General features: G+C 42.5%; 6 protein-coding genes and 1 long non-coding RNA gene across 13 annotated transcripts in view; 2 read left to right on the plus strand and 5 right to left on the minus strand.

Moving 5' to 3' along the window:
- Positions 1-5,128: 5,128 nt before the first annotated feature.
- Positions 5,129-14,671, minus strand: LOC147210450 (midkine-B-like). Its single transcript, XM_086110765.1, has 5 exons — positions 14,506-14,671; positions 8,456-8,532; positions 6,294-6,461; positions 6,052-6,210; positions 5,129-5,541 (listed from the first exon to the last, which is right to left on the minus strand). The coding sequence occupies exons 2-5, from the start codon at positions 8,529-8,531 to the stop codon at positions 5,513-5,515; spliced, it is 432 nt and encodes a 143-aa protein (XP_085966891.1). The 5' UTR covers position 8,532; positions 14,506-14,671; the 3' UTR covers positions 5,129-5,512.
- Positions 14,672-16,688: 2,017 nt separating this feature from the next.
- LOC147210451 (diacylglycerol kinase zeta-like) lies at positions 16,689-71,303 on the minus strand. Of its 3 annotated transcripts, XM_086110780.1 has the most exons (37): positions 68,053-68,112; positions 61,684-62,812; positions 60,309-60,420; positions 60,068-60,163; positions 57,305-57,382; positions 55,681-55,737; positions 55,470-55,538; positions 55,329-55,400; positions 55,112-55,228; positions 54,140-54,211; positions 53,581-53,679; positions 53,408-53,490; positions 53,279-53,339; positions 52,987-53,100; positions 51,726-51,863; positions 50,826-50,904; positions 48,845-48,900; positions 47,255-47,317; positions 47,097-47,170; positions 46,516-46,627; positions 46,305-46,391; positions 45,854-45,966; positions 45,635-45,735; positions 42,516-42,595; positions 42,334-42,378; positions 36,138-36,204; positions 34,478-34,518; positions 34,246-34,388; positions 34,044-34,130; positions 26,026-26,088; positions 25,868-25,924; positions 24,336-24,385; positions 20,101-20,141; positions 19,840-19,960; positions 19,723-19,759; positions 19,219-19,318; positions 16,689-17,449 (listed from the first exon to the last, which is right to left on the minus strand). In XM_086110780.1, exons 2-37 carry the CDS (start codon positions 62,643-62,645, stop codon positions 17,333-17,335), a joined length of 3,864 nt encoding a protein of 1,287 aa, XP_085966906.1. In that variant the 5' UTR covers positions 62,646-62,812; positions 68,053-68,112; the 3' UTR covers positions 16,689-17,332. The 3 variants fall into 3 exon arrangements, with proteins under 3 accessions (XP_085966906.1, XP_085966915.1, XP_085966924.1); XM_086110789.1 differs by lacking the exon at positions 42,334-42,378; XM_086110798.1 differs by lacking the exons at positions 42,334-42,378; positions 61,684-62,812; positions 68,053-68,112 and adding an exon at positions 70,857-71,303.
- Positions 71,304-72,066: 763 nt separating this feature from the next.
- Positions 72,067-86,316, minus strand: LOC147210452 (uncharacterized). The gene is made up of 3 exons (XR_015100892.1): positions 85,915-86,316; positions 80,394-80,503; positions 72,067-74,233 (listed from the first exon to the last, which is right to left on the minus strand). It is a non-coding gene; the product is annotated as an uncharacterized LOC147210452 (long non-coding RNA).
- Positions 86,317-93,918: 7,602 nt separating this feature from the next.
- On the plus strand, positions 93,919-95,205 carry cryaa (crystallin, alpha A). Its single transcript, XM_086110817.1, has 3 exons — positions 93,919-94,285; positions 94,364-94,486; positions 94,567-95,205. Exons 1-3 carry the CDS (start codon positions 94,088-94,090, stop codon positions 94,774-94,776), a joined length of 531 nt encoding a protein of 176 aa, XP_085966943.1. The 5' UTR covers positions 93,919-94,087; the 3' UTR covers positions 94,777-95,205.
- A 300-nt stretch (positions 95,206-95,505) lies between these two features.
- Positions 95,506-101,372, minus strand: hsf2bp (heat shock transcription factor 2 binding protein). Its single transcript, XM_086130316.1, has 9 exons — positions 101,322-101,372; positions 100,717-100,852; positions 99,496-99,599; positions 99,050-99,199; positions 98,144-98,288; positions 97,940-98,057; positions 96,926-97,029; positions 95,821-96,020; positions 95,506-95,535 (listed from the first exon to the last, which is right to left on the minus strand). The coding sequence occupies exons 1-9, from the start codon at positions 101,370-101,372 to the stop codon at positions 95,506-95,508; spliced, it is 1,038 nt and encodes a 345-aa protein (XP_085986442.1).
- A 1,909-nt stretch (positions 101,373-103,281) lies between these two features.
- Positions 103,282-109,107, plus strand: ankrd10a (ankyrin repeat domain 10a). 4 transcript variants are annotated; one of them, XR_015100894.1, is made up of 7 exons: positions 103,282-103,570; positions 105,123-105,275; positions 106,338-106,429; positions 107,430-107,656; positions 107,735-107,794; positions 107,865-107,930; positions 107,998-108,086. XR_015100894.1 is itself a non-coding variant. In XM_086110830.1 (6 exons), the coding sequence occupies exons 1-6, from the start codon at positions 103,385-103,387 to the stop codon at positions 108,306-108,308; spliced, it is 1,029 nt and encodes a 342-aa protein (XP_085966956.1). In that variant the 5' UTR covers positions 103,282-103,384; the 3' UTR covers positions 108,309-109,107. The 4 variants fall into 4 exon arrangements, 3 of the variants coding, with proteins under 3 accessions (XP_085966956.1, XP_085966965.1, XP_085966973.1); XM_086110830.1 differs by lacking the exon at positions 107,865-107,930 and having other exon boundaries at positions 107,998-109,107; XM_086110839.1 differs by lacking the exons at positions 107,865-107,930; positions 107,998-108,086 and adding an exon at positions 108,108-109,107.
- Positions 109,108-109,143: 36 nt separating this feature from the next.
- The window catches only part of ccdc14 (coiled-coil domain containing 14), a 7,262-nt gene continuing 4,354 nt past the window's right edge, over positions 109,144-112,051 (minus strand). For both annotated transcript variants that reach the window (XM_086110867.1, XM_086110859.1), the window contains 5 exons: positions 111,348-111,480; positions 111,209-111,285; positions 110,640-110,783; positions 110,012-110,114; positions 109,144-109,935 (listed from right to left, as the gene is read on the minus strand). In XM_086110867.1, the coding sequence (XP_085966993.1) occupies positions 109,428-109,935; positions 110,012-110,114; positions 110,640-110,783; positions 111,209-111,285; positions 111,348-111,480 (965 nt within the window). In that variant the 3' untranslated portion in view covers positions 109,144-109,427. The remainder of the gene's footprint in view (positions 109,936-110,011; positions 110,115-110,639; positions 110,784-111,208; positions 111,286-111,347; positions 111,481-112,051) is intronic.

Consider the following 112,051-nt stretch of genomic DNA (forward strand, 5'->3'; position numbering starts at 1 on the left):
GGCATTTTTGGACGAAAATTTTCGCCGAAAAAAACGACCATATATCGTAAGGTGTTTTCCGCCGAAACAAAACGACCATGTATAGTCAGGCGTTTTTAGCCGAAAAAAACGACCATGTATATATAGTAAGGCGTTTTTAGACGAAAAAAACGACCATGTATAGGAAGGCGTTTTTGGACGAAAAAAACGACCATGTATAGGAAGGCGTTACTAGATATGGTCGTTTTTTTCGGCTAAAAATTTCGTCCAAAAACGCCTTACTATACATGGTCGTTTTTTTCTGTCAAAAACGCCTTACTATACATGGTCGTTTTTTTCGGCTAAAATCGCCTTACTATTCATGGTCTTTTTTTTCGTCTAAAAATGCCTTACTATACATGGTCGTTTTCTTTCGGCTAAAATCGCCTTACTATACATGGTCTTTTTTTTTTTTCGTCCAAAAAGGCCTTACTATACATGGTCGTTTTTTTTCGGATAAAACCGCCTTACTATACATGGTCGTTTTTTTCGGCTAAAAATTTCGTCCAAAAACGCCTTACTATACATGGTTGTTTTTTTCGGCTAAAATCGCCTTACTATACATGGTCGTTTTTTTCGGCTAAAAACGGCTTACTATACATGGTCTTTTTTTTCGTCCAAAAACGCCTTCCTATACATGGTCGTTTTTTTCGGTCAAAAACGCCTTACTATACATGGTTGTTTTTTTTCGGCAAAAAATTTCGTCCAAAAACGCCTTACTATACATGGTCGTTTTTTTCGGTCAAAAACGCCTTACTATATATACATGGTCGTTTTTTTTCGGCTAAAATTGCCTTACTATACATGGTTGTTTTTTTCGGCTAAAAACGCCTTACTATACATGGTCGTTTTTTTCGGCTAAAAATTTCGTCCAAAAACGCCTTACTATACATGGTCGTTTTTTTTCGGCTAAAATCGCCTTACGATACATGGTCGTTTTTTTCGAGTTAAAACGCCTTACTATACACGATCTTTTTTTTCGGCAAAAAATTTCGGTCAAAAACGCCTTACTATATATATGGTTGTTTTTTTCGGATAAAATCGCCTGACTATACATGGTCGTTTTTTTCGGCTAAAAACGCCTTACTATACATGGTCGTTTTTTTTGGGCTAAAAACGCCTTTCTATACGTGGTCGTTTTTTTCGGCTTAAAACACCTTACTATACGTGGTCTTTTTTTTTCGGCTAAAATCGCCTTACTATACATGGTCGTTTTTTTCCGCTAAAAACGCCTTACTATACATGGTCGTTTTTTTCGGTCAAAAACGCCTTACTATACATGGTCGTTTTTTTTCGGCTAAAATCGCCTTACTATACATGGTGTTTTTTTCCGGCTAAAAACGCCTTACCATACATGGTCATTTTTTTTCTGCTAAAAATGCCTTACTATACATGGTCTTTTTTTTCGGCTAAAAATTTCGTCCAAAAACGCCATACTATACATGGTCGTTTTTTTTCGGCGAAAAACCTCTTAAAATACATGGTCGTTTTTTTCGGCTAAAAACGCCTTACTATACATGTTCGTTTTTTTGGTCTAAAAATGTCGTCCAAAAACGCCATGGTCGTTTTTTTCGGCTAAAATCGCCTTACTCTATATGGTCGTTTTTTTCGGCTAAAAATGGCTTACGATACATGGTCGTTTTTTTCGAGTTAAAACGCCTTACTATACATGGTCATTTTTTTCGGCTAAAGATTTCATCCAAAAACGCCTTACTATACATGGTTGTTTTTTTCGGTCAAAAACGCCTTACTATACATGGTTGTTTTTTTCGGCTAGAAACGCCTTACTATACACGATCTTTTTTTCCGGCTAAAAATTTTGTCCAAAAACGCCTTACTATACATGGTCATTTTTTTCGGCTAAAAACGCCTTGCGATACATGGTCGTTTTTTTCGGCTAAAAACGCCTTACTATACATGGTTGTTTTTTTCGGCTAAAATCGCCTTACTATACATGGTCGTTTTTTTCGAGTTAAAACGCCTTACTATACATGGTCGTTTTTTTTGGGCAAAAAATTTCATCCAAAAACACCTTACTATACATGGTCGTTTTTTTTTCGAGTTAAAACGCCCTACTATACATGGTCGTTTTTTTCGGCTAAAAACGGCTTACTATACATGGTCGTTTTTTTTCGTCCAAAAACGCCTTACTATACACGATCTTTTTTTTCGCCTAAAAATTTCGTCCAAAAACGCCTTACTATACATGGTTGTTTTTTTCGGTCAAAAACGCCTTACTATACATGGTCGGTTTTTTCGGCTAAAAACGCCTTACTATACATGGTCGTTTTTTTTCGAGTTAAAACGCCTTACTATACATGGTCGTTTTTTTCGTCTAAAAACGCCTTACTATACATGGTCGAGTTTTTTTTCGGCTAAAAACACCTTACTATACATGGTCGGGGGGGGGTTCGGCTAAAAACGCCTTACTATATATATGGTCTTTTTTTTCGGCTAAAAATGCCTTACTACACATGGTCGTTTTTTTTTCGGCTAAAAATGCCTTATTATACATGGTCGCTTTTGTCGGCTAAAAACGTCTTTCTGTACATGGTTGTTTTTTTCGGTTTAAAAAACGCCTTACTATACATCACTGGTGTCAAACTCATTTGGACCATTGAAATGATACCATACTTTGCTCTAAACAACCAAAACAATGTCTTTCCTTTGTTTTGGTACAAAGAAGCACAAGAACATTTAGAAAATATTGAAATTTAATGAACGTATCTTTTACAAAACATTTCATGAAGCACCTTACATTTCCTTCAACAAATGTGCAATTTACTTTTATCATTCACATATATGCATTGCAACTGATCCCATTCATTGTACAAACTTTAACAAGAAATTGGGATTGAAAAATCTAGTAATGCACCTTATGATTAAACAAGATTTATAAAGAAACGAAGTTTTAAACCATTTACACCTGCATATAAAATCTAAATGTAATCCCTGCCTACACCTTACAAACTAAGGAGAGTGCTATTAAATGTGTAAATGTGAGACTGCTATTGATAGCGTCTGCTGTCATGGGTCTGTCTCAGTGGCGGACTGAGGCTGCTGTTGTCTTCTTCTCTGGTCAAAACAGTGTTTTTTTTTGTGAACAATGTATTAATCCCTAATGCTGTGCGATTGCAACAAACCCATTTACTTGCTGTTATATAACAGTGTGATGTCCTCTCCAGGTGTCCAGTCTTTCAATTCCTTTTGCAGGGCATCAAGTGTACTCAAGTGTGCTTTTCGTCAACGGGATAGATGCTTCCTATTTCTTCATTGTGCATCAAAACTGTGACTCGCTTAATGACTCAGAATAGCCTCCTGAAGTCATTTCCATTTAATTCGGCTCCCCTGGGACGCTAGTGTTGAAACCTGTTGGAGATTTGACTGATCTAAGCAGAGGAGAAACAAGGAAATAACGTAAGGGGGGGGGGGGGGGGAATCCTCAAAGGTTTATTTGACATTAAGCAAATCGTGATTTGGAACACAGTCTACGTAGGCTGTGTACTATAAATTTTATCTCGTAAGTAAAACAAATGATTGGATTATTTTTGCAATCTACTCAAAAGAAAACAAGGCGTACCCCCCCCCCCCCCCCCCCCCGTTTCTAATTTTCTCTGCTCGAGTGTCAAGAGTGGTTTGCAAGCACTGTACTACTACACCGCCTCTATCAGGGGTGCCCAAACTTTTTGGACCTAATATCGACTTTTCGATCAACCGCCCTCCCGCGAACGACACGTTACGGCGCATACGCACGCACTTGCATACGCATGCCATGATGAGCAACGGCCATAGCGGCCCCTCAGATGAACAAAACAGAAAAATAAAGGAGACAACAACAGATGAAACTAAAATGTTCAAGTCTTGTGCAATTTTATCTTTGATTGCAAAAGAATGACCGAACCTTTTTGGAAAACATTTTAATGCACAGCGATCCAGAATTGGCTTGTGGAAACCTGGAGGGATTGACTTGACTGATAAACAAGAACGGAGCTGTCACTCAGACCTGTTTCTAATATTTTGATCCTCTTATGAAGCTAAAGATCATTTAATTCTCGTTGTTGTTAAAGATTGTTGCCAAGGTCCCATTGATTAGTATCGAGATCAAGTGTGCTGTGGGTTGTGTAAACTCCGCCAGGCAATCTGTATGATCGTCGTCCATCCCTGCCTCACTTTCCCGCTTCTGTTGTTGTTCCCACTTAGTCATCAAGTCAACGCTTGAAAAATCTATTTTTGTCCGCGGTTTACTTTTGGGGAATCCTGTGTGTCGTGCACACACCGGTTTGAACTTTCTCTTTCGGCAGTGCGATGCATTCTCAACTTTTACACGAAACCACACGTCGACATCCTGAACAGCACTCGGGCATGATAAAAGACAAATACTGTACATCTTTGTGGGCTTGGCGTCTTTCTCCTTTTGGATTTAACGCGTGTGTTGTCGCCATATTGATTGCGGGACATAGATCGACGCTTAGTGGCACTGTTTTTTTTTTTACACATTTCGCAAACATCAAAACGTTGATCACTTGAGTAGGTTAACTTTAAAGTTGGCTGTCATGAGAGAGAAGCGCCACCTTGTTGTTTTCTGACCGGCGCCTCGATGCAACGGCGACACACAACACGTATGGTAGCCTGGAATCAACATGAAACGAATCTCACAACGGTGACTTGGTGTTATTGAGTGAAAGATAAGTGGGGGGAAAAACAGCTGTTTGAAAAAGACTTGCTATATATGGATCAATATTCTGATTTTCTGAATGTAGCATTTAAATGCTTTGTTACAGCTGCAGCGGTTGTGAAAATGCTATATAAATAAAGCTGTATTGTTTTGTATTCCCTTTAGCGTTGCTCCATCTAGTGGATGCGTAACGCAACCACAGTCACTATTGAAGCTTCTATTCTCGTCTATGTACCTTATGACGCGGTGATCCCCATATATTAAAAACCGTTCTAAAATAGGCCATTCATTGAAGGTGTGCCTTATACCCTGAAGCGCCTTATAGTGCGGAAAATACGGTACTTACTCTCTTTGTAATAATGAACAGTGTGTTGTACAAATAAAGTTTTTGCAGCTGTATATGAGCAGGTAAAGTTTGAAGAATACACAAAAACATTTTGCCGGAATATCATCTTGGTCTTTATTAATACTATCCATGATTGACGAAATGACATCATCATCTGAAAATGTGTGCACCATAAAGTCTAATGGGATCTGCTGTTACAGCGCACACACTCGAGACTATTGACTAGATATTAGTAATAGCAGGGGTGGTCTTTTGACCAAATTGACATCCGATTCAGACGAGATTTACAATGGAGTGTTTTCTACTTTCTACGTCAAGACTATTCCGCTTTTGAGTGAGCCTACAAACAAAACGAGTTTAGTTGTCTAAATGTCAGTACCGCCGTTCAAACATCAGATGTGAGTGTTGCGCCACAAAATTTATTGATAAAGATCCTTGTCTTGTTTGTCCCCAGAAATTCTTCTCTTTTGCATTTACTGTCCGTTGGCTTTTTTCTTCTTTCCTGGAAATCCAAACGATACAAAATATAAAGAGCATTATTTACGCAACACAAATCAATATGTTAACTAAAGTCAAGATCACACTATTTCAACTCAATTCATAATTTTCTTATATTTGGATCTATCTATATTGGTTTGGTTTTTCGCTGTGGTTGTTGAAATATTTGGACGTCAAGTAAATGTAGCAATTTGCAATGCACTTTTGCTTCTAGGCAGACGGGCCGTGTGTTTTTCCGACAATGTGGCAGAGCAAATAATTTTGTGTCGTTTCAAGGGAAAATGTGTGTGTTTTAGCATTTGAGTCCATTTTCAAAAGTTGCTACGCTCAAAATAACTGATCTTAAAAACAAGGGTGAGTGGGGAGTAATCATAAAAACAAAATATCCGATGTCGGGCCAGCTGGCCGAAACGGGGCTCGTACATGACGGTGTATTATTATCGACATGTTTCCTGCTAATCGCAGGTTCAGCAATTGTAATGTGTACATGTTTATACACGGCAGTCAGTCTAACCTTTATTTGTCTTTGTTTTGCCAGCACAGGGTTTGTTGACCGAAATGGTCTGCTGGCACTTGGCATTGTACAGCGCCTTCTTCAAGGTTCCACTTCTGGTCTGGATGCCGGCATCTGGGTCGCAGTCGCCCCAACTTTCAAACCTGTACTTGCAGTCAGCTGGAGAAAACACAAAGGTTGGATCTCCAATGATGTGGCAATAATTAATGTCTGTTGAGTTTGTACAAGTTAAGGGTTGTTACCGCCAAAGTCCTTTTTCCAGTTGCATGGCACTTTGCATTTCATTTTCTTGGTCTGCTGATTACATATGCCCTCCCGAAACCCGGCTCCGCAGTCTCCGTTGCTAGCGACGCAGTTTCCGTAGCGCCAGTCGGTGCAATCTGATCCGGACTGGGAAGGTTTGATTTTCTCTGTGGAAAGAGCAAAAATGGATTAACAGCCGTTGTCAGCGACCTTGAAACTTAAGTTTATTTCTATAGCCATCATCAAAGAGTCTCAAAGGTCTCAAAAAAAAAAAGCCACACTTTTAGTCGTATTTGTTGAAGGCGTCAGTATGATCTGACACCCCCAAGATTGGGAAACCACCGGTGCTGAGGAAAAACAACCAATCAGAAACAGAAGGCGTGACTAACGTGGTAACAATCATTTGGCGTCCACTTGCAAACGCACTCATGGCGGCCTCTGGCTGAAAAAACTATGGAGGAATATCCACTCATCTTACGTAATAAGACTAGCAAACGGGAGCACAGAGAAGCTCAGGAGATTCTCAAGCAACGCACAATTATCAACAGTCATGCTTGACAAGTAGGTTTAGCACCTGTTTTCAATTTATAATTGATGTCACATTCAAAATATTAAATTGTGACTGTAAAAACTTTCAGGGCCCCGTTTTTGGTAGACTGGCGCCAGTGTGTAATGGGCTTAACTTCAGTTTCGGGCCAGTGCAAAGCTAGTCTAATGTGTTCGGGGTCATGTTGCGCTGATTCTTCTGTCAACTTCTGTGTTTGGCAGAAAAAAACGGGTCCTGTGTCATTTTTGTGCTGGGTCAGCGTGTTTATGAATCTGGCAGACGCCTCATTGGGTGTTTCTGTCTCGCCCCCCAGCGCATCTGCAAATTTGGTGACAAAAAGTTGACCCTAAATGTTAGACTGGCTCAATGGAGGTCTGTTTTGCAGCACAGGTGGTCAAAAATGATTTTGCTGTATATGTTTGAGGTGACAAATTCAGCCCTCTGCTGATGTGTGTTTGTGGGGGGGTATCTTCATTCTGCAATGGCGCAAACACCCCATGACGCCCAATTCTACCGCCGCAATTACTAAAAGACAGAAAACTCCACCGTGAGTGGCCATGTTTGAGAATCATGCGTCACGTTTGTGACAAAGAACCGAAAGCGGAATCAGGATTTGTGAAGCGAGGCTACATTCAAACCAATGTAAACACGGACAAACTCCTCTGGTGGTAAAACAAGTTTGGTTGTGTTGTCTTTGAGTAATTTGGCAAAACGTGATAGCTAGCCTGCTAGCTAAACTCAGCACTACTCGTTTCGCCATGAAATGGGCTCATCTTTGACATTAATCGGGCTAACATACTGCCGTGAGCCGGTCCCTCCATTATGAGTTTCCACCACTTACATCTTTGAATCAACTAACCCGTTGAAAGGTCACTTACAGTGAGCACACGCTAACCAATGGAAGGGATTTAGCTCACGTAGCGTCTTTTCAACTGACTCTTGACAGATTCAAACGATGGCAGTTGGGAAGCAGGCTAAAATTGTCAATTTTGGCAAATGCTCTAATGTTGTTTTTGTTGTTTTGTTTTTTCCACAAGTGGAGGAAGCTTCGTCTCGTGCCACTCGCCAGTATGTGTAACGTCATTTACAGTAGAAAGGATTTTCCAACAGTATCTGGTACATCTTTTGCTATCTGCATCTTTCTGAAAATGTGTCAGTGAGTGAATCTTTGCGCACTTCTACTCCGATGTTACCGAAAAAGTGTCATGTATGAACTGCTGCCTCCATGAGTGAAAATGCTTTTCACGTCTTTTTGAAGGTTGGCTTTGATTCTGCCCTCTGGGCTCTCCTCGTGCCTGCTCAGTCCTCTTGCTCCGCCGCTGGTTGTCACAGTAACGAAATCCGTAAACTTGGCTCGGCAGTACATGAGGGAAGTATACACTCACTCACTTGTCTCGCCCTAACAAATGGGCTGATTTCAGCGAGACAAGCAACAGTGTGTGTGGTAAATCTTTCATCCTCGGAAAGCATGTCGAAGGTACCTGTTTTCTATTGGGGGGGGGGGATGCATAAGACCTCTCCTTTTAAACTTTAAATCTAAGCCTTTCATCTTTGTTGGAAGTAGATACTTTTAGACATGAGCAAAAAGCAAGAGTGGTGGAGGAAAATTCATACCTCTGTTGTTTTTCCCTCCGGCTATGAGTTTGATTGTGACGAGAGCAACAAAGAGCAGCAGCAGCGTCGCCTTCATCCTTTGAAAACACACAGAAGCCACAAAGTCCACATTAACGTATCAAGCCGTTCACCATTCGGCTTTCTGTTTCGACAAACAACAAAAAAAGGTAGTCTTTTGGAAACATATTTTATATTGCCAGGATGCTGTTATGGGTTGTGAAACCCTTCTAGACACTTTGTCAAATTTTACCCGATTGACATCCGGATTTAACAATGTCATTATTTTGCTGACGGTGTAGTGTGGGTGTGAATGGTCGTTTGTCTCTATATGTGCCCTGCGACCAGTGCAGGGTGTAGTCTGCCTTCCATCCGAGAGTCCGGCGGGATGGGCTCCAGCCATTCCTGCAATGCTCTTCAGGATAAGCGGTGTTGAAAATGGATGGATGGTTATTCATTCAGTACCAGCCAATTCTGGACCAAGTCTAAAAAGACGTTTAAAAACGTCTTTGGGAGTGAATGAGTTAACAAAATAGATGCAACAAAAGATTTTGGCGGCCCGGTGGGCGACTGGTTAGCGCGTCTGCCTCACAGCGCAGAGGTCCAGGGTTCGATTCCGGCTCTGGCCTTCCTGTGTGGAGTTTGCATGTTCTCCCCGAGCCCGCGTGGGTTTTCCCCGGGTACTCCGGTTTCCTCCCACATTCCAAAAACATGCATGGCAGATTAAGGGAACACTCTAAAATTGTCCCATGGTGTGATTGTGAGTGCGAATAGTTCAGGGTGTCCCCCCGCCTACTGCCCTAGTCCATGTCCCCAGCACATTTTCACAAAAACACGCGCCTGTTGATCTTTGAGCGTCCATGGAGTGGGGGTGGGGGGAGATCTCGAAACAGTAAAACAGCATAAGAAAGATCACACACAAATAGGACATTACAATGTTTCAAAGTTGATGTTTGATCCAAAAACGTGTAATGAATAACATGACTTAAAAAAAACAAAAACATAAATAGGGGAGTTGGAGTGCTGGTACCCCTGTCTCCCCTGCTGCTCCTAGAAGGGTTAAATATTCATCAAAAACAGGTCGGAAAGAGGTCTCAGGCACTCCGTTGGATACTACATCAAAAAAATCAACTTTCCCTTCTCTCTGAAACACCGATAAAGGATTAATCAACCATTTATTTATGTCGGCCGGGCTATTCGTGCGTTTTGAAAAGATCTGTATTTCATAGTTTGAAAAAGACAAATTATTGTGAACATGTTTGTAGCCCGATTCAAAGTTGACCTGGAATATAGTGCATGCGCATAGGAAAAAAAAATCTGTTCAGTTTTAGTTCTTTATTTTTAAATTGTCAGGGCTATCTGTGGAAGGAGGTCAAGGTATCGTCAGAAATGAACGATAGAAACAAGCTTGCCTTTTTCCAGGTCTGGCAAACGGATGAAAATCTATCCGTCCATTTTCTATCCGTGTTTCAGGGCCGTTGGGTGAGCTGGAGCCCATCCCAACTGATTTTTGGCCAAGAAGGAAAGTACGCCCTAGACGGATTGCCAGCAATTTTATTCGACAAAGCATTCACACTCACATTCATTCATACCTATTTAGAATTTTGTGACTTCAATGACATGCATGTTTTTGCAATGTGACCAAATCGGGATTTCTCCCTTGTGAGACAAAAATAAAGGTTTTCTTATCTTTTCTTATCTAAAGATGGATTACCTGGAGATAACGATGCAAACTTCACACAGGACGGTTGAAGTGAATGTCGAGCAGTGGTGCTCGCTGGCTTGCGGGCTTTTCAAGATTTTTTTTTTTGCTTTGACTTGATTTTGGCTTGCTTTGATTCATGGTATAAAATGTGCTCAACTCATGGTGGCGGTAAGCTTAACTCCAGTCACTTCACAACAAGCAGAAGTTTGGCGGAAAATGAGCAACTCTTCGAAAAAGAGGCTTCAAGCTGCCCCATTCCCAATTGAAGTCTATTCCCAAACTAAATGTAATGGGCTCCAGTACCCAATCAATTTCACCAACATATTTCTATTGTTTTTTTGATTGAATTGAATCATGTGTAACTCTGATATGATCCAGTGATTGACAGCCACATGGAAATTCCAATGCAGTTATAAGTTGGGCCTCCTGCGTGTGTTGGGTTGAACTCATCAGGGCAGGCCAACATTCCACCATGAAGAAGTCCATTTGTGAGTGAACCCAACTATCCGTACACTGTCTATACTTGGTCCCCTGCAGTTGTCTGGCAACCATTCAAGGGTGTACATTGCCTGTCGCCCAAGGTCAGCTGGCATCGGCTTTAAGTTCACCCGTGGACCCAATAAGTGTGTGTGTGTGTGTGTGGGGGGGAGCATGGATGGAGTTTGCAGCAATGTGCTACGAAAAAGCACAGCATAAGTGCGTGGTTGAAAAGTGCAGCAGCAACCTAGATACACCACTTAGCAACCATTCGGAAGCACACTCAATTGCCTTCGGGGGTGTGCGAACGACTGAACCATATGGGGGGAAAAAAAGTGGTGTAAAAAACAAAACCTGTCTTAAAACATTTTTATTCAATGGCTTTTGACTCAGCCTGAGACTCTGTTGTTTTTGTGTTTTATGCTGTTTACAGTTGTAATGTTATGAATGACTTGTTTTCACAGTCTTTGTTTTTGTACGCGTAATTTTTACTCCGTGCACAGCACTTTGTATGCAGCGATGCTTGTTTTTTTTAAAGTGCTCTATCAATTAAGTTGTGAACCTAATCATGAATAGCACACACAAAAAGCTTTAAAATGCCTATTTTAATAATTTAAAACCAAAATATACCAGAAACCTGGATCTTGAAATACTTGAAAATTACCATGAAGTGCGTTAGTACATGCACATTCAGTGTAGGCTCTCCCTAACTTTCAGCTGAATTTAGCCCCTCCCAAACATAACATTCCTTTCTCCCAATCAAAATGTATCACTTGACTACTTAACTATTCGTCAGGGCTTTTGTTCCATTTTTGTGGCATCTTAAATATCAATAACTATTCATTTACGAGTAATAAACACAACTGGTGGTGTCCCCCAAGACTCAATTTTAGGCCCCCTTTTTTTATACCCCTACATGCTGCCACTGGGTGATATTAATAGGGATAAATGGATATGTTTCCATAAACAGTAAAAACATTATTTTTACTACATACAGCACATTTGACAATAAAGTTGTACCTGACCTGACCTATTAGCAATATTGAATGTTATTTTATGCACATTGTTCAGTTTTTGTTTGCCCCAAAAAAAGCTATGATCATTAGTTAGTGTTACCAGGGTAACAACACAGATGCTACACTCTTTACAAAGAATATAAATTGTGACATGAATTGTGGTCCAGTCAAGTCAAATTTGTTTTTTTTAGCCCTTAACCAGAGACAAATTTCTCATGGCTTCACTTGCCCACAGTGGACATTTGTTGATGACATCCCTGACCTTAGACGTCAGGGGGGGAAGAAAAAAAAATATGGGGAAAAAAAATGAGAACCTTGAGAAGGGTACAAAGCCCCCCTTTAAAAGGCTACTTTCTCTCGACCGAATGTTATGGACAGCATTTAAAATACACACAAGCCCCACTGAGTTGTTGCAGTGCTTCTCTTTCTCTTGCTTCTCTGTGAATGAGGTCGAATATTATGCGTTGCTGGCAGGCATGTCTGGTTCGACTCTAATCCACTCTTATGTACTTAAAGCTTTTTTTATGACTCCTTTTGGTGTGTACTCTATGTCACCAACTGTAAGTTGGTCTGAACTGACTATAATATGGCATTAATTACAGTATATTTAAAAATCCTGTTTCCTTAAAGTAGAAGTGAATTTGCTTCTAAACATGACAGAGGAAACGGCCATGTTTTTGTTGGTGGATTATTTGCGCGTTAGGATCATTTGGAGGTGGGAATGTGAGTATAAATGCTTATTTGTCCAGATGTACCCTGCGATTGGCTGGCAACCAGTCCAAAGTGTTTCCCATCTCTCAGCTAGAGGACGGGAAAATGCTGACATCAGTAAGGGCCAGCCCTCTGGACCCCCGGGAGGATGAATTGGAAATCTGATTGGTTAAAGAAAGGTTGAAGTGACATGGGCCAGCAATATTGATGCCAAGGGCCTTGGTAGATTAGATTTACAATATATGGCGACACATAGAAGCTAAAATCTACATTTTGTTTGAAAGCATTTCAAATCCTGAAAATGTTCCAGTACGAGGACCAATTACTGATTTTCAAGTAGGAAGGTAGAAAGTTGACCCTGTACTACTTCTCTTTAATAACTTTAAGGATGATATAACAAAGATTTTCAATGTTTCCTTTAGTAGGTGTACTTAAAGTGTAACACTCTAGCCAAGTATGTCATCTCTTCCATTTTCTCTGGTGCGTCCGCCATAAAATACAAAGAGTCCAAATGATCCCAAAAAGAGTTTTTTGACTCTCGTTGAGTTGCTAAATGTACTGTAACCTGACCACAAAATTCCTCTGTGCATTTCCCATCGGGCACATTCACTTAGCTTTGAATGAAGGAGGAGGAGTTCTTTGATGCCATCTTTGTGTTGACACTGAATGCACCTTCATGCCCATTTTGAAAACTGGTCTCAAAACTCGTTTGTATTCTTTGGCCTTTGCCATTTCAGCATGATTCAGACACGATTAGTTTGACTGCTTTTGTGCTTTCTACTTTCTTCGTGATTCATTTTATTGTTGTGTATACGATATTTGCTCTATGGACAGCACCTTGTATACAGCGGTGGTTGTTTGAAAGTGCTCTAGAAATACACTTGAGTTGAGATCTTCAGAACGTTTGCAATCATGCATAATAGTTTCCATGGTTATGCTGTCAAGGCAAAGCCATTCTGCTCTCGTGGTTATCATCTCACCCTCCTCTCTTTGTATTTTTTTTTTCTCAGAGGGTGGGGGCGGGTCACAATATATTTTTGGGGAGACCACTCTGGATATTTTTTTGACAAGCAAGATATCGTCACATCTGCAAAAGACAGACTCCACCAGGGACTGGTTCATAGTCAATTATGTGGCACAGACAGTATAAAGCACAGGTGTCAAACTCGAGGCTCGGGGGCGGGGGGGGGGCAGATCTGTACAGCCATATAATTTTATGTGGTGCGCGAAAGCAAATCAATGCTTGCTAAAGTCTGTACCAAAATTTCAAATTGGCAGATGTAAGAAATAATGAGCTATTGTGAGCATTTTTTGTGTGTGTGAAGGTATTACAATAACTTCAACAATAGTCAAAACAACTATTATTCTTGACTTCTGATTTCAACGCTAGTTATCGATCATTTTGTTTGTGAACTGTACATGTAATGATACGAGGAGGTGCGCAAACATTTCCTTTCCCGTCATAACGGCTGCCCAAGGGAAAGTGAAACGACACAAATGAATTTGCCACCTCTGGTATGGAGAGAAACATCAGCACTGTCAATCAACAATTCCAGGCAAGGGTCAGAGAAGCACAGTGGTCATTGCTGCTATAATTTTGTTTGATGGAAAAACAACCTGACACTGGCAGTATTTTGACCCCCCCCCCCCCCCCCCAAAAGTGTCAGTATTATGGCATACGACAAGTTGAGGGACAGTACAAACAAAGGATAGAAAAGGGGAGCCAAGTGGGGGGGCTGTTGGGAGGCGGGTGATTGTCAGCGGCTAACGGCTCAGACAAACTCATGCCCCGTTTTGGGAGCAATAATACGTCCACTTGAGTTACATTTCTTGAACTTAACTGATGATTCCGACGCGCCAAGGCCCCATCCCTGCATATCCCCACCCACCCATGTGTCGATGATGTTCAGGACAACAATAACAAAACTTCTCTCAAGTGGTTTGCCTTGACCAGTCTTGCTCCAGGTTACACAAAAACTTTCACCGAAAAAACACACACACACACACGCACACAAAAAAACCCTCAATACGCTCTGAATAAATCTTTTTTTCCCTTTTATGTGTAGTCTCGCTCTTTCTTCCTCTCACTTCAAAAAGACAATAGACAGATTAATAAAAATAGAAAAAGACAAGGAAGCACTTACTTGAGGGGCAGCCGGGACTTGAGTGGAGTTCGAGGGCGTTCAACTTTCTCGTTGAGTTCTTTCTCTCTGCGAGCATCAGATCACGGCCAATGCAGCCCATCTGAAACGATTCGCCTCCCCTAGCCCTTAGGCAACCCCCTTGCCTTTGTCTCCCAAACCAGTTCATTCTGGTTGCATTAGCTCCATTCAGACCCCCCCTGTGCCCCCCCCTCCCCACCCTGCACACAAACACACTCAACCCATGTTCGTCGGCAGCCCAACAGAAGCAACAAGAGGCCATAAAGTTTAACTTGGGCTTTGTGCGCGTGTGCTTCCAAACAAGTCCAGCCGGCGGCAAAGCTCTAATGAGAACATCTCTCCTGAAAGGCACGTTTTATCTTCACGGTTCTGAAGAAATGCATTTTAGGATGATCACGTGGTCACTGCAGTTATTAGCAAGTGCGTCTTGTATGAAGATTGATTCGCTTGCCTAACAGGGCCGTGGTCAAATTTCTTTAAAAAATCACAGCTCGAAAGTATTGAGTTTACTTCGGCGGCGTATAATAAGGACAATAGCATGTCCGTGGTTACCATGGCAACCCCGGATCACCTACTTTTGTATTGGTGACACCGGTGGTGAGGGGGGGTGGGGGTCACAGATGTGCAAATCATAAATCGTACAGATTAAAATTTGAACCCTTTCATGCGCCCTGTAACGTGCTAACATGAGAAGCCGTCCACGGTAGTAACCGCGGCCCCTGAAAGGGTTAAGCAAGATCCAAGTGACTCGATTGTGGCGAAAATCAAGTCAAGTCGCGTCCCCCCACTCACTTTTAAGCACGTCGAGTCAAATCATTATTTGGAATGAAGGAAATCAGAAGTCAAGTTAAACAATCTTACACATTAGTCTCCTTATGTTCGGAATCTGCATGCGTATTATCCTAACACGCTCACAATCACATTTTTGTACGGGCCCAAACCATTTGCTCTATTGTACATGACTTGGTCTTCTCAATTTAAATTTGGCACAACAAATGCAGTGAGCCCAGCCATCTTTGTTACGATATTACTTCTAAGAAACGGGCTTCTTACTGAGATTCAGGACAAATATTTCTGACAATGTAATAATATAGTCAGCAAATGGAAAATGGAAGAAAAACAGGCAATGACTTTTGACCTCCGGTGTCACTGACATCTAGCGCAGAATGTCATACAAAATGAATGCTCAACCCAGCTGGATTTAGACAGCACTTTAAAACAACCGCCGCAGAATACAAAGTGCTGTCCATGGAGCAAAAAGAATTCACACAGCAATAAACAATTAACAACAAAGATAATAGAAAGCACAAAAAGAGTCAAACTATAATTGAGTCTCATTCTGAGTCAAAAGCCAAAGGATAAAAATTAGTTTTAAAGATGGGCAGCGAGGGGGCTTGCCAAATGTTCAGTGGGAGATCATTCCAAAGAGAAGGACAGACGATGGAAAAAGGCTCCATCCCCTGTGAGCCTGCGATTAGTTCTCGGTACCACGAGTAGTGTCTCCCCAGACCTGAGGCACCGAACGGCTGCGTAGGGGCGGTGGAGCTCAGAGAGGTAAAGTGTGGTGAGGCCATTTAAAGCTTTGAAAAAACAAATAAGTGAATCTCTAAAATGTATAGGGAGACAGAGTAGGAGTGCTCCCTCTTACAAGTATCAGTGAAGAGGCGAGCAGCAGCATTTTGGACCAACTGGAGGCACTTGATGGAGGATTGGCTGACTCCAAAGTAAAGCGCATTTCAGAAATCCAGCCGAGATGCGCCAAAGGCATGAATGACCGTTTCAAAGTGCTGTTGAGAAAGGAGAGGCTTGACTTTAGCCAGCTGCCTAAGACGAAAGAAGCTGCATTGAACAACAGCACCAATTTGCCGGTCCAATTTAAGACGCAAGTTCGAGACTGTTGGCTTGAGATAAGGAGCCAGGGGTCGCAAGTCAGCGGGATGGGATGCACAAAGGCCACTGGGACCAAAACATCATCACTTCCGTTTTCTTTTCATTGAAATTCAAGAAATTCAGCGCCATCCAGGTCTTGAGTTCCCCCAGACAGGACAAAAGTGGAGTACTGTACTTCCTTTTGATTTAGAAAAATATCAGATGGTTTAAAGCTTATCCTTTTGGAACTGCGGTAGCAGCTGGACAAAAATGTTCAAAAGTATGCAAACTGAAACCACTGGAAAATGTTTTATTACCTCATGACAATTTCAAAAACTACATTAGATACGACAAAACAACAAACACAACCAGTGTATCAACTTAATTGTCAGATATTATTGGCAAGTACGAATAAAAGTAAATGCGCTCGCAAGGTAGAGATGCTAACATCAATTTCTAAAGTTTTCGAACAAATAAATTTGATTCTTATTCTTTCTTTTTGGTGTGTGAATATTTGGCTAGCTGCCGTGCAAGCAACTTATCAAATAATTTACTATGCGCACTTACTGTAAGTAAAAAAAAAAAAAAGGCAACAACAAAAAGTACAACTCGAATAGCAAAAACACTTTCTAAAGGCTTCTAGTTTTGTTTTTGCTTTGTCAGTCATGTGGAGGGAAACTGGGTCCAAACAGAAAAGAAAAGAAAAAACAAACATCACATGAATGGCCCCTTCATGGCTATTTCGGTAACTCAAAATGTAAAAGTAAAAAAAAAATCCAATAAAAAGGTCCGAGACATCTGTTAATGTTCCACTCAGATTCCAGGAAATGTCCTGAGTTGCTTCTTGATCAATACGTGTTTGACGTGTCCTCATCGTGGCGACTTTTGGCACAGCTCCGCCGTCACCCGGCAGCTTCTCGCGCTGTGGTTCTGAAAAGGCTTAGACGGCCGTTTCTTGGTCCTCCCTCTGGATCATTTGGTTGTGCTGCCGGTTCTCCAGGTAAGCTGCCAGCTCAGCATCGTGAGCCCTCTCGGCCCGGTTCTTTGGGGTGTCACCCTGCGGGCAGGCAATTTTTGGACTTGTTGATACACTTAATGTGTATATTTCTCACGCTTGCATATTCAGTCGCTGACGGTGTGGTGGTACACTCGCCTGACTTGTGTGTGGGCGGCGTGGGACCGAATCCCACTCGGTGACGGTGTAGATGTGAGTGTGAGTGGTTGTTTGTCTCGAGATGTGACCTGCGACCAGTTCAAGGTTGTAGTGTGCCTGAAGTCAGCTGGGATAGGCTCCAGCAACTCCTCGCGACTCTCTTTGGGATAAGTGGTGTTGAAAATTTTGGATGGGTATCAAACTCGGGGAATGGTCGACCGGTTGGCACGTCGGCCTCACAGCGCAGCAGTGCGGGGGTTTGATTGCGGCTCCTGTGTGGAGTTTGCATGTTCCCCCTGTGCCTGCGTGGGTTTTCTCCGGGTACTCCGGTTTCCTCCGTATTCCAAAAACATGCAAGGCATTCCATGACAAACATTCCAAGAACACCCGCTGACATCTCCTCACACTGTCATTACATTTCAGTCTGCCTTGAAAATCACTGCCACTTTTTCGATCAATCAATTTTTTTCTTTTTTTCCCACGCTTTCTCATGTTTTGTGATTTTTTATTTTATTTTTTACTTGATCACCTATCATTAACGCAATTTTGTTATATTTTTCTTTTATGCTGCTTAGTTGTTGGGATTTTATTTGGATTTTCATCTTTTCAATGAATTTCATTTTTTTCGCCTATGTCAAGCACGATGGATTGAATGTGTGAATGGTGCTATATAATTAAACTTACTTTGCTTGCCAGCAGTGACTGCATGTATTACACTACAAAAAACCCCCACAACAAAAAAACATCCACATCGCCATGCAGGCAAGGGAGAGATGCCAGAAGATGAAATACCCCTGAGCAGTTTGGGGGTTCACTGTCTTACTCAAGAGATCCTCCACAGTTTTCAGGCAGCCTAGCAGCCAATCGTCATCCTTCATATTTGTTTTCTTCTTTTGTTTCAGCATTCAACCTCTTGACCACTAGCTTCTTATAGTAAAACACACTGGAATGTTTACAGTGCTGCATGACGTCCCGGGAGACCTCCGGAGGAATAGCGCTGTTGTCTTTGTCTCTGAACTCGGCTTTGTTTGGCAGGCTCCTCTTCAATAGTGACAAGGGCCGCGGCGATCAAATCCGAAAAATCGAATAAAAATTGACGCAGAAAGCCTGTCAGGCTGTCTGCATCAAAGTCTGCAGAATGATGTACGTCTATTCAAACCGTCTGAAAATTATCCAATGGCTCTTGTGAGCTGCTAGCAGCTATCCGCTAAAGCCGGAATTGCCGCTAAATGCTGGCGACAGGCGCCGTACAATACATGGTCAGACAAATTAAGTGTTTTTTGTGCCCTTAATTAGTGATTTAATATCTTTTCAGGACGTTGTTCAGGGATGGCAATGGCTAGTGATGAAAAAAAGTGGAAAGGGGCGTGGCCTGGACAGGGCGACCAATCACAACAAGTAAGCCATCATACACGTCCAATCGCAGGGCTGTTTACTATCGGAAGATGGAAAGACTGATCGGGAGAGCTCGTGAAAACTCGATGATAAGGTACCTGACCCCCCTAAAATTTTCTCAACGGATTTAGACGATTCACAAAAAACGATCAATTTAAGAAATAGAACGGCGGATTTCCGCGTATCCGCGGAAAATTGCCATCCCTGGTTGTTTTGCGAAATTTTCTCTATATCGAGTAAGGGAGGTTCCCTGCATGATTTTTTTTTTCTTAACCAACCTGCATGTCGGTTTTCATCAGCGAGGCTCCCGCTTCTACCAGGTAGTGACAGATGGTCCTGCGACACAGTGACGCGGCCCGATGAAGAACTGTTTCGCCGCTGTTGGAAGACCAGAAGCAGCATGAGACCCAGAGGAACACTTTTCTCTCGGTCTATTGATGTCTGTCAAACTGGCTACAGAGTGGTACCTTGACTTATTGTGCCAACTTTTTTTGAGATAGGAGCTGTTGCTTGGGCAATTTTATGCTTTTATATGTCAAGTAGGTATGTCCAAAATCACAGTGATATTTGTCTTCATTAAAACTTTAAAACAAAAATAAGAATTGTGTAATTTTTTGAGGGCACAGGGGGGGGGGGGCACAGAACAGGCATTTCGAGGGGGGAAATTGATTTACTACGCAAATATAAACAATTATACGCTCGGTCACTGAATAAATGAAAGTCATAAATCAAGGTACTGGAAGTGATACGTTTAATTACGTTCAAGACAAACATGAACTCACTGAATGTCTTCCGTCTTATCAATGAGGTCCTTTGGAGCTGAAAAATTCAAGAAGATGGCAAATGAGTGGACTCCCAAGGCAGTCACGTGACCTCCACGGAGGCATACGAGCAGTTACCGTTGTCAAGGATGAAGCGGACCATTTCCTTGCTTCCCGCGCTGACAGCGTGGTGCAGCAGGCTGCAGCCCGATTTGTCAACAAATGTCAGGTCACATCCTTTCTCATGCAGCTCCTGTAGCTTTTTTCCCGCCGCAAACACAAAAATATATTCACTTGAGCTTTATATAGAATAGAAAACAACAAATGGCGTCAAAATGGAAGTTTAATAGGAGGAGGAGCAACATGATCAAATTTGCCCACCCACCAACACACACTCACCTTTTTCAAGTTGTTGGTCTTTACACACTGCATCAACAGCTCTGTAAAGATACCAAAGAATTACATAAAAGACATTGCCAAATCATGAGTTTCATTCAGTCATCTTCAGTTTTAATAATGTTCAATATGTGAGTTATGATTCATTTTATACTAATGACATAAAATACAACAAAACAGTCAGTTGTTATTGGCATGTTCTTCCCGGACCTTTGTTTGAACGTAAACTTTTTCAACAGTTAAAAAAAAAAAAAAAAAACATCAGAGTTTTGTTACGCAAAGTATGTGTGTGGCTGAAGCAAGGCCATGAGATGAATGTTCATTAAGTTGACCCCAATCCTTGCTCTCACCGCCCCTCTCTCTAAAAAGCAGCGACCTAATCCAGTTATGTGAGGCAGGCAGAGAGAGGGAGAGGGAGGTGGGGGGGGGGGGGGAGAGATGACAAAAACAAATTCTTCAAGAGCTTTCGTGGCTGGAAAGATCAACACACACACATAGACTTGCAAACAAAAGGACCTGGTCTTTATCTACATGACAATACAAAAAAAGTCTTCTTCAACTAATACCAACCAAGCTCCCGTCTTCTGTTTCTGTGTTTTATTGGACATGACAAGTAAACATTCACAAGCACGGTGGCGGAGGGTGTGTGTGTGTGTGTGTGTGTGTGTGTGTGTGTGTGTGTGTGTGTGTGTGTGAGAGCGGTATGTGAACCTTTGTATTTACTTTGTGGTTGAACCTCATCTGGCAGGAATAACCTCAGCCAAATGTTTGGTGTAATTGCAGGTCAGACCCGCGCAACAGTCTGGAGGAATTTGAGACCATTACTCGTTACAAAAAGTGACTACAGCAACACGAAGCTGGGAGCAAGCACCTCTGTGAAGGTGGACTAATGAGACTTAAATTCACAATCCCGTTGTTATGGATGCGAGAGATGTGTAAATTGATTTGTGTGAGTCTGAGGTTAGGATAAAATCAATCCACCGCATTATAAGCTAATCAGTGACAGGCAGTGAGGTTCATGGCAGGTGAGGCAGTGGTATTTTTGCACATTTATTTCAAAGGCTACTCACTGGATGATGTGCAAAACATGAATTTTAATATAGGCCTAGACCAGTACTTATCAAGGGGAGGGTGGGGGGGGGGGGGGTCCAGATGGACTGGGGGATGGGAACCCAACCCACAGGGGGTGCTTTAGGTGTGATGCCACGGGGAGTGCGATTGACCTGGGGAACATGCTTGATTTGCCAGACAAGAATCAAATGTCATCACACATCCACTCCAGTAGGTGGCAGTGGTGCTCTCATTTATTTATTTTGGATTTCAAGAAAACAGATGCACTTCAAATCTTTTCCAAAACAAAACAGGTTATATTTTTCTTTGTTGTCAGTTTGTCTAAATTTCTTTTTGGGTTTGTTTTCTTGAATGTTCATAAGGCAGATGTACTTCTAACATGGACAAAAGACCCAGTACTTAGTCACAGGGAATAAAATGTAGTTGCTGTGCTGGGGTGACTCTTATTTAGTTTAACAAAATTAAGCCACACTTGTGATTGGCGTCGTGTGTGCACTTGCTGGTCTCGGTTCTTCGTCCAGTCGGTGGACGAGAAACCGTAACGGGGAATTGGAAATTTAAAATGCAAACAAACAATCGCGTGAGAACAGTCCCACTTCCAATCCATTGCCAAGACTCGATGCTCATCCCAAACTATATCTGACTGACACAATTGCATCACCGGCAGGCTAAATTAATTTTAACCCGCATTCGGTAGGTTGCAATCAAATTGAAATGTGAGTTTGCAAGCAATTTCCTAACCGTATGACAGAGTCACCTACTTTTCACACAAACATTATTTCCTTAACTACTTTTACGTCTTTGATGATGTCTATTAAGTCGCCCAAAAAAAAAAAAAAAAAAGTGGAGCACAGCGATTCACCTTCCAAGCTTACTCGCCTGGTGGGGAGTTGCGCTAAGATTTTTTGGAGCACTTGTACACTCCACACGCCATACTTGTGTTTCTCCAGGAGAGAGAACGGCCAGGAAGTGCCTGAAAGGCTCGCTAAGTACAGCGAAGAGAATCAAAATTGTGTGCAGTGCTTGCACAACCTACTTTTCACATCACCTTCCTCGCTGCAGCCTTGCATGGTACCACACGCTGTGCAAGCGTTCGGTGTGCGACAGGGTGGTCAAAACATAAGAAAATAAGCAGCACATTTGATTCGAGCCTGTCGTGATCAGCAATTTCATTTCTTTTCATTCATGTCTGTGGTGCCAGTATGCAGTGCCTGTGATGAATGTCGAATGCTATAAGCGTTGTTTGAAGGTTTAGAGTTATGGAACAGGCGGCCCGGTGACCCAGTGGTTCGCGTGTCGACCTAACAGTGCAGAGGTACCGCGTTCAATTCCAGCTCCGGCCTCCCTGTGTGGAGTTTGCATGTTTTCCGCGGGCCTGTGTGGGTTTTCTCCGGGTACTCCGGTTACCTCCCACATTCCAAAAAGCATGCATGGCAGGCTAATTGAAAACATAAAGCGGATTGGAAAATGGATGGATGGATGGAGTTATGGAACATCTCTGGCTACTTTCCGTTCGCCCATGCGTGACTGTTTTAATAAGTTTGTGTTTTAAAAAGAGTGCGGGAGAGGTAAAGGTACAAAATGTACAAATTAGATGGGCTCGGCATTGTGGATTTTCACCTTTTGCGGGTGGCTCTGGAACACGTCCCCCAAAGATAAATGAAGGTTCACTGTGTAGAACAGGGGTCCCCAAACGTTTTCCTGTGAGGGCCACATAACCTTTCCCTTCTCTGATGGTGGGCCGGTGTCAGTTTGTAACAGAAAAAGTGTGACGATCGTAGGGGAGCTTAAAAAATGTATTGTTTTCCAGAAAGCCACACATAACCAAATAACCCTTTCCAGGTTCTATACAGAAAAAAAGTCAGGAAACAAATAATATCACTATTAATGAAATAAATAATAACTAAATAACCCTCTATGAGTTCTTCACAGAAAAAACAGGAAGTAAATAATAACTAAATAACTCTCTCTGGGTTCTTCATAGAAAAAAAAGCCATGGAACATTAACTTTCTGTTGTGCCATGCACAATCTTAACAGATAAAAGTTCAGCTCAGTTGTCAGAGCAGAATCTCTCTGACACATATGAGCAGTCTCTTAAAGTTCTTGTGTTCCTTCCTTATAATCCTTTTGTAGGTTCCAGTAGGCTTGTAGACACCGCTGTTTGCAGTTAGGGGGTTTTGGGGGCGTTTTTAACACAGTGACGGGTCATTTTGACCCGAGGACAACATGAGGGTTAGAGGGCCGGGCCAAATGTGCTGACGGGCCGTATCCGGCCCGTGGGCCGTAGTTTGGGGACCCCTGGTGTAGAAGATCCTTGCCTAAGAATGCACGCATGCCCCCCCTCCTACCCCGCCCTCCTCCTTTCACATACACACGCACGCACACGTCACATGCTCCACTGAACTATTCCATTTGATGCAAGCTAGCTGACCTTATGGGATCTGTCAGTGTGTGTCAAAAACGAGCAAACATGAGAACGTTCAAAAAAGACAATGTGTGCGGAATAGCAAGAGTTCAACACCAAAAGGGCTTTGGAAAAATAAGCACGATTAAGCTTACCTGAAGTTTCAGTTTACTCAGATTGCAACAAGAGTTTCAGGGGAATTCAGAAGCTTCCAGTAGATGAAAGAAACCCTAACTATGATTTGATTGGATGATGTTCCCTGGTCCTCTGGCAATACCTTGACATGATTTTTGCATGATTGCTTTTCTGCCCATAATTCAGTTCTGTTTCAAGAGGTGAGTATTTCAACAACAACAAAAAAAACTTGAAGAGCCCCGAAGTGTCATGTTTTTTTGCCACTTAAAATGAAACCTGAATTAAAAGATAAGACTTTAGCTGGCAGAATAGCCCATTTAGCTAAGCAATAATTTGATATCCAAACTACGGTGATTGCGGAAATGAGACAGTTAAGGAGGTATCATCACGCGGACGGACGCCCTTCCAGTTAAAAAGAAAGCAGCAAAACAAACTGCATGAAAAGTGAGAGCAAACTGTGCGTCAGACAGGAGAATCGCATCACAAAAGCTGGCTTGCTTCGACAGGTTTTTTTCTTTTTTTTTTTACCCCCTCTGAGACACACAAGCTGCCAAGACCGCCAAGTTGCGTGCCATGCGCAACATAAATGAACCACATTCATGTCATGTGTGTGCGCGTGCACAGTACCTTTTTCTTCTTCTCTTCCTGCATCACTTGACTTTTGACACGTTTCAAGTCTGCAAAGAGACCATCACAAATAATTACGGGCACCGTTTCTGTTTCTTTACAATACAACACCCCCACCCACCCCCGGAGGTTGGATTGCAGTGAATTGAAAGCCGTGTATCAAAAGAATAACATGCGGCACTCAACCCATCAAGTCGCGTCCATTTGTGAGTTCTCGCAGCAAACGTAAGGAAATTGGCCAGCCTGTTCCAACACTTTTGTTGGGCAGTACATTGTGAGTACATAAGTGAAATTGTTGACACAATGTAGGTCTCTTAATTGTGTCGTTAAGTGTGACTCAGTGTGTGACTGAGGCTGTCGTTCATTCAGTAAATTCATCAACAGAAGTTTGCGCTTGAAAAGGAATTGCATTTAATTCATAAAAGTTGGCATCTTATATTAATAATTGTGTATAATTTCTCATACTAAGTAAGTACTGTCTACTTTTTTCTTTTGATTAAAAAAAAAATCAACATAACACAGCTACTATGGCATTCGGAATGGGTTTCAAAGGGTGGGGATCCAAATTCCCAACCGCTCCCGTAAACGCACAAAATTCTGTTTCGTAATAGCAGCGAGAAGGGTGCTGAATGCTAAGCAGGCGATATTAAATACAGTGGTACCTCTACTTACGAACGTCTCTTCATACGAAATGTTTAAGTTACAAAATGCCTCAACGGGGAAATATTGCAGAACAGTAAAAATACAGTGTGGCCCGCGATGCGCAGCTCCGAGTTTCCCGAACGCAACATCCTTATAGCTGCTCTGTCAGTGGCTAGTACCGAGCATCATCCTGATATCCCATTGGCTAAGAGTGACCACTGGCGAACGTGTCTTTGTGTGTCAACCGATGGAAATGTGTTATGCAGTGTCCTCATCATTCGCCCCTCGGGCCACGAGGCCTTCCGATAGTTTGACGTAAATGTGAATCACCCAAAAAACATGTTCACCAGTCGGGCGATCGCTCACTATGCTGATGTTTGCCTTGGACATTTTCGAAGGATTGTTCAAAGCAAACGTCCTTGGATCTGTTCTTTTCAAAATGCCAGGCAAAAACCACTTCTGAAAGAGGGCAAAAAACGAAAAGGACGCAGTTAAAAGTTGAATGACCATCATTTTTTTTCTTTTATTTTTTGTTTTTTACATGGTGTACAACTCTCATTTATTGTGCAACAATCTAATTGTAACATGTATTTGTTACATATTTTGATGCATTTTTATGCTTTAGGAAAAATTTCCGTCTGAATTTTGGGAAGGGCTTGGAACGCATTAGGGCATTTACACGGAAAACGCGTCTCTACTTACAAAAGTTTCGAGTTCGGAAATTTCTTCCAGAACCAATTAATTTCGTCAGTAGAGGTACCACTGTGCCGGTTCATGTGCCGTTATCTTTTTCCTCAAACTGGAATGCTGAATGTTTCATCAGGCAGAGTAGCCGTTGACAGTGAAATACATTCACTTCATTGGAAAAGTCAAGCCGTGAGAGGACTGACCTCATGACAGGCTTCAGCTCATCAGCAGTGGTGACAGAGCGCTGGATGCAACCTTTTCTGGAAACCACAGAGCAGTCACGGCATGAAACAAAAGAGCCTAAAAATGGTTGCCACTGTTGAGCCACCGTTCATGGAATGTGAAGCAACGGTTGACTAACCTTCGTAGTTTTCTGACCTCAGGTGTTGAACTCAGTGCTGAGGCGGGACTGTCACTGTTCATCCTACAAGACAGCACACAGTGTGTTTGAAAGATCCAGGTCCACACAAACACACACACACACACACACGAGGTATTGCGACACACTGCTATTATAGAAGAATTGAAGAAGCTCATCTAACTTTTTGGGATATGGTCCGAGAGGATTTTTTTTCCCTTAGACAGAGCCCATCAGATGGCCCACAGAGAGGAATACATGGTAGCGTGTCCATATTTCTCTCCGTTTCTCCTTGCTCGGCATTCAGGCAGGTCACGCAGGTGCGCTCTTTCTCACTCACTCTCAGCCCGCACGTCCCCGTCCGGCACCAGCGACGCGGCCGCTCCCGTCGTGGAGCTGTGTTTACAGCCATCAAAAAAATAACGTTCGAGCCAGGGGTATTTATCCTCATCCTGCAATTAGTAGTACAGTCAAACCTCGGTTTTCGAACGTCTGTGTTCTCGACCAAATCATTTTTCGACCAAAAATTTCAAGTTTTTTTATGCCTTGGATTACGACCGAAAATCGTTTCTCGACCAAACTGAGCACACTTGAATGCGCCACAACTCCTCTCGCCTTCCATGCATGAAGAAGTGACGCTAACTCGTGTTGCGTTCCATTGTACAGTTTGTTTGTACAGTATTTTACATATAACCTGCTCTATTATTACATGTGTATACAGTTTATGGTGTAAAATAGTAAAAAAAAAGCTTTAAAAAAGTTGGTTTCTCGACTTGGAACGGATTAAAATTTATTACATTGACTATAATGGGAAACATGGTTTCGGTTTTCAAACAAATCGGTTTTCGAACAGCCTTCTGGAACGGATTACGGTCGAAAACCGAGGTATGACCGTATATGCTTGGCATAATCATTCTTGGTTGTCTTTCGGGTTTTCGTCACCTTAATTTTGCTGTATCCGCACAATAGAACGTGACAATAAAGGCTTTCTATTTTATTGTGTGTGTTGTTTTTGTTTCGAGGACGTTAGACTTGAGCATGTCAAAAGGAGCCACGTGAGTCTCCGCGCAGACGACCCCGACAGGTCCTGCGAAACGGCAAAAGTCTCATTAAATCAGATATGGCACTTCGATTGGTTCACAGACACTTGGATAACTTGAGCAATCAGAAAGGTCATGTGTCATTAAGTTAGCAAACTTAATGACAGATACCACAGAGAATCATTAAAGAATTTGAGCATATCAATGCTGTCGTTACATGTTAGACGAGTAACCGGAAATTAGCACGCCTCTGTGTACGAAACGTGGAAATGATACGTGCGGGGTTGAACTTAATATTGAAAAGCCGGGTGAAAATGACATTAATCACCAACTATTTTTAATAAACCTCCATCCATCTACTGCTTATCCTGTTGAGCGAGAGGTAAGGTACACGCTAGGCTGGTCGCGCTAATGAGCGGGAGGAAAAAAAAATTGCAGACAGAACGGCCCGAGCCAAGATAAATGCGAATGTTTTTGATGCGGTGACGTGCAGTGAGGGTTGGGGCTGGGGAGGCACTGATCATTCATGTTTGTCAAGGCAAGAAGCTTTTAAGTTTTTCAAGTCCCAAAAATCCATACGGGTCCACACAGTCTCACTCAATGAGAATAAAAGGCAGGGAAAGCAGAAAACACTTTTTAAAAAAAAATAGCACAGCTACAAAGCCGGTCTTTATGTGTACACCATTGCGTTTGAAAAGAGCGAGTAGTTTCCCGTCTTTTCCTGACTCCCATTTTTTGAAGCAAACCAGGTAGTTCTGGCGTCGGGCTCCCATTATTTATGATTTCCTGCTTTGTTTGAAAGCCCAGCTTTGAAAAATGTCTTAGTTTGGAAATGAAATGACAGCTTGTAGCATCGCACAGCACACTTTTTGCACACGGGTTAGAGTTCACCGTGACCTGGCTGGTGGCAGGCTATCAGGCTGCTCACTATCGCCGCCTTCCTTGAGGCGGAGGTACTGGCTGCCTCAAGGCAAGCATTTTCCCTGTGGATTTGTTTTCATATCGACTGCCCAAGCCTCACCTCTCGTCGCCGTTTATCGAAGCAGGAAATACAGAATTTTTCTGAATTTTTTTTTACCATAAAAATTGTCAAAATACATTAAGAACCACACCAAAATCATAGTCCAGAGTACAAATATGAATACTTTTTTTCCAGGCTCATGACGACAGGGGCGGCGCAACATCAACTGCCTCCCCTGACTGCACGTCACTGTTTGGATGCATTTCAACTGTTCGGGAGACGTAGCATACACAGGCCTCTAACACTGCCTGCTCTTGATATTCTGGAAATGCATTCAATTACCGCTGCTGGTCATCGTCATTACTGATGATGATGAAGATTATGATGATGGTGGAGCAGCTTACGTTTCGCTGTTTGCCTCCACAAAGCCAGCGACCGGCTTTGTGAGCGCAGTCAACTGGATGTGGATTACGACAAAGCACCAGACATGATAAGGGGAGACTTTATTTATTTTTAATTGTGACCATAACACTGAGATACAGTAGTCCTTCATTTATTGTGGAGGATATATTCTAGAAGTCCCCTGCGTTAAAGTAAACTCAACAAAGTGGCAGTATTTTGAAGCTTCGATTATTAATTAGTATTTTAAATATAAGTGCATAATACATCAACTTGAGTATAATTCAGTGCTGCTTCCGTGACAAAAAAGTAAAAATGAAGTTGTATACATTTTGATTTTAGACTTTTCAGAAAACATCCATAGCTTGACACTCGTCCCGTCACCCTCCGGTCACAAACAACGTGACACTAGCAGCAAAGACATTTCAAGTCAGTCTACTCTCTTTATAAAAAGTTGTCTGAGAGGCCCATCAAGCCACTGACAAGAAAACAAAAAAAAAAAACCCAAACAAACAAACAAAACAAAAAAGGTAGCAACCCATTAAACTAAAAGCAATAATGTCTCTAAAAACAGAAGTCAGACTTCTACTCATGCTGGACACCACCCGAGTCTTTTGCTTAAAATATGAATCTCTTTTCATCACACTAATGTCCGGCGGATATGATTTTGCTATATGATTTAGAGTGGCTTCCACACAGCGCAGTTTTTAGTGTTATGAAATCAACTGACACAATGTGCACATTGGCAAACGTGTCGCTCATTCAGTCACTGAATGTTCACGGTGCCGAAAGACTGTTTGGATTCGTTTCATGGGAAAGGCAAAGGACACGGCAGAAGACAAGTTTTAAAGTTGCAAACCAGAAAAGAAAAGAAAAATGAAAGCTTTTGAAGTTTCTATTCTTCAAAAAAAACTAAATTAAAATTAATTAATTAAATTTTAAAAAGGATTAAGTGCCGATATGTCACATTAATAGAAGTAGCTTGCGGAGGCTATCAAATCGTATGCTTCAGTAGAGCAATATCCTGCCATATTGGGGGGTAGGGGGGGGGGGGGGTTGCAACGAGTGCTTCCTCTGTCAATTTACATTTTACAATTACAAAGCAATTGACTACTAAAGAAGAATAACTCACCAATTAAGTTGAGGTTTCCTTGGTTCAAGCCAAGCAGCTGTAATTAAAGCCAGCAGTTAATTTTATTCACTGCCAACTAAAATATTGTTGTTTTCGTAACCGTTCTATCTGAATGCCTCTTGAAATATTCCCATTGACAGACAGGGTTGTACAAGGCGCTCACTTGGAAGTCTTCTCGAGTCACGGACAAAAAGAATTGGGTTTAGGAAGCGTTAATCTTGTCTTATATATACAACCTGATTGGAAAAAAGAAATCTGAGGCGGAAAGTTAAACTAATCGACTATGGCTGCATAAGTATGCGCCCCCGTTTATAATGGGGGTGAGTGGCTATGAGCATCATCACATTCAAACATTCTGCAATCATCCTCGTCACCCCCAAATCAAGTTCAACAGAACCGGGTCGGCTTCTCCTGCCATTTTTGTCGTCACGCCTCACACCACAAACCACAGTCCACAGACAGCTTCCATCACATCCGGGGGATCTCATTGCTCAAAGGTAGAAAAGGACTTTGACAGGCTCTGTTTCATCGTCATCGAACGCACCCAAATCCTGGAGTTTGAAAAGCCCGTTTGGTTTCACATGAAACCAAATGGGCTTTCCAACCCCCCCCCCCCAAAAAAATAATTCATAAAATCCCAGAAAACACATCAGGATTCAGGACCAGACTGTGCACCGTCATTCATGAACGCAATTGCTGATGTGCAAGACTTGACAACTCCGCATGAAAGGGGTTCAACCTCATCGACGTCACTCGCTGCACCGCAGGCAATCAGCGACATCGACGCTGCACGCCTCCGCAGACACTGTGTTGTGGATCCCTATTATTCACTTACCAGTACCGGGATCAGTTTCATTTTTTTTTTTTTAATAATTTCTTTTCATCTCTTAGCAACATTAACATTTCATGTCCTATTCCTGATTAAGCAGAAGGTGAAAAAGTACTCTTAGCCTCCATAGGTTATTCATGTAAATTGGATAAGTAAAACAACTCAGCGGTGCGAAATAAGGAGCCAGATGAGATATAGTACATATTTGCACAGGCGCATACGTTCTTAAATTTTAAGGCAGCGTCTCGAAATCATTCCAATGCAACTGCATGTGAAGGGTCATTTTTGTTGGCTGCAGAGTTTGATGAAAGCAGAAAAGTTACTTAAAAAGGCTCTTCCGCAGACACTACCGAGGGCATGCTATAGGATCACCGCGTCCATTAACGAGAGGAACATTCCCCAATGCGATTTTGAATAAATAATGAGACGGCCTCATTAAATCAAAGGCACCCGTTGCTTCATAGGATGTCCCCGCTATAAGTCAATACGTCAAAACGAATATCCTGGGACTTTTTTTGACCCGGGAAGGGTTTGTTTGAACATTTCCACGCCAATGGCAAATTTGAGGAGGAAAAAAAAATATCCTAAAAAATAACAAAACATGTTTTTGCGTGTAGGTGTTTGTCAGAGAGAGATAGAGCGGGTGATGGAGAGAAGCTAAGAGAGGGATGTAATTATCGTGGGAGGGATATTGTTCACCTCTGGCCGAGCGTGGGCAAATTGCTACGCTGCTCATGTGTGTGTATGTGTGCGTGTGTGTGTGTCTGTGTGTGCGCGCGTGTGTGTGTGTGTGTGTGTGTGCACGAATCGAAATACAGTCAAACGATGTGATTCAAGAGCTCTGACGTGCATTTTATTTCTCCCTCCAACCTTTTTTTCGTATTACCATTTCAATCTCTCCCTCACCCTCTCTCTCTCTCTCTCTCTCTCTCTCTCTCACTCCAAAGTGCACAAATGCCTCTCGGACGACTCATCCCTGCACCTCATCCGCCCACTTGATCCACTCAGGATTGCAAATCAGACTGCCAACACAAACAGGCATACACACTGGCACACAGATTAGCCAATGCATTCCGCCGCTAGGATCACAATATGATGCTGTCCCGTATGTCAACTTTCTCAGATCGTAGCACTTTCTGAAGTCCAACCAGGTTCTTATGTGCTGCACCAGTGAAATAGTCCTCACTCAACAATTTAGTCTTTTTTTTTTTTTTTTAAACATTCTGGCTTGTCCACTTGTAGTAATGTGGACGACGCTGTCGTATGCAGAGAAAATACGAATGATCCCGGGGGGACTCTATAGAATATGTCAATCATAAGTACCTCGAGTGATGGCCTACATAACTTCTACATCTTCTAAAACGGCTTATTCCCAAATTATATTGACTCAAGGCACATGTTTCATTTGTGGGGGGGAAACAAACAAAAAAAAAAAATGTCACACCACCAAACAAAGTAGTGCTCGAACCATATGGATGTTTTAAGGCTCATGCCGATTCCATAATATTCCACTGCAGTGCTTCCAAGCATTTACAAGCTCCATCCGATCCTACTTGGTCAATCGGCACATTTTCAACTTGGATTAAAGAGCCTTGAATAAAATCATTTCGCGTTGGTGTTCTTTTTCTCAAAAAAGCTCATCATTTCTAAAATACTGGGGGTGCTTCTGTTTTTTTTTTTTAAAGGATGCACAATGATATACAAGGGAAAAAAATATACAAGTCAAATCCCACATTTGAAACAAATCTGGGGTTTGACTTTGATGACACGATTTAATTTAATTACACGGTGAAATGAACATGAGGACTTTTTTCCCCCTCCCATTCAATTACCAATGAATGTGGCTGCCTCAGTGCAAAAGATGTTGCATTTTATGCGGAGGCAGGGCAAGCTCAAAACCATGAATGCATTCGCACGCACGCACACGCATTCAGGTTTCATTTAGCTGCTTCTCCCACAGCAAAAGAAGGAATGTAAATAAACAGTATTATTCATGAGTACAGTATAACTCCTCCACGGGAATAGTGTATGCATACACTCAGGCTCAGATACATAAAGGGCTGAGAATTATTACTGCCTACTTGACGCAGGCAGGCTTTGCCATCTAAAAGGCTCGACAATCCCAACAGCCCCGACTCACCGTGAGCCGGCCAATCTCATCCCACAGCATCTACTGTACTCTGTTCTCCGAATGGGTGTCATCACGTCATTTATTTCTCAGGCCTCCGATATGCCTCTTGCTAAAAGCTCGTGTGTTCAGTGCGACTTCATTTATGCACGCATTTTTCAAACATCCAAAGCAGCACTTCTTTTACACTCTATGGACAAAAATACGTGGACGCTTGGCGAATCAGTGGTGAAAATGAAGGGCCGAACCCACCATGATTGAACTGCGGACGGTGACAGCACTTCATTTGCACCCTCAGTTTTCTCCATCCCCGAAGGTCCTTTTCGCACATCATATCGTACTAATGACATCCCGGCGCAAACACGCCCTCAAAGGTTTGACAGCGAAGTGCAGTTTTGCACCCGTTGTCCTTCTGACTGCACACATGACAAATTATAAATGCTAGCTGTGCGCCAAGAACACCGCGGCAGAACAATGGCAATTCGGAAGAGACTCGTTCGCTTAATTTAAATCGTCAAAATGTTTAGAACTGCCGACTGAACCTGTTATTTTGCTTTGGCCCCCTCTGTTGTTGTTGTTTTTTTAACTATATTTATTTGTTTCATTCCATATTTTATTGCTGTTTGATTAAATGCAATATGACATACTGCACGGTGTCCTTCAGTTCCAAGAAAGGCATCTTTGAATAAAACACATCAGGAAATTATTATTATTATTATGACTATTATTCTAGAAGGATGAAATTATCAGAATGAGAGCTAGGGAATCCGACCGAGGAGGCGGAAATGGGACTGTCATCAGGCTGGCTCAGGTTGAATTGCCGTCTTTCTTGACGCATCATTACTTGGTCAACGGAGGTTTTGGAGAGTGGGAGGGACGTCATTTGGGGCGACATGTCTTGTCCCTGTCGGGAGCGTTCCCTCGAGTTGCTCTGGCCATGCGTTCCCTCGCTCAAAATACGTTTCCATTGAGTAGCGGCAAATTTGCACCCGCTTTTCCGAGGCACCATTGGCGTCACTCAAACTGCGCGTGGCTATTCACGCTCGGGCTAGTGAATTAGCCGTTGTTTATCAATGAGGCTCATTTGCATAGAGGTGAGCAATTTCTCCACCAAATATATGCATATGACATCATTTAAATATGCGCAAATACCACAGGCGCACCGAGACACATATTCTGCTTGGCATCTCAGTTAGGGACCATTCTGAGCATTTTTGTGCATTTGTGGATTAGGCACCGTTTGTCTGCTCCGTTTTTCCCAGTTAGCGCCACGCAAAAGCCACGCGATCCTTCAGTGAATTTGGCCGCGTTTTACTGCATGTTTGAGAAGGTTGAGAAGGTTGCACCTCACCTGCTCCCCTCATGAGAACCACCACGATCAAAAATAAATAGCTGAACGGAAAGCATTCACTCGAAATGTTACTGGCTTTAAAACAGGGAAGGACTTTTTCAACTTCACGCTTCAAGAAATAAGGATCTGTGCGTCTGAATGAACATGAAAAGTTGAGGCGGAAATGAAAGTACGTCCTTACTTGTTCGAAGAAGGCGAAGTTGGAGAAAGACAGGGAGACACAGGGAAGACAAACACTTCATCGGGGTTCTGACCTAAGCTGCTTGCCCTAAAAGATGACCCCAAAAAAAAAGGTTAAGACAATTTTTTAAAAAAAAGTTATATGGGGTGGGTCAAGTCAGCGTGTTAAAGGCTGACACACAAGTGGCGGTATTCTGACCTACCTGTTTTCGGCCGAGCGGGGGGAAGGATGAACCAGGTTGGGCATGGCCGTTGGGGAGGTGCCGACCGTCATTGTAACAATCAGTTCCGGGTCGAGGATAAAGAGTTCCTCGTGGGAGATTTCGGACACGTAGTTGAGATGTTCCTGATGGAGCAATTGGCATTTCAAGGCAAGGAACCGAGGAGTCACGTGGCAACGCATCACCAAAGCCTCCAAAGAGGAGATCAACCCACCTGTGCTCGGTCGATCCTATAAAAACGATCAGCTGTTGTCGCTGCGGAGAGAAAGTACAACTTGTTGTAAAAGACGAGAAGTGTAAAAGTGTTGTCTTTCGATGAAATATAATCCCCTTCACTCAACTCAACTCAAAGGTTGCGCCACTCCGCGAGTGCCGCAATTAAAGACGAGGTGCTACTACGGAGCTCATTTGCATTCCATAAGATCATACAGTAATCTTCGCCGGAGAGAACGTGCCGACACGAAATGCCACATCCGTCTCATTCTCTTTGCTCATTTATAGAGAGAAATAATCTTTTCTTGGTTTACAGTACCCCCCCCCCCCCTCCCTACAATCCGAGTTTCATGGAAATCAGCTGTCTTAGAACCTAAAATACCTTCCGAGCTAGCAAACTTATATCATGTAAACGAGTGAGGCGGGTTTTATTGCGCAAGGTTTCCTTCCACTGTATTTATTATTCCATAATGACACCGAATCTCATTTCCTTTGTTGTGCTCACATCCTGACTGGATCTTTTTTGGGGTTCAAAATTCCACAAGGATTCTTTTGAGCTCATTAGGAATTCCTCATATGTTTGATGGCGAGATGTTTTTGTTCTTCTTCAAAGCCCCTCGCAAAATTCAATGAATGTTCATCATAGTCACTGGCGAATATGAGTTGGGTTGGAATTATTTAGGGGGTTTGAAGTGACAGCAAATGTTTGCTTTTTATCGGATAGGTTTTAACCGCCAGCTCATTTTCGACACAGCACCTGTCCTCATTAGGGCCACAGGGACACTCACGTCGCCCATTTAGAGTCTTTTCAATTTTGGAATGCGGAAGGAAAGCGTCGAACACCCGCGGAGAAAATATGTCAAGCACGGGTTCAGCGAGATGCCAGGTTTTCAACCATCCATCCAATTAACATGGCCAGATTGCCTTCATTTGGGCGACGGGTGAGCTGGAGCCCATCCCAGCTGACTTTGAGCGAGAGGCGGGATCCACTACGGACCAATCGCAGGGCACACCTAAGACAAAACGACCATTCACACTCACGTTCACACCTCGGGGCAATTTAGATTCTTCAATGAAACTAACATGCATGTTCCCTGAATGTGTGTGTGTGGGTGGGTCGGTTGGTGGGGGGGGGGGGGGGGGGAACTCACACAGGCAAATTGCGCTGTGCCGCCGGTTTCAAACAAGCAACGCCAAACTCTAATGATGACTACTTTGACCAAATGTCCAATCAATATGTTTGACAATGTTATGCATGCCAGGCAGCGTTTATTAGTATCAGGAGGCAGGAGTTTCCCAGACGCCCGTGTTGGCAGCCAAAGCAAAAGCTGTTAACAAGTGAAAATAATGAACTGTGTGGGCTGTCTCTCGGGCAGCCATCTGAGCCGCTGAAAGCATGAAACTTGGAGTCATTTAAGCAAAGTTTAGCTGCAAAGTTCTATCAGCCTCCAGGCGAAGTTAGAAAAAAAAAAAAGATCTACAAATTCAAAAGCGGTGTTGTTTTTCATCATTTCAGGGTGGGATTGGACTCTACTGACAGCCATTTTGCACGCGGATATGCTGATCTTCGTGCTTGTCCTTCATAAAACTGCAATTCCTACTCTTAATGACCGACAATTCATACCCCAAATGGAAAAGATTGACGAGGGATGATCACTTACAATCAAGGAAACACCACTTTGGCGACAATCGCTGCAAGGAAACATTCTTCGTCTTGACAGCTTCCTCCTAAACAGAAATCAGACTGTTTGAAAATGTTCAACAAAGAGAATCTGAGGCTGAAGAATGATAACTGGAAAACACACGGAACATGCAGCCACGTCCTTAAACATTGAACAACAGAAATCACAAAGACTCTGAAAGATAAAGCCGCACGATCTGCATTACACCCAGCCGTATTTATTTAAGTCCTTACAACACTGTTCTTTCTAAATAAAAACATCTCTCTCCCATTTCCTCTGGTACCCATTCGGTCGTAGGCAACAAGTTACAAACCTTGTGTGATTTATACAGAGACGGCTACGGTAACATGAGCTCCTGACTGCCAACTACAACATCTCCTCTGATCCCGAGGCAACATATCAAAGGCGAGCTACAGAAAAAAAACGCATTCTGGAATTCCTGTGTTTTGTCTTTTTTTTTTTTTTTTTTTTGACCAATGACTTGATCAAACATACATCAGGATTTCAGACTATGTACAAAGGTGTCCCCCCCCCCCCCCATACACACACCCAACAAAAATTGTCTCCCCTTCAATAAATAAATAAACCTATATGACCAAACAAATCTGAAATACTGGATTTAGATTAGTGGCAGGACCTACTCTTGATGGCACCCGGTACACCTTCATCTATCCCTGCCATCTTTGGGCAGCAGGCGGGGACACCCTGAACCGGTTGCCAGCCAATCGCAAGGCACACAGAAACAGACAACCGTCTGCGCTCACACTCACACCTTGGGACAATTTAGAGTGTTGCATGTTTTTGGAATGTGGGAGGAAACCGGAATAATAATAATAATAATAATACATTTTATTTATAACCGCCTTTCAAGACACCCAAGGACACTTTACAAAAACAGAAAACACAAAACAATACGGGTTGAGCAGCGGCAAACCACGACCTCTGCACTGTGAGGTCGACGCATTAACCACTAGACCACCGGGCTGCCCAACTTCATCAAAATACTTGAAATTATAAACAAAACAAGAACATTGAAAGAAAATTTTAAAAAAACTCAAGGGCACCTTAATGAAATAATAAAATGTGAGATGTGGAGCTGTGCATCATCTTCAGTGGCAGAAAATGCTCCAATCAATCCAGGAATAGGATCAATAAACAGTAATCTAGAGGGCCCAAATTTGCGTCCTGTTGAGTGTTTAACTCTCAATAATAAAAACGGACTCTTTCTCGGGTAAAGGTCGGGCACATTGCCGCTGTCAAGCAATAATAACAACAAGACCTTCATCGCTGGTTCCCGTGCGTTTTCTATGGCACTTTGGCCACTTTCTTCCAGCAACAAGCAACTTCTGCTAGATTGAACCAATATTTTAAGGGAAGCTATTTCGACATTAAAGCTACCTGCAATTTAGCCAACTGCTGTTTTACTGCCATTTATTGTTGTTCCAATTATTCGGGAGGAAAGTTTGGAACCTCGAAAATTCCCAACATGTTCCAACCCTAACTGAAAGCCACAGATCAAAAACAACACGATGACACCAAGCACTTCGTGACAAAGCTAGATCAAATCCAACAATGCCATTCTTTAACATTGCTGCTCGCACGTCATTGTGCTGCTAACAAAGCGACTGCGCGCCGCGCATCCCATCAGTAAACAGAAGCGATGAGCATCATCGGTCTCCAGGGAGCAAGAGATCAAACAGTGCTGCATCCTTCTGGTTGCTATGCAACACAGCGACACAAAGGCTCAACAACTCCATCCATTCATTTTTCGGAACCCTCAAGATTTATTCACATCGCATCAAACCCAAAATACAAAATGGAATCATACTGAAAACGAAATGCCCACAATTAGACGCTAAGCCTTGATGATGTACAAAAGTACCCCACGGAACTAGTCCGGTGTCTTTCTTTGCTCGTTGGTTATGGCCGAGCGGCAGAGAAACGGCAACGGACGGGAGGCACCGCTTGATTTCGATACACAATGGAAGCGGCGCTGGGCCAGCATGCCGTCAAAAGCACAGCGACCGCCTTCCCTACTTCACACAAGTCGCGGTGACAGAGCATGACAGCATCGCAAGAATCCCAGAGGCAAGATCTCCCCCCCACCCGGGCTGCCAAGATGAAAGACAGACCAAAAATAAATAAATAAATAATAAAAAGGGGATAAGGCAGGCATCAGCGAGAGGGACGCAAATGAAGGAAGATCGAGGAGATGAGAGCTTTTCCGCATTGCCATCGCCTCCAAGCGTCGATTGAATTCTATAGGAGAGGCTTGTTTGCATACTGTATGTCTGCGTATCGTGGCGCTCACCTCCGAAAATACTGGAAGGGTGAGGGCAATTTATTTGCCTGCTGTGGATTGAAAATGTTTTGGTTGGATCTCAAAAGATGATTCGGAGACAAAAGATCAAAAGCTGTGTTTTCACGGATGTGTTTGCATCTGCATCGGATACACAGTTTAGAAGACAAATATTACGTGACAAAACTACATTTTTAGGAGAGCAAAAGGAATGGAACGGATAGACCTACATGAGTCTCGCCTTTCCCGGCATCAAGTCTGTGATGTATTGACAATAGCAAACGTGTGCATTCGTCCTTTGAAATGCTTTCCAAGCGATCGCCACTTCTGTCTATTGTTTGTTGGAGGGCGGGGGGGGGGGGGGGGGGGGGGTTACTCACTTCAGTCTGGTAAAGGTTTAGGACTCCCTGATTATGGCCCTTTTTGTTGCATTTGACAGAGTGTTTCGCTACATAATAAAGGATCGATATTTTGACGACTTAAAATGTATCGGCAGACTTTCATTTTGCTGCTGCCATCTTAGGTTGCATTCATGTCCTAGAGGAAGCGCGCAGCAATGAAGCTAATGAATTTTCACAGATGAGCTTCACAGAAAAAAAAAATCCAAGTATAAGGTCAATACAGTTTACATAGATGGGGACAACTTTGTACAGCTCCAACGGAGCCAAACAACTTTGAGAATTTGCTACTTCATCACGTTCCCGCCATGTGAAAGTGGACAAATAAGTAGGACAAAATAATCATTGCCCTCGGCGGGCACCGGGACTTGTACAACACAGTCAGGCTCCAATATGAGCAAAAAAAAAGGGGGCAGGCGTAGACGACTTAAGTGTCTGGATTTGTTTACAGCTGTTGAACCAAGTTAGCAATATCCTGGGACTCCATTAAACAAAAGCCGCAGACACCTGAATGACTGGAGATGTCCATGCACATTTTTTTATTAATGTCAGGTTAGGAGATGTAAACCCATCCATCCATTTTCCGAACCGCTTGATCCTCACTAGGGTCGCGGGGGGTGCTGGAGCCTATCCCAGCCGTCTTCGGGCAGTAGGCGGGGACACCCTGAATCAGTTGCCAGCCAATCGCAGGGCACACAGAGACGAACAACCATTCACGCCCACACTCACACCTAGGGACAATTTAGAGCGCCCAATCAGCCTGCCATGCATGTTTTTGGAATGTGAGGGGGAAACCGGAGCACCCGGAGAAAACCCACGCAGGCCCGGGGAGAACATGCAAACTCCACACAGGAAGGCTGGAGCTGGAATTGAACCTCTGCACTGTGAAGCCGAAGTGCTAACCACTGGACTACCGGGCCGCCCTGGAGATGTAAACAATTCAAATATTTTATTCTATATTGAATGTTTATCAGGGTTTTTTTTAAGCTTTGCTGGGATTTTGATTATTTTTCCCAATGCATTTTTGTAATGGCAGGGGTCGACTGAATAGTAAATTATACAAGGGGTTTAAATAGTTACACTCTTCCATCCTCTGATCGGATCAGTGATTTTTATTTTTATTTTTTCTCAAGCTCACCGATTGGTGAGCGTCGCTAAATTCCTGCACAATACTGAAGGAAATGCACTGAGAACTAAGAGTGGTCAATCTATAAGAACATACTACAGCAATCCTGATGCAATGCAAATGTTGCCCTCGAGGAGCTGTGAGCAGTATTCAATGACTTCGGAGCGATATAATCCACCAATTTAAATAGTTGCCACACATTCTTGTAAGGTCATTACTATCCTGCCTGGAAAGTAATATCATACTCATCCTAACAAGCAGAACATTCTTGTTCTTTGATGGCGTTCCAATGCCTTGAGTCCCATTAAAGATAATACCGGTAACAAGAATACAAGAGAAATACCGTGGGTAAAGTTAAGAGGCTCGATCGATGATCTTACAGTATTTTGAATAAAAAAAATTGGAGATGCTAAAATGTGTCTTCCTAATAGTTCATATACCGTTAGTCATGGATTATACCAGCATTTCTCCTTTGTACCAGAAACAGAGTCCAAGTTGAGACTCTCTCTCTCAATTTTTTTTAACCTGAACAAGTCCCCAGAACTATTAAAAACGTGTATTACAAAAGTGTATTATTTTCGACAGCACATTCCTTTATTAGAACCATAACTTGGACAAAATGTTCGGGCCAGATTTCTTTGTGAAAAGGTGCACTTTTCATGTTGTGCAATGCAACCCCTTGAGTGAAGAACCTTTTCAGGTTTTGCATGTGGGTGTTTGTTGTGCGCACAGGCGTTTGATGTGTGCTTTTTAAAGAATATCAAGCAGGATATGGGAAAGGAAGCAAAATGTTGATCTCTCTTGGTGGAACCCTTCTGCAGTCAATCGATCACTTGCTATCTGGCCATCACAACCGTGACCATGTGTAACCTTTTGGCGAGAATTTTAGCTCTGGGGTGAGAGGTTTTCCTTATTACAATAAAAGGTTTCAGCGCCTGAAGCAGAAAACGAAGAAACCGTCATCAGGCAGAAATCAAAACAAGCTCAAAAAAGTGTTGGAACTATTGGCGAACTTTCTTCTTAATTGGTGCGCTACTGGTGAGTTAACCTCTAAAAGTCACGTCTCAAAGCTGTTCGTGAAAAATCGCTGAAATTACAGTCGAGAGAACATGCGGCAAGTGACGCTTAATTAGTTGGCTCGATCCATAGCTGCTGTTTCATTTCAGGATGGGAATTCTTTTTTTTCTGCAAATGGAGTAGACATGTTGTTCCTTTTGCTGAGACAGAAGCCCAGGAACAAAATTAATTAACTCACCCTTCACATATACACTCTCGGGGTTGAGAGTATGGGGGATGATCAAACTGGTTGGTTGGTTGAACTGCAATTTTTGTTGAGGAAAAAAAAAAAAGTGATGACCCTGGAATTCGAAACTGAAATTATTGCAATGTAGCAGTTGCGTCATTTGCTCAATACAATATGGCCTGTATTTTTTTAAGTCACTGCCAATTCAGCCCCGTTTATCTGAAGAGATGAAATTAACAGATGCAGGCAGAAATAATTTCGGCACTCCCATCACAGCAGCCAACAGATCAGTAATTCATTTTTCTTTTGTACTTTTCTTTGCAAAGGGTCCATTATAATGGCAAAATTGAACTTTTTTGGTTTGCCCGCCCATAAAGCATGAATTCAAACAATTAACACTTTTGTTGTGACTTGCTTAGTCCCGAATCTGCAAGCGAGACTGTGTTTTCACTGTTGTGTTACACCCCTACGACGTATTTCTCAGCCATTGACTTGGCAGCCAGGCTGGCCCGACATTGCGTTTGGCTACGCAGTCGGGGAGACGGCCAATCCAACCCAACCCAGTCTTCAAACAGAAGGAGATCAGAAGCACCATTGCTCTTCAACCTTTGCAACTTCTATGAAGTAAAACACAAAAAAACAAAAAACCGACAGCACCAGAGAAAACATTCCCGCTGCTTTAATAGATGCCATGAAGGTATTTGACTGTGTTATGACGACGGTCTTCAGGACCACAATGACGAAAACGGAGACGGAAGAAAAGGGAAAGATGGTGATCGATACCATAGTAACAACTCAAAGCCTCAAAGAATAAGTAGTGCAGCACGTGCTGAATGTACCACCACTACAGGGTGGTACCGCAACCCAGCAAAACCTGACAGGGGTGCCTCACTTTCATAATACTCAACATCACCCTCGAAGAATTAAACGACCACATTTCTAATTTGCCGACGACATCTAATCGGTCCAGCTGGTTAACCGTCTCGACAAAAACCTCTGCAAAGTACGCAACGGAAATCAAACAAACACAAAATGTAAATCAGGAAAAATGAAAATACCAGTACGACAGACATCTCAATGACTACACACAACAGTGCCCCACGACCAACCTGAAGTCCCACACATCTCAAAGAAGAGTGGACAAAGGAGATGTCCTGGAGAGATAGGAAGAGTCAAAAGACAGCATAGAAAATAGCCCAGATATTCAGGGGAAAAAAAAGTCTTTCTTCATCATGTCACTGCGAGGAGTGCTACCCCGAACTCAAATCCACTCTTCCCACATGGGTCTTACCTCTTGTAAACGCTGGATGTGTTCTCTACATGTCTCCAAGTCGCTGTCTCCAGGAACGACTATAAGTCCCAATGGAATAGCTGCGGACACACAGACACCAAACGATTACTCACCAACAGTTGCAAGTTAGCTGTCGTGAATTAAAAAAAAAAAAAGTCTACACACCCTTGTTCAAATGCCAGGATCTTGTGATATAAATAAACGAGACCGCGATATCATTCCAAAAACTTTCCAACTAATCACGTGATCAATAATACGCACATCCTCTTATAACTGGTGTGTGGCTGTGTTCAGAATTAACCAGTCACATTCAAACTTGTGTTAACTGGGGGTTCAGCACAAACCTGCCACAATTTAAAGTGCCTCCGATTAACCACAAAAAAAGTTCAGATGTTCTCGTTGGCTTTTGTTGACATTTTTGTAGTCACATTTGACAGAGGGATCTCGCTTTTGAACAGGTCTCAGTCAGGAGAAGGGTACAAAAGAATTTGCAAAGCGCAATGGAGAGTCGAATGGAGAAAATATGGCACAACTGTGACACTGAAAAGAACCGGAAGCCCCTCCACGACGGAGAAGAATACTGCCGAAAAGCAACATTGAAGGAGCTGCGGGAATCTCTGATAAATATCGGCTGTTTAGTACATGTGACAACAATCCCCAATCTTCTTCATGCATCTGGGCTTTGGTGTAGTGTGGCAAGACGAAAGATATTTCATCTTACAAAGGAAAAAAAAAGGCACACAAAGGCATGTGGGAAAATTTGCTACATGGTCAGTTGAACCTTTTGGTCACAATTACAAAAGGTACGTTTGGCACAAACACAACACTCCTCATCACAAAAGGATCCCCGTACCTACTGTACAGTGATGCTTGGTGAGAGCGGCATCGTGCTTTGTGGCTGTTTTTCTTCAGTCGGAACAGCGGGTTTAGTTCAGGGTGGGGGCTGGGGGGGGGCAATTTGGAACAGTTCTAAATACCAACCTTCATGCTTCTGCGAATAAGAAAAAAACCTGAACTTTATTTGTGGTTAATCGGGGGCACTTTAAATGGTGGCAGGTGTGTGCTGATTCCCATTTAACATGTATATGAATGTATATATTAGGCACAATGTTTCAACAATGACATCTGCTGTGAATTGGCTACATTAATATTGATTTTTTTTAAATTTTGAGTGGATTGCCATCTGGTGCACTTTTCCACAATGACCTTGTTGACTCCGCTCTTAAAGGTACTTTAGGCCCTCAAGATGACATTTGGTTGAATCGATAGGAAAACCTTTGCTGCAGGAAGTTTGGAGGCTTGTCTCTATGCTGTTAGGCATATTGAAAATTGGCTTATTTGTAGCGTGAGCATTGTGACGCTTTCTCTGGGTGACTTGACCATGCAGCCTTCGTTCAAGTACCTCCTTATTGTGTATCTTGAAAAAGCTACAGCACCTTATCTTACAAGTGTAAATGTGATACCAAGATGATACAAAGCCGCAAAAGAAAACGCGCATGTATAAATGTTAAATTCATTTTTACCTTGTTCAGTATAGGCATTCAGAACAAATTAATTTAAAAAATGAATCCTGAATAATGCACTGGAACCAAAAACATAGAATTTCAATATGGTCTCTCATGAGGTTCTTGACTGCAGTATCACATTCATATGGTTCTTCAATTTATATGCATATTCTGCTACACATGCAAATTGTATGCAAATCACAGAGACAAAGCCGGTCAACGTGTTTGCGGTGTTGCAACACCACCACCTCGTGTGAGCACTCAGAACCGCATGTAGAGCAAAATGGAGAATCATGACAAAATGGGACTCGACTTCACACTTTCGATGTACTTGAGGCGTCACCAATACAAGCAGAGCCTGCACTGCTCATATTTCATTATAGCACACTTGATGGGGGAATGACCGGCTTGGATGGAGACGCAAATGAAAATTTCAAGTCATAGCTCCGTTTCTCAGTAATCACCAGGCGGTTTTAGTACCAATTCAAACCTGAAGATGAAATACGACGATAATCACTACTTACCCTGCCGCGCCATCCCGGGAGGGCCAACATAGCAACAACATGCTATTCTTGTTTCATTAGTCAGCCACAGTGCTTAAGAAATGCAGTAGATCAAACTCCACTAACACAAAATGAGACGCCTAACGCTAGTTTCCACCATGCTGTTGAACAGTCATCTCCATTGGGGGGCATAAAGGCAGACTCAACAACAACAACAAAAAAATATTAATCATCAGAGTGTGCAAGAAGTTTCACGTTGAAAATCATCTGCATTTGCACAACAAATCTCTCATCTCTCGTTCACGTGAAACAAAATAAGCACATAAGCTAGAAAAAAAATGCGTAAGAAGGCAAAAAGGAAAAGGCCAACTGAGGCTAAAAGGTTCAAGAAAAAAAAAAATGCATTGAACGCTCTCATCAATCCTACTTAAGTGTTCCGATTCCAATTTATCATATATCATCCAAGAGTGTGATCCGCTAATACCAATCAGGTGGATTTGGTGTAAAATCTTCGGTTTTAGAGCGCTACAACTACATATTTATTGATAAAGAATCCATTAATTTGTTCATTTTCTTCATCAAATCATCAGATGGGGAAAAAAACTTAATCAGTCTTTATGTCTTTCTTATTCAAAGACAAGATAATGCTTCAAAATGGCAGTTCAGAAAAATGCACAGAAAAAGAATTATGATTCTGTTACCGGTTTGTTCTGGGGAAATGTTGATCATTATCTTCCCACGTTAAAGCAACTACAGTATTTGCAAATGTCACATACGGATTAAAACACAAAGATAACCACTGTCATGTTTTGTGGAGCCTTCCATTCCAATTAGAGTGAAACCAAATTACTGAATGGAATGAAAATACTTCATATGATATCACACGTCACAGGGCAAAGAATTGTGAACACAACCTCAGTTTTAATAGGGAGTGCACATTGGTGCAATCACAAATTAATGGTGGAAGTAGTTTTGAAATGAAAAAACACAACAAAAAAACCCCCCAGACATTTGAACTAGGGTGTGTACACTTTTTAAATCCCCACACACACACGTTAAGAACATGCAGTGGCCATGATTGGATAGTGTGTATTTGTGTGAGTTTCCTTACACGCTTGTCTCAATTTGTCCTTGTCATAGTGCAGAGCGTCATAGTCACTCATGCTGATTCTGCTGACACGAAGCCTCAGCCTTTCTGGGACCCGCTGTTGGCTGAGATACAAAGAGGACCACATCCATTTCAATGAAAAATCATTTGCGCGATTGTTTCAGAAATAGTAAAAAAAGAAAAAAAAAGTAGACCTTCCCTTTTCAAATACGCATGACTCACTCATTAAGGTGTGGCAATGATGCCCGCCGTTTGGTTTTCTGGACCATGTTGGCCTGGTTTCTGAGGCTGATGTTGATGACGGAGGGAGCGAGTCGACATGGTTCGCCATCCACCTGAATATGAACAATCCAAATGAAATTAGAAAGCGTATTAAAAAAACGTGGCTGTTCAAAAGTTTAGGGGCACTTGGAAATGTCCTTATTTGTGAGAGGCAAGCTCAATTTTTTTTTCAATGAAAAACAACCACCGCTGTATACAAAGCGCTGCAAATCTCATATATACAACAATAAGCAATAAATTAATAACAAAGACGTTTGAAAGCACAAAAACGGCAAACCTCAAATTCAAGTCTCATGAGTCAAAAGCCAAAGAATAAAAATTAGTTTTCAAACGAGTTTTAAATAATTTGTTCGTATGACAACCCTAGGCTGTGTACATATTTGGAGGGTACCTGTACAGGAAGCGCCTTTGTGGTGGTGAGGGTTACTTCACGGCATTGATTCAACCTCTCGCCATGACCGCCGACCTGAAGCGTAGCCTGCACATAAAGGGCATGGTTACAAAGTTCCTGTTAATTGGGTCATAAATAACGAGGGGACCCAAAGAAGCGCACACAGGTAATTTATTTTTCCCACAACATATTGACACCATTATTTCCCTACCAATGATGTCATGGTGAACCCAATGACCTCAATGTACCCGTCGTCATGGCGCTGAGGTTCAAAGTCATGATGTTCACCTGGGTTTCCCCAAGGTGTGGTACCGGCACAGTACCTGAAAAATGGACACAGACACAAAAGCGCACACATACAAACACAGAGCCTCAATAGCCATTATCACTTGAGTTGAAATTTTTTTTCGATACAAATATATACTGTATGTCTCTGAAGCGCCCTTAAGAAAAGTGCAAAATTACACAACTAAATACGTAATTTTGTGCAGCCATTCTCCAAAAATGCGTCTGTCAGGAAGCCATTCACACTGTGGCCTGATTATGATGCCAGAATCGGTCGAACTGACAAGATGCTGCCCCAAAGATGGAGGACAGAAGTTCATAAATAAATTCAAATTCTAATGACTTCAAATTACAGAGGGGTTCTGAATATTTTCTGAAAGCATTTCGACCGAGTGGAATTTTCACTCGTTGGTTGTTCTTGAATACGACAAAGCTAATTCATGGGCAAGAAGTTGCTGACCCAGACGTAATGATGTTCTGTCAAGAGTGGTAGCTATTGTGACAAACCTGGGGATGTTGAGAAAGACCAGACATTGGAGCTTCAAATCCTGAACCTTGGATGTTAAATCAGTCCCATCGCACTGCAGACAAGCACACAGAAACAAACACAAATGAGCGGCAGTGCTTTTATACAAAAGGCAACAGCTTGATTGGCAGCTACTCACCACAACTCGGATGTGTTTCGACAGGTCTTTGGAACTTCCCATCAGGAAATCTGAGAATGCCGTCTGTATGGCGGTCACAAACATATATTTATAAATGTTCGTTTGGCACTACTTAACAGGCCGCACACATCATACAAAATCTGGCATTTAACAGTTTGGGTCATATTGCATGTGATCTGCCCCGATTATCTCAACACAGACGACACACATTAAGATTCTGTCCCGCTATCAATCTCATCTAGTGCTCCGAGGCAAGACGAGGAGGCACTTCTGGGTATGCGCCGATGTTACCAGAGTGTTTCTGAAGAGGACGGGAAGAGCAAGCGTTGTCACATGGAAACCCCGGCTCGAAAATATTTGCTCTGGAAAATACTTGTTGACGCCTGGGGAATCCACTATCGTACAAAAACCAGCATTGGGTTTTTGTTTTATTTAATGCCACTGCCTGCTTCGTCAGCATTGTTGCTCGTATGATTGTCGACATTCCGTTCTCGTTACAGTTCAGAGTCAAACGATATGAGAATATTCCCCGCACAAGATTGTAGGCCCAACCCATTTCTATTATATGGGACATATCCACTTTTAACACACCGTATCATTTTATAGGTTTATAGGACAACCTAATGAGACATAAGCTGGTTGGGAAGGAGCAAAATGAGGACAAACAATCGGGTCTGACTGTTTATGTGTGAAATCGATCTTAGAGATATATATAGACCACTAAAGTAGATGATGGTCGTGGGTCACCATGGCAATGGAGATGCTCCACTCCTCATTAAAGCTGTGTAGCATCCTATCGATTTGACCCTGTTTTTTTTTTAAGTTAAAATCAATACATCAATATGTGGTTGCCTAGGCAACGACAGAGTCGCCTCCATATGATAAGCTCAAACAACTTCATTTTTAGACACCCTTAGCAAACATGATCCTCTTACTTACAGTGTGCGCTTTTAATGTTTATTGCTAAAATGTGATTTTTTTTTTTTAAACATAGCACCGTAGAGAATTCACAACAATTTTGATGTATCTTTTACAAAGACAATAAAAACATTGATATTGTTAAGGCTACCGGATACAGTCTTGTTGCAGTCAAAATAATTGCAGTAATAAAGTGACAAATAATTTGCACTGCAGAGAATATTATTCTATGCGGAAATGCACAAACCAACCGCACTGACTGTCATGTTTCGCACATGAAGTACCTTAAGAACTCTGCTGATGAGACATACCGAAAGCTGCGGACCCAACAGAGCTGCTATTACTCACCCTAAGCTAAGTTGTACTTTCATCTTGCTTTCATGCTTATGGCGGCTGTCACGCATCATTCAAATGGGCAGCAATTCAGTTCACACAAATCAGAAGTAAAAGGTTGTTTTGGAGTTAGGATGGGATATAACTGTGTTGTATATTATATAAGGGTTGGGAAGAAAGGAGAAATGTGGAATAGTAGTGTATACTATAGTATAGTATAATGTAGAAGTTTACTTCAGCCTCTAACTTGCCAAACAAGAAATGCGTGGTAAAGATTTTCCTTTAAAATGATGAGTTTAAAAAAAGCATTTGACAATTTGACAGATCGTTTACACTCACCCCAGCATAGAACATCTTATTCCTGAAACGACTGTTAAACTTCTCTGGGTTGGCTTCTAAAACAATGACAAATATTCATATTAGGGGAAGTTTGCATGTTCTCCCCGTGCCTGCGTGGGTTTCCTCCCACATTTCAAAAACATGCGTGGGAGGTTAACGAACCACTCTAAATCATCCCGAGGTGCAGTGGCGGTTCTGGGGGGAGGGGGGGGGGGGGGCCAACGGGGGCCAGTGCCCCTGTAGCACCGATTCTGGCCCCCCCTGTGGCCCCCCCTCCGAGCGCAGATTACGCAGTCGTGCCGAGTCGCCGACGCGAAAGGTGGAACCAACGTGCGTGATTTAACATTCTAGTCGGACCCTTTAGTGCGCTGCACCATTTAAAAATGAGCGGGAAAATGAGAAGCAGTCCGCAGAGATGGAAATTACCACGACACAGTGCTATTTGCGTGTGTGTGTGCGTGTGCGCGCGCGTGTGTGTGCGTGTGGGTGTGTGCGCGCGTGTTCGCGTGTGTGTGTGTGTGTGTGTGCGAGTGTGTGTGTGCGTGTGTGTGCGCGTGTGTGTGCGTGTGTGTGTCCGTGTGTGTGCGCGCGTGTGTGCGTGTAACTTTTTTAGTCTCCCTTTTTATTTGAATTTTTATTTAACAGGATCAATATATAAGACATTGCCTTTTAAAATTTGGATGATTATATGCATGTAAAACATCTAGCTTCAGTGTATTTGCAATTTATGTCCCCGGCAGGCTGGTACCATATCATCCCCTGGCTTGAATATTCTCAACAGACGTATTGTTACGCTTGCAGACATTTTAGCCCGCCTAATACTGTTTTTTTCTCATCACTGTAATGTTATGACTACAATTTCAAAGTCTGAAGAAATAAAAAGTCAAATAAGATTTCGAATCTGTCTTTTTAGCCCTGGGTTGAATGTGCCCCCCCATCAAAACCCCTGGCCCCAGCCCGGCCCCCTCAGTGAAATTGATCCAGAACCGCCCCTGCCGAGGTGTGAATGCGAGCGCGGCTAGTTGTTTGTCTCTGTGTGCCCTGCGATTGGCTGGCAACCGGTTCAGGGTGTCCCCCGCCTACTGATTGAAGACAGCTGGGATAGGCTCCGCCAACCCCCCCCCCCCACACCCCCGCGACCCTCGTGAGGATAAAGCGGATCGGAAATTGAATGAATATTTCAAGCAAGACACACAATTAGAATCATGAATGAATGTAGCAGTCAAAGTCCTGGAATGCGATAAATGCAGCCGCTAGGGGGCAATCTTACACCATCAGTCACGTTCCCTCTTCTCTGCATTTCTCTAACATACTCTGGTGATTAGGGCTGCATGACATTTAAAAAATGTTAATATGCGATTTGGGTGTCAAGTACATTTTTATGGTGTAATGAAAGAAATATTTCCCTCATACTATTTGGCAATTCGGACAGCCAGCTAACTGCGTGCTCCTCGTCGCACATCACGTGACGGCCGTACCTGTCATGACACACCTGCGTGTTAAGATCAATTGTGGTCTACATTAACCTGTTGAGTGACCATCGATGTTCACTACTTTTCTCAGTGCATTGTGGGTAATTTTGAGTGTGCTACATTTTTTCTCTCTCTGGACATTCGGACTGCCCTGCAAAATGGCGTCGTCTCTATATAAGGCATTATATAGGGAATATTGTGGACAGACTTAGTGGTAGTAAGGCCCCTAGATACTAAACAGTTTTCCTATTTATGGTGATGTGCACTTAAGGCTGCATGGGATCGGTCCAAGTCAGATAAAAGCAGATCATTCAATATGAAACTGATTGCACGTCAGTTTGCAAAAGCATATCGCACGAGCCATGATAGCAATGACAATATATATATTTTTTGATATATTGTGCAGCCCAAACAGTGATTCACGCATCCGTCATCAAATTAGCTTCAAAGTTCTTTTGGGCTAAGGGAAAAAAAAAAAAAAAGACTCAGTGTTTCAGTTGGTAACATACCTCGTGACTCATGGAATTCGAGGGTTACATGTGCATCAAAGCCAAGGCTGAAGTAATTGTTGAACACATCCAGGGGAAGCTGAGGGAGCATACACACAATAGAAAAGAATACTTACTGTCATTGTGGTGTACAATAAAACACAAAGGAAAAAAAAAACTTTAATCTCTGTATTTTATATACCCAATCAATATTTCAATACATCCAGCCGGCCACGACGAATGAAAACAATATTTCTCTTTTACTGGATGAATGATATTCTCATTCTCACGATTGGCTCATAGAGCCAGCAAATTGCAAGATGACAGAAAATAGCCTCAAGTTACTTTCTTATTTCCAAGTGAGTCGACAATATTTACATGGTGGTGTCAGTTTAACAATATCCTTGTGCAAATGCAAGGATGCACGATAATTAGGCCCATAGTTATCAGAGTGATATTGGGCAAAAATGACTCACTAGTATCGGTCCAATATATCAGTAAAATTCGAAATTGAAAGCTGCCTCAGATACTCTAACATTAGCCAGGTTACTGTCATTTTAAGAGTCCGAGACTCTGCTGCATGACAAACTGAAACAGTCAAACTGAACCGTTAAAACGGTTTTCAAAAGCCATTCCACTCCTCATGTGTACATGTGAGTGCCAACTCGCACGAAGGCGAGCAAGATGACTGACAAGAGAGGGAATGAATCCGTGCAATGGACTACTGATTATGTGTGTAAACACAAAAAAAATGTTCATGTCCATTTATTGAGTCCAGAAAAGGATCTATTGGGTCTATTTTCATTCATTAAGCAATAAGTCAATGTAGTAATTAGCATGACACTTCTAAGTCTCTATTACTACGCACCTACAATGCAGCTGTGTTTTAAAAATTCATGATGAGAATGCTGGAAGCCAAACCTTATCACTTTGCTGCTCATCCACCTCAGCCCCTGCATTGGGGTTGGCTTCAACGTGTAGATTCCACCTGTCAAGCTGGACCACGGTTCCCTCCTCAACATGAGACAGGATTTTGGTCAGGGGTTCATCGGTATAGCCCTGTGTACAAAACACTGTGTATTTAAAAAAAAAAAAAAAAAAACCTTACGGGAAGTATGAAGTCGTGAAAGGTTGTTGGCAGTGGCAAGGAAGTAACAAAGAACAAATATTTAATGAGTGTACCTTTGTATATTTTTCAGGTAACGAGATACAACTTGAATATTTATTTTTATGGCTACATCTGAAAAAGTGTAGCTGTGCTTTCTCCTGTTTAGTCAGTTGCTTGTTACTTTTTTCAACCTCCACGGATAACAAAATGAAAAAAAAAAAGAGGATGTAACTCGAGACAGGCAAAGTCCATGAGGGATAAGATTTGGATTGGCTGAAGTTTTAGGATAAGGAAGAAAAAACAGGGACAGCAGGGACAAAGGCATGTGAGCCGGGGAGCAGTCACGACAATGAGGCAACGGATCACTTTGTGAATGCGCCGTGTCTTGTGAGCATTCACAAGTTCACTTATCTCATTGGAAAAAGGACATACAGTGAAGGTTTACTTTTCCAACTATCATTAATTAGTTAAGCTTTTTTTTTTAGTTCACAACATTAAAAAAGCTATTGAAACACGTTTTGAAACAAGTCCTGTGATCACTATGAAAGAGTGAGTATTCATTGTTCACAGAAAGTTTTTTTTAATAGTTCAATCAAGGAAAACTGGTTTTAGATATACTGTAATTGACAGTAAAAATTAAGATAAAATGTTTACTTTAAAAAAAATTATACTTGGATAATAATGTGTTCCATGCGTCTAAACACGATATTCTGATTCATATTGCATCTGTGGAATACAAGTTAAGCAGGAAAATCCACCCATATTCAGTCTTCTCGGAGGCGGCCGTTTTGCCACATTGTGTCAAACGAAAATGACCTCACGGTTGCTCGGGGCTCAGGTAACAGGGAAGGCTCACCTGTTTCCTGAAGCTGAACCATGAATGGCCAAGATAAGAAAAGATAAGAAAACCTTTATTTGTCCCGCTGCAAAGCAGCTGAATCAACACTTTATTTGAATCTGTCTTTTTTTTTTCCCCCCACACAAGTATCTCTGTACTTGTACTACTTTGTATTAACTCTGTCCTTCTGTGCAAATACAGAATTTATTCTTGGCACATGTGCTCTTCGGACTCACCCCTCCCCAGTTGAGAGTCCTGGCAAGGTCATTTCCTGTCCCAAGTGGTAACACTGCAACAGGAGGTTGAGGATTTAACCCAAGTTCATCGATGCAAGACAGGATCCACCCCACCTGGTTTTGCAGGCACACGATACACACACACGCACACATGCGGGAGAGTCAAAAATATTTGGAAGAGCAGTAAAACGGATTACAGCACGACACCAATGCAAACTACAACCATAATAAACATACAGTACATTTTATTTACCGGTAGTGTGTGGTTTGTGCATTTCCTTGAGGTACTCACCGTTCCATCCCCTCCACAGGCCAGAATCCTTTGGTTATGAACTTTCCGGTACAACTCCAAGCTAGACGTTTTCAACCAAGTTAGTGGTAAATCATAAGAGCTTAGGTGATTACTTCTGTGAATAGTTACCCCTCACTGGGTCCTCCCTGGCTCAGGTCAAAAACCTGCCTTGGGTTCAGATACCACATGAAAGACTGAAGAATTTTTGCCCCCTGTCAGACGTGTACAAAATACAATAAAATAAATATAAGACTTAAAAAAAAAGGCCGGATCCAGACAAATCCCGAATCTCCTTGAAATACCTGGTTTCCTCCACTTTTGGGGTTGACAAACACCACCAGGGGTTTCATCAACGGGGAAGGAATGGGCCGGATGATGAAGGTTTTGCACTGTCGTACCTCCTATGAATAAACAAAACAATGCAGCTAATAATAACAAATCCCTCAGAAATTGTGTGGAATTGAGAGAAGTCATCACTGACAAATCTGACAAACCCGTGTGCCTGCGCAGACGTGAGTCATGTGTTTAGTGCATATTCACGGTCCAAATTCATCAATTTCTCTTGTTTTTAGAGGTAACCAATCATCGATTAAAACTCATCTATTTGCTGTTTCTCTCATATAAAAATATATTGCTTTGGCACCATCTTGTAGGGCCAGTACGAACTATGGTTAAGGCATCACAGCATATAATGCCGATCCCCAGACATCACACAAATGTAATCCCTGAGGCCAGCAAGCAGAACAACGTCCTTTTCCCATATGGATTTATGAGGTGAGCTCTTGTGAAGGAAACCCATCATTGTTAGAAAGCAGAAAATCTTTGCACGGGAAAACGTCAAGGATCATGCCGCTCATGTACCTCAGCTCCTTTTTTACTGCTTTTTCTCTTGAAGGATGTCCTTTTTTTCTTCTTACTTGACTTCATTGATGCCTGTTTGAAAGCAGAGCGTAGGTCAAAGACGCTGTGTAAAAATCTTTACCCGGTGAGACTCTATAACAACTAATGGAACATGAGCAATACCAAAAAGTACATTTAAAAAAAACAAAATAAAAATAACGGGGCAAATGTGGCTGTATCATCGTTGTCTGTAGAGTGATTAAACATTACACATTGTTACACACCCCTGACTGCTGACCATGTTTTAAAATTTGAAGTTTTAGCCTGCACAAGTGTGAAAACACCGCCGACACTAACAAGTAGCAGCTCACCCCCCAAAATGAGTACCTATCTGCTGGTACATACATTGGACAGAAAAATGTTATCGTGTGTTCAATGTTCTGTAAAGTGCTTACAGCTACAGTTGTTGTAAAAGTGCTATATAAATGAAGATGTATTGCATTGTACATACCCACTTTCAAATGGGTTTTTTTGTAATAATATTGAGAGGACGAGAATTATTGACAAAACTTTTTCCCCATGATGTAACCTTAACAGAAAAATATGAAGCAACTAAGAGGTTTAGAATTCACCAATCACATTCAAACTCAAATACAACAGTTGTGCAACTGTGACAATCTCCATGATCGGTCTTCCCCCCCCCTTATTAAACCCAACGTGGACCATGGACAGAAACGGATGAATGCGTTTCAATGAATGGCCTGCACAGCATCATGTCATCAAAATGTACAAGTACATCCATGCTGATTGCGTTTGAGGTCATGGCTCGTTGTGTGCTGATACATTTGTTCATGCACTATAGAGGCAAAAAGCCTTGAGGTGACTGAAGCAACTGGAGTGGTGTAGCACCGTATATTTCTATCAGTAGCACCTGACACATGATATGAACCACCACGGGCTCACTTTTGTCAACGAGCCATCCACAAGGCCTACCTGGCAACGTCGAACTCGAATGATCCAAGAGGGTGGAACTATGAGGGCAGCGTGAGCTCCTATTGGACAAACCTCTTCGATTTGGTGTAACATGAAACAGGACACCTTGTTGTGAAACTAAAAAAAAAAAGCCAAGTACATTTCCTCATGAGAAAAAAAACATTGTTTTTATTTTGAGACTGCCATTTTATGACATTAACATTGTAGACGTGCTCACCGCCTGTTTGCACCACGAACAGCTAATGGCAACAATTTCCTTACTGTGGAAAGCAAACTTCTGCTGGAAGCCCTGAAGAAAACAATAATTTTTAAATGTGAAGGCTTAGAAAAACAAAAACAAAAAAAAACCACCACCCACCTTGCCACATTGTTTACATTTTCCCTCTTGTTTTCTTCGATGCACCCAGTGATGCCGTACAATGTTGGGCTGGAATGCATAATGACCAGGGTTCATTTTCAAACCAAATAGTATTTCTCATGCTTACAAAAAGGACATTAGCTGTCAGCTATCAGTTTTTGTTTTATCCCTGATCTCTGTTCGCACCACTTCACACCTTTCCAGAACTCACCTCTCGAGTGGTTTTGAAACTAGAGTCCCTGAACGATGGCTTGCATCTGAAGTTGATCTAGAAGAGAGTAGAGGAGGACTTCAAATGTGAACAATGTACTATATTGTATAAATCTTTACACAGCCACAGTAATATATATTAGAAATAATATTACTACATAAGAGTTTTTCAGTGAGACATTTTGGCAGACGCAATAAATGGTCACAATTTGGTAGGCCTGCACAAACCAATGATCTAAAATTTGGGATTCACCAAGGTTACAGTAAATTTCCGCCATTTTTTTCAAAGTTATGCTTAAAAATGAGTTTGAAAGTACATCAGATGGCTTTAGGATAATAGTTGGGTGGCATATATACAGTTTAAACCAGGTGTGCCAAACTCATTTCAAATTGTGGGCCACATACGGCCTTCGGTCGATGTCAAGTGGGCCAGACCATTAAAATTATACCATACAGTGGAACTCCTCTGGAATGAAACCTACATGGGTGAAAATACCCCCTAGTGTGAAGCAAATCTTCATGCATTAACACCATTCCCACTTTCCTACGCCCCATACAACGGAGAAAAAAAAACCCTGTTACGTTATACGAAATCTTTTTCTCTGCTCTTGCCTCGTGACGAGATTCACTACAACGAAGTCTAATCCAACAGCGACCTCTACTGCTTCGTTCGGAAACGGCAACATCAACCACCACACTGGTTTATACATGCGCAGTAGTCCAGGAAGTATTTGTTATTGTTAGTTTCAGACGCAGCAAGAACGTTGCATTGCTAAAATTGCTTCAAAACGGACTTTTGGATGTCAAGCAGCTAAGACAAGAAGAACTCTGACGCTGGAAGAGAGGGTAAAAGTGATCAAAATGAAAGACTGAGGAAACAAAATAAAATACATTATCCAAGAAATTGATGTAAGTGAAAGTGAATACTGATCGTAAATTTCGCAATTTCTTTCCCTTTTTTCTTTCTACACGGACTATATGAAGTGTCAAATAAGTGTATGCTCATACTTATGCACTATTGGAATAAAAATAAAGAGTACCTGTACACATTGGTTTGTGTGTGAGTGTGTGTGTGTGTGTGTGTGTGTGTGTCTACATTTGAGATCAAATTTGCTACAGTAAAAAACTTCCTGTTGTGAAAAATTTCTTGCTGCAAACATGATTTCGTTGTAGAGGAGTTTCACTGTACTCTGCTATAAATAACCAAAATAATATGTGCAATTTATATGTGTAGCGGATATTCCATGAATTGCAGCTTATTAAAAATATTTATTCCGTGTCTTTTATGCATTTTTTCACTTTTCAATTATCCTGCGGGCCCGATCGAACCTCCTTGGGGGCCGGTTCAAGCCCGTGGGCCGTATGTTTGACACTCCACTGGTTTAAACTATTAATAAACAAACAAACAAACAAACATTAACATCTTTGGGGGGGATTGTCAGTGACTTGCCATTGTACTTGCTGTTTGCAACGGGGCTTGGTCCCCATTCCTGTACCAAGAATTCTACCCACGTGGGTTTGTGCGAGTGCCTAGGGGCAGGCGTGCACTGATGCAAGCTGCCACGTACACAGGCGAGACGCCTGCTAATATCAACTCTGGACCAGAACAAGCAAACTTAAATTACCTTCTCCAGTTGTTCCATACAGATTGTGTGGACAACTATCTTGCAGGCAGCACACTTTCTCCGGGTGACTGACTTTTGCTGTGGAGAATAAGAACAGAAAAAATAAGGTGGGGTGTTTTTTTTTTTTTTTAAATGCCCAGAGTCAAGTCACCTTTCACTATACGATGGCAGCATATTGCCAAGAAAAATATAACCCGTAACACAGTCCTGGTTCTGATAAAGGTCAAACAAATCTTAATGCCGCTTGCATGATGATACAGCTTGATATAAACTCCCCTCCAGGAGTATTGGAACGGTAAGCAAACCGATATTTCAGTTCGACTGAAAAGCAGCTGGCCAAAGACTTAATATTGAGTTGAAAATCCTTCGCTTGGTAGTCAGTGACATGTATTAGTACATTCGCCTGACGTGGGTCAGCAAAGGTTCAGTTCCCACTCAGTGACAGAGTGAATGGGAGTATGAATGGTTTGCTCGTCCCCATACGTGCCATGCAACTTAATGGCGACCGTTGCAGCTACGATAGGCAGCAGCGCCCCATGACACAGAACAAGTGGGATTGAAAATGGATAGATGGATAGTTGCATCAAGCCTGTAAGCTTTTCTGATTGCTTTTCCAGCCTTTCACCGCAGCTTCTTTTAGTTGTTGTTTGTTTTGCGTGGGTTCCTTTCTTCGAGCTTCTCTTGAGCAGGTAAAATCGGGTTTAAGTCTGGTTATTTCTTGGCCAGTCTAAAATCTTCACCTTGCCGCAGAGGAATTATTTAATAGTTTTTGCAATGTGCTGTGAATCAGCAACTTGCTACATGGTGAAGACCCTTCCAATCTGGTTGGAAAAAAAAAAAAATTATGTCGACTTGTGATGAGTTCCAACTGAATAAAGTTTATTCTGTCTTGTGACAAGTTCCAACTGAATAAAGTTCATTCTGTCTCTTATTTACAATTGAACTTGTTGGTTCCTGTATCTCAGACGAGTTTTTTTTTTTAAGGTTGTTATCGAACTGACATGATGAAAGACTTCCGCCAAAACATGTCAGGTAAATAACAAGTTTAAAAAAAACCTGACAGAGACAAAGGAACCAACCATGTTTCTACAGAAGTCTTTCATCATGTCAGTTCAATAACAACCTAAAAAAAAAAAAAAAGAACCTGTCTGAGATAAAGGAACCAACACGTTCAATTCCGACTCGTTCCTTTTCCTACCATCCTGTCTGACTGGACTTCGCTGGAGATGAATGCGTCCGTCCCAGAACAAGCAATAGAAGCTCAGATCATGAAATTAGTTTCACTGTGTTTCACATTTGTGCTCGTCTGTTTGAGGTCAGGGCAGCATGGGAGGCGACGGGTTTACACATCCGCCTCACCGTGTAGGGGTGCAAGGGTTCGGTTGGAGTTTGCAAGTTCTCCCCGTGCCTGCGTGGGTTTTCTCCGGGTACTGCGGTTGCCTCCCACATTCCAAAAACATGCATGGCACTCTAAATTGTCCCGCGGTGTGAGTGTGAGCGCGAATGTGCCCTGTGATTGTCTTTGTGTGCCCTGCGATTGGCTGGCAACCAGTTCAGGGTTTTCCCCCGCCGACTGCCTGAAGACGGCCGGGATAGGCTCCAGCATCCCTTGTGAGGATAAAGCGTTTCAGAAAATGGATGAATGGATGAAAGGATATTTGAGATCAGAAGCAGATCATGACTTTCTCCAAAGTTGAGGCTCATCTTTGTCTCATCATCAGTCCAGATATATTTCTCCCAGAATCGTATTTCTAATCTGTCCTGTTTTTTTTTTTTTGGTTAGGTCCTTCTATTCTCACTAAAGGATAAGTCTCTATTCCTCCGTACCTATACTATACGTCTCATATGTGCAGACTCGCTTAACACAAATTTATGGTTGTTGAAATATTTGTCAATGGGACACAGTCCAATGTTTGGTTAACCCTTTCATGCACCCTGTAACCTGATAACACGAAATGCTGTCTGTCCACTGTAGTAACCGCTGTTCCTCAAAAGGTTAAATCAGAAGAAGTCAGATGGACCCATTTTCCTGTGAGGAAACAGTGGTTGTCAAGATAGTGCGTAGTCCATCTTGAGTAAATTTATGAATGTGTACAACAGGAAATCAGACGAGTATTCTGTGAATAACCGCTGTGTGCGATGCTGTATGGTTGTTCCTGCTTGAAAGGAAATACATCATCTAGTAACTCTATCATAATTTTTTCTTCCATGGCCCACTCTTTGGTTTTCACATTGGTTTTATTTATAGTCTAAGTAGCATCTACATGTAGTCTTCACAGGAAAATAGACATTCAACACAAATTATTGCTTGAATAATAAATGACAAATGACATAAACACCAGGCCCACACAGCAAACAACAGAGCAGTCAGTGATGTGTTGCAATACTTTAGCTCTTTTGAAAAATAGGTGCCATTTTTAAAGTTGTGTATCAGATCCAAATGGAAACAAAAGGAAGTAAAAGACGAAATATGTATCCGGTCTCCGATCCTCACCATTCATTTTATATGTCCAACTTAAGTTTTTGGAGTCGACAGCTAGGATAAAGGTCTCACTGTTCCGTATTCATTCACTGTCCACTCTGTTTTAACAGTGTGCATGGGAGGAATGGAGAGAAGGGGTAGCGATGAAGACACAGATAGACAGCCACATTAATCGATGTGGACGCGGCGGCAAGGCAGATGGGGAGGAATTGCCATGCAGAAAAATGGATGTCTAGACAGCGTGTGATTGATATGACAAGATACTAACATGTAATACTGACCAGTGCTCTTGCAATACAGTGTTGTTCTCCCACATAACAGTAGTCTCCAGACACATTCGTCTCGAACCAGATATGATCTCCATGCTGAGCAGACTCCTAGTAAGACAAAGCAACATATTTATTGAGAGAGAGAGAGAGAGAGAGAGAGAGAGAGAGAGAGAGAGAGAGAGAGAGAGAGAGAGAGAGAGAGAGAGAGAGAGAGAGAGAGATTTGGATACAATACATTGGTCCTCTTACTTACAGTCCAGTCAACAGTGCTGCGGATAATCGCTTCTGGTTCTGCTCGATTTAATGATGATGATGTACCGGGCTGACCGGGCAGATGGTGAAGGCCAGATTTTGCTATTGCTTTTCTGGAAACAGAAAATTAGAGGTGTAAAAATCAAACCTGCTGCCATACTTTTCTACTGGACAATACAAGATCATACATCAAATTGCGCACTGCAATTTTTTATTTTTTTTTACTGGAACAAGTTAGCGTGCAGCAGAAGTACTTTACCTTCTCAGTTATTTTGAGTTGCTAAAGCAACAAGCACTAATCAAATATAGTCAATGGAATTGTGCAAAAAAAAAAAAAAAACAATTTCCACACAAATTTATAGGGGGTGGCGCAAGAACCCATTTTGCCTAGAAGAAAATTTATTTTCACCGCTTGTTTCAATATGACAACAATGGAACATCCGCCCACCAGAATGATTCACTAACGTACTAATGGACAACAAGCACTTGACAGTTAACTCGGCCTTAGTGGGGGTCGGCATTCTCTGAGAAATATTATAGTCAGACAGGGACGTCACTATATTCAAAATTTCCTTCATGGAGGCTCTTTCTTACATCTTCAACACAGCCACTTATCAGTTTTTCCTTTCCTGGTGGTTCTCGGAGTCTTAAAATATACCCCAGACAGCCCATTTTGAGGTATTGAAGAGGAAACGGAACAATACTGTAAAGTATGATAAACGTCTGGTGCGTGCATGTGTGTGTGTGCATGTGTGTGTGTGAGTGTGTGTGTGTGCACATGTGATGTGAACCAATTCTAGAAGTACTTATTCGGCGTTCTTTTTCAATGGCCAATTACTGACTGTTATCGGGTTTTCTCGCTTGTTACTTCTTTTGGAAGTTACTATTTTAATTTCCGCTCCGTCATACGTCATTCGCCAGCGGCTAGGCCACCCATCGTCACTCGGCATCGTCAGTCCGTCATTATTTCAATCCGATCACGTCCGTCGGTTGTCAGTCTGTCGTTGTTATTTTAACCCTACTTCCGTCACAGCAAATTTACAGTTTCCATTAGAAGTTTAAAAAAAAAACTGTTTCAAAAGTTTACAGCATTCGTCGGCGGCCGGCTCGCCAGTCCGTCATCATCAATCGATCAGTCTGTCATCGTAATTTTAATCATGCTTCCGCAATACGGGACAACGTCATTGCGGTCTGTGTGACCCGATGACCTAGGGTGGTTATTAAGAAGAGCATGCGCAAACAACAACCCTCTCAGGTTCTCACTCGAGAACCAAAATGTTAAAAATAAGTACGCTGGCATATACTAAATCGAGCTACGACATTGAATGTATCACAGTGTGTCTGAATGGGTGTTTGTGAGAGACTTTATTACATACGATAGGAAGTTCTCCCATGTTTCCAGATATGGATCATAGTATGTCAACCCCTCCGATCTCCCGAGAGGTGAAGAGCAGCTTTTAGGGAGAGCAGGTTCACAAAGGAGCGCCTCGAGATCCGACTTCAGATCGGCGGAAGTCTGAAACAGGCTATTGAGAGCTTGAGTACTTTGACTTGACCTTCGGTGATGATAGCGCCCATAAAGCCCATAAAGCGTTTCGCTGTTCCGATAGACAGACTCAGCTGGGAGGAGATGGGAGGAGTTCCGTCTTAGACAGCGCGGAGGTCGGAGGAAGGGTCGGGGTTTAATGCGCTTCCTCGTAATCGCTTGGGCTGCGTGCACTTGAGATCCGGGCCTGCCATCTTCTTCGCCGCTCGCCGCTCGCTGGACGCTGCCTCCCTCATCATCCGACCCAGAACAGGAACAAAGCGAGACGGCAGATTCTTCCGCTTGCTTTTCATTCCCACCGCTGCCCATCTGGACGACGCTTGCGAGTAACATGGAGGAACCGAGCAAATGAGGTTCGATGGACTTTTCATTGGCGGGGCGAGAGTATCGCACCGCCATTCTTCGCTGCCCGCCAGAGAAGGCAGCGGAAGAGCGGCGAGCGTTACGTTTGTATTGAGATGGTCTCCGGTCTTTTTGAATTGGCATATCGGGTCTCTCGGTTCCGGTTTCTTCCGCTGATTCGCTTGAGTCGGTACGAGCCACATCTTTGACGGACTGTCGCCTCTGTCCACTGGCCACCAAAACGCCAACGCTGGGGCGCCTCTGATAGGGAAGCAATGGCAAGCCGCTCGAGGAGCGCCTGCTTTCCAGCAGCGCTGCGGAGGGCAGGCCGACGCTAGAACGCCTCCGCGCTTTGCTGACCAGGACTGCGGGTCCAGGTTGACATACAGCGATCGGGTATTTCTGTCTCTTGTGCCATCGATGGAAATGACGCTGGAAGAAGAAATCCATGCTGCTCCGGATGTAAGATCTGCTCGATCATAGTCGTGCCCTCGTCTCCGGTCCTCTATGACGCAGCTTTGAGTTCACGGTTCGATTATCAGAGCAGATGACACGACGGAGAGCCAAAGAAGGAAGACGGTCATCCACTCGTCCACCTCCCGGGGAAACGGGCTGCTCTGCAAATTAAACAGCTCTGTAAATTTGCATAGAGCATGAGTTCAAAAGGGCTCATTACGTCTACTGATACTAGGCATGAGATGCAGCCCCGGCGTTGAATTTAATGACTTCATACAAAGCAGAGAGTCGATTGCAATTCAACACGTCAAACGTAATGTTGAATTGCGCAAGCAGCCATTTAAAAGGGGAATCCGTGGGTCTACGATGCAGTGCTGCGTGGGGGTTCAAAGTAGGATGCATATGTTAAATATGTTCCATCTCGACGCAGTATTTAGAGAAACGTGCGGTGTCATGACAACATGAGAGGTTGGAGCTTTTGTGCCGCTGGAAACACAGCAATCAAGTGCTACTTTACATTCAGTCGGTGCGGTGGGCAAAAAAACATGTGCAGGTGCACATGATTGTTCCCTCCACCAAGGAGGACGATGTGTTTTTAATCAGTGTTTGCTCGTTAGTAGCAGGATTGAGCCCAAACAACTTTTGCAAAACATTTACGATGTCATCGTCATTCATCGCTTCAGTTTGGTTGCGATTGTTGCAAAATATTACGTTCATAATCAAAGGTCAAAAATGCCGGGGATCATCTTTCCATTGCAATTCCTTTGTGTGTTTTGACTCCTCGCCAACACAAAGTTAATGGAGGCGTGGTCATCAGTAGCACAAAAGGTTAGGGAAAAATTACTTGTTGGATGAAATTGAAGGCGTAACGAGAAATGCGCTCTAACTTAATGAACTTCATTTGAACTTTTGAATGGACATGACTCACCGTTCCGGTTTTGCTTTGCATTTTGGACAACTTGCTGTCCTCTAACGAGGAGCCGAAAGGCAAATTTCACAACAGCTGCCTGGACCGCGAAGGGACTAATGAATTTCCTGGTGCAAATAGAATTGGTATTTAAACAGTCCCCTTCGTCACGTTGTTTACATTTTGACATGGCGAGAACAAGACGACACCCATCGACCGATCGGGAGGACGCCGCCAGTGTGAGGCTTCAAACTGGATGTTCTCCAAGCAAAGTGCTCACCGAGCTTAACTCATTCACTCCCAAAGACGTATTTAAACGTCTTTTCAGACTTGGTCCAGAATTGGCTGGTACTGAATGAGTCAAGAGTATTTGTTCGAGGGGTGTTTCCAAACAGGGCTTACAGGTGGTTCGGGGAAATATTTGGTATTTTGTTTCCATGACGACAAGGAAATAGTCTCCGTCATTCCATAAGCCCGTCAATAAAATGGTATGCGTGCGCTACAACTTGTTTCTCGAGGGAGATAAGTGTTTTGAGCCTGATCATTAAAAGTTTAAATGCCCGTTTAAAGGGGATTTAAGCAAAAAGAGGGTTTTTTGTGGTCAATGTTGAGTTATATATGACAAAAGCATGTTTATTCATTATTTTTGATGTAATAGTCATTTACATGACTTATTTAGTGTCAAACCAACATACTTTTTGGGGGGTTAATTTTTGTCTGCTTAATGCCTGACGATGTTAAAAATAAGGACACAAAAGAAAATGTGTTTCATATCATCAGCAGATGTGTTCCGTTCTATTTTTTTGAGAGGCGTGCGAGCTCATGATATGACGAAGGGGTTCGGCAGTGCACCAGACAAAAAAAAAAAAAAAACCAACAAACAACACTGTGTTAGAGAACAGCAACTTGCGCAAAAAGACCGTAAACACTAAAATAGACATCAAAACATCTCGAGAAGGTCAAATGAGCTTGCATTTTTAGATGAATTATGAAAAGCCCAATATCTCTAGCTGGTTGTTCCAATTCCAATAGAAAACCAAATCCACAGCTGGTGCCGGGACAACAGCTCTGTTGAACCTTTTCAAGCACCCTCTAACCCAGGGGTGGGCAAACTTTTTGGCTCGGGGGCCGCATTGACTTTTAAAATTTGACAGAAGGGCCAGGTCAGCACGAGCTATGGTACATTAAAAAAAACTGCATTTGTTGACAGTCCATATCAAACATCCATCCATCCATCCATTTTCCGAACCGCTTGACTCACTAGGGTCGCGGGGGTGCTGGAGCCTATCCCAGCCGTCTTCGGGCAGTAGGCAGGGGACACCCTGAATCAGTTGCCAGCCAATCACAGGGCACACAGAGACGAACAACCATCCCCGCCCACACTCACACCTAGGGACAATTTAGCGCGTCCAATCAGCCTGCCATGCATGTTTTTGGAATGTGGGAGGAAACCGGAGCACCCGGAGAAAACCCACGCAGGCCCGGGGAGAACATGCAAACTCCACACAGGGAGGCCGGAGCTGGAATCGAACCCGGTACCTCATCAACAGAACAAAAGCATGAAAGTACTGTATTAATATACTTTTTTTAAATGACGACAGTGTTGTTGATGACCTATTTTAGCCTGTGCATTTCTGCAGATGGGTTGTGATCAGACCAGTAGAAGTAGAGCGATACAGAGGTCCTAGGTGGTCGAAAAGATCTCGCCCCCCCCTCCCTGTGTTCTGGAACTTCAAGTCAATGCGCCACCTGGCGGTGAAATGCCTGTCATTACAAGTCCAATTGAAATGAATGCAATCATTCACATCGAACCTTAATTGTGGACCGACCTTCGGCGGGCCGGATTAAAAAGACCAACGGGCCGGATTCGGCCCGCGGGCCGTAGTTTGCCGACCTCTGCTCTAACCTGATAGCACGATCAGCTGTCCACTGTAGTAACCGCCGTCCCTGAAAGTTTTAAATTAGTTTATAAACACTGGTTGAGCACTGACAAATATTTTTGTGTCAAGCCGAAATATTGATATTGGCAGACAATCTGCCTCGGTCATCTTCTGATCTCTGTTCGTTCTCATTCGAGCCGGCTGTGCGCATCTTGTGTGTCGTGTGTGTGCCTCTCGTGCGTGCGTGTGTGTGTGTGTGTGTGTGTGTGTGTGTGTGTGTGTGTGTGTGTGTGTGTGTGTGTGTGTGTGTGTGTGTGTGTGTGTGTGTGTGTGTGTGTGTGTGTGCGTGCATTTTGCTATTATGCAACATCTGTTTCCGGAGAGTTATAATCCCCCACTATGATTGGGAGATGAGCGAGCTGCCAGATGCAACTACTCTTCAATATATGATCCACCTGAGTTTGTATATCAACACATCTCGGAATTGAAGCAATAGAAGCATATTGCGTGGCGGTTATATGTCAAAGGTATTTAATAACGTTTTTCCTGGAGGCCTTTTTTTTTTTTTTAATGACTGATTGTCTTTGGTTACATCCTGGCTTAGCTCTCACAGGACATGGTGGTCGTTAACTTGGCTCGATAATACTGACCATCCTGGGAACATTTGATGGCCAGTGAGTAGCGCACACTGCAGGAGGCTCATATTATTTATCTGGCAAAATCCGTCTACGGGAACATAATGTTCATGCTGCTAATGGAAACAAGGAAAGACAATTTCAAGCACCAGAACTAGAAATGTCCTCCGAAATGCCTTCGATGCGCTGTCAAAAAAGTGAGATAAATTATTATTTTGTGCAATGAAACACTGTTTTTTCTCTCCCTCCTCCCCCAAATTTTGCTGCTGTAGACTGCAAATTCCCCCAGTGTGGGACAAATAAAGGTTATCTTATCTTATCTTAAAAACGTATTCACATCACGAATTCTGTACCAGTAGGAGAAAAGGAATGAGCATTTAATAATATGAATACTTCTATCGTCATATCGCCCACTTCTATGTGCTACATGAATAAACTTGCCTCACCTCAGTCTGGGGTTGGCTCCTCACTTTGTGATGTAGAAAAGTGAGGAGCCAGTCATTCTCTTGGATTGGGGGGGGGGGGGGGGGGGGGGGGCTGCTTCGAGAGCAGGAATGAGCAGAAATGCTCCCAGATGACTGAATGGATGAAAACACCACTTTGGGAGTGTTTTGGGGGTGAAGAATTAGCATTTTAACACGACTCAAAGGTCCATTCTTCCTATTTTGATTGGACGATTTGTGCGGTGGTGTGACAGTGATGGCTGCTGTTGCTCGCGTGATCCCCCCACCCCCAATATATTCAAGTTCAAAATGTTCCCTATGTTCGACGCGCACCCGCTAGCCTAATCACGGTATTCTGATTCGTAGTCCGTTTGTGGAATACGAATTAGGCAGCAAAGTGCACTTGTTTTTTCATTCACCTCACGGCGCTGCCATTTTGCCGTGGACTCCCGCTTGCTGTCGACCGAAAATGACATCACAGTGCCCAAGGGCTCGGGTAACGCCAGTTTTCTAGGTTTGCTGTTGTGACGTTGACAATGTATCTGTCCAATGAGCAACCATCAGCAGGACTACCAGCACTGACATCATGGAAAGGGTTGAAGTTTGACAAGAACGTGACTGTGTGTGTTACACTTTCCAGAGCTGCTGTTGGGTTAAATATTTACATGAAAAATAGTGGTGCGTGATGCAAATACACCGAGAGTCTTTCCATAACAACCGCCAATGTTCCAGTGGGAGAGTACGACATGTTTTTAATGACGGTTGCATTGGTCCGAAACGGGTTCAAGGGCTGACATAAGTGACTGAGGGGCACTTTTACCCCCATGCATAATAACAAGTGTCTTTGTGGACAAAAAAGGGGCCCTTGCTACAAGCCTTGACTAACATATGAGTCATGCAAGCCGACGTGGAGCGCATCTTGTCAGAGGTGTGTTGGTGACCACCGACCAACCCCAAGTGTCTGCAACTCACCTAACGCTCAGTCGCTCATGCATCACCTAAAGACTTTCCAATGCAACTTTTGAAATATTGATGCAGCAAACTGGGGTTCAAGTATTGGCGCTTATCTTTTATTAATCCACAACGCTTGCTCCTTTTTCGTGGGTGACACGGAGAGGACGAGGTCAATCGGACTGCCGCTCTCTACATTTTCAGAGGTCTGGAACAACAGCTGTGCTCGTAACCGTTTTTAACTTCTGATTTGGTCTGAAAAATAAATCTCGCAGTGTCGCGTGCAAATACCCTAAATTAATGAATGCATTCACTCATACTAGAGCGACACAGACCTGATGACGAGAGGAAAATAAGTATAAACTCAACACGTTGTGGCTTGAGTGTTTTTGTTGCCTGACAAGGTTCTTTTGAGGAGGACCTCTAACGCAATCCGAATGAAAACAAGAGTAACAATTAGGTAGAACACCACACAGCACTGCATCAGCCCCGCTATCACGGAATCGCACCAAGTTGATGTCGCTACAATAATACCATTCATGCTACTTACTATTCATTTAAAACGTAAGTAAATAAAATACAAACCTGTGAATTCCGAAGTAAACTATCCAGCCATGCTTCCTCTCCTATATACTCTCACTAAGGCTTCCTGTATAGTGACAGGGAAACAAAAGCTCAACAAGCAAAAGAGCGCGAAGGGGAGAGCGAGAGAGAGAGAGAGAGAGAGAGAGAGAGAGAGAGAGAGAGAGGGCGTGGCCAGGAGACAGAGCATGAGAGCCTCAACATGGGACAAAAATAAACCAGCATGTACTGTACTTCCTTGACGCGCAACAATCAACTTGAAATGCACAGAGAAATATCACCAAAAGAAGGGTAGTGCACAATAGCGCAATAATGTGTTCAATATTTCCCAAAGAAAGTGAGCCATGTGGGGGGGAACTATTTCCAACAGGAAATTCCATTAATGGGAGTGATAAATCGCAATTGTTATGCACACCAATTAATTATGACAAGTGCTGGGAGAAACACACTCATTTTTTCCCTTCTTTAGACCAACGCTTGGCAAACTTGAAAACGAATGACATTTTTCAGAAAAGGTTCCACTTCACACTGCAAACCAGCGGTGGTCTGTGACATCACGTCAGACTTCTGCAACTTGGTTCACTCGCCCTGAGTTCAGCCAGCTTCAGAGATTCATTTGTTATTGTGTTTCTGAGGAGAACGTGCTCTTTCAAACTGATAAAAATAAATAATAATAATACAAAATGCGATCGACAATATCAATGCAGCTTCCGCGTGAAGGTCTTCCTCCTGTTGTTCATCACCAAATCGATGGGTGGTATGTATGCGTGTGTACTACTGCCCTCTAGTGGCCAAAAGATGGAGCGACAAAAAACTCATTCTATTATCATGATGCTGTAAATCCAATTCTTTACTCAACTCAACTGTATTTATAGATCACTTTCAAACAGCCATCGCTGCATACAAAGTGCTGTACATGGAGCAATTAACATATACAACAAACAGTAAAGCAAATCGGTTACAAAGACGGTAGAAAGCACCGAACAGCAAAACCAAGAACAAATCTAAGTCATGCCGAGTCAAATGCCAAAGAATACAAGTGAGTTAAAGATGGGCAGCGAGGAGGCTTGCCGAATGTTCAGTGGGAGGTCATTCCAGAGAGGGACCAGCAACAGAAAAGGCTCGATCCCCTCTGAGTCTCAGTTTAGTTCTTGGTACTTCTAATAATGTCTGGTCCGTAGACCTGAGGCGCCGGGCAGGTGTGCAGGGGCGGATGAGCTCAGAGCGGTAAGGTGGCATGAGGTCATTTAGAGATTTGAAAACAAATAAGAGGATCTTGAAAATAACTCTAAATAATGTATGGGGAGCCAGTGAAGGGATTTACATTCAATTTAATTAACAATTGACCACTATTACACTGTACAGTGTTATTTTTTTATTGTATTCATTTCTCCCCCCCACCAATTTTGCTGCTGTACACTGCAAACTTCCCCAGTGTGGGACAAATAAAGGTTATCTTATCTTATCCCACTTAGGAAAGATGGCTGACAGTAACAAAACAAATTCAACTTGTTAACCAATGAGCCACTGCGTTACATCAAAGCAAGCCATCCAAATCATTTTATTCTGCCCGACTCAAACGCGTCTGTACTTGCGATCAGCGTCCAACAATTATAAGAGAACTTTGTCCTCAGTCAAAAAATAGTGTGCTGACACATTTCACACTGTATTTAGCAATTTTATTTTATTTTTTGCGTGCCTTTGACTGGCACCACAACCGCAAGTGACAAGACTGGTCTTCTTTGAACAAAACGTCTGACCAAGGCAAAATCAATCATACACACTCGTCTCGTTCAGAGATTTGTGTGGCAAAATACAGATAATCTGGAACCGTTCTGCATTTTGAGTCTTTGGTGAACCTAACATAGATGTTTGAGGATATGGAAAGCCCAGAGAAAATCACTGCGAGCACGGTGAAAGCACGCAAACCCCTAACAGCTGAGATTCGAACCCCAAACCTTGCAACTGCGATTCGATATGCTGGCAGCTAACCACTCAAAGCAATGTTGTCGACACAAAACACAACCGCCATTGGCATGACAACTACGAGGCCTTTCAACTTGGGGATCGTGTGCCGTCTGTGACTTTGAAATGTGAACATTATAGGAGTGGAAAAATTGTCAAACGGGGTATGTTGAAACAAGGTTTGGCTGTCGTCATACAACTGTTTCCACTCATACAGCGGAGTGAATCACGGCTAGTTCAAAATAAAAAAATTATATTTAGTGAGTCAATATGTGAATGAAATGCGATCACTACGCTTGGTGGTGTTCCGAGACTTTCTTCTCATGTAAACTGGGTGCCTTGTTCAAGGTGTCAAGTTTCTACATTTACTTTCTCTCTTATCCGTTCGGAATAGTTATCTTTAGTTTGTAGAGTTGGGTAATCATTTTTAGGTGTTGAGAAGAAATCTGAACAATGGAACCTACTATTCTCGCAAATTTGAAGATTTTGGGTGTGCAATCCAAATGCCCGTGATTTAAAGTATTTGTGACTGTATTTACACACATAATTGTGACTTAAAGGTTTTGCTGACTCTTCACAACCACTGTGATCTGTTAAAAAGCACACAATTACAAAACTTGAGCAAACTGCAAATTTGGTTCTGCCTGATGCTTTGCAAAACATGTACTTGTAAACATGTACCAGCATAGTATTTCCTTTCATTATGATTTTTACGGGTCCGATACACTCCACATGAGTTTGACGACCCGTCCAGAAAAAAACACAGTCGAAAGAACACTGAACCAATGCCACCACCTGCTGTCAACAAACGGATTTACACTTGCAGCCTATCTGGCTCTTACCTTCTTGTGAAGAGTTTGAGTCCAGTGAATGATTTGGAGCAACCGAAGAGCATCTCATTTTCTTCCTCCAGACAGTTTGGAGGGAGACTGGGGGTGGAGGGGGCAATAGGGGAGCAGGTGCGTCGTGAAGAAGTTGATGAGCTGGAACCTGATCCCCCATCTTGATCGTCTTTGAATAATTCCTCTCCATCGCTTGCATTTTCCTCCAGAAAATAATCGTGTGGATTCATCCTTGCGACTAACATCTGCTCGATGTTGATATCCATTCTCGGAAACTTTTCAGAAGTTCTGTGCTCAAAGGTTTAGGCCTGCCTCATTTTGACCTGTGAAGCTATAAAGGCTTGTGGGATGTTCTTGTTCAAACTCAGAGAACCGATATCATTCAAGAATTATGAAGAAGCTTCAAATGTCTCCAGTGGTACACAATACACAACTAAAATGTTTGGCAGTTGTGATTCAATGACTTTTCAAAAGCATAACATACAACCTGCTCACAAATATTTGCTGGTATAGTGTAAACGCGTTTGCCTGAACACCAACTAGACGGTGTTCACCAAATATAAACGTAAAGATAACTATTACAACGTTATTACCGGCGTTCAAGGGACTCAAAAGACTTCAAATATGGCTACCCTACAAAGGCTACAAAGTCAATAATCCACGAGCCAAAGGTCATGAAACAAGGCACACAAGGTGTGTGTGCGTGTGCGTGTTGCGAGATTAGTGTTGACTTAATCCGTGCTCCAATTCCTCTCCAACTCAGTAGTTTTTGCAGAGCCTCACTCTCGTATCACTTCATGTCTCACTTGTCAGTCCTCCACTGTTTTTTCTCAGAGGCTTCTTCGTCCTCCATTTCTGACTTCTACAAGTTCACACTTTTCTCCTTCCGTCTTCCTCCTCATTTTCGCTGTTTAGACTCCATGAACGTCACGTCGACACGCACGAGTACGCACAAAATGCATGCCAGCCTCACGCAAAACAAGCACAGGCGCGCCGCGCGCGCGCGCATAAAACGACACATTCACACACCCACCGTGATTCTCTCCTGCCTACCCGGCTCAAAACACGGAAGTGGTTTAGAACAACGATCCCGCGATCAGGTCCTAACTTTTAGCTGCCCTGTCACATGCCTAAACAAAAAACTTCGAACACCCACCGCCAACTTCTCATAGTTTATTATAGCACATACAAAAAAAGAATAAAAAACACAAACCAACCTACCAATCTCGATATATTACATAGACAAAGCTATAATATGTTATGTAGCATGTTATTTATCAGAATCAGAGCTGGTATAGGCTCCAGCATGCCCGTGACCCTTGTTAATGCAGGCATTAATTACTATTGCTTATTACTTAACATTTATGCGTGTGACCCTATTATCGCTCCACAACAAAAAAATATTAGATAGAAAACATAACAGTGACACAGATGGTAAACCAATATTTATATTTACACTGTTGTTTCATACAAGTGTTATCACAGTTATTGACAAATTTCTTGTTTTGTGTCTAAATGTAAAAGTGGAATAATATGGCAAAATCTGTCTGTCTGACCCTGAGCCAAAAGTGTCAACAAGGCAATGATTCACAACTAATTGATACATTCTGCAAAGCTTGAAAAAAGATGGCCATACAGTATGTTACTCTAAAACTCTATCCTCAATGCACACTTGTGTCTAAATGTAAAAGTGGAATAATATAGCAAAATCTGTCTGTCTGACCCTGAGCCAAAAGTGTCAACAAGGCAATGAATCACAACTAATTGATACATTCTGCAAAGCTTGAAAAAGATGGCCATACAGTATGTTACTCTAAAACTCTATCCTCAATGCACACATTGGTGCACGCGCACTCACACACACTCTCACACACACACACACACACACACAAACGCGCACGCACACCTGCTCACGTTCTTTTTCATCCATCGCCCACTAGCATTTCCATGACAAATAAAATGCCACTCAGAAGCCTGACACAATTTTCCAAGAGATCCTTTTAACACCCACCACTGACCCATTTTCTCTGTTTCTCTCCGGTAAAGGACTATAACTGAATTTGTCATCAGTATATCAGTAACCCTGAACATGATCCACTAGTATTTTACGACCAAGTAGTGTTCTTGTCGTTTTTGACATTTTAAATATGAACGGACATTTCAAATCAAACCAAACCCAATCTTGTTCATATTGCACCTTTATACATTAAACATCAACATAAAGTGCTTTACCGGGATAAAAGCAGGCAATACGAAAAGGCAACAAGTATACAGGAACACAGCCCTTGCATCACTACCTATAAAAATCCACACACACACACACACACACACGTAACACATTCCGTGACAGTGTAGAGAGACATGACAAGACACTGTGGCCCCAGGTGATGAAAACAATCTGTGGGAGCAACCGACACCAAGAGGTGCCGTCGTCCACAACCACAGAGTATGCTGTCAAAGAGACCACACGGGCAGACGATAGTCATTTCTCACAATGTGAAGAACCCTCCTGGTCCCCCGGGGTCCAGGAAGTCCACAGGATAACATCTCCTCAAACACACCTCTCAGCGTGGAGGCTCCCATAATGCACCACTGGAGTTAGGACTAAAAGGTTTTGAACTCAAAGACTCAAAATAAAATCAACTACACACACAAAGAATAATAAGAGGGGACAAAATAAAATAAAATGTAATGAAGTGGATACATGAATAAATTGGTGAGTAGATAAAGGGAAAAAGAGTGAAATAAATGGTTAAAAGAATTAGTGAAGAGATGAAGAAATCAGTGGAAAGCTAAACTAAATAGGTGAGTCTTGAGCCTCCTTTTAAAAATATCAGCAGTCTCTGCCATGCTGTTCCAGAAGTTCGGGCCATATAATGGCTAACTGCAGCCTCTCCATAAATGCGGGGCAATATTTTTGGGAACAATTAAAAGGCTGGTGCCCAGTGAGGGTTCATATGATAAAAGCATATCAGATCGATATGATGGCAAGGTTGCGAGGGGATATTTTTAAAATGTATTTTGGTACATTTACTAATTTCCTGTTTAAAAAATGTCGTTAGTGATGTCATCCAAGTACCATAATAGTCAAGTAATGTAACTTGAAGACTTGTAGTTACTTTTGGATTACTCTAATATCCAATGTGCTAATGAAGACAAAATAAAAAGAAATGTTGCTCCAATATATATTTGCATACAGTGGACTGGCCGGCCCGCAAATCCATCGATAGATCGATCAATGATTCTCATCCAGTGTCCCACTGCTGGGGCACATTTGCGTCAGAGCTCCTGTGTTCCACGGCGGCACGGTGGAGGACTGGTTAGCACATTGGCCTTACAGTGCAGAGGTGCAGGGTTCAATTCCAGCTCCGGCCTCCCTGTGTGGAGTTTGCATGTTTGCCTGGGTGGGTTTTCAAGACTCAAATTGGAAAAAAGACTTTTTGAACACCAAATAATTTTTTTACACAGAAAATAATTACAGTACATCTGAAACAAATGATTATGACAATATATTTTGAGAGAAAAAGCATGTTATTTTGCCCTCATTCAAATCTTAATCTCGGAACATTTAAATACGTCAACTAAAATGCAATCACATTCGTATATGAATGGCGTCTGGTTTTTGAAATGTAAATTACATCATATCTTCTCCTCAGATGCCGGTTAATCTGGTCGAACTTTGACCCACTTTTCTCCAGATTGTCGCTACGTTTCTCCATTTTTTGTTATCTCTTCTATTATTTTCTTCTCTTTTCTTTCTTACCGCTATTTATATCTTCTTCGTGCTACCGCTATTTCTATTTTTATTCTTCGTGACAGGGGTTCGCTTTGGCCTGGGAGTCAAGTTCAGCATTCGCGTCAATGATATCTGGCCCCATCTAGCGTCGTGAATGGGTATAACGTCTAGACCCCGAATATAAGACGACCCCCACTTTTTCAGTCTTATTTCAATGCAAAAAACACTGTCTTATATTCGGGCCAATACGGTACACGCACACACATATATGTGTTGTATAGTTTCACTGCATATTATTTGAAATTTGAAGGTGAATTAAAGAAAGATTCAAAGACGAAGTGGTCACAAGGCAGAAGAGGAGACCAGAATGAGTTGCCACATTTTATTTTCTCTGTGTTTTTTTTTCCCTTCTCCATCCTTCTGGTACATGCTGTGGTGCTACGTTATACAACTTACTGGCTCCAGGCAAGGCGTGCATTGTTCCTCCCCTCCCACTCCCTCAGCTGCTTGACAAATCAACGCTTGTCAATATTAATCGCGAGTATGATCACGCCTGAGGGAGCAATAGAAGCCTCTGAGCTTCAAAGCACTTCATTCGAGTTTAAACAATTGGAGAGCTTCAATAAAATAAACACAGACAAATTTCAAATGAGGAGAACTACTTTTTAAAAAAATTATTTTAGAAGAAGAAATACAATTAAAAACGGCATGAAAAAGTTGTAGCTCCCTCATGACTACGAATGGTGTTTTACGACGCTCCACTGGGTCTGAGATGAATACTTCCTGGACATTGTACAATCATTTTAACAGATTACATTTGTTCGAGCAATATTATGCATATTAACAAATGTCCTGCACACGGTTATATTATTATCCATATTTATAGTTCTCAATATTCAGCTTGTCTGTTGAAGACGTGACTATATTAATAGCACACTTGATCATTTTTGACATCTTTCACTTCTTTTGACTTTTAAAGTTCAATGGAACTACTGCATCTGCCGAGCAAGAGATATTTCATAAACTGACATTTTGGATCTATTATTATTGATCAAAATATCTTTGATAGCGACAGACATCACTGTCAATAATATTAAACTACCCGCTTTGCACCAAGTGTACAAAATATTAAATTTAATCAGTCAATCAATCCATCTCCATCCATAATACAACTCTTGCATTTACAGTATTTCATTCGATTGTGACTTTGGTCACAACATTTTGGCTCGCCAACACATGGAACAAAATTGTCAAATAAAATTAAAATTAAAATTAAAAGGTGTCCATGGGACAAACAACCACTTTCATTTCCTGAATGAATTTGTCGTAATTGCTCTCAGATGCGCTCTGGTTTATTTTGGACTTGATTGGCGACGGAGAAGTTGAAGTGATTAGAGAGGAACCATAAAGAAGGTAATTACACTGATTGGCTGAGTGTTAAGCTGCATGTTGTCAACGTTTTGGGGTTTGGAGGAGATGATTCCATTTTGTTGCTCAAGAGTTACAGACGGCAAAATGTGTCGTTGGCTGAGAAGGTCCGCTGCTACTGACTCAGTTAGTGACGATACCGATGACGGAAGAAAATCCGCTTCCGTCGGCGCTCAGTCCATCAGTCTTTCAAAGTTTCTCCTCATTCGCTAGCAAACTGGGAGTCCATCAGCGCTGACGGAATGTCAATCTCTGATGATATTATAGTAAGCCAATGCGACATTATGCACAGTTTTAACAATAACACCTAGCTGACAAATTTTTAAAAAATTACACTTAAATATCCAATTATCGTGCCGGCGTGGGTTTTCTCCGGGTACTCCGGTTTCTTCCCACATTCGAAAAACATGCATGGCAGGTAAATGGAACACTCTAAATTGTCCCTGGGTGTTTATGTGAGTGCGAATGTTTTTTTTTGTCTATCTGTGCCCTGCAATCGGCTAGCGACCAGTTCAGGGTGTCCCCCGCCTACTGCCCGAAAACAGCTGGTATAGCCTCCAGCACCCCCCCCCCCCCCACCCCCGCGACCCTTGTGAGGATAAAGCGGATCAGAAAATGGATGGATGGATATCCAATTAACATGTATTGCACGTAACGGTTAGATAAAAATGATAGCAAATGTAAACGCAAATGTTTTCAGAACCACTTGTATTGACAAACAACCATTCATATTCAAATGCACACCTATGCACAATCATTCAGTCATCCTAACACGTATGTTTCTGGGATGTGGGAGGCAGCTGGAGTCCTCCGCAAGAACCCACACGAACAAAGCGAGAACACGCCAACTCCCCCCCACAGCAAGGTGGGAGCTGAACCCCACACCGCTGTGAACTGGGAGGCAGACGTGCCAAATCCACCGTGCTGCTGCTGCTGCTGCTTCGCGTTCATCTCGTCTGTTTCATTTGAAGCCATGCATCCTTCAAAGTCCAGATCTAATTCTCGAGAATAAATGCATTAAATCCAGGAAGGCTTCATGTCTGGTTCTTGTTGACGTTTATTATCTCTAATAAAACAACACATGGCAGGCGCCTGCCTTCCTGAAACACGGATTGACGCGCAACAAAGAACGAAATATAATACTGAAGTCCACAACGATGCTCGAAAGGAATCATGAAGGGGAGGGAAATATCACAGGAGGGCCGGATTTTAAAGTGAGACAACAAACGGCAACATCCAAGATTATTACTTCAGAGTCCCTTCTGACGTTTCTATTTTGAGAGGTCTAATTTCGCAATGGATACATTACGAATCAAACCCCGCCAGAGAGAGATGAAACAGATGCCAAAAAAAAAACACTGACACTTACATAAGTCCGTCGTGTCAGTATTAACAACAGCCAGCTGGCCAGCCGTGACCCCCCGCTCCCTTCCCCGCACCACCTCTCGTTCACACATATCCTGCCCTGCTGATTATTCTACCCTGGGGATGAGCGTAAGCTCTGCGCAACCGGAGAGGGGGAAGGAGGGTGCAATTCACTTTTGAACACCTCATGCAGGAGATGCCCCACGCGTTACATAACACGGCTCCATCTATCTGCACCATTGAGAGATGCTCTAGCCAAGTGTGCCGTGTCATTGCACTTGACACATACTGGCTCCTCATTGGAGTAATACAGCAAACTCCCACAAGTTGTGTTCAGTTTTTTTTTTTTTCTGTCATTTGGTACATCCCTCTGATTTTACTTTGCTTCCCCTACTGCCTGGTACATACCGTGCATCAGGATTTTTCCCAATCTTAAAAGATTGGGAAAAAAAAGCAGCCATTTAAGAGTTTCGTCGTATTGTGTGTGGTGTGCTACGCTAAGAGCAGCACACACATTCACGTCCACCGCCGATGTTGAAACAAGTCTGAGGCAGAAATCTTGCAAGATTACAGATATTTGTCGATAATACCTGACTGATTCCGATAGGGACCAGAGGTGAGAGAGTTGGGTGGAAAATACCTCTTGCCATATAGGGACCGCACTTATGCAAAAAAATTAATAAATGAAAAATAGTCAACTGTATTTCGGGAGCACTTTAAAACAACCACCGCTGTATACAAAGTGCTGTACATGGAGAAAAAATCATTTGTACAACAAAAAAAACAATAAATTAATAACAAAGACAGTAGAAGTCACAAAAACAGGAAAACGAAAGATCAAGTCTCACGCGGAGTCAAAAGCCAAAGAATAAAAATGATTTTTACGATGAGTTTTAAGATGGGCAGCGAGGGGGCTTGCCGAGCATTCAGCGGGAGGTCATTCCAAAGAGAGGGACCAGAAACTGAAAAAGCTCAGCTCCCTCTGAGCCTCCGCTTAGTTCTTGGTATTTCTAATAGCGTCTGGTCCACAGAGCTGAGGCACTAGGCAGGGGTGGAGGAGCTCAGAGAGCTAAAGTGGGACGGGTCCATTTCAAGATTTGAAAACAAATAATAGGATCTTCAAAATAACTCTGTGTAGGGAGCCAGTGAAGGGATGCCAGTGTAGGAGTTATGTGCTCCCTCTTATATGGTTACGAGTCAAGAGGTGAACGGCAGCATTCTGGACCAACTGGAGACTCTTCATGGAGGATTGTCTGACTCAAAAATAAACTGCATTGCAGTCATTCGGCCGGGATGTGACGAAGACTTGAATGATTGTTTCAAAGTACTCTTGAGAAAGGAGAAGCTTGACTTTATCCAGCTGTCTAAGATGAAAGAAGATGAAAGAAGCTGGATTCGACAACCGTCCAAATTACGGAGGTACACAGGTGTTCAATTCCAGCTCCGGCCTCCCTGTGTGGAGTTTGCATGTTCTCCCCGGGCCTGCGTGGGTTTTCTCCGGCTACTCCGGTTTCCTCCCACATTCCAAAAACATGCATGGCAGGCTGATTGAACTCTCTAAAAAATTGTCCCTAGGTGTGAATGAATGTCCAGTTTAAGACACAGGTTCGGATAAACAGCCAGGGGGTCCAAATCCGCAGGGTGCAATGTACAAGGGCCACTGGGACCAAACACCATCCCTTCGGTCTTCTTGTCATTGAAATTCAAGAAGTTCAGTGCTATCCAGGTTTTGATTTCCTCCAGACTGGATAAAAGCGGCCTCAGAAAAACAACATTGGCTAAGACACCCTTTGTTTTATTTAACAAGACTTCCTTGTTTGTTCGTCGGGGTGCTTTTTTGATTGGCTACATTCCATTCACGCCACAGTTTGCGGCATCAAATGACTTGAGAGTACTATTCAACACACACATGAAGATTTTTGGTTTGGCACATTGAACGTTTTTGCAGTTTTTCTCAGTCACTTTGGTACGTTTCTCAGGTCAGAACTGAAATTCTCAAAACGAGTTATTCAAGCTTCACATTACGGTGTCAGCTGGGGTTTTTTTATTTTTAATTTTTTTTATTTCTTTGAACAAGTTGCAAACGTCTTTGGCACATCCGTGCAAATATCAGCTGTTTCCTACATGATCAAATGTGGATGTCAAAACTCATTCACTCCCCAAGACATATTTGTCCGTCTTTTCAGACTCCACACATTCAATCCCAGGGACTTATTTCTATTTTTTTTTCATCACTTAAGGTAAAAAAGACTGAAAATTATATCTTAATGGGTCACTGATGAATTGTCTCACACCCCAATGTGTTTATTTTGGCATCAATTAATCGCTAGCTCTTTGCATGCAAAATGGTTGAATGTCATGTCAAGCATATTTTCACACATTTCCATTTGACTTTTTTTTTTCTCCCCAAGAGAAATGAGATTCATTGTGATGTGGATGAGGCCCAGAAACCAGAAGCCCAGTTTATTTGGCGTTTTTTTTCCACTGCGCGATGCAGCGCTGTATTTTTCTCATGTTCAATGACACAGACTTGAAAGCTAAACTAAAGATTCTGAGTATGAAACTGGCGTGTGGATATTTAGCTATCCGCGCAAATTGTTTTGATTAATGCACTGACTGTTTTGCGAACTATCATGACCTATAGATGTCATGACAATACTAAACGATACTGTTTGCGGAGGTTTACGGTGAGGTCATCCCAGCCCCGCCCCCTCCCACCCACCCCAAACAGACAACCAGCACAACTAGAAGGATACTATCTGTGTGTGTACTGTGGACAGTTCTTTTTCTGAAACATTATTTTGTGCATGCAATACTTTGTTTTTCTTTTCTACCTCCCCTCCCCCTTTCAATATTGCTGCTGCAGATTGCAAATTTCCCCATTGTGGGTCAAATAAAGGTTTTCTTATCTTATCTTATCTTATCTCATCTTATCATCACTTTCAGGTTGGACTGGTTCGTAAGGAAGCACATTCCACTTTCTCTTTTGCTTTCAATTACTTCCTTACCTGTAAGACACCTGCTTCCGGAAAGTCAACTGCAGAAATTCGGCTTCCATCTGAGAGGCTGATCTCTTGTACTCCTTTTCCTGTACTCCTTCTTCTTCGAGTCCCGGCATCTAAAACAATAAATAAGCTGGATTTGTTTTTTTAATTCCTGTTGCTCAACTTGGGCTTTTAGTGCTTAATCATTTCATCCACCCTGCAACCTGATAACATGCCACAGGTGTCAAAATCAAGGCCCGGGGGCTTATGGTAAAACAATTGCCAGAAAAACTGACCTATTCATGCCTACTCGCGTGGCCGATGGTCAGCGACTAGTTTTTTTGGGGGGCAGTGCACGGCGTCAGAACATCACACATGTAACAGGCAATCAAAAATGCGCATGACCTTTTACACGCACACACAAAATACATTCCAGGGTTTGAAGCTGAAGCGAGACGCAACCGGTTGCCACCAAGCTGTACAAATACAGCAAATACAATATACATATACAGTTTTGTGTTTTGCAACAATACAAAACGACATTTGCTTTCTTTGCAGCTGTGGTCGAGATCGTGAAACATGCAGTTGTCTTTTGCCAAAATGTGCACAAGTGAACCGTGCCAAATACAGTCTATTATTATTATTATTATGAATGGGGCAAGGCAGTCTCTAAAAATAGATGCACTTTCGCTCATTTATTCTCACTCGCTTCCTCTCTTGGTGGCAACACACTTCTTCGTTGACGATCATGCCGCATCATGTTTTGGATGAAAAGAATTAAATGCCGCTAATACAGTACAGGCGGCACGTGGGCGAGTGGTTAGCTCGTCAACCTCACAGTGCAGAGGTCGTGGGTTCGATCCCGGCTCCGGCCGCCTCCCTGTGTGGGGTTTGCATGTTCTGCTCGTGCCTGCGTGGGTTTTCTCCGGGTGCTCCGGTTTCCTCCAACATTCCAAAAACTTGCGTGGCAGGCTGATTGAACACTCAAAATTGCCCCTAGGTGTGAATGTGAGCGTGGATGGTTGTTCATCTGTGTGTGCCCTGTGATTGGCTGGCAACAGGTTCAGGGTGTCCCCCGCCCACTACCCAAAGACAGCTGGGATAGGCTCCAGCACGCCCAGCAACCCTTGTGAGGATGAAGCGGATCGGAAAATGCATGGATGGATGTATAATACAGTACAGCACACAGTATATGGAGCCTCAAAACCCAAAACAGAGTCTGAGTTTCCCAATGTAGCAAGTCGGTAGATGTGTCGGGCTCAGTTGCTCAATGTGTGACTCTGCTTTTCTTTTTTTTTTCCTGTGACGGACCGTTCCAGCCTGGTTGGGCCGTGTCACACGGTGTGCTGAGGACTAAAGGCACCATATATTAGTTATGGAGTGGCTAGCGTTGTCCACCAACTAATTTGTTTGTAAAAAAGCAGCAGCGTGATGGCAGATTCCAGGAGACGTCTGACAGGCAGACGAGATTCCTTGTTGACTTGACGCTGGAGGTAGCAGAATGGTAAACGTCTCAAGATGATGCACAGAATAGTCCGGATCACTCTTGCCATTGATGGAAGTTAAGAGCTGATCTGTCACTAACCGCTATCGGGTCGACGTAAGGGACAGTAAGCGCTGAGCTGAAGATCAAAACTAATTTGCAGTACTGTATTGTATTCCAATACTCCAAAATGGCTTATAGGAAAGTAGTAATTGGTATTTTGTCGCAAAACTTTGACATACACGACAGCTCTCTTTTTTTTTTTCAATCGTTCCGTTTTAATAGCAGATGCTGCAATGTTAGCGATAGCAAAAAAAAAAGTAAACCTCATGAGAGTCGTTGTAGAAATGAGCAGGTTGTGGCTCGTGTTCAATAATCATGCATTACCTTGATGGGAAAATTTCCCAGACTAACCGAGCCAGTATCTCAGCTTCTATTCATATTTGTGGCCGGTACCGATCTACCTGGAAATGATGTTGCGGTGAGCACACAAACCACCACAGCTGTCTTAAGTATGAGTTTGAGGCACACCAAACCCGATTAAAAGGACAGACTGGTTTCAGGACCCAAACTCGTACGGCAACATCAGACAAACGCACAAATTCACTTGCAAAGTATTTGCTCTGGAATGTAAGCCTCCTACAAAATAGGGTTAGACCACATGCTACAGTGATAAAGACATGTGATAACGCCAAACAACTCTCAAGCCTGTCCTAAATATAAAATGGCATTTTAGCTTGAGGTCTGTTCAGTTCTGGTTACAATCTATTCATTTATTATTTTATTTATTTACTATTTAGTATTGAAATGCAACTTTTTTTTCAGGGTTAAAAATATTCACATCATTTAAATGAACATAATAATGTATCTTATGACAAATAATGTTTTATGATTAAAATGTGATTAATCAAGATTAATTATTTTAAAAGCCTCTAATAATTATATATATATATATATATATATGTGTGTGTGTGTGTGTGTGTGTGTGTATACAGTATATACTGTGTATATATATATGCTGTATATATATATATTTATTTATTTATTTATATAATTTTTTTTTTAATTGAGTCCCACCCTATTTTCTGTTGCTGATTACAAAAGAACGGAAAAAGCCACAAAGTAGTCTATGTTCTTGCTTCATATTATTAACAGATTAACATGAACTCATTTTTCTCTGAGCCTTGAAATATCAGTCAAAATGGTCGACAAAAGGCTGCAAAGATGGAAGACTCTGCTTTGGAAATGGCAAGTAGTCGTGAATAGGCTAATATGGACAATAAAACATTTTTATTCGCTTTGGGCCTCTATGAATAGTCAGACTTCACTGTATCATATTTAAGAAAGGTTTCATTTTCCCGCCTGCTAAACTTACAGCAAGAAGGTTCAAGTTGGGACGCGGGTTCCAAATCCATCCACTCATCCATTTTCAATATTCAAGCTGACTCCGGGAAAAAGGTAAGACATCGTCACATATACATGTAGAGCAGTGACGTGAAGTGAGGTTCATGACTGGTGCGGCACCGACTCCTCTAAAATTATGGATTCAGGATGGAAGATGATTAGCGTGTATTTCAAATTTTGACCTGAAGTGAAACATTTGTTTTCAAAGCTTTTAATGATGCTTCAATCAATTGCACGCTGTTTCCATAAGGTGATAGCAAGTAAAACAAAAGGTATTTCGTGTTCATGTTTCAAGTTCATTGTTTTTGTTGTCGTTTGTTTGCTGGTCCCTCTTTTTAAAAATGATCAAGCATTTGGTCTTACGTTGGTATTGCATAGGTTGAGAAAGCATCCCAACAACTTGTTTTATCACGTCCGTTTTTTTGTACTGAAACTCTTAGTGGGTTTTTAGCATAAAATTAGCAAATACAGGCCCTATAGCCGTGACATTTGGCTAATTGAATGTTAACCTTCGAATACGAATACACAGCAACGTGCAATGCATTTTCATGTAACGGCCTGGGACGCAAATGGCACCAATTTGGCTGAATGGCCCATAGAAGCATTTTACCATACAATGTGTGATTGCTCTGTTTGATATCATTCGATTTATATCATGGTAAACAATACATTGACTTCCTTATTTATAGGCTTGTGCAGACTAAAATGCTGTGTCGTTGTCCAGTGTGTGCGTGCCTTGTCTCGTCTAGGAACGACACTATCGTTTTATAACCTGGTTAAATGCAACTAGTGGGGAACAAGCTTGCTTGTCACCAAATAATTTACATTCGTTAAATTTCTATTTGAAGTGATGTTGTTTGGACATGGTCACAATGGCCAACCTGTCTGTCGCACTCTCAGCTCTCTCAACTCTTTTGACGATGCCGTTTAGCGAAGAGCATTTTTGGGCTCGCTCCTCCTTCCAAACAAGCTATGAAGACAAACGCACTGTTGCGTCTCTGCCTACAGGAGAGCTGGAGACGTGTCTGTGGGTGTGTGCGTGTCACACTAAATGTATTGCTACAAATAAAAAAAGCAACACCGTGAAACTAAGCTACTACTGTTCTATTTGGCGAGATCTTTGCACATTTAGATTATTTTGCAGATTTGTGACCTTTCAGGAAAGAAAATAATAAAACCGATCGCCGGAGGCACTTAAAGTACAATGTCTGTGTTCCCCAAGGAAATACACAAATGCAGCTATTTTTTTAAAATAATGATGAAATCAATGACGTTATTGGATTGAAAAAGAAAATCAATGTCAAGCACCAACCGGATAATTAAAATGGAAAATCAATTTGTGTCATCATTATTAAGTTGTTAGGTCTTTACGCGCATGGGAGGGGACAGGAAGGATTTGTCTCCCCTGCCTGCTCTGACCGAACATCCGTGAATTAGGGAGACAGATACACTTTCATTGTCACAACATCCCTGAGTCAGAACTAAACAAACACTGTCAACCGCTACACTGTTAGTGACTGCAGGATCTAATTTTGACATAAATATACAGGATGGGCCAAAAGTAAGTAGAGAGTATTCCCTCGTTATCAAGAGAGTTACATTACAGAACCCCCCACCACACCCCCCGTGATTGATGAAAACCCACGTAGTAGCGATCATATATTTATTTTTTGGTGTATAAACGTAAAAGCTTTCTAAATACTACCAGAGGTGGCCATTTCGTCAATGTTGACAAAAGGTCATTCATTCCGTCACTGACGGACACCCATTTTGATGTATGATGAAAACAAAAAAAAAACAAAAGACTGACGGAAGTGGGTTTTCCTCTGTCATTGTAATCGTCACGACCCGGGTCAAGTACAGACAGACCAGTCAGTCCATCACCGCTGACCGAAACACAGTGATGGTTTCTGCAGTAATGGTCTTTGTGGAAAAGCAAAATGTCAAAATATCGGCAGCGTAAAATTACATATGTTTTGGTATAATTTTGAAAAAAAATCATCGACGAAATTGCAAAAAGTGTCCAGTGGTACCGCAGGGGACTGTATTGTACATAAAACAAAAAATTTTAACATTTTATTGTTTTATTCAATCCTCTGTTTAATACATGAACTTATTTCATACATCTGTCACTGGTTTTACTAGTTGCACTTCACTGTTGTTTTTACTTGACAAATTATGTCGATGTAATTGATTCAAACCAAAATAAAGCAGATGATACTAAATGCATAGAAACATGTTGTTGTTTTTTGCCAATTTTAGTGGGCCTAGATGATATTCAATATCCCACGTAATGATTCATCACCAAAATCCTCACTTGTTAAAAACATCTTCAAGAGGTCTTTAGTAGATGTATCAATGATAAATCCAAATTATTGGCAGCCAGGGGGCTCAAAAATCTAATTTGTGGTGGATGAAAATTCTAAACAGGGAAATAAACCTCAGATTGATGTGATGTATGAGTATGACAGTAAAACAATATATTCAAGAAACAAAGAGACCCACAAACAGGACAAAACGTGGGGCAGGGAGAGGGAGGCACACACGCACAAGGACCCCCCACCCCCCACCCCGAAAAAAATTAAGATAAAAATTAAAATAAAATAAAAAACGAGACAGAGCGAGAGGGAGAGAACCACCTCACACACGCAGACTCACCCTGCAGCAGCTGGCAGATTTCTCGTCGCCGAACACGTCCTCGTCTGCGGACTCGACTTCGAGCTCGGGGCGCTCCTCCACGGGAGGCACCGCGGACCCGGAGTCCCTCAGGGAGCCCCTCAACATTTCCAAGCCGAGGGTGCCGCTCGTTCGATCCTCTGCGGTGACGCAAGAGAGTCACGCTTGTCTCTTAATGGCTTCCTGTTCTTCTTTTTGGCCGTTTTTGTTTTGGTTTGGATTGGTTTTACAACTTGTTCATTTTGTCATAAAACTGCTTCTTCTCGTCGTGCGCAAGCGACTACGCCATGATCGAAGTGCCAAGCTGAGGACACGCGTTCAATGAAGCGCAAGACAGGACACTGATGGTTACTCGTCGACTTCGATTCTATCCTGTCCTACTGTGACGTCACGCGTAATGTTGCAGGAAATGGTCTCGCTCATCGACACATCTCTCTCTTCTCTCGCGCTCTCTCTTTCGCTCCCCTTTTCTCTCTGGCTATATTACCTGCTACATATTGATATCCATTTTAAAGTCCGTCGTGTACTTGTACGCTCGCTTTTTTTTTTGTCCGAACTAGTAGAACAAATCAGTGCACTGATTATTAGTAGCGTTCTTCCCTACAACGATCAAGGTCAAGGTGAACGTTGTTATCCCACAGGCACAATTGCTTTGACAACCATCCATCCACATAAGAAAACTATAAAAATCAACACACACACACTAAACGATATATTAATACTGAGTGTTATGCCACACTATTTCAAATGGCAATAGAAACTGGTACGAATGAGTTACATCATTTTGTCCTACACCTGGTCATAACGTATCTGGGCCCTGATGGCAGTACAGTAGTTTATATTCAGAAAACAAAGGGAGAGGACTGTTGTGATAGAACAGGCCTTTTTTCTGCTATGTTTTGCCCAAACCTGTATGTCCCTTTCAGCATTAATGGTGCCTTCACATAAACATAAATTGCCCATGCCATTGGCACTAACACAGCCCCATAGCGTCACAGACAATGACTTTTGAACTTTGCGTCCATAACAGTCCGGATGGTTCTTTGGCCCAGAGGACACGGCGTCCACAATTCCCCCACCCCACCCCCAAATTGAAATGTGGACCAATTTTGGCTTTGCATCTGTCCATCTTATGTGAGCTCGGGCCCAGAGAAGCCGGCGGGGTCTCTGGGTGTTGTTGATAAATGACTTTTGCTTTGCAGAGTAGAGTTTTAAGTTGCACTCATGGAGGTCGTGCTAACCTGTATTTACTGGCATTGATAGTATTTGGGCCTTGCCGCTTACATGCAGTGATTTCCCTGGATTATCTGAACCTTTTGATTAAAATATGGACCGTAGATGTTGAAATTCCTAAATTCCTTGCAAGTATACAGTACATTGACGAACATTGTCCCTAAGCTGTCTGACTTTTTTCTCACGCAGTTGCTCACATCATGGATGGATTTCATTAAATAATACGCAATCAGTGCTAAAAAGGGCCACCAAACAATTTTAATCATGATGTTCAATTTACACCCAAAAACTTGGTAATAGTTACTATTAATCGTGAATTCTGAGCGACAATAACGCAATAAATAAATGTTCCTGTAATGTAATATTTCTCCAGGAGAGGGCGGCAGAACTCAGCTCATCCAAAATGACAACAGACGTTGCTTAGTCATGTTTGTTATATTTCTTTGCCATAGTAGAAGTAGGAAGTCAAATTTAAGTCAGACATGAAAAGACAACAATTTGCGGGCTATAGGTAGTGCAGAGGAGTTCTCTTAACTGCCTTTAAAAAATGAAAATGGATCAATTACTGAATGGCCATTTTTGCCACGAGCAGGAAAATAATGACGGTCTGGCAACAATTTGTATGTTCTGTCGAGTTCAGCTCAAAGTGGTGCCTTTCTTTTTCTTTACACGCCAATTGACAGTTTTTGATTAAGTGATCAGTGGTTGTTTATGAGCTATTTTAGGGGTCAAGATTCGTTCGTTTGTTATTTCTGTATAAGCCTAATCAGTTAATATTAACTGCACATTTTCCAGTCTCCTTAGATGAGCTAAAATCATGGCTATAAATTGAGAGGAGCCTTATCAGTGAATATTAACTACACGTTTTCCAGTCTCCTTAGATGTGCTAAAATCATGGCTAAAAACTGAGAGACGGTAAGGATACTTTGGTTCTAGCGTCAAAGAAACGACGCGATGACAAAGTGGCAGTCATAATCAACTATGATCCCTTCACAATCCATATCTCACCTCCGAACTATGCGCGAAAATAAGCAGAAATAATGCCAACATTGTTTCACTTTACGATTCGTTGCTTAACTTTAGCCTCAAGGCTCAACAGTTGTTCGCATGGTAGAAGTTGGCTAACATTCCGGTAATGAAAGAACTACCACAGCGACAACCAGTAGATATCCAACTAAAGAGTACTTAATTAAAATGTAAACATTGAAAATGGAAATATTAACTGTATGTACATCTTTTTTCAAATAATGCTTAGAGCAGAGGCGATTGCTCTAAGACTGCAAGGGAAGCTCAGCTTCCCCTAAAATGTCAAAAAGTAAGTGATCAAATATATGTGTGTAAATACAATTGTGTGGACGCTGAGCGTCGACCGCACGGACGCCGGGCGTCTCGAGAGTTCATGTAGGTTGTCCCAATGCATTGAAACGAGACGAGTCATTGGATAAATGCTGGTTTTGTCCCACCCATTGGAGGCTCAGCGTCTCTGGGAGTCTATGGACAGTGGGCGTACAGAAGCTCAGCTTTTCTTCATGATGATTGGATGATCTCGCTGAGGCTGAATCTCATTTTGATTGACAGAGAAATGAGCCAATGATCCTATGGTGAAGGCATCCTTTTCCTTTTCATTTTTTTGAAAAGGAACGGAGAGTAGAATTCACGTATAAATAAACGGACACATTTTATGATGTAGGCCGAAATTGAGCTTCCCCTCCTTGACAGACCAGCATCCGCCACTGGCTTAATGTTTACCTTCAAAAAGCATTCTGATATTATGTGTTCTTTGCATATTTATCACACACAAAGATTCAAGTTCCTCAAATCGATTTTAACACCACACAGAGACAACCGAAGGAAATACAAAATGCAGTTTATAAATGCCACTTTAATTGATTGAGACACAAAAATCTAAACCTACCTGTTCCTATGTGAAAAAGGAATTGCCCCCTGAACCTAATAATGGGTTGTGCCACCCTTGATTCAACAAATGTGGTGCTAGGGTGTAGCCTGTGAAATTGAACACAGCTTTCCCCAAATTGTCATTAGTCACGGTTACTTTGTGATTTAACACGGGGGCAATTACCTTTTCACATGGGGGCACATAGTTTGGGATTTTTACCTCTAGTTACGAAACTAGAATATTTTGTAAGTAGAGACGCGTTTTCCATGTAAATGCCCTAATCCGTTCCAAGCCCCCCAAAATTCAGACACAAATGTTTTATAAAGCATAAGATGCATCAAAAGATGTAACAAATACATGTTACAATAAATGAGAGTTGTGCATAATGTAAAAAACAAAGAATCAAAGTAATAGTCATTTAACTTTTAACTGTGTCCTCATTGTTTTTGCCCTATTAAATTCATGTTCTTTCTCAGAAGTGTTTTTTGCCTGGCGATTTGTAAAGAACTGAACCAAGGACGTTTGCTTTTGTCCGCTTTTAACAGATTAACACTTTTTCTGGGTCATTGACATTTGCGTAACATTATCGGAAAACCTCATGGCCCGCGGGGCAAATGACTGGGACGCTGCATAGACACATGTTTACCTAGCTACACACAAACAAACGTATACGGTAGAGGTCCCTCTTAGCCAATGGGATGCCAGGATGATGTTCAGTAATAGCCATTAGCAGAGCAGCTAGCTATAAGTATGCTGCGTTCATGAAACTCGGAGATGCGATCAGCAGCCCATACTGTATTTCTACCTTTCGTATCTTGAAATGTCTTTCGTAACAAGAGGCAATATTTTCCTGTTGAGGCATTTCGTATGAAGAGACATTTCTAAGTAGAGGTACCACTGTATTTTCCTTTTCAAAGCCAAACTCAAACTATACCCATTCATACTCCCTCGGGCGTTGATTTAAAAAAAAAATTCCACATAGAACTTTTCTTGAGTTGTTCATTGTACAGTGTCTTTGATTGGCACCCTTGGATGTAGCCTAAAAAAAATAAAATTAAAATAAAAATCACTAGAAATGTGTTCTCTCTCTGCTCCTTTCTGGTGCCGTGTGCCTTCACGTCAAACTCAGAATGAATGAATAAGAGCATGTTCACACAGCCAAAACCAGAGAGGTTGAGGGCCAAAGCAGTATGTTTGAACACACAGTCATTGTCTGTCCCATTGATTAAAAGGCCAGAGTGCTGACTCTGGTGATCTGGATCCAGTCTAATCAACGTCTGTGTCCGGTCGGCAGCAGCTAGCCGAGCCCAAACCTCGGGCAACCTCTACCACCCTGGCCTACAACAGATGCGGCTGACCGGCTCAGTTGCTCTTGGCCCGCGAGTATATGGAGCGACTAAGCCCCCGTGTTAGCGGGCCAAAGCCCCGGAGGATTAGCCTAATACCACTCGTGGTGAAGCAGGCATGGGAAATAACCCTCCTTTTTTATTAGTATGAATTAATGTGTTTTGTCAAATGGTAATGTTACAATTTGTGGTTGTATATAGTGAAGATTGCTATCAAAAAAAGCAATAATGTACACTCAATTGACATTAAAATTCGACTGCATGGTGGTAAACATAATGGCCACGCCCTCCAAATGCTCATGTCAGAAAAGAGCACTCACACTGCAAAAAAAAAAAAAAAAAAGGTTTTCCCCTTATTTTATGAATACATATAGAATCCTTGACAGATTTAACGAGACCTCACCGTCTAGCAAAACAAAGTGCTAATGTGGACTCTTCGAATATCACTGAGTTGTTGACATGAAACCACTTTGAACCGGCATGAGCAATGTCACAGGGAATTCTTCTTTTCAGATAAAAATTTTAGAGGGCTCAACTAGTTCCTCTGAGAAATTAGAAATCAATCAAGCTTAACATTCAAATTAATTAATTTAAAAAAAATTTGGGTGGAGAAATGCAAATTGTAATTTCACATCTCAATGAAAAAACTGCTTTCACATTTTTGTGTATTTTAAATACCACTAGCATTTATTATGTTAACCATTCCAGAAACATATGAGGTAATTACTAATCAACTTTGGTGGGGGGGTTTGTTAATCACATTTGTTATGCAGTCACTACTAAATATTAAAGGTCACGGAAGAAACCAGCCCCATTTTTGTTTGTTTTTGTGCTTTAATTTAATTTTCAGAAACACACTCCAATGAGAGCTGTTCGTTTTTTTGCCAAATGGCAACCAGTTTGATGCCTTTTTTTCGCACTGTTTGTCAGCCATCTTTAAAAATAGATTGAAAAATGTGAATTGCAATTAGGCTGGACACAAATCTCACCCTTGACCATTTGAATTTATCAGAGTGGTTGAAAAGTTGAGACTTTGATGGCTCGTGTGACAAAAGACACACACTCAACCATTCGCAACGATGCTTACGGCAATAAACGGTCGTCAATAACTTGAACATACACTAAATGTTTCGATTTGATAACCAGATTACCTCGTAAGAACTCAAAGAACCGCGATAACCTTATTTCGAAAAGGACCAAGTCAGGATAGTCAAATGCCGAAGCGTTTTTTTTTTTTTTTTTGGCTTCGAGACAAGAAAGCTAACTATTCAGCCACTGGGACCAAACGTGTTTGAGATTGCATTGCTGTCTATGTTGCGTCTGGCCTTTGGGCATTTTCAATTAATCAAGTATTCAAAGACAAAAATGGGAAGTTGTCCATACACGCCAGTTGTCTAGAATCAAGACGTTCCATTGGATATCTCCCTGAAGTGAGTAAGCATGCATAACTGACTTTGATGTAAAAACCAGAGATCAGTTCAGTTTGCTTAGTCTATTGTCATCCTATGTGCTTTCGTTCGTATAATTTTATAGACTCAGACTCACAAGGGGTGAAACGAAAAAAGGCATGATGATTAGACAAATATTTTCCTGATTTTTATATCACGAGGTTTCCTGCTGAGTTTTGGAGTGAAAAAAAAAAAGAAAATCGTTTGAGGTTGACTTTACAACCATAATGTCATTTTTCTGTCAAGATTTACTTGCAGGCAGGCCAGGTAGACAGGACCAGGGGTGTCCAACTGATTTTTGCCAGGGGCCACATCATAGCTCTGGTTTCTTTCGGAGGGTCATTATGACTGAAAGTAAATAAAATGTAGGATCGCCTCATTTTACATCCACACAACAAAACTGGTGAATAGCTACTTTTGAATTCAGCCATCTGGCCCGCCAATTATGTGGCGGGCCAGATCGGGCCCCCGTGCTTTGAGTTTGACACCTGTGCACAAGACAGTAAATATCATCTGCGAAGTGTCACCGGGATCTAAAAAAACTAAAACAAAAAACATTATGTTTGCCCTTCACTTCAGGTATCATTTGTCTGTCTCAAGTTTACAAACCTGTGCGTGCATGTGTTTGTTTGTTTTTTTACCTTTCACTCCTGCATCACCTTATTGTACGTTTCATTTGACTGCAAAATTAAACTTACAATATACACACATAAACATATGTGTGTACATACAATTGTGTGTACATGTCATTGACTAAATATGCGCTACAATGCGCTCAATTTTTTTCCGAATCAGCTTCTTAATACTGGTTACGACGCGACTCCCTTCTCATTCATTCCCGCAGCTTCACTGTGCTTTAAACTGTGTGGACGCTGAGCGTCGAACGCGCGGATGCCGGGGGTCTAGAGTTCAGAGCGCGTTGTCCCAATGCATTGAAACGAGACGAGTCATTGGATAAATGCTGGTTTTGTCCCGCCCATCGGACGCTCAGCGTCTCTGGGAGTCTATGGACGGTGGGCGTTTATGGGCTGGCCCGGACGCTTAGCTTTTCTGTATGATGATTGGATGATCCGTCTGAGGCTGAATCTCTTTTTGATTGACAGCGAAATGAGCCAATCACCGATCTTTTGGTGTAGGCATCCGTAGGAGCATTTTTCAATCCTCATTCTGTTCTGAGTTGAACTGGTGACTTCTAATCATTTGAGCGACACTCTCTTTGTTGAAAACGACTAGTGACGAATCTTTTATTTCTGGTGGGTTTTATTGGAGTTGCTGTCGTTGTCGGACACTAGTTAAGTCCCTGGAAAAGACGCCTTGTTGGTATGACAGTCACAGATAATTTTCTTGAAAAGGAACAGAGAGGAGAATCCACATTTTATGATGTAGGCCGAAATTGAGCTTCCCCTCCTTGACAGACCAGCATCCGCCACTGATACATACATGCAACACACATAAATACATATTTTTAGAAACATATTTTTTCCTCAATACTAAATGTCTAGCCAGTGGTGTTTGAAAAAAACCAAAAAACAAACGGCATCAAAGTACTTTATGAATGACTCATTTCAGGAGGGAAGTGCACGTTGTCATATCAGAACATCTAGAATCCACGAATACAATCTATTAGTCAACTTCTCTTGGGTAGTTTGCAAGTAGATAAAATATTTGCATGATTTTTTTTTCCAGCTAATCTTCAGTGAGCCTATTCTCCCCCAGTCCAACTATGTCTCTAAATCTACTCTTGGCCCGGGCACCCGTGTGGAACAAAACAGCGCTGCACATTGCTTCCTGGCCTTATTGTATTGGTTGTGCCTTCCACGTCAGAAACAGTTTGTATTGGCAGCCCCGTGTGTCTGGCGTGTAGGTGGCACTGAGTCACGCCAGCCCCCGGACGCCCCCGCCCCCTCCCGGCCATGCCATCCCCATCCCCACCCCCACCGAGTCTGTCCATCCTCAACTCAAATTCTGCTGAGTGCGCGAAACGCAACATGACATAATGCCATTCCAGAGGGATAGTGGCTAAAGCCCCTCTTTCTGGTTCTTAGGTATATAAAGAGGATGCAGCCGTTGAGCAGAAAACACCCGGGTCACTCTTATCTGCTCGCTCGTTTCAACATCGTTCTTTGATTGCTCGCTTCAACCCGACGGACCCTGAGCTGAGCAGCCCCATTTAATCACCTCAGCCAGAACCAAGCCAAGCTGTACCAGACCAAAACCTCTCAGCAGTCACTATGGATATTGCCATCCAGCACCCCTGGTTCAGACGCGCCCTGGGCTCCATTTACCCGGCTCGACTCTTCGACCAGTTCTTTGGCGAGGGCATGTTCGATTACGACCTCTTCCCTTACACTGCCTCCACTATCAGCCCCTATTACAGACAGTCACTGTTCCGTAGCTTTTTGGATTCTTCCAACTCCGGAATGTCAGAGGTAAAAACCGAGCTGGAAGTGTACATTTGCTCGTCTCCGCTCACATCTAATTGCATCTCAACTAACACGTTCCTCCAGGTGAGGTCTGACAGGGAAAAGTTCACCGTCTACCTGGACGTCAAACACTTTTCCCCTGATGAGCTGAGTGTGAAGGTCACCGACGACTACGTGGAGATCCAGGGCAAGCACGGAGAAAGACAGGTGAGTCACAGCCGCTTTTTTTTTTCTTTTCGAAATAGGTTTCTGCAAATTCGCTTGCTCTTCACCCGTCCGTTTTTCAGGATGACCACGGTTACATCTCCCGTGAGTTTCACCGCCGCTACCGCCTCCCATCCAACGTGGACCAATCCGCCATCACCTGCACCCTCTCTGCCGAAGGCCTGCTGACACTGACCGGGCCAAAGGTCAGCGGAGGGAACGAATCCGGCCGTAGTGAGCGCAACATCCCCGTCACTCGTGACGATAAGCCCAACGCTGCGGCCTCTTCCTAAAGGCTCGAGTGGTGGGCGTCGGCCAAATGGGATGGCAGCCTCTTATCCTCCACTTATTCTTCCTCCTTTCCCTTATAGAGGACGCATGGGTCCTTCTTGCTTCATTCTTTCCTCTCAAGATGATTCTGAGCACACTCGTAGAGTATCACTAGTAGCCTGGTTTGAATAAAAATGTCCCTGTAAGGAGACTGAAATTAAGGTCCTCATGATTGTTTGGCTCAAAGGTAACGTCACAAATATCTTGTCGCAGATTTCGGCAAAGTTCTGAACGCCTCGACTGCTTCCATTCCTTCTCATACCCTTTGAACCTTCTATTCTCATGTCTCCACGATATCCTGTCTTTTAGTCTACGCCTTGTTCACTGGATACCTCGATACTGAGAAGTCCATGAGAAAGAAAAACCATAATAAAGCTGCAAAATGAACAGAAGGCTTCTCCTGTGTCATCATTTTCCCCGAAAGATGTACGTAAATGAAAGCAGAAGAGGCAAACTCTCTCTTTAATTTGCTCTTCATCCAACTCCGATATGATACATTTAGATTTTTACAAAATGACACGATACAACAAACAAGTTCCAGTTCTAGTTCTTTAAACTGCTAATAATTCCTTTTCATATATATGGTTATTCCTCTGGACAATGACTCTTCCCAAACAAGAACAAACGAGGGGAAAACAAAACAGAGGAAAATAGGACAACCCCCCCCCCCCCAGCCCCCACTGAAAGGCATGTCACTCTTTATCCTGTTTACATCCCTGCACCTGGAAACACACAAATGTTTTGGTTCAAATGAATTTGCTGGAAAGGTTGTCGTTAATTATTGTCAGAATTTTAGAAAACAAAAATTCTGGCTTATCAATTGTATTATAGTCTGCTCCTCTTACTTCAAGTGTCTTACAAAGCAACGGGCAAACTATCTGAATAATTTACGGTCCAAATTATGTTTTTGAACCTAGTCATCATAACAATGAGTATTACTTACCGCTAAATTAACTCATGACCTGCCATGCATTGCCCCTAATCAAACTATTTTGGAACACGTTTACCTGCAGGAGCACCTGGAGGTCCGCCAAGATCTGCTGAGCTAACAGTCTCAAGCTCGGCTGAACACTCGAGGTAAAACCGCTAATACGGCTCTGGATGTCTGAGTCCAGCAGAGCGGCGCCCAGCCGAGGCTGCGCCACATCTTCCAGCAGGACTGACTGCAGCAGACGCAGGGAGTGGAGGCACACTTCCCAGGATCTGTCTGTTGCATTGACAAATACATGGAAACCACAAGGTGTGGGAGACAAAGCTTCCGCATACATTTGTTCATCGCTCCTATAATTGCCATGAGAATACTCAACACTGAAATGTCACTGTATGGCGCTGGTATGTTTTCACCATGGTTTTGTGAGTTTTCTTCAGCTTCAGCTCACATTTGAAAAACCGTGATGTGGGTGAATGTATGATGTCTGTAGGTGTGAAAGCATACCTACGAACGGTTGTTAATTCATTACATTACAGAAAGTCGATTCCGCTACTTGGCCAAAGTTGGCTGACACAGACAACAGTTGAGGATAAAAGTTTTTTGAAAATGGATGGATGCATGGGGAATGGGCGGCCCAGTGATCCAGTGGTTAGCGCATCGAGCTGACAGTACAGAGGTACCAGGTTCAATTGCAGCTCTTGCCTCCCTGTGTGGAGTTTGCATGTTCTCCCTGGGCCTGCATGGGTCTTCTCCGGGTACTCCGGTTTCCTCCCACATTCCAACACCATGCATGGCAGGCCGATTGAACACTCTAAATTGTCCCGAGGTGTGAATGTGAGCGCGGATGGTTGTTTGTCTCTGTGTGCCCTGCGATTGGCTGGCAACCGGTTCAGGGTGTCCCCCGCTTACTGCCCGAAGACGGCTGGGAGAGGCTCCAGAAACCCCCCGCGGCCCTTGTGAGGATAAGCGCATCGGAAAATGGATGGATGGATGGACAGATGGATGGGCAATATGGTGGACATCAGCCATTCGTTCAGTTCACATTGAGGTGAGAGCGCCATCCAGTGGCTTTACACGTAGTATGAAACACCACAAGAAGTGAGCCAATTCATGACAAATTGAATGTGATCGTGATGATAGCTCTGCAGGTTGTAAACTTGTTATCTTATGAGGTGGCGTACCTTCAAGCAGAGTCTGAATAAGAGGCAGCAGCGCTGGGTTCTCAATCATGTACTTGAGCCCCTTCACACTGATACTGGCATTATAAAGACCCATGAGCATCAACCTAGGGGGAGGGGGAAAAAACAGCAATGCTCAAAAATACAAACACAACACAGTTTGTTAAATGCTGAGAATCAAGCATGCGACTTGTGAAAAACATGTCCTCATCGTTGTCATGATTCGGTTTAGGGACCAACAGGTGGCACTGTAGGGCTTCCCCGGCAGCTGCACACCTGTTGGTCATTTGGTGATTAGTTGTTTAACAGGACTCCCAGCCCGAACATTCAGTGTCGGGTCATTGTTGCTTCTTGCTACTGTCATGTGTGTTGTGTTGCTTTTGCTACTGTCATGTGTGTTGCTGTTTGCTCTTAGTTTCTGTCATGTTTAGTTCATTGTTATGTTTTAGCTTTAGTCATGGTTTTTTGTTTGATACTTTGGACTTTGTGTGTTTGGGATTTAGTTTTCTTTGTTTTAATACAATTCTTCAAATACACCCTGCTCCTCCCTCCTGCCTGCTTTTTAGGGTCCACCACCACCTCGCAACGTGACAATCGTGAGCTAGACGTGTATGTTACTAAATTGTGAAATTGTCATGCAGTGGGATGGGACGTTGCAGATTTATAGGCATTATGGGAAAATTATTCCACTCATGTTGTCTCTTCATTATCGGGGATTAAAGTCGCTTATCATTTTTTTTGAGCGGTTGGAAAGATTGCTAGATTGGAAAACGGAGTGCTTTTGTAAATTAGCTCCTCTCTGTCTGCAGGCACCGCGTTGGTGCAAGAAGAGCACATCAAAAAGGAGGGTCGCCGAACATTATTTTCCACCCAAGGAATCAATTAAACCAATGAATCTGCCTCTCCCAGGCCTAATTTACAGCAGAGCTTGAGAATGAACAGAAAACTAGTCATGAGCTGTTCTGCATCATTTGTACCTATTTCGTGACATGACACAGTACTGAACTGCATACGTACACTTTCAATTTGGAGAATCCACCAGGCTTCATCAGCTCTAACAGCTTTATCAGTGTATCCAACAGATCGTGTGCTGAGCTAGACAGGAAGTCCCGCCCACTGGTTACAGCCGCTATGTCTGATTGGCAGGAAGCAAAGAGCAGTTATGGTATCTGTAGTTTCATGAACTGGGCTTTTGTTTTTTTTTGGATGACTGTTTCTTACTAGTAATGGTTCCAGCTAGCGCCAAAACAAACTGGTACTCCTGTGTGTCGCAGGCCTCTGATAGACTCTTCACGTCCTCATCCAGAGTTCTCACAAAGCTCCCCAGAGTCTGCGTGGCGACCGCAAGAAAGGCCGGAAGGCTTCCCTACACCGCAAAATTGAACACACATTGGTTGAACAAAAGTTTTACAGTGCAGGCTAGACAGATTTGAAAATTTGGGGATTTTTTTTAAACCCATCCACTTTACAGGCCAATGGGATTGACTATATAACCACTGTAAGGCCCAAACGAAGAACGAGATTTAAAATTTTTCCAGAGAACTTTGAGTGGTCACAAGATGCAACTCGAAACCTGCTTTTGTCAGGTGAAGGCTTCTGATTGGTTCTTGAAAGCGCTTGAAGAGCTTTTTCTCCCCGTTTTAGACTGTTGATTCCCACAAGAGGGCTTGCAAGCTGAAACGTGGTAAGAGTTTTACACGATGACCAAACCACGACAAGAAAACGGATTTTTAATTTTTTTTTTGCAATTCACGTTTTTATTTTCCAAACCGATTGCCTTAGGGTCTCTTGGCTTTTGCTAGCTAATGCTATTGATTAGCCTCATGCCTTTGCCATTTTGTTTAATAGTTTAGCTATTAAATACAGTCGTTTATGTGCCATGGATTCATGGTTTTGTTCATGCTGGATGAATGTTTTGCTCTCCTGACGACTCGGTCTGTGTTGCTACCTACAACAGTAAACGAATACAGGTGCTTTGGCGCTACCTTGTGGCATCTATGGGTAATTACAACCTCTTTTGAGGAAAATTCCACTACAGTATTTGCGGCAGTGATCTGTTCCTTTTCTCCATGAGTAAAAGGAGATTAAATGTAGTACATGACAGTAATGCACCGAGAGATGTCTCACATCAGCTAGCCACTGTTTAACCATGTCTTCCCTCGTAGAGCAGTTCCACAGAAGGCTGCAGACTGCAGAACCAAGACTGAAGCAGTAGTCAGCCTGTTGCTGCAACTCGGCTCCACTCTGCCAGAGCTGCTCATGTAACAGCAATTTCTCCTACACACATAAAACAGACACACAAACACACAAAGAGCAAATCATAACAGTTTTCAAATGAACGGATTTGACATGTAAGTCGAGATCCGCACAGCACCAATTGGGTCTGAGTGTTCCATGCATGATAAAATACACTCACCAGTCACCAGAGTCCTCAAGAGTTTCACTTTTTTTTTGTTGCCTTCACAAAAACAATACTAGGCAAAATATTTGACACGTATGTTGTGATGGATCTCATGATGCTGAAATTGCTCTTGTTGTTAAAAAATGTTCAAATCCAGTCCTGGAGGCCTCACCTCTCTCTCTCTCTGACATTCAATTTGTAACACCTCCAGTCTGGATTGAAGGTGAAGACACTCCTCCTGTAAAAGCTCCTGTTCCTGTGTAAGATGCACTTTCACTATGCACAGACACACACATATGAACACATGGAAAAATTACAACAGTGGTTATGATCCACATCAACCTTCATTTATTTATCAGTCTCTTCACATTGACACAATAAATGAAAAGCAAGGAAACGGTGATGTTCTGGAGATAAAAACAAGATCATATTTAACAAAACACAACCACATCTGTTGTCCTACATGCATTTCCACATCAGCGTTTCCCAACCTTTATCGAGCCAAGATAGAAAAATCTCACGGCACACCACCAAACTAAAATGTCACAAAAAGTATTAATAGTGAAGTAATGATCTCATCGGGTGGCGTGGTGGTTGACTGGTTAGTACGTCTGCCTCACAGTACAGAAGTCCTGGGTTTGACTCTAGGCTCCAGCCTAACTGTGTGGATTTTGCATGTTCTCCCTGTGCCTGCGTGGGGTTTTTTTCCGGGTACTCCGGTTTCCTCCCACATTCCAAACAGATGCAAGGAAAGTTGATTGAACGCTTTAAATTGTCCCTAGGTGTGACTGTGAGCGTGAGTGGTTGTCATTTGTCTATATGTGGAACCTGCGATTGACTGGCAACCAGTTCAGGGTGTACCCCGCCTACTGCCCAAAGACAGCTGGGACAGGCTCCAGTACGCCCACCACCCTTGTGCAGATAAGCGGATGACTTGTTCACTGCGCAGTCTGGATCTCTTTAATTGAACACAAAGTTTGAGTACGAGCAGGAAGCTATGACTTTTTGTCTTGTAGGAATGGCAACAGGTTTATTGTATATTGTACCTTCTGGCATCTAATGGAGACCATTTATTAGTTCTGGCTATCAGTATACCGTCCTGGCATAGAGAGATGAACAATATATATTTGTTATGAATACATAATTTTCTCTCAATTCAAGTGAAATGGAGAAAAAAGTGCAATGGCACCCTAGTTGGGAATCGCTGTTTTACGCCACATCACGGATATTGGGTCATATGGATGAAAGAAGCCAAGCTGAGTGGACAAAACCTGCCAATCATAAGGCTTGTCTCTTCCCAATAATTTGTTGTCTCATTCTTGTGGGGATACACAGTACAGAAAAAGGATGGATAATTCTACCAAGTATATGGTCTAGGTTCATTGTGGCTTACCTGTTTTTGTTTCTCTAGATTTGTGTAGCATGTCAATCAAATCACAGTTTACAACTCTGGGCAGGAACTCTCTTAACTGCATGACCTCTGTGGTTAACTTTTCCAGGTCTCTTTTCTTCACTCGAACAAAACCATCCTGAGGAGAAGACGTTAGACATAGGGGGATGTCAGGAAAAGTATAAACAGAACTTGTCAAAGAGAGATAGCTTACTGGACTAAACCTTTTGTACACTGACAGTACTTTTTAAAATTATTATTTAACTTGGGAATTGACAAATTTGCCAATACTAAGTTTGCCACTGATCATATGGTAACATACACAGGTATATTATCACTAACGTTCCCTTCATCCAACTTAATCATACTAAACTTGTCTGTCTTGGACAAATCTTACATATTCAATTACATTTAGTCTGATTCTGACCCATGACAAGTAGTTGCCCGTTCCAGGTGGACGTTTTATCATAGCCTACTAAAGGCAGAAGCAACAAGTCAGCGAGTGTCATTAAAATTCCACGGAGATTTCTCAGCACATTCAGACCAAAACAATTACAAACAAATAATCATTGTTAATGACTTTTATATTCATTGTACACCAGATTTACCTTAGCTCCATCACACAAGCTATGCGGTTGCCCGCCAAATGACGAAGACATTCTATGCTAGGCTCACTTTCTCCGTCAAACCTCTGTTAATCCAAATTGAACGATTCCTGTAAAGTAAAGACAAGCCAACATGGGTAAATACTTGTTTTTTAAAACTAATCAATATACAGAAAAAAAAAACAAAATCGTCGTACCGAACCACGACGCTATAAATATTGGTTTGTATCGCATATACAGTACTAGTGATGTGTCGTTCGCGAACGAGCCGGCTCTTAGAGCCGGCTCTTTGAAGTGAACGATGGGAGCCGGCTCCTCATTGGGAGCCGGTCCGAATAGGAGTCGACTTTTTTTTTCTCCTGTTTTTTTTCCCCCCCTTCGGTTAAAGCCGTACGTGATTGGTCAAGATCCGTGGTAGAAGAGGAAGGGGAGGGTTTTACACACACACACACACACACACACACACGCTGCAGTTTAGAGAAGGGGGAGGGGTTAGAGAAGAGACACACAGCAGCCAGCACACTGAGCAGCACGCGAACAAGACAAACGAGGAGACGAGAGAGTTAGTTAGCGAAAAAAACAACACGGTGGAAAGCGGAAAGGTGAGAAAATGGATAGGAAACGCAGTGATATTTGGACTCATTTCAATTTAATTGATAGTTCAAAGGCAGCGTGTAGACTGTGCAAGGTTAAAATATCCCATCGATCAGGCTCCACAAATAACCTGCACAGGCACATCAGAAAAGTCCACCCATCAGTACAATTTGAAGAGAAAAGACAAGCAAGGGAACCAGCTATTAATGAAGGTGCTAGTGTGTCTGCAACTGTTGCTGCTGCTGCAATGTCACAACTACCTAGATGTACAACCCAGAGCTCTATGAGCCACTTTATGCAAAAAGCTATAAAACCAGCAAAACAGAACACAATTGACGAGGAACTGGGTAAAATGATTGCAAGTGATTTTCAGCCATTTTGTGTTGGCTGTATGTTGTCGCAACATCTGTCCCCTCAGAGAGAATCTTCTCCAAAACAGGGCAAATATTAACAGAGAGGAGAAACAGGATCAACCCCTCAAAGCTGAGGCACTTGGTTTTTCTTCATGCCAATCTTTGCGAAAGACAAGCTAAACCCTTTACCTGGATGCTGCTTTTTTCTTTTTGTTTTACAAATTTTAATTTATAATTTGTTGTGTGGTATTCAATGCTTACTTATGTTGTTTTACTGTAAATAGTTAAAAGCTTATAAATATACACATTCAGAGATTGGAACATTTTGACGACCTTGTTTTGAGATGGGTCTTTGTACTTTGTTGGTTTTTCTTAATACTTACTTGGTTTTTCTTAATGCCAATCTTCGCTAAAGACAAGTTAAAACTTTTACCTGGGTGCTGCTTTTTTCTTTTTGTTTTACAAATTTTAACTTATAATTTGTTGCGTGGTATTCAAAGCTTACTTATGTTGTTTTACTGTAAATAGTTAAAAGCTTATAAATATACACATTCAGATATTGGAACTTTTTGTTGACCTTGTTTTGATATGGGTCTTTGTACTTTGTTTTTATTTTTGTAGCACTCCATGTTGTACTCCATGTTGAGTATGTTCAGAAGAATATACATAAAGCCATATAAATAATAAATATTTGATATACTGTCTATTTTTTTGCATTAGTAATTCATTTTACGCATAATATTACGTTATTTTTGGTAGTAAATTAATTGAAGCAACAAAAAAACTGAGGAGCCATTTGGGAGCCGAAAGAGCCGGCTCTTTTTAGGGAGCCGAGCCAAAAGAGCCGGCTCTCTAAAAGGAGCCGGAATTCCCATCACTATACAGTACAGTACCTGATTTAAAATGACGCACTGTACTCCCGATTAATTTCCGTCTTTTCCCTCCAACCGACTTTCACTAACTAAACCGGTCTGCAAAACACTCCAGTCCGGATTTTTCTTACTTCCAGCGGGGTCGAGAAGCTTACCTCGACTTCCTTTGTGTTTGAATTAATTTGAAACGTGCTTAGACAGTTCCGTGTGACCAGGAACGACCTCGGAGAGCTTTCAGACTCAACTCATGTCTATGGAACGAGACTTTTCCAGTGACGATGAAGCGTTCACGAGCATGTTCCCTATCCACCGCGCTTGTCGTGATGGAGATGTTGGAGCTTTGCTGTCGCTGGACCAGCATCACACTCATCTAACAACCGAGGACTCCTGCTACGGTTGGAGCCCCATTCACTGGGCTGCTCACTGTGGACAGGTGCGGATTAGCTTCAAAGACCGTAGAAGGAGGATATTGGTTTGTTGTGTCGGCTTTTTCCACGCACACAGAGGTAGAGGAATGACACGATACTAAAAAGTATTGTGTCAAATTTACGGTCGACTTTCTGTGGTTTCTCTGCTGTCATATGTTAATAGTTTGAGCGGAAACAGTAGCAATCGTTCCTGTGGGCACTGAGTTAAGTGGTTTCGTTATGCGCGTCGAGCGCGACTGGTCAGCAAGTTTGTGTGTACAATAAAGTTATAAGGGGCGAAAAAAGCTTGGAAATCTTTGATTGGTTGCGGAGGAACCCCACAGAACCAATTGCAGCTTTAGGCGCCAAGCTGCACAGGAAGTGTGTCCCCTGCTCTGTTTTAGTTCTTTTACCTGGCCAGTGGACATAAATAATTTCACCAAACTATATTACTTGAGGGCGTCCCGGTAGTTCAGTGGTTAGCACGTCGGCTTCACAGTGCAGAGGTACCGGGTTCGATTCCAGCTCCGGCCTCCCTGTGTGGAGTTTGCATGTTCTCCCCGGGCCTGCGTGGGTTTTCTCCGGGTGCTCCGGTTTTCTCCCTCATTCCAAAAACATGCTCGGCAGGCTGATTGGACGCTCTACATTGTCCCTAGGTGTGAGTGTGGGCGTGTATGGTTGTTCGTCTCTGTGTGCCCTGCGATTGGCTGGCAACTGATTCAGGGTGTCCCCCGCCCACTGCCCGAAGACGGCTGGGATAGGCTCCAGCACCCCCCGCGACCCTAGTGAGGATCAAGCGGTTCGGAAAATGGATGGATGGATATTACTTGACTTCACTTTTTAAAACAATGTATCCATAAATGTGTTGTGCGTATACAAAATCGTTATAGTCCTCTGAGGGAACTACAATGTGGCCTATGACAAAAATGTGTTTTAACGCTCATGGTTTGTGACATCAAATATGAAGAATATTAGAAACATATTTTAAGATGATTTAGAAATAAGAATATTACAATATACCACCATATTAATTAACATTCTGAACAAAACATAGTACGTCATAATAATAAAACGTCACACACTTCTTTTTTAAAAAGTATTTAATCCAATAATGTGGCACATTTAGGAAAGCAATTTATTTTTCTAATTTCATCAGCGGTAATTCTGAGATTGATAATTCCGAAGTGTTCTAAGGTTTGGGGTTTGAGTCTTGTCTGGCCTTCCTGTGTGGTGTGTTTGTTGTACTTTGGAGGTTTGGGTTAAGTTTCTCCGGGTACCCACTTTGTCCTACGTTCCAAAAACATGCATGTCATGTTGGTTGAAAACTAATTTGTTCATAAACTTGAATGTTTTTTGACGATATATGCACTGTGATTGTCTGGTGACGAGTACAGGGTGTACCCTGCTTCTTGCCCAAATCTGGTGGGATAGGCCTTGGGATACCCATAATAGAAAATCGATGGATGGTAATGAAGAAGAGAGTAGTTTGGTGAGGGGAAGACTATGGGAAGTCTAATCCCTGAATGCTAACTAAATGTTCTCGTCATCTTATGTGGATGTTTTCCTGGTCACATGCAGTTGGAGTGTGTCATACGCCTGGTGCAGATGGGTTGCGACGTGAACACAGTCTCAAGTCGCTTCAAGCAGACCCCAATACACACAGCTGCGCTCGGTGGGCATCCTCGCTGTGTTTTGTGGCTGTCGCAGGCTGGTGCAGATGTCAACCGGCAGGTGAGCAGTGATATTAATGTGATTGTGAAAGAAATTCATATTACTACCATGGAAAGCCATTTGATCGTTTACTCTCTTTCATACCAGCTTAAGACCCATATACTAGTCTAGTTCGATATATTTTTTTGTCATTGAATTCAAACATGTATACAATCATATAAAAGAACACACTGTTAATATAAGTACACTTGTATGGGGAAAAAAGACAAAACAAACGTACAAACAGAAACTAAGTATCAATGAAAGCACCCACATGCGGATGTGCATTCATCCACATAGCATCCACATTCATCCGCATATGTGTAACCGCTGGCATTTTGACCTTGCGGTGTTGTGTCCGTAATTATGAGTTTGTGGTTTGTCATGTCCCAAACAGGATCAGGTAACGACCGTCACAGTTCACCTGTTCTCTGGATTTGGTCATATGACGTTCACAAACAGAGCCCTTAAGCACTGTAAAGTCATTGTCAGTCGACTGACTGCAAGTAGCAATTCAAGCCAAAATGGTAGCCCCCTGAGATGGATAAATGCGGGTGAATTTTTCTGCTTAATTCATATTCCACGATATTAATCAGAATACTCTGTTTGGACTAGTTGGGGGCTCATAGAACATATTGTGAAGAAAATATTTGACTTGACTTTCTCTTTAAAAGGGAGAGCAAGCAGCTATGAACGGAAAATCCGCAAGTTCATAATTAATTGTCTAAAGCAGGGGCGGGCAATTATATGTCTCCCTGCTCCAACACACCGTGATTATAAATGATCAGGATCGTTATCCAGCTTCTGCAGAGCCTGCTGATGAGCTGATCATTTAAAACATAAACATAATTCATACATGAGACATAAACCGGCCCTTGAGGATGGGAATAGCCCTCCTCTGGTCATGATAGAACAGTGAAGAGCTACACAGTAAGCACATCCAAAATGAATGAGTTGCATCACCCAGGACGAGGCATATGTTATACAAAAGTATATTATGATATATTAAGTCTTGCTTGTTTATGTTATCAATCCATTTTTTTCGATCACTCCAGCCTGATGCCCCAACTTCTGTGTTTTCAGGATTTGGTAGGGGAAGCGCCCATCCACAAGGCTGCCAGGGCAGCCTCCATGGAGTCCATCCAGGTTCTGCTGATAGCGGGTGCCAAATTGCAGTAAGTAACCTGCTGAGCAGAGGTCAGGACAACCGCAGCTTCATTTTGCAGCTTCATTTAGACAGCCTCGAAGGTTGAACTTGATCTATTCTGGAATACTCGTCGACCTCTAAAACGTTGAACTCGTGAATACATTTTTCTTACCGGGAAAAAAATGTCAAATACAGTGGTACATTTACTTAGGATTTGAATGCGTTCCATGACCAAGCTTGTAACTCATTTTCCTCATATTGCACATCAAAGTAATTTTTTACAATTTGAAATGAATCACACGGTATTGTAAAATATGAATTTAAAAGAAGAAAAATTCACAAAACAGAATGTAAAAACTGGTTTTATAAAGGACAGTAGAGCCAAAGTCACACACATAGACACAATGTAGCGTTGATGTATACCTTGATGTGGCGTGAGTGAGTCAGGAGCTGTTTCTCGCTTCCGTAGCTGATTGAGAACACAGTTAATTCAGAGTGAGCTTTTTTACATGCTCCTTGCATGTGTTTTCATTTTGTATTTGTGTGTTTGGCTAGTTATCTCATCAATGAAAGGCTTAAAGTGCATCAGTGACTGTTGCTCTCCTATTTTTTTCACTTAGATCAAGGGGCCGGATATCTGAAGCTCACTCATAATGATAAGCAACAGGCCATTAACTCGAAAAACTCATAAGTTAGGGAGCCATTCTAGACCTTCCATCCACACCTTCACTGACCCGGCAGGGTGGCAAATAGCATTTTCCTGCTGGTTAACAAATCTCAGAGTTGGGAAGCAAGACCAAAAACAAATATGTCCAATTGCAGGCCTGGTAAAGCACACCAAAATTTATATTCTCAATGTAGATATGCTGAAATGACCAACATTTGGAATGGCCTTGTCATTTGATTTATAAATATACTGTACTTGCTTCTACTGTCAACTTTTTTTTTTTTATAAAGTCACTAATTACCGTAGACAGGAGTACGTGGAATTTTTGCTTTCCATTCACTTGTCTTCACTCGCTTTGTAGCTTAACGAACACCAGCGGGCAGACCGCAGCTGACCTGGCGCGCACTCAAGGTTCCGACGACTGCCTGCGCCTCATCGCCAACTTGCAGGAGCACCTGCGGCAGCTCGGTGAGCTCCAGGGCAACGGGGAAAAGCGTGGGAGCGGCCCCGTCCGTGGTCCTGGTCTGCTCTGTCGGAAAAGGCTGCAGTCTGCTTTTGAGAATGGTCAAACAAAGAAAGCAAGGAGAGGTAACAGCGACTCCTTTTACTTTCATTAGCTGCCTTGGTTGACCTTTGTCTGCTCATTAAATGTGCTCTGCGTTGCAGATGTGTTCCAGCAGATGCAGCATTTTGAACCTGAAGACAGCATGGAATCCGACTGTGGAGGTTAGCTGTCATGCATGTTGTCATGTGTTATGCAGGCTAAGATTGCACAGAGTAAAATAATTCTTCACAGGATAAAGAATGATCCAGGCGTTGCAGGAATCCCAATACAAATAGAGCGAACCTCCGCATATTTGCTGTAATTTAACCGGCGGTCACGTATTTCACGTGAACGAATTCAAATTTTTTGCCCCCCTCCCCAACAGCAATTTGTACTGCAGTCACTGACAGTGTCCATCCACCCTTGCCTGTTGACCACGATGATGACGAACCAATGAAAAGCGACGAAATTTCCACACGGCTGTCTTGGCAACAGGCAGGTTCGCCATACACTCAGCGCCACTCAGCGGACATGTGCGGCTCGCTGCATCTGACAGGAAGTCCCAACGGCTGCGTGTCCCATCGGCCCGAGTTGGAGAAACTACAAGGAGCCGATTGCGGCGACTTCCTACTTTATGGACATCACCACGGCTTTGGGGACACAGCGGAGGAGTTGTCTCACAGAGGCCACATGTGACCGAAGTCCTTTCAAAATGCGGAAGGTGCCATGTATCTCTGCGAGTACTCATAAGCCTAAAGCCTTTTGATACTTTCTCACAGATTGTCACGTTTCCCCCTAAATAGTCACGTAAAATTTGGTCATGATACTGATAGTAATATTTTTTCGACACATTTTGGGAATGTCCTCTTGGTGCTGCATCTGACTTCTGGTTGTTTTTTATAAAACACTTGTTTCCTGACCTTTTTTTGGGGGGGGGGAAATTGCATATTTTACTTTTTTTTTTACAGTACGCCAAAGAAATGTCACAAAAAAAACTCTATAATTGTACTTTTGTACTTAGTGTGAAATCTTTGATGTATGACTGAACACAGGTGGCTACGCAGGTTAATTATTCCTTCTGCACTCTAATGGAAGAGCATTGGTTGTGAATTAATGCTACAGAATACCAGACAGACATTGCCTCTTTCCCTACTTGTATTGCTGCAAACGTTTTGTAAAGTGAACACTACAGCGAGTCACTTGGTCAGGGTTGTCTTTTTAATCTGTAATGGCTGTCAGCAAGGATGATGTCATCTGATTGGGTTGCCGCAACTTCATTTCGATCCCTTGTTTGATGTTGTGCCGAGAAAAGTATTGGTTCTCCAGGCCCAAACAGGAAGTGCATTGCACTCTTTATTTACATTTAAACTCCGACGTGTACTTAAATGTTTTGCATAGACCCAGTTGCTCCCCCCCTCAGCTTTCCCACCATCTCTGACAATCGAAAATAAAAATTATTTGTAAAATTTTCAATAAATCTCAGCAGATTGTACAAGTGTATCGAGTGTCCACTGAAAACCAGATTCTCATCGCCATAGACTCAAAATAATTTTTATTGGTCATCTTAAGTGTCATTACAAAGGATTAAAAAAAAAACACATCGGTAAACCATTCCAACATCTTCCATCTATTCTGATCAGGGTTGTGGGGACCTGGAGCCAATCCAAGCTCGCATAATGCGATAGGCGAACTACACCCTGGACTGGTCGCCGGTCAATGGCAGAGCGCAGAAAGCCACAAGCTCTCATTCACGTTCACACAAACACGGAGGAGGAACCAAACTCAAAATTGGAACAGGCACGTAAAACCATAGAATCATCTCCCTAAATCCTGTTTGATTGTTTTTTGCAGATTAGCTATGCTGGCATCCAGAGCGGCCAATCCGTCTCGAAACGCTGCCTCATCTCTGGTGTCAAAGGTTGAAACTGACCTCATACTGCAGTCAGGTGACAGAGTTTCCATCTTGCCCTCAGAAAGGAACGAGTCAAACAGTTGCCGGCGCTCTTCACCCGTCTGCTGCTCCGATAATTGTACTCCCGCGAAACCTTCACTGTGCGTCTGGTTACGATGATGGTAGGGTTGAGATGGCGTTTTTTCTAGCAGGGTCATTTTCGTTTCATCTGATGTTTTCTCTTCCCTTTCTGCAGCCATGTGTACATTAGCACGGCTGCACGAGGCCTCCGGTTGGCCCAGAGTCATCAGGTATTTCGTGATGCGTTCAGTGGCGCCGCCGTGGTCATCATATTGCTCCTTGAGTGCTGCGTCAGATGTCGCAAGGTCAACAACTCTATCGCACTCATACACGTTGCCACTCCTAATCATCCTGAAAGAGAGAGGAAGGCAAATGAAGCTTTGATAGCAAGTTCAATAGTAAACTTGGGTAGACACCCGGGACCTACCTCTTCAGGTTCTCTATCTCTTCCAGTCTTTGCTGGGCAAGTGAGGCCAGTTCCCTCTGCACCTGCTCACTGTGGACAAATTTGATTCTCATGGTCTCCAAATCTGCACGTACAAACACACACAACGGTCTTGTGACTGCATATAATCGATGTCGCGCTGTTGCTTATGCCAACGGGATCATCATTTTTGAAATGAGACCGCCAAGTGCAACAAAAATATTTTTGAAATGTTCTGCTGATGAATCTAAATTCCCCAAATCAACAAATGGTTATAAATAATCACATCTTTCTTGGCACTGTAAAAAGTAGGTCCACACAAAGTCAATCTTCAGCTGTGAATTGGGAAATTCTCCATTGCGAGACTAATGAAGGATTTCTAATCTTATCAATGCAAGTTCTGCAAGGACCGTTATCGGATCTCACTATTTTACACACAACCTAAAGTCCATCCATGCATCCACTTTCTAATCGGTTTATCCTCACGAGGGTGGCGGGCGTGCTGGAGCCTATCCCGGTTGTCTTCGGGCAATACCCTGAACTGGTTGACAGCCAATCGCAGGACAAGTAGTGTCGCCATACAATTCCAAAACAAAATGCAGGACAGCGAGCGGGTGCCGCAAGACTCAACCTGATTTCATCTGCGCATTCTGTGCCTCGCTGTCGCGCAATTGTTTCTTCGTGTCCAGAAGAGATTTCCGCGCTTCAGCGAGAACAACTTTAAGCTCCTGCAGGCGGTATTGAGCAGCACCAAGATCCTCTGGAAGACTGAGTACTAAAAAGACAAAACAATTGATCTTTAATCATTTCAAAGAAATGTGAACCTTTTCTCAATTTAAAACAGTTCTTTGGAGTCATCAAAATAGCCAAAGGACAGAGAAGCCTTAACTGCAGTGCAGCATAGAGACAACCATATAAATGCTCGAACATAGCAAGCATGTTGCCGCACAACACTGTGCTATAACAAAAGTGCACAACGCTAAATTGAGACTTTCCCGTGTACTGTTAAAACCCAAACAAAACAACTGTTTGAAAATTCACAGTACAGCTGGGTTGCAAAAGATGAGTTCATTGCATGGCACACTTTTCACACGGTTTTTAGAGCGCCGGTGAAATCAGACCATTTTGAGAGGTGATCCTGACACTGGACAAACACAACTGCTGTATCTGTACACACACATTTAAACACAAAAGCTTTACCTTGTGAGTTACACAGGGTTTCGGTATTTTGTTGTCTCTCCCTCTCCTTTAACTGTTTGTTGAGAAACGCCACTCGTCTGGAATGAAGATGTACATGAACATGATGGTGACTGGAACCCCGTCTCACATTGCGCCGTACCTGTGAAGCTGGGCATTCAAGTTGCGCAGAGTCTGCAGGTCTGCAGATTTCTCAGGGTCGAAACCTTTGGAGATCAACTGCGGCGAGGACACGGTCGTCTCCAGATGACTGAGCAGCTGCTCCGCAATACTGCCTGCGCAACCAAAACGGCGAACGGAGACAGAAGCATGCGTGATAGGAACAGAAAAAGAGGCGTCGGTAGAAATTAAATCATTGGTCGAGACAAAAGCTGGGTAGAAAGACATCACAGAATATTGTAGCTACTTCCAGACACGGTGCAAGTATGCAAACGTCTTGCTTATTCATATTAGCTGATTGTTCATGTAGGTGAAACATGAGTTTAATGCACACCATTAAAGTGCATTTTTTTTGGGGGGGATTTTTAAGTAAATCCAATAGACTTTTTTTTCCAGTGTACCAAAAACTGGTACCACCCGCTCTGGCTGATTATCATGCTCACTCTCTGATGTGGAAAACGAACCAAAACTATCCAGAGCACAAGGAATAAATAAAGAAGAGGGGAGAAAAAAAATGGTCGGAAGAGGTCAAATTGTTGCTCGTTTTGGTTTTTCCAATCAAATTAAATGTCGCACCAACAAGTCAATCGCATGATTTGTTTGACAGTAACGAAAGAGTTATGAAATTAAGAACATTTTCCTATATTTTAAATTGTGCGACATTATTTTATGAATTAAAGGCGAGGT

This window comes from Hippocampus guttulatus, chromosome 1, assembly GCF_054856545.1.
Source record: "Hippocampus guttulatus isolate MCC_2025c chromosome 1, RoL_Hgut_1.0, whole genome shotgun sequence".
Lineage (NCBI taxonomy): Eukaryota > Metazoa > Chordata > Actinopteri > Syngnathiformes > Syngnathidae > Hippocampus > Hippocampus guttulatus.

What these genes read in the sequence shown, in the direction of transcription:
- ankrd10a (XM_086110830.1), top strand. Translation starts at nt 103,385, where the DNA reads ATGTCTATGGAACGAGACTTTTCCAGTGACGATGAAGCGTTCACGAGC. An exon ending in GGGCTGCTCACTGTGGACAG is followed by an intron (nt 103,571 to 105,122) that starts GTGCGGATTAGC and finishes GGTCACATGCAG; the next exon opens with TTGGAGTGTGTCATACGCCT. An exon ending in GTGCAGATGTCAACCGGCAG is followed by an intron (nt 105,276 to 106,337) that starts GTGAGCAGTGAT and finishes CTGTGTTTTCAG; the next exon opens with GATTTGGTAGGGGAAGCGCC.
- cryaa (XM_086110817.1), top strand. Translation starts at nt 94,088, where the DNA reads ATGGATATTGCCATCCAGCACCCCTGGTTCAGACGCGCCCTGGGCTCC. An exon ending in CCAACTCCGGAATGTCAGAG is followed by an intron (nt 94,286 to 94,363) that starts GTAAAAACCGAG and finishes ACGTTCCTCCAG; the next exon opens with GTGAGGTCTGACAGGGAAAA. An exon ending in GCAAGCACGGAGAAAGACAG is followed by an intron (nt 94,487 to 94,566) that starts GTGAGTCACAGC and finishes TCCGTTTTTCAG; the next exon opens with GATGACCACGGTTACATCTC.
- hsf2bp (XM_086130316.1), bottom strand. Translation starts at nt 101,372, where the DNA reads ATGTCTTCGTCATTTGGCGGGCAACCGCATAGCTTGTGTGATGGAGCT. An exon ending in GCTTGTGTGATGGAGCTAAG is followed by an intron (nt 100,853 to 101,321) that starts GTAAATCTGGTG and finishes TCTTCTCCTCAG; the next exon opens with GATGGTTTTGTTCGAGTGAA. An exon ending in ACCTCCAGGTGCTCCTGCAG is followed by an intron (nt 95,536 to 95,820) that starts GTAAACGTGTTC and finishes GTGTGTTTCCAG; the next exon opens with GTGCAGGGATGTAAACAGGA.
- LOC147210450 (XM_086110765.1), bottom strand. Translation starts at nt 8,531, where the DNA reads ATGAAGGCGACGCTGCTGCTGCTCTTTGTTGCTCTCGTCACAATCAAA. An exon ending in CGGAGGGAAAAACAACAGAG is followed by an intron (nt 6,462 to 8,455) that starts GTATGAATTTTC and finishes CTCTTTCCACAG; the next exon opens with AGAAAATCAAACCTTCCCAG. An exon ending in CAAAACAAAGACAAATAAAG is followed by an intron (nt 5,542 to 6,051) that starts GTTAGACTGACT and finishes TTGGATTTCCAG; the next exon opens with GAAAGAAGAAAAAAGCCAAC.
- LOC147210451 (XM_086110780.1), bottom strand. Translation starts at nt 62,645, where the DNA reads ATGGATTTCTTCTTCCAGCGTCATTTCCATCGATGGCACAAGAGACAG. An exon ending in GTTTCAAAACCACTCGAGAG is followed by an intron (nt 55,539 to 55,680) that starts GTGAGTTCTGGA and finishes TATGCATTCCAG; the next exon opens with CCCAACATTGTACGGCATCA. An exon ending in GCAGTAAAAAAGGAGCTGAG is followed by an intron (nt 53,680 to 54,139) that starts GTACATGAGCGG and finishes GTTTATTCATAG; the next exon opens with GAGGTACGACAGTGCAAAAC.